This window comes from Dermacentor variabilis, chromosome 2, assembly GCF_050947875.1.
Source record: "Dermacentor variabilis isolate Ectoservices chromosome 2, ASM5094787v1, whole genome shotgun sequence".
Lineage (NCBI taxonomy): Eukaryota > Metazoa > Arthropoda > Arachnida > Ixodida > Ixodidae > Dermacentor > Dermacentor variabilis.
Genome location: NC_134569.1, coordinates 170,269,755 through 170,413,933, shown reverse-complemented (window position 1 = coordinate 170,413,933; position 144,179 = coordinate 170,269,755). Strand labels below are relative to the sequence as shown.

At 44.7% G+C, this 144,179-nt stretch overlaps 1 protein-coding gene and 1 non-coding gene across 2 annotated transcripts; both read left to right on the top strand.

The window, feature by feature from the left end:
• The first annotated feature begins 39,825 nt into the window (after positions 1 to 39,825).
• Positions 39,826 to 143,256, top strand: LOC142572934 (rifampicin phosphotransferase-like). Its single transcript, XM_075682392.1, has 40 exons — positions 39,826 to 40,150; positions 58,228 to 58,412; positions 60,807 to 61,057; positions 61,225 to 61,290; positions 63,185 to 63,295; positions 63,405 to 63,517; positions 65,655 to 65,707; positions 67,399 to 67,451; positions 69,094 to 69,209; positions 70,067 to 70,214; positions 72,419 to 72,474; positions 73,780 to 73,910; positions 75,012 to 75,118; positions 76,128 to 76,166; positions 82,587 to 82,702; positions 82,780 to 82,850; positions 82,935 to 82,999; positions 83,683 to 83,830; positions 84,981 to 85,098; positions 85,494 to 85,594; positions 89,825 to 89,896; positions 89,984 to 90,090; positions 91,365 to 91,437; positions 94,067 to 94,171; positions 96,617 to 96,775; positions 103,602 to 103,736; positions 104,557 to 104,641; positions 105,762 to 105,847; positions 112,262 to 112,324; positions 114,536 to 114,628; positions 115,378 to 115,437; positions 121,012 to 121,103; positions 121,781 to 121,844; positions 128,167 to 128,330; positions 130,475 to 130,553; positions 132,133 to 132,178; positions 134,529 to 134,605; positions 137,342 to 137,444; positions 141,562 to 141,636; positions 142,014 to 143,256. The coding sequence occupies exons 1-40, from the start codon at positions 40,060 to 40,062 to the stop codon at positions 142,085 to 142,087; spliced, it is 3,951 nt and encodes a 1,316-aa protein (XP_075538507.1). The 5' UTR covers positions 39,826 to 40,059; the 3' UTR covers positions 142,088 to 143,256.
• Positions 138,734 to 138,806, top strand: TRNAS-UGA (transfer RNA serine (anticodon UGA)). Its single transcript has one exon. It is a non-coding gene; the product is annotated as a tRNA-Ser (tRNA).
• Positions 143,257 to 144,179: the final 923 nt, after the last annotated feature.

The following is a 144,179-nucleotide window of genomic DNA, read 5'->3' as shown; positions in this document are numbered from 1 at the left end:
TTGACGTAGCGAGGCACACCGTCACCGCTGTCTGGAGGGTGTAGCGGTTGTCGGTTCTCGACCGTGTAGCGGTTGTCGGTCGAGGACGCTGACGGTGCGGAACGGGCGGTTGCTAAAGAAAGCAAGATGGATGAGTGGCGCTCGTCTCCAACGCCCAAGGACGCATTTGGCGGCATTTTGCGCTTTGTGGAAGAGTACTGCTTTGCCGTGCTGCGTTAGGAGAAAATTTTGCATTCCGGCATCATTGTAACCGGCGTATATGGCGTAATATAATTGGGCCATTTATTTACTCTATGTCAATGCCTCGGTAGCACCAGTAATATTAACATAAATATTACAATTATAGGAAGCAGTGTGGTACATTTCATAGTTTAGTCAACATTATTCGAAATTCATTTAATTTTTTTAATTTTCTGCGTGATGTAATTCTTTATCCTTGCAATCGTACTGAGCTTAGCTGGTTTTATGTTTATTTTCACGTGCGATTTGGCACGTGAAGGTTCGTAACATTTAGTTAAAGCAAACTTGACAGGCAGTTTGGCATACTCTAGTTTAGTGGCATCATTCGCCATGCTGCTTTTTATTTCTTGAATTTTTACTTATAACGCTGAACCATATCATAAAACGAGGATGGTAAAAATGTTGACACATCTATTTCTAGAAGGAAACGAATGATGGTGGGCTTGATGAAGAAGCTGTCTCCTCTTAAGAGTGATGACAAAGATATAATGGAAGGAGGAGGAGGAATAAACTTTATTAGTTGAAATGAGCCGACGGTAAAATCGTCCGAGGTGGGCGGCGTCCCTAGTCCAGGATGCCGTGGGCTTGAGCTGATAGCTTGGCCCTGCTCACCAGGCGATGCTAGTCTTCAGGGCTCGAGCTTATCAGTTGGGCCTCCCACTGCTCGACGGTTGGTCCGGTGATGGGCGGTGTCGATGGATTTTGTTGACATTCCCATACCATGTGGTAGAGGGTATTAAGCGTAGAGCGGAAGGCGCATTTGTGAGTATAGGTCGTAGGGTACATTGCGTGTAGCAGGGTGCCGTGCGGGAATGTGCCGGTCTGTAGTTTTCGGAAGATCACCGCCTCTTCTCTTGTCAGCTGGGGATGCGGGGGTGGATAGATCCTTCTACCCAGTCTGTAGTGGCTCAGGATATCAGCGTATCTTTTCGGGACGCTATCTTGTTGGTCTACCGGTGCTCGTGAACCTGGTGGGATAGCCCGGAGAATGTGATCTCGGGCAGCGGCATTAGCCGCTACATTACCCGCCAGGGACTCGTGTCCCGGGGCCCAGACAATGTACACCTCTGGAAAATTGTCTCGCTTTTCGAGGATGCTCAGGGCTTGTTTGGAAATGCGGCCCTTTTGGTAATTTCTACATGCTGTTTGTGAGTCGGTGATGATCGTGATTAGATCTTCCTCTCGCTGGCCCGTAGTGGCCGCCAGGGCTATCGCCGTTTCTTCCGCGCAGTCGATGTCTGGAGTGCTTACCGAGGCCGCTGCTACCTCTTGTCCTTGGCCGGTGATCACGCTGATAGCGTGGGCCGCTCTGTTCTTGTACTTCGCCGCGTCGGTGTATCGGACTTCTCCTTGTTTTGGTCCTTCGTAGGCCTTACGCAGAGCTTTCACTCTCGCTCGCCTCCTTTCTCTGTGGTATTCAGGGTGCATGTTTCTCGGGATGCTGGCCACCGTGATCTTCTCCCTCAGGGGTAGAGGAACCCGCTGTTTTCTGGACTCATGTTCGACTGGGTAGCCCAGTCTTATTAGCGTGTCCCTACCCGTGCTGGTGAGCTTGAGTCGCTCTATCTGGCTCGTCTTGTGTGCCTCTACTAGTTCCTCCCAAGTATTGTGGATGCCCAGGCTGAGTAGCTTCTCCGTCGACGCCGTCGGTGCCGTAAGTGACTCTGCTGATTACCAGGGCTTGTATTAATCTGATTGTGTCCTGCTCTTTCAGGCCGTGCTTTTATTTGTCACTCTTCGCACCAAGTGCGCGACTTGGGTAACTGTCGCTTGCAGTTTTTTAATGGCGACGAGACCGGCACCGTCCTTCTGGAGAGTGAGGCCCAGAATACAGAGTGTGTCCACCTTGGGTATGTTGACTCCATTTAGTGTCAACGTTGGGTCAGGTGTCTCCTGCGGAGGCCGCCCTCTTGTCCTCTTTTTGAGGATCAGGAGCTCCGACTTTTCCGGCGCGCATGAAAGACCGCAGCGGTGCAGATAATGCTCGGTCCTGTCGATGGCTTCCTGCAGGGCGTCTTGTCGTTCGCCCGCCGATCCCGTGCACGTCCACATGGTCAGGTCGTCTGCATACATTGCGTGACGGACACCCTGATGTTCTCCAAGAGGTTCGGCAATCCCCTCATCGCTATATTGAACAGCAACGGGGAGATCACCGACCCCTGGGGGGTTCCTTTCTGCGATATTTGGAACTTCTCGGTCCTGAGATTCCCCAGGCCTATGGTCACCGTTCTACCGGTCAGGAAGTCCCGGACGTAGTTGTATGTCCGCCGTCCGCAGTTGGTATGTTGTAGGCTGTTTAGCACTGCTTCGTGTGAGACGTTGTCGAAGGCTCCCTTCACGTCGAGTGCCAGGATGGCACTCTTGTGGAATGTGCTGAGGCCGTCGATGACTTCTTCTTTCAGCTGAAGTAGAATGTCCTGGGTGGAGAGGTTAGGCCGGAAACCGAACATAGTGTTCGGCAGGTGCCCACCTTCTTCCAGATAGGGCGAGAGACGATTGTGGACCATGTGTTCGAAGAGTTTTCCCGCGCATGACGTGAGAGAGATCGGACGCAGGTTCTGTAGGTTGATGGGCTTGACGGGTTTCGGGATCATCGTTACGTCCGCGTGCTTCCAGGAAGCCGGTATACTGCCGTTCTCCCAGCTTTCATTGATAAACTTTAGTAAACTCTCCGTTGCCCCGTCGTCCAGGTTACGGAGGGTCTTGTTGTTAATTTTATCCCTGCCGGGCGTCGTGTTTCTTGTGAGATTTCTTAAGGCTGCCACAATCCCCGACTTGGTGAAAGGTTGGTCTAAATCCGGATTGGGTTCCCCCTCGTACTCCGGATGAATGACCTGCTGCGTCTTCCGTTGTTGCTCGTCTCCGATGTATTTCTCGGTGATGGCTTCGAGCGCTGCTTCTTCAGTTCCCTGGAAGTTGTGTATAAGTCTTTGCATGTGTTGCCCCGTGACAGTTTTTGATTCCGTCTTCGCGAGAAGGGTCTTTAGAATGGCCCAGGTCTTTCGGTTGCTGAGGGTTCCCTGTAACTGGTCGCACATTTGATTACAGTTCTGACGTCCGAGTTTTTCAGCATACTCCTCCGCCTGCCGCGAGACTGCGGCAATGCGGATCTTGAGTTTGCGGTTTCTCTTCTGCTTCTTCCATCTCTTCAAAAGTCCTCGCCTGGCCTCCCAGAGGTGAAGTAGGTGTGGGTCAACTTCGGGATTGTCCGCAGTGAGTTGGATGGTCTTTGTGTACTTGGTAACCAAGTCCATCACGTTCTTGGTCCACTCCTCGATGTCCTCTAGGCTTCTGGGGTGTTCGTCTTTCCGGAAAGCAGGCCAGTCCGTAATTTTGGCCTGACCTAATCTCAGAGGGGTTTTGTGGTGCATGATTTCAGTCTGGATGATATGATGGTCGCTGCCCAGAGTCTCGTCCAGTCTCGACCACTCGACTTGCCTTAAGCCAGTGGAGAAGGTCAGGTCTGGGCTGGTGTCTCTGGAGACACTGTTGCCGATTCTAGTTGGTATTAGAGGATCGGTCCACAACGTCAGCTGGTGGTGTTGTGCCGCGTTGTGCACGTCCATACCCTTCTTGTTGGTTGATAGGTAGCCCCAAGCCACATGTGGAGCGTTAAAGTCACCCACCACGAGAAGTTTTTGACCGTTGGTGACTTTCTTCACTTCTCTCAGGAACTTGTCCAAGTCCTTTAGTGTGTCGCGCGGAGGACTGTATACATTCAGAATGTAGAGGCTCTGCAGTGTTTTCTTGGGAGGAACCAGCTCAATCAGAGTGTGTTCGATTCTGTGGTTGATTTGGTGCTGCTGCGTCGTGTAGTGCTTCTTGATGAGGACGGCGGTCCGGGTCCTTCCTTGGGCAATGTACGTTTTGTAGCCGCGCATCGTAATATTATTTGTTTCTGTTTCCTGTAACGCGATGACGTCAGGTTGGTGTAGGGTGCATAGGTGAAGTAAATTTTGCCGTTTCCGATTTATTCCTCTGCGATTCCACTGCCAAATTTTGAGGGTTTCGGTCGCTTCTTTCTTCTTTGCTATCTTATTCGCCATCTTGGCTTCCCAGAGTCTCGTTCATCTGGGCTTCTCTGATGGGGTATTTTGGCTTTTTCCTTGCCTGCTCTTTTTCCCTCTCTAGAATGGAGATGCGTTGGTTGAGTTCGTTGCCCATCTGGGTGATCTCCTGGCGGAGCGTTTGTACGGCTGCTTGGACGGTGGCTGCCACAGATTTGCTTATGGTGTCGACGGCCTGGCCAGTTCGGCTCGGAACTCATTTCTCAGTTCGGCCTTGTCTTCGGTTCGGGCCTTGTTCATCTTGTACTCTATTCCCGAATCGAGGTCCTCCATCGGGGGAGTATGTTCCCTCGGCGGCGTTGGTGTTGTGGTCAGTTTCTACTGTTTTTGCAATTCGTCAATGAGATGTTGGAGCTACCCTCTCCAGGGCTTGTTCCCTGGCCTGAGCTCTTCTGTCGCGTTCCTCCTGGCGACCTTCTTGCTCTTCTAGACGTTTCATGAGCACTTCATTCCGCTTGATCAGGTCGGCATTTTGCCTTCTAAGAGAGGAGATGGTTTCCTCGTATCTCGAATTTCGCTCTTCTGTCGGCTGTGAGGGAAATGAGTCGGTTGTCGACTTGGAACTGGCTATCACTTCCGCCCAGGTATCTTCTGCTGTTGTTGCTGTGGCTTACTTGTTCCATATTGCGAGGAGCTTGAACTCGTCTCCCTTGTTATAGGTGGTTGTCGGCCTCTTGATTGACTTCTCTCCCTCACGTACAGGGGTGGGGGTCTTGGCTTGAGCCTTTTCTCGCACTCCTTGCTTGCCGTCTCGTGAGGTAGTCCACATAGTTTGCACTGCAACTGGCAATCATGATCTGCTTGTGGGTTCTGCACCCCGCACCGGTTGCAGATATGTTTGTCTGGGTTGGGGCATACGTCCTGCCGGTGGCCGATTTCTCCGCAGGCCTTGCAATACTGTACCGATCTGCGGTATGGGCGACAACGTGTGTACGAGCCGGCCACCTTCACATAGAAAGGGATGTGCGGACCTTCGAAGGTGATAACAGCTGAGGTGGATTTGCCGAGCATCCTCGCATGCAGGATGCCACAGTTGTTGGCTGCCAGTAGTTCCGTAAGTCGTTTCTCCGTCGTACACGCAGTGATACCGTGCACGACTCCACGTACTGTTCCTGGGAGCGGTTTGATGTACGGCGTCATCTCGTATGTGGCCGCCCCAAGTTCGATGCTGCTGATGGAACCGAGCTTCAGTGCGTAGTCCTCGTCTGCGGTGCTGGCAATTATCAGGTTCTGCTTCCACTGCGTATGGATGGTTACGTTCGCGCAAAATTCTTTGAAAGGAGAACCACTTGCCCTTGCAAGTCCTTCGGCGATCTTCTCGTCCGACCAGCTGGACAGTTTCATGCCGGTTCTTGGTCGGTATACCACCTTGTAATCATTCTCTGGCAGCGGCGGCGTCACGCGTCGCGGCGGTGGCTTGCCGTTGGTTCGGCTTCCCTGATCTTGCTGCCGTTGGTGGTTGCTGTTGGCTTGCATGCTTGCTTCCACTCTCGGGTTGCTCCTCGCGTTCAGTCCTCCTTGCTGGTTCTGGGGGTTTTCTTGCTTTCCTCCCTTCCCTTCCATTTCTTGCTAAATTTGATTCCGTTTGTGTTCTTATTTCTTCAAGGGCAGCGGGACCAATTCTGCATTGTTCATAAATTATATTTGAAACGCTACGGAACATTCGCGAGTTATTGCAAGTGCTGTAGATGGCCCACCCACTTTGAACTTTCCGTATGCATCCCACATTACCTGGCGTTTACTATCACAAAAATAAACAAGGTGCCTCGCTTATTTAGGAAAAGACGCCTCGAGAACCTCACACAACGCATGAGAATACCAAGCAAACGAACATTGAACAATTATTTGTAACGAACCAAGAAATATAAACATTTCACAAAACATTGCACTCAAGGTGCCTCCCACATGTGATAAATGTAAACTCTTTGTAAAGAAGAGTTTTCTCGAGACATTGATAAATATAACTGACATGGACCCTGTGACACTTTCGGGCACTTGCTAAAAAAGTTTTTTCACAATGGCTGTATTTGATCCACCACTTCGCATACACATTCATCATAGCGTTCTCCCCATGATCGCTCAATTAGATGCCATGTGCATTGGTAGCTAAACCAGATATAGCAGGCTAAATTTTGCGCTGCGCGCGAAAGACAGTCATACACCGGCGGGGTTCTTACGTATGCAATTCATTTCATAAGCTAAAGTAACCTACATAGATTACATTTTGTCTACGCATTACCCATAACGTATCAAATAATTTCGCTATATAAAAATAAGTTACCTTGTTTAATTACCCGGAGACGTCAGAGAAACCAAGTGAGAACGCATGAAAATACAAAAAATATAAGGTTTGGGCAATTGCCTGTAATGCTATTATTTAGGCAAGAAGCGTGAAAGTTTCACCATACATGACACTTAACATTCCAGCCATTTTCTTTAAATTTGAAGCTGGCGTTTGTACAGTCATTTTTAAAGTCTTATAAATGAGTTGCTTTCTGCAAACGTAGTAAACAACCGACACATGTTAAACGTTCGTCATTCGTCACTCACAGCATGCTAGCTACTTCATCACAACCTAACACCATGCCTTGCGTAGTTCACTGAAGAGACAGAGCAAAGCCAACTTCATGCCTTGTATACTGCATAAAAATTGGGAGAAGAGTATTTAGCAATTTAAGTATTTATTTAATGCAGAATTTGGCACGCAGGAAGCCAGTGCACATAAAGCTAGCTAGTTTCATCCTCGTAGGCTTGCCCTAGTGCACGGAAATAATCACGTAACCATTGACATGCCGCAAGGGGTCATCTCATCCTTCTCACCCTTGACTTTTACACTGGACAGCGCTGTGGAGACGGCGGTGAAAACGCGCGTGCAGTGTCTGTGTTTTTGCAACTGGAATGAGCCTTTCGAAAAATGGTCCACTTAAAGAGACCAGTGTTGACAGAGCTCAAGACTCCAGATTCACTATTTGTAAGCGTTGCACAGAACGCTAGGAAGACGATACACTAACATTTTATTTTCGTGAAACAGTGTACCAGGGCGGAAGTGACCAAACCTAAATATTCGTCATTCAAGCCAGTGTTTTCAAGTTTATTTTCGCAGCACTCACAAAAAAATACAATAGTGCGCACCCACTGCAGGGAGCCATAGTCAAAGGTCAGTAGTGGGGCAATTGGCAGTAACCAAACTTATTAACATATGATTGCGCATATGCTAAAGTAGCAACAAAAAGAACTTTAAGAAAACTACATCCAAGAAAAATGTCTAATTCAGTAGGCTGATTGTAATGTGAGTTCGCAGCTGTTTGAGAGAGTCGCGCCGTGGTCACGGCCTCGGTAGTGCATGACCACGCACGATAGGCACTACCTGCATCTAGAATGAGGATACGCATGAAAGGCTTTTATTGGCATTATGGTACGTTCGGCAAGCGGGTACACAAAACAACTTTCGAATATGAGTTGTAACTCCAGAATGCTTGCTGGCAAGGTAGTTGGTGCTCCATTCTTCGTAGCAATCAAAACAAGGCTGAGGTTCAAAGGAAACTGGAAGCCTCAAATGTTGAGCAGCATTTGAACAAGGAACGCCTCTTTCAAGGAACACTAAACGCAAATATTATATTGACGTGGACTGCTTAAATACCATTCCAGCAACCTCACAACGCTCATTTCGTGCCGAGACTTGGATTTACGAGAAAAGTGTAACAGAAGGGTCCAAATACCTTTATTGCGATTCAAATCTCCCACCACCCAACTGGGCAGTGGTGACGTTGCATACGCCGTCACCACCCTTTTCTGCCATAGGGGAGTAAAATAGCCCCCGACAGATGGCGGTGCGGTATTTTTGCACAAAACACAAGCCCACGGCCATGGGGAAACCGAACAGAAAGAGCGGTGGATTCACTACTGCAGCTGCATTTTGGTGAAGCGCCGTGGACCGTTCGGGCATCCCGCGACATGCCATGGAAGTTGAATTCCCTTCTTCTTGCAGTTTGTGCGAGTTTCACCAGCCAGCAAAACCAGCGCAGCACTGCTCGATAACGAAACTACTCAAAGACGAAAGCATGGGCGACGCGGAGTCGAGCCCACACGATACCGGTGGACCACCCGGGTCGTTGTCGACGGCTATTTCAATCAGTTCCTTTTTTCTAAGAATGAAGTAGCACTGGACAAGCAGCATTTTCTTTCGTTTCATAATGCAATACAATGATGTTTTTATAACGAATGGTTGACTACTACCGACATATTTGACATGAGGAATGCCTTCGTCATCGCGCAAGTACTTGAATGTCCCAGCGGAGTCTCTAATCGTGTCCTGAATTTACCTCAATTTCTCGATTACAAAGGCTTTGTGCGCGTTCATATAGCAAGCTTAGAGATTGTCGAGAAGTAATCGCTGACTTTAGCGAGACGTACTATTTGCCTTTGGTGTCCCTCTAAGCAAAAAGAGGCATCAGACTTAAAGTGACGCTCCTTGTTGGTCTACTAGTATCGTTCTTCGTAGCAGTGTTACAGCACATATAAGAAGGCTGGAAAATTGTAATTCAGGATGAATTTGAATGTTTTCCTACAACTAGAGTGTCGGAGATATTTGCAACCTGCTTCTTGTAGATTTGTAATTCTCATTCTTATCGGCGCTCTAAATTAGTGCAAGCGAAGCGCAGGCGAAGTACATTTCAATCATTATGTCATCCGCGTGGAACTATCACGACTTGTCTTTCTCGTCCTTTTGCTCGCGTCGATATGTGATTTTGCGAGCAAGACGTCGGCCATAGAATAAGCGCGACCATTGGGTCTTGGTACCATGATGTAGACTTGCTTACGAGGGCTGTCATAGATAAAATAAGTTTGATCATGGTCTCAATTATCGGCTGGTATACAGAGTGTTTTTCAGCTGCATCATTTTTTAATGGATTATGTATGGCTGAAGCAAAATTCTAACCTTTAATGTAAATTACTCGATGAGGTGGACATTACTTCTACGAAAAAAAAAGAATGTACAACTGGATAATTAGCGCGATTACGCTCACTAGCTTTTTAATGAATTATTTAATGAATTCTTTATTAATGAATTATATATATATATATATATATATATATATATATATATATATATATATATATATATATATATATATATATATATATATATATATATATATATATATATATATATATATATAACAGACAGAAGAAAGTGCCCACCGGTTGTGGTCTAGTCGAGTTGCTTCCCACAATAACAGTTATCGCGAATGGCAGAGACGAAATGTAGAAACGTGGATGCTTCTGTTTTCTTTCTTTGTTCGGAACGTCTGTCCTCCTGCACGGCGCCGTATAATGCAATAAATATGCTATCCGAACCGGAATACGGGAGATGAATCTATGAAGTATGAATGGCGATGGTCAATACTCCAAACAATACGCTGCGGCCGCTTTCTAGTCGTGAAATAATACCTGAATTGTTAAACACTGTCGTCGCGTCGCTCTGTTTAATTTACGTATACTTTCTCTTTCCTACTCGTGCTCGACGATGTCGCTATTGGATAGCGCTTTCCATCTCAAGCCAGCGCCGTGATGGTGGAGGTACGTTCGCGCTCCAAGCAGTTCTGGTGCTACGTGACGTTTGCTTTTGGTGAAAGAAAAGAGGACAAGTATTATTTATTCACTCTCACAGATCGAGAAATGTAAATGTAACACGCCAGAAAATTTGCGTTATGCGAACTTTTGTGTCGCTATCAGTGCGTTTGGCATACAGCGAAGACCCCTGCGAGGCTATATCGAACAAATACGTCGAATTATTGCACGTTTGAGGAATTACTTGGTAAACGAGCGAAAAATTCAAAGCAGGGTCTTGCGTATATCCTCATGGCTATCATGGCTGTCGGGTTCCGTTCAAAATTGTGGGGTAGGTTAAAAAAAGCGGACATTCGGGGGCACATAAATAGCATTCGCAGTAATAAGCTAAGGTTGCGTGAGCTACAGTTTTTTTATTCGTATAGCTTTCCTTCTTATTAAGCAATTTTAAAAGAACTGACAATAGGGTGAGCTTAATGTACGGACCCAATGTAGAAATGATATTAGGCACTGAAGTAATCTTGTCTATCGACCTTTGGCATTGTGGCATAGACAAGCGTTCGAGGTTTGTCGGGGCCATAATCATGCGAAGGTGTTCCGTCTTCTTTCAGCGAAGTGCTTCCAGCAGCAACGTCCCCTTTGTGCTGCACCTTCATGCGCATTACTTCCAACGTCTACAGCAATGTATTCAATGTTGAGTTATTCTTTACTTCTTTACTTTAGTTTCAGCGAAGAAGCCGAAAGCGGCAAGAAAGAAGGAGAAGGCAGGCAGCGTTAGCAACTACTTGAATAGCCTCTTCGCTTCGTTAATTCGGACAATAGCACGAATGCCTAGCAGTCGCTGCGCATACTATAGTTATAAATCAAACTACAAAACAAAATTCACAGTCCAATACAATGGAATTGTTTTTTTTTGTAATGAAACACAATGTACCTGATCAAGCTCGCTGATTATAATAAAGAGTGGAAATGCACATACGGGAAAAATAAGAATGAAACCAGAAAGAAGAACAACAAGAAACAAATAATTTATTATACACTAAAGAAACTTGATTTATAAGGTTCCACATACACGATAACCTCTTAAGATATTTAGTAACTACTTTACTGAGGTTTTTACTAATGAATTTCCGCTGATTGACTTAGTGATGCTGTCACAGCTGTTAATTGCCCATCTTTTCCAGAAATCGTAACCACGGAACACAGTGTAGCTCACACTGTGGATCGCTTTCCGGACAATACTAGTCCGGGTCCTGCTGGCATCACCGTCAAACTACTTGAATGAAAGTTCCTATTATCCGGCTATCTTCTGATCTTAATTTTGCGCAATGCCTCGATTGTGGCGGTGTACCGCACGAGAGGAAATTGATGTATGTGGTAGCGATACTTAAATCTTCTAGCAGTAATCACCCCAACCACTCACATGCAGATTTCACTCACGTCAATTTCTTGTAAATTACCAGAGAATACTATGCCATACTCGCAGGGAATGGGTTATCTCAACCGAAATGAAAAGTTGCTTCTTGAAATCGGCATGGTTGCTGGGAAACATCATGCCACACACAACCTTTCATGTCAGACACAGCCGTGTGACAGACTGGCATATAGCAACAGCACATGTGTCCGTTTACATCATGCAATTCTTGTTGATTTTCAAAGACTTTCGACCGTTTCCTTCATAATCGAGTTAAAGGTACGTAATGTGCACCACGATCACAGAACGACTGCATGAATCAGCAAATTTTAAGCAATCGATCCCAGTCAGCCAAGATTGGCGAATACATACTTATTCCGACTCAAGTAACATCTGGGGCGCCACAATAATGCCTGCTATGCGCACTTTTGTTTTTAGTTTACCGTAATACCATAGCGACCAATATACTTTCGTCCGTCAGTTATTTTTCTGGCGATTGCGTGATTTTTCAAAGCATAACTTTCCAAAGCAACGTCACAGAATTGCCATCTGACCTTAATGTTGAAGGAATGGCGCAACAATTGACAAATTAACATAATGGAAAAAACTAAGCGCCTTAATTTTACCACCATTACTTTCGCATTTTAAAACTGTTATAAAAGAAATAACTCCGTTATAGAAAAAGTTAGGTCATTTATTTACCAGGGCTTGCTGGTTAATCCAAATTTAAGCTGAGCTATTCATACCAAACACTTACTAGTAAGGACTTCGAGAGGTTTGTATCTCATTCAGCGGAGCTTACATTACGCTAATAGAGATACAATACTAGACGCTTTCAATTCATTGGTTCAGCCTTCTCTACAACATAATTTCATCATATGGCGTCCTCACCAGGCAAGTTTTACTAACGAGCAGAACAAAGCCGTGCAATTGTCACGTGATCCTGTTCACGTTTTCTAATCGTTTCATCAGTAAAAACACAACTTTATCTTCCTAAACTTGGAATGCGCAAACCCGGTTGTTGTTCTTTCACTAACCTTATCAAGTCGACACAACGTTCGGTTAGTCGCATATTCTTAAAGCACGTCATACTTCAACCCCTATCACTCATGCGCCAGAAGGTACCCTCGTTTTCGCCATGACGACGAAATACCAGAATTAGTCTACGGTATTGCGCATGATCAAACGGAACTGCTTCCGCCTAATAATATATAATAATATTTGGGGTTTTACGTGCCAAAACCACTTTCTGATTATGAGGCACGCCGTAGTGGAGGACTCCGGAAATTTTGACCACCTGGGGTTCTTTAACGTGCACCTAAATCTAAGCACACGGGTGTTTTCGCATTTCGCCCCCATCGAAATGCGGCCGCCGTGGCCGGGATTCGATCCCGCGACCTCGTGCTCAGCAGCCCAACACCATAGCCACTGAGCAACCGCGGCGGGTTGCTTCCGCCTAATATTGCTGACATAACATAAGCATCCTTATATCATTCGGCAAAACTGGGCTATTTACAAAGTCACAACCGCTGCTAACTTATCTCTGCCTCTGGCATTGTTTCTCATTTTGCAGTCTTTGTAGGCAAACGTTTTTAGTGTTCTTTTCCATGCAGAAGACATCGCACTCTTTCATTGAATAGTTAAGAAATTTGTCGGTACCCGTTATCATGGTATCTGGTTAAACTAATTGTTAATTTCTGTTTCATTGCACTAAACTATGATATTCTGGACAGCATGGTTTAGATAACATGTTGCTGATTTTCTTTTTTTTATTATGACCCTGTTGTTCTTTTTTTGGTATTCCTGTCTTCAGTTTTTATTGTCGTGAAATATCATCTATATACTTTATGGAATCTTGTGACATGGTCCTGTGACCTGGTTGGCGCGAAAATAATGCCAGTAGGCCAAATGTACATACGCATTGAATAACACTATCCAATAAAAAGGAGGGGTGAGGGGCTTTTCATGCATATACCTTATGAGCAGAAAATTATCCCTTTAGTTTTATTCTTGTATATCTTGAGAATGTGCAGTGGTGCCTTGTAATAGTATGGGTATTACGTGGTTTGCATTGTTAGTTACTTCCTTTAGGTTATAAAACGTTAACAGAACAGTGCTGTCATCAGAGTATATAAAAATTTTGCTAGTATGCTGATATTTACAATGTCATTGATATAAATATTACAAACGAGGCGCTCTGAAATGGTGTCCTGGGGGACACCACTAGAAACCTTCAAGGGTCTAATGCATAGTAGTTTATTACTACAAGTTCTTGTCTGTAGCTTAGCTGTGACTCGGTGTGATTAAGAATTGGCCGAGGATACCATACATAGTGTTCAAGTTTAGCAAAAAACTGTCTTCTGATATCTAGGGATGAATGCCTTTGTCAAATCCTAGGAAAGACATCCTATGAAAGTACAAAAAGTGAGGAGCTTGCATGTATTTTTTCGTACAGATGGGGCTACCTAATACAACATGACATCATGCATGAGCCTATTGTGCGGAGAGATTTGCGCTTGGCATGGAAGACAAATATACTGTTTCTCCGCTCATTTTGTTAGAGAGGTCACAGACTCTGTACTGTGCCTTTGTAGTTTGTCCGAGACAATAGAAGCTAATTTCTTATGACTGCTGTCGTGTCACCTGTGAATCAGCTATTCGGTCGGATTACAGCAGCACCCAGCAGCTACGTTCAGCGAAATCCGGTAGGGTTCTCCAAAGTAGCTTCACTTTAAAGACAAACTTGCACATGCGATGAAAGAAATAATATAAATAGGAAATAATGACCAGCTTGTGGTTGTCGGTTGTTCTTATTGGGCTTTATATGAAATTTGTTCCAATTTAGACCTATCAACTGATGGAGAATCGGGCTGGTCTTTCGGCGAGTGAAAACAGTCTCAGCAATGCAACCTGGCAGACCTACTTCAAACGGCTCATTACCGTGCTTTCCTAGGAAGTATGCGCTCAGATGACGTTTGCATATCAGCCGGATCTTGCTCTACACTAAATCATGTGGATTGCTCTGCAACGCAACAACTATATCATATGGTTATCTGATGTAAGTGCCCATGACGATTATTATACATGTGAACACGTTGCAATGATGCTTTTGAGCAATGTGGACAGGAATGTGGGAAACATAAATGTGAGCTCACGTATTTATGAGGAAGCTCAGCAGTGGCCTAGTCAACCAGCTGTAGTAAATTAGTGTAATAGTCACACACACAAATATAATCATGCGTAATGTGGTCCTGCCCCTTATTTGACTTTATTGACAGCTTCATAAATATAGTGCTCAAAATAATGAGCACCGAAAAGGTAATTCTGATCACATGAAACATTCTGATGCGAATACTAGACAGACAGCACATAATACAGCACAAAATACAGACTGCACATAACCAGTCATATATTTTATTGCGATATTATGCATACACTATACCATAACCAAGTTTCTCAACAACCGAATTTCTATTAAGAAGGCATTTCACCGGTATAGTCCAGCGTACGCGCAGATTAGGTACACTGAAATGATAATTTCTGAGGCGCGATGTGGCGAATGTGCGTTGCTGTTCGTGTTGGTAATGCTTCTGCTAGTAATGTACAAACTAGCACAAAGTTATCAGGGCGCAGTGTCATTCCTCTTCCGTATTAATTTCGTGCTTGTTCATACCTTTTGAAGCAACCAAATAACGATTTATATTGTGTTTTTATTTGATATCAATTTGTCCGTATCCTTGATGGTCAATTTTGTTTTCCTTCGTTACTCAAGGTTCCCGAAACTTCGAGATATTCCAGAAGCCACAGATAGGTTCAAAATGGAAGTTTTTCAGTTACAAAGCAAAAGAAGGACGGAGGTGGGGTACTACTAAGTGAAAGATCTTTAACCATCACTGGATGTTACAACAAGGGTGTTACTAACGCTAAGAAACTTTACCTCTGGCGTAAGCGACTAGCATTTATTGTGCTTAGCGCATTACAAATGTAGCAGGTGAAAAAAAGGTAGAAGAGTTTGTATGCATCGACTTGCTTTTCTTGCGATATGCTGCTCAAACTGTTCGGCTCAGCCTTTCTATTCTCACCTTGTTGTCAGCTGTGAAAATATAGTAAAGCAAAATGAAACACCAAAAATGCATGTTGCCTAACTTCTCTTGTACGATGATGACCACTGGTCAATTTTATTTAATGCCTGCTTCCCCGTTCACGAATGTCTCGATAACTTCTTATTTATTTAGGCTGATATTATTGATTGACCTACGTACATGTATCACTTCAGGCCCACCTAAAAACTAGCAAGCGTAAGACTACTGTGGACAGGTCAATGATGTATATCATTATGGGACGGAACGTTTCATCGGAGGTTGAAGCTCGCTTAGAATACACAGGACCTTTATAGAAGACGAAGTTCCTACTGCAAATATACTAGACGGTAAAAGTGAGTGTTGCTGTATTGTCTTACCAGGGGAACAATATGTGCGTTAGGTGAACTCCAAATAACACCGTCCCTATCATAACGCGGGCTACGTGCACTCCACATGATGGCCCGTATTCACCAAAGCTGGTTACGCCACAGTTGTTCGTAAAGCATATTTTAGCCAGTCCTTGTAGTGGACGCATAATTAGCGAGATCAGCCAGCCAAATGGCAAGGATAGCTTACAAACGAGGAGCTTTTTGAATATGGCACCTCGGTTCCTTGCATAAAACGAAAGCTATCGGAAAACGAAAATCGCGAAAAAGATTTCCTTATGCTTCCCCGGAGAGGCTGAAATACAGCTTACCACTGTTGTTACAGAACGAAATATGGACCGTGTGCTTCCATTTTGCTTTGATAGGCTTTGTCGTCAGGAGAGGACGAAAAAAGATCTCATGGTGTGAAAACAATGGCGGCTAAGGGTAGATGACCCTTGGAGAAATTTTAATCACGAAATCTTGGTGCGGGACGACGATTAAGTACCTTCTTAGAACGCTTCTATCTGCGTTCTGTGGTTTCCGACAAAATCTTCGGAATTTCCTGTTCCCTTGGCTCCTGGTCTTGTGGCCATGGACACCGAGCCTTGCAGAGCCCCTCCTGGCCATAGGTCATCAAGGCCGTCCCTCACGAGGAAGCGTGCTCAGTGACACCGAGGGCACTGAGCTATACTCGATGTCGGATGAAGACTCATCGGATGATAGCTTCATCACTGTCCGCATAAAGAGGGCCAAAAGGAGTACTGTCAACGCGAACCCATCAATGCAAGCGAGCATGGCGACTCTGAAGTCAAGGCCTGAACGCTGGCCTCACGCCATCGTGTTCGTACCCGAAGAGCCCTCAAACAACCTCCGACTCCTAAACAGGCAAGAACTATCTGTTTTCTTGGAAGGGGTCGTACCGAATGAAATTAAGGACATTCGGATAAATTCACGAAAAACGTCCTCGCATTCAATGTTACCAACGGGAGTGCGCTCGAAAAACTGAAGCAAATCTCGGAGCTAGGGCGCATCAAAGTGCGTTCATATATCCCGATGGATGATGCATCCACAGCAGGTGTCATTTATGACATCGATGTCGCCATTCACAACGCGGACTTGCCTATCCTCGTCAAACCAGCAAGTGAGGGTGTTATCATCACGCGTGTGAGCCGCCTTGGAACATCGCGCTGTGTCAAACTGATCTTCAAAGGAGATTGCTTACCAACACACGTCAAAGTCGGTCACTTCCGACACCCTGTTCGGCCCTTCGTACAAAATCCTCTTCAATGCCATCAGTGCTTTAGGTTTGAACATGTCAAGGGTGTCTGCCCAAACTCGATACTGTGTCCCCGTTGTGTTGAACCTAACGCGGAGGAGACGTGCCGGGCTACTGTCCTAAAGTGCGGCAACTGTAATGGTTCCCATGCTGCCTCGTCTAGGGACTGCCCTCGCATCAAGAAAGAGGTCGCTGTTCTCAAGCAAATGGTTCGGGACGATTCGACACACAGGGAGGCTGCTGCAACGATCCGGCGTCGGCATCACCGAACCTCCTCAAAAAAGGCAGAGCCGCGAAAGGAGAGGGCCGCTTCCATTGAAGCACTCACATTCTCCAATCAGGCCAATAAGGGGCTGTCCAGCACAGGGAAGTCGCCTGAAAGGAATTTGTCTCAAGAAGAATGAAGAACGGCCTGCGCTTCCGAGCCAGCAATCTCCCACTGAACTACAGATTGTCAAGGCCGCTCGGGAGCCTACTTCTGCCGCTGATGACACGCCCAAAGCAGATCGTCAAGTCCTTTCAATGCTGTGTCCCCTCATAGATGCCATTCGAGTGATTCTGTCGAACCTTGGAACTACGTCTGCTCAAAATGCACTGAAAGTACTGGACGCCTTAAGCCCAGTACTTGAGTCCCTCGAATAGAGACATGGCCAACCATCGCCCACCGTTTCGAGAAGTCAAGGCAGCGCCAATCTTACAGTGGAACGCAAGAGGACTAAAATCACGCCTTTCAGACTTTCATCAGTAGATATATATATATATATATATATATATATATATATATATATATATATATATATATATATATATATATATATATATATATATATATATATATATACTAATTTGTTCCCAATCATTGTCATATGTGAGCCTAATGTGTCAAAACCAGTCAGACTATCGGGATACGAAGCTGTTATATCCGCAATAACTGATGCATGCAGCAAAGTCATCGTTTTTATTTGTCGAGAACTGACCTATGTTCGCCAGCCGATTCCGCCTCATGATAAGAATCAATACGTTTGCCTAACAATAAAAAAAGGCAAACTCATGCTTACACTTGCAGGCGTTTATATATCGCCTTCAAGTATTTTTGATACCAAACGATTAACGAACATCTTGTCCGTGTGCCCTGCCCCATATGTCATCATCGGAGATTTTGAGATTTTAATGCGCACCATATAGCATGGGGAAGCGCAAGGACAAATGCAAGAGGGCAAAGACTTACAAACTTCGCCTGCAATTGCGGCCTTTCACTCCTTAATGACGGCAGCCCAACGTATATACGAGGCGTGAATTATGGCAGCTCTCTTGACCTAGCTTTCGTCTCCAGCACTTTCACAAGATATGTTAAATGGTTTTCGGATATGTGGACACACGGGAGTGATCATATTCCCACGTACCTTGTCATCAATGGGATGTCCAGTCCCATCCCACGGAACACCATTCGATTAATTGATTGGACCAATTTTACTTCCACCATGGAAGATGCTTGTCGAGAGGGCTTGTCCTCTGGATTGCAGGAAGCAATAAAGTCTGCAATGCTACACGCCGCGCGCACGGTCACGGTTTCGTCGAAGCACACGGAATTGTATATAGAGTTGGAGCGACTTCGTGCACTCCGTCGTCGTGCGCAGCGGCGTTAGCGGCGTACAAAATCCACCGAAGACCTTAGGACAGCCAGACGACTACAAAAGAAACTTCAACGTCGCATGGATAGATTGGCATCTCGACGTTGGACAAGATTTTTCCAGTCACTAGATCCCCGAAAGCCACTTTCCCACATCTGGAGAGCCATACGTGGTCTACGTTACCTCCCTCAACAACGCTTCCTATTCAAAGCGCTGGCGCTCTTCCAGGGGCGGCGAGAGGCTGATGTTGCAGAAGACTTTTGTGCAAGGATCGCTGGCCAAGCAACCGGTCCAGGCTTTCCAGCCCCCAGTCGCATCCCTGTTTCACGTGACGGCCGCATGGATCTTCCTTTCATCATGGAGGAACGAGAAGCGGCTCTTGCCCTATGCAGGCGTTCTTCATCCGCGGGACCAGATGGAATATCCTACCGTGCCTTGAACAATCTGAGTGATGGCGCACGGAGAGAACTGTTACATCTCTACAACTCATCTTGGCAGGATGGCACGGTTCCCGAAGAATGGAAGATAAGCCGTTTGGTCCCTCTCCTGAAGCAAGGCAAGTCCCCACTTGAACTCACCTCATAGCGCCCAATAGCGCTGGCCAGCTGTGTGGGAAAGATAATGGAAAAGATGATCCTTGCCCGCTTGGAGTGGTACCTGGAACACTACAACATGTTAACCAATTGCATGGCTGGTTTTCGTCGAGATCGTTCTTCAGTAGACAGTGTTGTTGATCTCGCTACGTACGTCCAGCTTCAAAAGTCACGCAAAAGATTATCTGCAGCTTTGTTCTTGGATGTCAAGGGGGCATACGATAACGTATCTCACGAGGCTATCCTCGATGCTCTTGAGATGGGTGGTCTAGGTGGTCGAGTTTCCCAATGGATCTCTCATTGCCTTTTTATGAGATCGTTCTTTGTCTGTACCGGTGGTGGCAAAACCGTACGACACTACACGTACCGAGGTGTACGTGTAGTGTCTAATGTGCCTAATGTGCACATTGCCCGTGCCTGTTCCCACCATCTGGCAACACTACCGTCAGAAAGGCCGCAGGCATCATTTTGTACTACAATTTCGGAGTATTACACCTGCCTTCCATCAGGCTTCACCCCCGCAACTAAGCCATCGATTCCTCCATGGTGTTTGGCTCGACCCGCAGTGCACCTCACCATACCAGGAATCATGAAAAAATCTGAGCTGTCATCACCTGCTCTTAAACAACTAACTCTGCTCCTTTTGCACGAGAGGTACGCCGAACACGTACATACTTATACTGATGGATCGGCAACTTTCCAATGTTCCTCATGAGCCGTGGTCTTCCCAGCGAAAGCCACCACCATCAGTTTCAAGACATGTCACCCAACGACACCGATGGCTGCGGAACTTGCAGCTCTTCGCGCTGCACTTCGTCTCGTCAGCCAAGAACAACCTCGAAGATGGTCAATATTCAGTGACTCGAAGGCAGCACTGCCATCTTTGCTATCAGCCCTGCGACGCGGACCACATGAACAACTGGTATTTGAGATTAGAGAACTAATCTATACCTTAACTGAGAGAGGACACCACGTGACATTTCAGTGGCTTCCAAGTCACTGCGGAGTCATAGGAAACGAACACGCTGATAACGCTGCTCGGTCGGCTCTTCAAGGGGACGAAGAGGAGCCGATACCGTTATCAAGGACAGATGCCGCTAGAAAACTTCGAATGCTCAGCCATGACATCACGTTCTCCTTGCGGAACGCTGGAAGTTTTCACGACTACCGACTCCACAATCTTGACTCCTCTCTACGCCTTTGTATTCCAGCTGGACTCTGCCGTGGCGAAGCTACCCTGCTTTGTCGAATATGGCTAGGGGTGGCTTTCACCAAGTCTTTTGCTTACCGAATTAGATGGGCCGACGAAGCCTCGTGTGAGGACTGTGGTAACGAGGAGACTTTTCAACACCTTCTTTGTGACTGCCCTCGCTATAATTTACAGAGACAATCACTCGCAATCGCGACAGCGCGCTTTGACCGAAGACCTCTCACAAAGGAACTTATTTTAAGATACTGCCATCAGAAGCCATCGCAGCAGAGGGCGACGACGGCACTGTTGCGGTTTTTCAGGGCGACAGAATCGGACAAGCAGCTGTAACCTGAACAGATGTTGAGAGTGCTGCAAGTGTCACTGTGCTGTGCGATGACAGTATTCGGTGACAGTGACCGGTTGCGATTGTGTGTCTATGCTCCTTTCTTTCCTTATCTCTACTTTGTTGCCGCTTTACCTCCCCCTGCCCTCTCTCCCCAGCGTAGGGTAGCAAACCGGATCTTTTCCTCTGGTTAACCTCCCTGCCTTTCCCCTTTCTTCTCTCTCTCTCTTTTATTCACTGTGCTGATAAAATTCACTATGCTTCAAAGGAGGCGGGCAACGTGGGACGTATGGTACCAAAATATTTGGGCACCGACTCTGGGATATAATCAAAATTTCGTTTCAAGAAAAAGTGGCATGGAACAAAAGTCTTCGCAGTATATTCCATCGTGGTGAAGCACTTTTACGAAGCAGCTCATTCAAGTCGAACAACACGACCATCTATCGCAAGATCGCATCGCTCATTTGCGAATAAATATACAAGCCAGTGAAGTAAATATAAGTAAGAAGATGCCATCAGAAAGCATTGCGCTGTTCTGTATTATCTTAAAATATTTGTTCTTCATAAGCGGCTTATGTCTCAGCATAGGACGTAGGCTTAACTTTCACGAACCGCCAGAAGAGAGCCAGAAAATGTTTCCAGGTTAGTTGTCACGGCGTTCGCATCTATCTTTACTCATCCACTACCTGTCCTTGCTTTATCAGAAGACTGTAAATGTGCAGATTTTATTTTCTGAATGAAAAAGGGGTTGGGCTTGGCACGAAACTAACATTTGGAATGAAAGCAATTTCTAGCGCTTTAACATACGTTAACCTGATAATGTTTATTAATTGGTCATTGACTAGGTTTCGCAGAAACTATATTTGCAGGAAAACCTAGCTCCTTACTCGTTTTTTAGATATCTACAGTGAGTAGATATTTGACACCCCCTCGTCTATAATGAGTCTTAGGGTTAAAAAAAATATGGGGCTCAATCGCTGTCTCTTCCTAGATATGAAAGTAAAGATGTAACGAAGCCTAACTTGCTCTACAGTCTCTTTACGTGCCCATAAAGTATTGGCCACTGACCTTGAATTACTTAAAGTATATTAGTCAATGAATGTATTTCTTTAGCATGAACAAATAATGTTCAAATTCAAGAAGCGTAGTTACTCACGATATGCTTTCAGCATACATCCTCGCTATTTCATATTTTTCATACAACGTCAATAATTAGGAATTATTACATAGAGTATCATATAAATATTTGGGTGTTCACCTAACCGAAAACCTCTCCTGAACAGATGACATTGCAGCCATCTGCGCAAAAGCTTAAAGGAGATTAGGTTACCTAAGTCGTAATCATGGTAATTCCCCTTCCAAATTCCGCAAATTGGCCTATCAGACATTTCTTCATCCACAGCTCGAACATGGATCATTGATTTGGTGCCCACATCCTATCTACTTAATCGACATGCTTGAATCAGTCCAGAACCGAGCTGCCCGTTTCATCTCACGTACTTATAGCCACCACACCAGCGTAACACAAATGAAACTCGATCATTCCCTCCAGCCTTTAGTTTTTCGCCGTAAAATCGCTCTGCTATCCTTGTTTTACAAATATGTTTATAATGCCACACAATCTACACTGCATATCCAGACCGCTTCAAACACGTCTCGCCAATTAAATAACCACTTAAGTTTTGCGCGCATGTACGGTACGACACATGCTTTTAACTTTTCCGCACGCCTTATGGCCATTCACTTGTGGAACAATCTGCCTGATCACATTGCTTCCGAGTCAGATCAAGAAAAATTCCGTCATCGCCTACACGAGCATTTTTCATAATAGCATTTACAAATCACTTTATCTTGTTTCTTGCACTTGGCAATGTGCTTCGAACTTCTTGCGATGTTTTTATTTCTATTGATGCGTTGCTATCTCGCTCTTCTGAATTGGTATTTTATGCAGCGTCACATGTCCACTTGTATGCCCTGTATATATTATTGTTTTTTTTGCGACTTTTCCCAGACATATTCCTTGAAGCATTGTACTCATTGATCTGTTCATTTTCCCTGTATTTTACTTTCTAGAATTAGTGCTTTACTTTCCTTGAAGTGTACCTTTGAGGCAATTTATTATTTCAGTTTTTCCTTTTTCGTGTTTTCATCTTTGAAGTAATGTTGATGAGCCCTGCATTGGGGCGTATCTTTTGTAATGACTAGACTTCAGAAGGCTGCTTACTCTTTTTTTTTTAATTTTATGCCTAGCTTTTGTAACCCCCCTTACGCAATGCTCTTATAGGGCCTCTAAGGTATGTTAACTAAATAAACAAACAAATAAATAAATAAATAAATAAATATTGCTGTCGTCAATTAATTGTGTATCTCGCTCAGCTGATACAGGTGAATTCTCATATTTGTGAGTTACTGCTTTTCTGAGTTTAGTCTTCAACGAAGCATCAATTACGTCCCGATTTTTCTTTTCAGAGGCAGATTCTGGGATACTACATTGGTCCCCTTTTAGTAGCCTGGGATTATTTCGTGTTATCTGCAGCAGTTAATCGCCTTTGAATTGGCGACATGGCGTTGGTCTTTTTTCGTTAATTCTGCGGCCTTTCAAAGTCAGTTTTCTGTCTTTTGCTATCGACCCCATGGTTATCTTTTATCACATGAACTCGTTGCGCATTATATATTTACATGTACATACACGCGCCTGAAATCATTATCGGCTCATGAGCTGTTTTTGTCTTTCTAACGCCATAATTGTTCAATAAATAGCCACAGTTACATGCAGAAACACCCGCAATATGGTTGTGATGTGAAGGCGTCCACTCAGCTACGTTGCTTTCGCCAGATACACACGCGCCTCTTGTTACGTTTGTACTTAACGTTTTCCATCATGCTTGTTTCTATTATGCATGTTTCTATTATGCATGCATGCGTGCTACTAAGAGCCATGTGCGGCCGTCGCTTTGGTAGTTGCGACTATAAAAGTCCATCACGGATAGTTAGATGCTGCGCCTGTCGGCACAACTCTGGAGGGGCCAAGGATGCCAGAAGATTTGACAAAACATCCAATATCATGACCATCCATGGGTCTTTTCTTTGCTTCGAGGCCGTGTCCAGGATGTCAAGTGGTGAGATATCAGGACAGTAGGTAGAAGTACTGCTGTTTGAAGTAACTGGGAAGCGCGAGAGGGCATCGGCTTCAGAGTGTCTGCGGCCAGAACGATAGCCGATATGGATATCATATTCCTCGATTCGGAGGGCTCACCGAGCGAGGTGACCGGACGGGTCTTTGAGGTTAGACAACCAGCAAAGAGCGTGGCGATCCGTCACCACCTCAAAGAGTCAACCTTACAGAAATAGGCGAAAGTTCTGAAGAGCCCATACGATGGCCAGACACTCTTTTTGTGCTACTGAGTAATTATTAATTATGAGGGCACGAATGGCATAAGTGACCACGTATTCGGCATTGGTGTTCTTACGTTGTGGGAACACAGCACTAAGGCCGGAACCACTGGCGTGAAGTTCTCTAGGTGCGCTTGGATCAAAATGGCACAACACTGGTGGAAACGTAAGTAGGCGACGAAAAGGCGTAAAGGCATCACCAGAGGCTTCCGACCAAGTAGAAAGTTCAGTGTCGCATTGGAGAAGTTGGTTTAGGGGTGCAATCACAGTAGCGAAATCGCGAGCGAATCGTCGAAAATAGGAGCATAGGACAATGAAGCTGCGTAATGCTTTCAAGTTAGTGGGCTTACTGAATTCGGCTAAAGCGCGAAGTTTGGCAGGATGAGGAAGAATATCTTCTTTGGAGTCGTCGTGGCCTAAAATAGTGGGTTTTCGAGCTGCAAATAGGCACTTATTCTAGTTAAGTTGGAGACCACCATTCCGGAGACGGGTCAAAATTTCATCTAGACGGCGCAGATGGGTCGAAAATTGTTGAGAAAGACGACGACGGCATCGAGGTAGCAGAAACAAGTATGTCACTTGAGGCCGCGTAGGATGCCGTCCATCCAGCGTTGAAAGACGGTGGGCGTGTTGCACAGACCGAACGGCATTACAGTGAAGTCATACAAGGCATCTGGCGTAACAAACGCGTTTTTGGAATAGCTAGCACCGGACATGGGCACCTGCCAGTAGCCAGAGCGGAGATCTAAGGAGGAAAAAACTCCGCTTCTTGCGAACAGTCAAGTGCGTCGTCGATACGTGGCAACGGGTATATGCGCATCGTTCCAGGTGATCTTGTTAAGCCATCGATAATCAACGGGAACTCGTATAGTGACATCATTTTTTTAACTAGCACGACTGGTGATGCCCAGGGGCTACTAGAAGGCTGGATGACACCGCGTTTGAGCATATCGTTCACTTGGTCATCGACAACGCGTCTTTCGGTCGCTGATACTCGGCAGGGACGCTGTCGAATGGGCGCGTGGCTCCAAGTGTCGATAGGGTGAGAAACAGTCGTTGCGCGGCCGAGTGATGTTTCTTGGCAGTCAAAAGAGGAAGAGAAGCCTTGGAGGAAGTGAAGAAGTTCGTCGCGCTGCGTCGTCGCAAGGTCAACGAAATAGCATGGAACATTGTCAATGCACTGGCAATAGCTGGCGTAAAAGAATGCGGCAGTGACTGAGGAGGCGATGCCTCGAGAGCGGCAAGATAAGTGGAGCCGTCCATCGTGTCAAATATTGAGGATGATGCCAGTGGCTCTGCTCTACCAAGCCTTTCACGGCGGTGTAAAGTAATTGGTTTGGCCGATCGGTTTGACACGCACATGAGAGAGGCGCCAGTTTCGAACTCGAGGACGGTGAACGGCAGTGGTAGTGATCGGCGGCGAAGTAAGAGCTCGGACGACGCAAAGAGTGCTGTGCCGTCATCTACAGTCACAAGATATGCTGACAAGAGCAGAAGACCAGGCAGGTATAGCAATGTTTCCCGAAACAGCGATTTCACGACGAGAGTCCTTCGGGCCAGTGATAATATCTGTCGAAAATGAAAACAGCTCGGTTGCGGTGTGGGCGCAGTCGATAATAGCACGATGTGTGGAAAGTCCCAACCTAATATGGCGTCTTGTGAACATGATGGCAACACGATGAGTTCTATGATATAAAGGACTTCCTGAATGACTACACGAGTGCTGCAGGCCTCGGATGGCTCAATGTGATGCGCGAAAGGACAGTACAGAAAGCGGCGTCGTCACATTTCCTGTTTTGCGGCCCATACGGGAATTTATCGCTGAAAGTGCAGCGCCGTGTCGACAAGTGCTAGCGTCAATATTCCTTCTATTGCGACTTCAATAAGATTTTTCGGGGAAGTGCGAGGCCTTATACATTTCGCTGACACCGCAGGTCTCGCCTGCTGAACTGCGATATTTACTTTTCCTGGCGCAGTGAGCTCCGGGGGGGAGGGGGGGGAGGGCGGTGCATGGGAGAAAGGGAGCGGCGGCGAGGAGAAAGTGAACGGCGAGTGGAGAATGCGGTCTCGATGGTAGGAGGATATTGAAAGCTTTCCGAATAGTTGCTGTGTTATAGGAAACGTGGCTCATATGGATGCACATTGTAAGTTTAATGTAAGTAGTTGACAGTGACGTACCACGTGTCCAAGCACGGCCACAATAAGAATGTTTATTCGTAAGGATTGCTTAGCACCGGCTGGCGCCCATCGGTAATAGCTTTCCTATCGCTGCAGTCAGATAACTTTCTTTTTATGCGCCTATGCGCATGTGAGTGAGTCACTCTGTTCTAGCGTTTTAGTTTCTTTTATTCACTGTCTTGTGTGGTGCTCGAAGTAAATCACTCAATAAAAAATTGCGTAAGAGGAACTGATTGGACGGCGACCTCACGCACCCTGGAAGACCATTAAAGTGAAGCAAATCCTTTCTGTTGACGAAATAAAGTTGTTACCAGCACCACCGTATCGTAAAACTTATTTCTAACGTCTCTTTGGCTGTAGATCAACGAAGAGTGGGGGGAGTTTAGAATAGGGCTCTCTGTTTTAAAAACAGGCTGAATCGTCTCTTGTGGTATAAACGAAAACGTGAACATTGGCTACAAGAGGTGACGGGATTCAGCTCCTGCAAGCTGTCTGTCAATAATAATAAGTCAGAGTTAGGGCTGCGTTTAAGTAGAGTAGAGAGTAGTAGAGTAGAGTAGAGTAGAGAGTAAGCAGAGAAGAGCGGAGCGGAACTCATTTTAAGGCGACAGCCTTAAGTGACTCATTGCAATGGCTCGTACGAGACAAAAGTCGCGCCTGGTCCAGCGATGCAAAAATATCATAATCAGGAATGGCTCCTACCCCCGTAAGCAAACAAAGATACAATGCCTATATATTAATGTAGAAGCGAAAGGAAAATGAACGAAAGAAGGAACGAAAAAAAGAGAACGAAGGCAAGACAGAACGAAAGAAGTAATGAAAGAAAGAACGAAAGGAAGACCAAAGAAAAAAAAGAACGAAAGAAACAAAGAAAGAACAAAATAGCCTTTAGGTAGCGCATTTGGAGCCCGCAGGTGTCGTTGAGGCGGTCGACCTACACTGCCATACCTTTACTTCACGCTGCAGCTCGTTATGTCTTGCAAGAAGTCTGACCCGTCCGATCGTATAACTTAATGCATTACCCCGTGTGCAGCAGCCTTCCACGTGTTACGGGAGTGTCACATGCTGCCAAATTTTTGTTATATCAATATCATCAGTCAGAGCAAGATATGAGGAAAATGAGGTCAGAATGGCCACGAGAAATATCGCACTCAGTTCCATGGACGTCTCTCGACGCGTGCCACTGCACTCCGCCGTTATCTACGAGTGTTCGTACGGCCGATGTTCGCGTGCACTCTTTTGTTGACGATATTTCGGATGTTTGTTTTCTGGGTACAGAGATTTGTCATTTGCAGTGACCGCGTATCACCTGCCACTCAGATAACCAACGCCAAATCGCGAAGGAAGCTGACCTTTGCTGACTGACCGCACAGTGCGTGCGGCTGCACCGAACATGCAATTGTTCTGTTTCTATGGCAATGTATTGCACGCTGGGAAGCGCAGTGGTTCCTCGGACACCTGTCTCGTACATATTTTTTTCATTGTTTGACAATTTCGGCGTCACGTTTCCTTAAATGAAATTTTGGAGACGGTGTGGTCGTTCGACATTTAAGAGCCTTCAGCAAGCGTAGTATAAGCAGACGCGGCGACAGCCTGTAAAAATTTATTGGTGGCCCCCATTTAACCTACCTAGTTGTACAGAACGAGTGATCTGAATAGCCTTGAATAAACGAAATTATTTTAAGTTGATTCTATGCGATGCATTTCTAGCGGTTTAATAGTATACTACGCAGTACTTCATTGTTCTTTAGAATAAAAGGTCATCGAAGGCACAGGGCACAAAAACAAAACTAAATAAAGTAGTCGCAGTGACCATGCGATAGTTCATGAGTTCCTTTTACCAGCCCTAAATTTTTATATGTACACATCTGGTCTACCCAATCTTCTACCGTGTTTGTTATGTGACCAAATCCAATTAGTAGTTTTCTTCTTTTTTTTTTTACGAACCTAAATCTCGCTCACCCTCGTATCACCCCAGAAAGTAGCCTGCGCCAGTTCGACCTGCCCTTAAGACGTTCCTGTCTTGTTTCCTTTTGGAGCCTCCATGATATTCCACACCTAAAAGAATATAGTACCAACTCCCATAGAAAGCTTGGTTTTGCGAAATCTCGCAGGCTGAATGGTCATTGTTAGCTTAGTCGCTTCCTGTATCTTATTCTGGCAGCTTTATTTGATGGTTCTTGTTGAGACATCCAAGTTTTTTTCTTCCATTTGTGACTATTTAATCGAAGTTTCCCTTGTTCTTTCTAGGTCAGCATTTATTTAGATTTGATTGCCCCTTCTAATAATCTATCTTGCCTGCACTGTCCGATTCTTTGTCAGTGACTCTTGGCGAGTATGCACCCCAACTTTTCTGGTAATTATCATTATCACTATTTACATAGAATGTTTCTTGGCCCGCTTCCACAGGCACTACCTGTATTTTCTGTCCCCGTACACCAAAATAACCCTATAGTGAAAGGAAGCTCAATAAATAGGGAGCTTCGAAGTTGATTACAACGCTCATCAAGAAAGTGTGAAACGAAACGACGCGACGCTGTCGCTGGAGTGTTCTTTTTCTTTCCTGTGCATGTATGCGTATTTGTGTGTCGGTCTTCGTGTAAAAAACGCCTGCCTGCAGTCGACAGCTGAGAGAACAATTCATTCGTACATGAAGATGTGTTCTTGCGCAAGTGTACAATTTACCACTAATCAAATCATTCTATTTTTTTACCGTTCAAACTTAGAGAATATTAGACACGTTAGAGTGAACAGAAAATTGATCATATCGTATAAGTCCCAAAATGTATCTGGTGTGCTAATCTGAATTGATTCTCATAGAATATTTCAAGATTTCCGGAGCCCGTGCTATGACGTGAAAGACACACCAGAGTTCCCGTTATTTGTAGTCTAGTAAAAAGCAATGACCTGCTTTTCATAACAGGTTTCGTTTAGCGGTCTTCAAGGAAAGCTCGGCTTTTTTACGTGTTTATTATCTATCCAGGACGAATGGCACGCATCGTGCTCAAGGAAAATCCTGGCAAAATATGTATGGCTGAAACACATATCAGGAGCAGGTTCACCGGTGTAATGCGCCGAATACTAGCTGCGCTACCGTGTTGCAATTGCCTTTAAAACTTCCAACTGCAGTTCGCGTCCACATTTATGCAGATCATTTTTGCACATCATATTCCCGAATTCAACTTGTTTGCCAGTAACAACAACTGTTGTCTGCTTTTGAACCTGCGAACCAAGTTACTAGATGTCATGTATGAGTTGACCCAGAAAGGCCGTTCTTTTCTCCTTTCAGTGGCAAATGGTGAAGAATAAAAAAAAATCCAATAACTATTGAGTTTTCGAACTATCACATATGTTTAAAGAAGTCCTTGACGTGTCTCTGGTCAAAAAAAGAACACTTTGATTTGATTTGATTTATTTATTTGCTTCGTCACCGTTCATTCTAATAGGAGGCGGAGGTAAAAGCCGTTCAAATGACGGCTTGAGGGATCCTCAAGGTGAAAGCTCATGGTATGCTTTGATGGCGTAGGCCTCGGTCGAGGACCAGACGATGTGTTCTTCACTAGGCACAAGTAAGTCTCGTGAAGCAGTATTTGGGTCCATGATTCTCCAGTGCTCAACAAACATATTCACTGAAGAACCGCGCATTGAAAGGCCCCTCGCTAGGCCCAATCAATAATTTTATTTATATATTGACTGTTGTAAGGCGCGGCGTAGAGAGCGTTTTAATGCTAAAATTTTACAAATTTGTTAATTTGTAGAGGAAATAGGGGAAATAAAGGTGTCGTTTCACCATACTGTCAGGACGCAAGCTTCTCTGCCAACAAAAATACTCTTTCTGTCTGTTTTATATGTGCACTTCCAAGTTCTCCCATTCTCTCTCCACCACGTCATCGGCTTCCCACTCTCCGCACATAGTTCTTTTCCCACTACGACACTCCTAACGCTAACGCATTAAAAGACGAGGACAGATAGCTGCGCAGTCACGCTCCGCTCTGTCCGCTCTGCAGATGAGCCTGCGCAGGGTCCCGCACGCAGCTGCTGGTGTGAAGGGTTGTGGGCACGAGCACTAGAGTTCCTGACAGTAAACTTCAAGCAACGAGGGATGCTAGAGGAGGCTAGACGGAGCAGATGTGCCTCGCATCAGCTCCAATGAAACGATTTATGAAATGAAATGAAATGATTTACGCACGTTCCACTGACCATAGGACAACAACCAAGGTATCGATTGGGCTATACTGGACGAGATCTACACCTGGACATTTCTCATTTTCAAACCGGTAGGCGAATTTTTTACCTCAATATCGAAGTTTCAAGATTCCAAGCGGGCGCGGCTGCGTCGGGTAACAAACGCGGCAAGAACGCTCACATAAATGCGCGGCGTTCGCTACGCCTAGGCGTGGTCTGTCAGAGCACTGCACACCAACGATAGAGAAAATGTCTCAGAAGGCCTCTCAAGAGCCATTGACGGCTCTTGAGAGCCGTCATTGGCTACCAGCACAAAACCAGCACCAATGTGCTCCACCTGAGGGATTATAACGAACAACCTTCATCCACTGAGATGGAACACTAGTTCGACAAGGACCTCATCGAAACCAACCCGGCAAAGGCCGGTCGCACTGGGGGTAGTTCGCACATTGTAGAATCACAAAGAGCTAAGAAACTACGTAAGGAGAATGAAAGAGGCAAGGAAGCTCAAACTCCGAAGCGACGCAGCTCACCACGTCAGTCAAACTTTGCGACAGGGGAACGCGGTGACCATCTATATGGTGTGGCCGACAACCAAGGAAATCGCCTCCACCATGCAAAGCGTAAGCCTCCGACAGCACTACCGAAGGATTATGCAAAAATCATCATGCGTCCAACAAAGCGATTAACAATCAAAGACATACTAATACCAACCTTGACGAGTGCCATTCTCAAGGCAAGCCGACCAATTCAAGACCATCTCAGTCAAACTCAAGATGGACCAGTAAAGCGAGAGAGAATCAGAGGCGTGGACTTCATCCTCCGCACTCGCCCCGGATCGAACATTATAACTTTATCGGTGGGCAGCACGGAAGTGGCCAACGTACTCCGCCGCATCACGCAACTCTAATTGAACGGACGTGTGCATCAATTCAACGCATACGTAGCTGACTCCGGCAACTGCTATCGAGGTGTGGTTCACGGCATTCCAGCGGACACACCCATGGAACATTTAGTAGCCAACATGCGAGTACGGACACACGGAGTTCAAATCGAACGAGCTTGGATGCTAGGCAAGTCATCTACTGCACTCATCACGTTCACCGGTGGCTCCCTTTCCAAATTTTTTTTATTAGATGGGAGGAGAGATGCGACTCCATCCATACAAGCCCACTGTTCAAATATGCACGAAATGTTTCCAAGCGGGACACCGACCGGATGTGTGCCCTTACCCGATCAACATCTGCAAAATATACGGCCTGAAGGATCCCCCCGCCCTTGGACACGAGTGTGTGATCAAATGAACCGTGGGCGGGGCGGCAGGCCGTGAGACTGGCAACAACCAACGCCCACAGAAACTAAAGAACATTCGTTTCAAGAACACGAATCGTCAGTCCCGCTCACGAGAGCGAATAGGCCAGAAGAAACCGCAATGGTTCAGCTCAGAAGATGAGGAAGACAGACATAGCCACAATCACATCTCCTAATGGCAAAAGAAGTAGGACCTCATCCAGGGAGCTGTCCAGGGCCGCACAAGCGCCAGTGTCCCCGCTGCACCAGCTGTCACTAAAGCCTCAGGTGAACTGGGCGACGGTTGTATCTCCAAATGCTCCGCAACATACACCAAACGCTCAGCGATATCCGGGTTATGAAATACTTAAACAGGAAAACGCGCAGCTACGCGCACAACTTCGAGACGAGGAACGCAAACGACAGCGATCCGACGAGAAAATTAAGGAGCTAGAGGAAGGCCTCACACCAAAAATACGACAGATCGAATCAGATCGTAGACAATCGGCCGTAGAACCGACACAAATCACCTCAAATACCAACACTTTCACATGTAGCGAACCAAAACCACTAACACCAACACCGCAAACACCAAATACCGAAGCGCCACCTGCAATGGCCTAAATCCAACTATTATTGGTGGAAACCTCTAAGTCACTAATGCACGATGTGATAACTCTCGTGAAGCAGAAACTCCTCTATTTCCAATCACCAATTCCGGTAGAATTTGAGAAGCACAAACAACAGGGGACGGAGCCGCTAACAACCACAACTACTAAGAAACGCGCCATAGCAGTCGGCGCCTGATCAGCCAAAACCAAGACGGCCAACCGCATAATAGATACGGACGGCTCGGATACCGAGATGTCAAAAGTATAAATAATCAGTGGGAACCATGTCTACCATAGTTAAAGGGAAAACAAAACAAACAACCCGAAACAGTTAGAGATCTGATAATGGAACTGCCAATCCTAAGCTAGAAAGGCGGCAGCACTCCAGCAATTCATTAAAAGCTCTCAGGTTGCTCCGGATATAACATGCCTTCAGGTGATCGGGCCGCAAGCGGCCCGAATACAGTGGTATTATGTTCAGAGCGACCACCAAAATCCTAATGTTGCCACGCTGGTGAGCAAGACAATCACGGAACAAATGATATTCCTTCCCCAAGGTACCGGGGAAACCAATTCCGTAATGATCAGCGTGCTACCGGGGAAAAAAGGCAAAGCACACAACATCCATAGCAAACATAGACAGCCTTCCCAAAAGCGAAGGTCTGGACCTACGCCAAATATTATCGGACACTAAGACCATAGCAGAAAATTAAAGTAATGTTTAACAGTCTCGGAAGAGAACAGCAGTTTAGTGGTAAGGGAATACATTTACTTAGAGCAGGTAGTGACCGCGGATCCGGATCATGAGACTGAAATGATCAGTAGAATAAGAATGGGCTGGGGTGCGTTTGGCAGGCATTCTCAGATAATGAACAGCAGGTTGCCATTATCCCTCAAGAGAAAAGTGTATGACAGGTGTGTCTTACCAGTACTCACGTACGGGGCAGAAACCTGGAGGCTTACGAAAAGGGTTCTGCTGAAATTGAGGACGACGCAACGAGCTATGGAAATAAGAATGATGGGTGTAACGTTAAGGGATAAGAAAAGAGCACATTGGGTGAGGGATCAAACGTGAGTTAATAAACATCTTAGTTGAAATCGAGAAAAAGAAATGGGCATGGGCAGGACAGGTAATGAGGAGGGAAGGTAATCGATGTGCATTAAGGGTTAAGGATTGAATTCCTAGGGAATGGAAGCGTAGCAGAGGCGGCAGAAAGCCTGGGGGATTCTCGTTCATCAGCGTGCAACCAGAAAAAAATACCCTACCCCTCACCCACAACGCAGTGGATAGGAAGCCGCCAGCTGGCATAAAATTTAGAGCGGGGTATTCCCCCACTTTAAATTACAAAACGCGATGTTTCCGCACTCGCTACAGGCCCGACTGCCCGTGGTACGGCGGCACACCAACACTTCAACACATTACTTGGGATTGTGAATCACACACGTTTGATAAAACACACCACACAATGGAGCAATGGGAAGCGCAGGTAACCAGCTCAGACTTGGCGGCACAACAGTCGTTCATAAGACAGGTCACGCGGGCGTCCGAGGCCAGCGGGGCCTTGGACTAAAGGGGCTCCGACCATTGCACGTAAATCGTTTAAGACAATAAATGTTTATCTCTCTCTCTCTCTCTCTCTCTCTCTCTCTCTCTCACACACACACACACACAACGAACGCCGGTGATTTTCCCTCCTTCTCATCTTCTACTCCGCCGAGGCGTACTGGCAACACACATATTAGCAGTGTTGTGAGCGGCATGCTGGTGACCCGGGTGCTCCGTATGCGTTGCTGCAGAAGTTGCATCACCTTCTGAGTGGCGCCAATAAGCCGCGTCCTGCGTATTATTAGGAAACCGTTCGAAGATTCTCAGCGCAGCCACAAACCTGGCTATTGCGCTCAATATGTCGCTCTTTCGGATGAAACTGTCCGATACTTTTTTCTATACTACAGGTAAGCGCTTAGCAACGCTGTAATAATGTACTTTCTCGGTCTGATCGTCATATTACTCATTTCTTCTGAAGGACACGAAAGTAGTTTGTTAAATTATATCGTTCGGAACACGTTAACGCTTTTTTCAAATAACACGTTCGAAAGGGCAGAGGGCCTCCGTAAATATCCCAAGACAATGTATGAGAAAAATAATCCCGTAGTGTCTCTAATGATTGAACCTATCCTGCACGTATTGAAGTTGCGGCCCTTAAGTCGATCAAGCAAGATAGGTGTAACGTGTCTTGTTTGGGCTTTTTAAGCGACCGGTTCTCTATTGACACCAGCGCAAGTACTATATATATATATATATATATATATATATATATATATATATATATATATATATATATATATATATATATATATATATATAAAGAAAGGGGGTTAACCGAGGGGCGCGATTTTTATTATTCATATCATAAGAATCCAACAAAGATAGCAAGGACAATACAAAGGAAATTACTCGGATTTACTAATTGAAATAAAGAAACTATAAATAAATGAAAATGAAAGTGGAGGAAAAGCTACTTGCCGGAGGTGGGGAACAATCCCACGTCTTCGCATTACGCGTGCGATGTTCAAGCGATTGAGCCACCGGCAGCGCGATCTTTCCATCCACTTTCTGGGATGCTTGGTAGCGCACTTGGTAGAGCATATCGCGAGTAATATTTCATCCCTTTTCAATTACATTTATTTATAGTATCGTTATTTTAATTAGTGAGTAATTAGTAATTAGTCAGTATTTTAATTAGCGAGATATATATATATATATATATATATATCGAAAGCAACAGTGTACAGTCGGCCATATCGGTATCGCAGTGAAACCGACAATATCGCTATACTGGCAGAGAACTTTCTGCGGCACTCACGGGATGGCTACGAAGGGAGAAAAAGAACATTTTATTTATTTATTCATTTATTTACAAAATACTGCAGACCGGATCGGTCCAAGCAGGAGAGGGTACATAGATTTGTTAGGAAGCACTATGCCTTAGGATCATCAACAGTGGTGAAGTTAAAATGTACATCCAGAAAATATAACAAAACTAAACAAGGTTACAAAGCAAATACAATTTGTGAGAGTACGTGCCCCAAACACAAGTACATAGACAAAGAAGCACACTATGCACAGTTAATAAGTAATCACGAAGAAGAAGTATTTTAATGATTGGAAAATGTAGAGAGGTCGGCCGGATAATGGAGCATCTGGCCTGCTACTCTACGTAAGGGAAGGGGAAGAGGGGAAGAAAAAGGTTCACAATGGGGGATGATAATGGGAGGAACGAGATGAATGACACATTACACAACTGGTATGACAAATAAGTAATCATCATTTGTAACCATACATATACATACTTATATACAGGCTTTCAAGAAGTTGAAAGGTGAGGTGAGTCATGAGGCAAGGAATTCCAGTCGGATATTGTTTTAGGGAAAAATGAATGTTTGAAGAAATTCATGCGGGCAAATATTGGCTTGATGCTATGAGTACGTTTATGTCGTGAGGGTTTGTTTCATGTACGAGTGCTCATGAAAACAGTCCCCCCATCTATATCCGCGTTAGCCTAACCTGGAAAAGAGGAAACATACACTTTTTTCTAACATAATAATGCAAAATACACCACTGAATGGTAAATTCGACTTAATTTCCTGCTTGTGTCTTCCGCTTTGGCTAGCTGTGAAGCAGTCGCACGTGGAAACTGCGCTCATTCCGCACCTCTCCCAATAAACCGGAAGCACCCTTAATTTGGGCCGGACTAATTTACATAGTATCACAAGTGCAAAAGCTCTGCCCGCGTAGATTAATGTTCTATCCCAGAGAAAGTTGCCTACAAGTATGTTAATGCTCACAAACCTGCTCATGTTGCATTGGCCTAGCTCACGAGCGATTACGCTTAAATTTGCTGAAGAAAAATCTCTGCCTGCATGTTAAATTCCTGCATTTTGCATAATCTGTTGTAAATAGCTGACCCATATTTGCAGATTCTGATCGGTGCTGGAGCTTGCTTCCAGATACATATTTTCCTTCATCTATTATCTTAGGGGAGAAGTAAAATGCACCGGCAGCTTTCAGTACCATATACGTCTTTCAGCTCTCTCATTGTGGTGAGACCATACAGGAACAACGGTCGACTATGTTCTCACGTCGTGTCCTAAGTATCGGCCGCAGATGAACGCTTTTAGGTGACCAATTGATCGTCGTCTTCCGGACCCTTTCAATAAATGAACTGGCATGAGCCCACTAGTACTGCTGGAATAGTTTCTAGCAGCAGGAACAACGTCCAAATTAGTTATTTCCTAAACCACGTGCACGCCTTCTGAGAAAAGTTGCCTGTTGATACGACTCTAACGCTTCCCCTGAAAAGCTTATGTTGCGTACTGCGCCACCTCAAGTTTCCAGAGAATGAACACTTCTGCGGCTGCAGTGCACGTAAGGTGTTATGTTCGGAGTGTGCATGTTCTCGCATCTTCATGAAAATACTGAGGCTTCGTTCAGTAGATTGCATCCATGATTTAAACCAAAAGGTCATGCGAATGATGGATTCAGTTCGAGTAATCCTGACATCACTTTGCGCGAAGACAATCCAAGGCACGCGTATTCTGGGTAACTGTCTTCCTCTATGGTAAAGACAACTTGACGATTACATTTATAATGACCAGGACATAAAAAAATACACTTATATAAAACAGTAACATTTGGGTAACCAAAATTTCCATTTGCAGCGAGGATATTGATACTACCCCTGACACGTCTATATTAGCCTATTTAAATTCAGGAATTCTTGCACTATAATTACCTTTCATCTTTTGCGGCATTTTCTCTAGGACGATAGGAACACATAAAATTGGTGAAGAGAGCTGTTGCGAGACTGCGACCGACATTCGGTGGCAATGACGATAACGCCAAAGGTTCAATGAGAGCGCAGCCGGAACAATCTAAAAGACACTTTGACTGGTATGGGTTTACTCACTAAAACAGTGTGTGAGCTTCGCAACGCCGAAGTATGATTTATCTGAGGCCGTAAACAGGCACTGATGATAATACGTTGTGCATAAAGTTCACCCAAATATCCCATTATACACAAATGGGTTGGATATTCGATTAAATGAGTCAAGGTTGGATGGTTTTATTCGAAGCCGCTGAAGACTATTCCGAAAAACTCTTGGTGGCAGAAGCATGCTTCGCGCGTTTTCTGTCGAATCCTCTTATAATAGTGGAATAGATGTATATCCAACGGATGGTTATAAATGCTGCGTTTCGTTATAAAAGAATTCACCAGCTCGTAGCCCAAGCACAATTTAATCATTTTCCGCAACCATCTTGATGTAGAAAAAAGAACGGTGGCGATTTAGCGGTGAATACGAGAGGAGTGCTTTATAATTAGATCGCCTCTCCTTAGCTGTGCATTTTAGCTAACTCGACACACGTTCTGCCTCTTGGAGGAGCAAAGTGTAACTGACGGTGGTAGACTGAGAGAGAGAGAGAGAGAGAGAGAGAGAAGCGGAGGAAAGACAGGGATGTTAGCCAGTGTAGACTGAGAGAGAGGTCATTCTTTATGTGGTGGGAAAAACTGGCGCTACATTCTGTAGCCCTCAACGGACGACGGCGCTATAGCGCCGACGCCCTTTGCATCTGACGAGTTTCCATTCGCAGGAGGGCTACTGTCTCTCACTGCTTCCGAGCGCCGACTGCATTCTAGACCGACCACGCTCTTCTAAACTCTCCCATTCGTGTGTTCTTGTAAACTTTCCCGTCCCCTCACTATTTCTACTCCGCGATCGGCTTCATAAACTTCACACGCATGCACTTTCTTCCACCTTGACGCCCCTTAATGCTAACACGTTAAAATTATCCTTGCGTCATTACTACGGAACGAGCCATGTCGAATATCCCGTAAAACGTGTTAGCAGCAATCGCAAAATAAATGTGCGTAACAATACGCTAGAAGTGAAATGATGACACTTTGCGTAGGTAAGCGGGTTCGCATCTGCGCTCAATGGTCCGCTCGCTTTCTTTGCCACCTCTGGACAAAGCTTAGCGCGATAGCGTTCAGGACCCCGTGCAGCAGAAGACGCGTTGTCGGCGTCGGTCGTCACTCCCGGCAAAACTATTTTCGAACCACTCATACCCAGACCCATGTAACGCAAGACATTTACTAAACTAATTAAATTTCCCAAGCTAAAATACGTGCAAGAAGTCGTAAACTACGACTTACACGCCACCTACAGGCATCACAGCTCTCGGATTTTAATTCGGCACTACGAGAAAGCATAATTCTGTTATGCGTTAACTAAAAAAAAAAAACCTCTTCCAGCGTTTCCGGCGTCCGCCATTTGCGCGAGCCGGCGCGCGGGTTCGAGTCTTGGTGGCCACGGAGCGGCGCGCCCACTTCATTGCAATACCGCCAGCTTGCGATCGCTTCCTCCGCATCGCTGCCCACGCCGCCCACGCAAGAGGCGGCGTTTCAACCACAAAGCCCGTCTTCGTGCATAGCGTTCGCGGCCAGCGTTTCTCGGTAAATATTACGTTTACATACGCTTCAGTTGCCGGCAAGCGTGAGAAGCAGTGAGGCATCTTTGAATGCTATCGCGTTCGAATCTTAAAAGCGAAACTTAAGCATCCTCCAAATATTTGTCTTCTAATGTGCTGAGGCAATTTAAGTAAAACGAAGAACCATCATAGAGCACACCAAATCAGGGCGACAGAACGCCCCCAAAAGAACAGCTCCAACTAGCTAAACATTTAGAATTATTGACGTGTACAATGTTGGGCAATATGGGCAACAACTCCGTGCCCTTGTTTAAAAGGGCCTGAAAATTATGCGCCGGCGCCCACACGTGATTATATGGTGCAGTTAACACCGTTAGAACTCTTGGTGTTCATAACAATTCTTTTCAATGGGGGCGAAATGCGAAAACACCTGTGTACTTGGATTTAGGTGCACGTTAAAGAACCCCAGGTGGTCGAAATTTCCGGAGCCCCCAACTACGGCGCGCCTCATAATCAGAACGTGGTTTCGACACGTAAAACCCAATAATTTAATTTTTCGCATTAGTCTATTTTTACATTAACGAAAACTAGGGGGTCAAAAACAAGTCGGAGCCCCGTACTACGGCGTGCCTTATAATCACCCCGTAGGTTAGAAACGTGAAACCCCATGCTATTTTTTTTCTTATTAGACAAAAAATGGCGAAAAGCGAGTCACGTGCACAATCGGGCACACCGTACGGGGGTCAAGGTGATACATGCCTAGCCCTGATGCCAACATGCATACGTCATTTCGCGCGAACACATAAGATAATGAATTGGCAAATAAGCATGTCTGCGATTGCGAAAGGAGCTTCGGGCATCACGAGTGCGCGGAATTTGCGAGCGGCTTTATCCGCGTGGTAAGGCGAGATTGCGGAAGCCGACTGCCCGGGGTGCTGCGCGCGCCGTCGAACTGCCCGCTGCCGTCGCGCGTGCCCCCATTGTGTACTTGCGCACGGGCTCGCCGTACTGGTAGTTCGCGTCGTGTGCCGTTGGTGACCGTGCGCATCTATCGCCGCTCTATCATTGTCGTTCGTCGATTGCGTGCGGATGCGCGCGTGTGCGCGGATAAGGAAGAGCCCTCGCAGACAGTGCAGTCATGGCTTCGGCTGCCAAGGCGCTCTGGGTCGCTCTCTGGGCGCCGCTCACGCAGCTCTACCGACGAGGAACGGAAATATGGCTGGACCACGGTGGGTGCCCTGCTTTTTTTTTCTCACTCGGTAGAAGCTCCCCGAGAATGAAAATAAAGACACTACGTCACTTGGGACGTTGCAGATTTGCTCGACACTCGATGTGCGTTCTTCACGCGTAATAGAGACGGCCAGTCCGCGTTTTACAGTGTTCCAGGAAAGCTTCTAATTCACTTGTGTGCACACGATGGCTACCTTCGGTAAAGAAATGCGTGGGCGACCACGAAATTAGTCTCCCATGGATGTGCGGTTGGTTAGGAGAAGTGCGCCTACAGAAGGGCCTACTGCGTGGATTGCCAGAGCGTTAAAATGAAACCGGTTCGATAGTTATTCTGGTAGCATAAAATTGATCTTGTGCGGCTGCTGCTTTAGCAATCTCAGTGTTAAGTGAGGCCACAGCGATTCAATTGTAACGTCTGGCAATGTTAGAATGAATCACATTATTTCACCTGAATTTCAATGTTGTTTCAACAGCCAACGACAGCCAGTGAGGTGCCGCTAGAAAATACGGCACATGTAAATACCAAAACTGATATTCTCTTTGTTTGTCGCAATTATTCCGTGCAATTATTTGTACCCGCAATATACGATCAAAAATCAGAAAGTCTTTGCCTCTATTTTTAAGCCAAATTACGGCTATAAATGCGAAGTGAAGATATCCATTCCAAGCGGTGGTTATCTGCCGCTAGCTCCGCGGCACGGCGCTGCTGTCAGTTGTTCAAGATGGCGGTTGTGCTTCACACGTCCGTGGCGTGCGAGCAGCGAAGTGTGATTCGTTTTCTATGGAGCAAGGAACGAAGGCCCATCGAAATCGACAGGGAAATGCAGCCCACGTATGGAGAAGGTGTCTCACTTTGAGAAGTGTCAGGTGGTGCGTTGTGAGTTCGCAAAAGGCCATGAAGACTTTCATGACAATGAGCGTACGTTGAGGCCGCGTGAGTCGTTGACTGACGACAGGGGCATCTCAGCTTTAGTGCTGCGATGGGACAAATTAGTGAACGGGTGTGGGAACTACGTGGAAAAATATTGAGGTATGCAGATTAGTACAAATATTTGTAATTACCCGTACGTACCTTTGTTTGGCTAATAAAGACTAGGGGCTAATAGTTCAGATTCACCCTTGTAATTATTCCTATTTTATGCCTTTTGTAAGCAATTGAGTGGAGGAATTGGTGAAGAATGATCACGAATAGTTCTAAATAAACGTGTTAATTTCTGCTGAGTATTAATCCCTGCAACATTTTTGAATTCTGCAAGCCATTGCCTACTCTGGTTTTATCCGGGCTGTTGTCTTTGCTTCTTAGAAGTACGTGAGCGCATTCCCAACGTGCGGGCGGCAACGAATGAAACTTGACCTCGCGAACGTGCGGACTTCGATTACTCGTCGTCGTTGGGACGCGTGCATGCTTCGAAGGCTGTAACAAAAAGTTGGAAGGCGATTCAACGACCAGTTGCCGTCGATGAAGGAAAATGCGTTAACGGGTTAGTCCGGGCTGGGAACGACGTCTATGAACACCATAAGTTATTGTGAGAGCCTCACTGGAGCGACAACATTTGATCCACGTCACGTAGATCTTGAATGGTACTTTAACTTTTAGCCATATCCGTTATCATCATCGTCATTACAAACACAATCATCATTATCATCATCATAGTCACCCCACTCATCACAACTCAGTGACTACAGTAACCCATACGCATTGTCATCACGTACCCAATGGTCCATGCCCAATTTACCCAGGAGCTCATATCTTGTGTCCCATACCCAGTGCAGCGCCAATGCACTTAGATTTAAACTGAGCCATCTTCGGGATCAGCCCATGAAGAAGGCTAGAAACATACTCGATAAAGAAAAAAAGTTGTGCAACGTCGTCAAGAACAACGGTGCCATAAGTTCAATTTTGACAACTGCACATTCACCGTTATGCTTCATGCATCAAACTGTCAACGAGAACAATAAATTCCGAGATAGGCAAATGGTGGTCAGAACTTTCTAATTCTTGTATGTTGCATTACTACGCTTTCTTTGCTTTCATTGTCTGCCTACTACTTCTTTCCATTTCTGCTAAATCATAGATGTGTCCCAAACAATGTTAGAAGTTCTGAACAATGAATAAACAAAATAAACTATTCACAACCGATCTAAACTTTACAATCTGTTGCACCAGGCTCGTTGGTTGTCGAATATAAAAATAGTGCAGCAGGGGACGGAGTTAGGCACGCACTACAACCTAAATACGCAAAAATAATAGTTCCTGAGCAGTTAGGAAAACTGGAATGTCCATGTGGAAACAGCCTGATGCGCATAAATGAAAGAATGTTATTCTTTTAGGTTCGAACCTGTAACACTACTCTGCTGAATGGCAGGTGCTCCAACCGCTTTTTTTTAGAATAACAAGCGCAACAAGCGGCTTTCCTGTGTGGTATTTGCATAGCCACCGACGTTCTATGACGTAGAGCGTGCGCGAAAAGTTTAAGAGATTGCGTTTCCGTGACAAAGATAAATTCTCGTTCAGCGTATGTCGACATCCCATAAGAGAGCTATGCGTAGCTTTGGTTGCGCCCATTTGCGCAGGCTTCAAATGTAAATTGAAAGCGCGTGTACTGGTCTCAGAACATTGTAGTGCTTTCATTCTTCTGAGATTTAGAACATCATCAGTTTCTCACATCAACGGCGCGCATACCATAATATGTGACCGTGAGAAACAAGTGTTAAAAACGTTTTGAAGAGTTAGTTTGCCACAGTAACGCACGACAGAAAATACATGCAAATAGGGAAATAGGACATCTTGGAATGCGTCGCGCCGATCTACAAAGAACCTACTATATGCAGAGCGTTATATAGGCACCAGCACAAATGCCTACAGATTGATACTTCTTTTACAGCGAAGCTGATATCCAATCGGTGGCCGGCATTCCGCCTGTCCATTCGTTAATAAAAATTATCATCATCAGAAATGGCTGTCATGACCCCTAAGCAAGCAAAAATGAACTGGCGCATTCCCTCGTAATACAGAGGCTACAAGCCCTAGGCATAGTCAGGCGAACAGTGCATACATTCATTGGAATCACGCACACAACGTGCAGAACAACGTATGTTTCAATAAAGAACAAGCTCAAAAGAAGAATATATTATCATCAGCCATGGATCATACCCCCGTAAGGAAGCAGAGTGAGTGAGTGAGTAAAGACTTTATTTGAAAACAAGGTATTGAAGGATGACCTTGTTGTTAGGCAGCCACGAGCCCCTGGGCCCGGGCGGCTTCTTCAGCTCTCTCGATGACCTTGGCCTGCAGGTCAGGGTCGGAGCTGAGCAACACGGCCTCCCACTGCTCAGTACTACTTATTTCGTGATTTGTGTGATTTTCGGCTGGGCACGACCACATAATATGGAATAGATCCGCTTTTTGCTTACAATGCTTACATGTATTAGGGTATTGGTCCGGGTAGTAGTAGTGATAGGCTACGGGGTTGGGGTAGGTGTTCGTCTGAAGTCGTCTCCAAGCTACTTCTTGTCGCTTGTTAAGCGATTTGTGTGCTGGCGGGTACTCTGCCCTGGCTAACCTGTAGTGCTGAGTTATTTCCTGGTAACTGACCATGCGATCCCTCCCTGACCCTAGCGTGAGCCAAAATTTAATCGTTCAGACCGCCGTAAGCAAGCCGAACATGAAACGGCTCATACCCCCGGAGGCAGAGGCTACAAGCGGTCATCAAAGTGAGATGAAAATTGCATCAATTCATGGGAATCACTCGTACAAAACGCAGAACAGCATGCGTTTCAATAAAAAACAAGCATCCGAACCATCAATACCCCCTTCAGCAGTTGTAGTGGCTATTTTGCATCAGCTTCGCTTGATATCAACTTTCGCAGGGGCCAGGGATGGCGGGTAAATTTTTCCTATGCCGAGAGGCTGTTTGTATGAACTAGTTAACGATTCATTTGCGCAACTGAACAACACAAAAAGCATACCACGACTTCCAACAAGACAAAGACTTGCCTTACCCTGCTTACACACTCTTCCGTCTCTTTTCCTGTTCACTTATCTACGAAAATCTTTTACATGGCAAGTTAATAAACCTTGTCTTGCAAAGAGATCACTATAGGTCGTAAATGTCATTGGCATAAAGATTATTTGACATGTTTGCCGAAAAACGACGCGCTCACGAAAACATGATTGAATAGATGACGTGTCTGAGGTGACTTGATTTTGGGAAGTTGCCGGAAGCGAAACAGGAGACTAGAAGGAAGGGAAAACACGAGGCGGTACTGACAACTGCTCATTTAATGAAACTAACGCCGAGCTTTTATAGATAAGACACACTTGTGCACCCCGAAAAGCTGCGTAAAAAGCAACAGAAAGACAGAGCGACCTTAAAAGAGGGGCGCGATACTAAGAAAACGCTGACCGACTACTGAGGCACCCAACATGTGTGTACAACATGGAAAGAAACGAAAGTTCTTTCTGAGAAACCGAAACTGAAAGCGAGCTAACGAAGTTCCCATCGTTAAAGTGCAGCATGGCCACTGCCTCTACAATGTCTTTTCCATCTGGGCATTTCTTCTGCCGAAAATCTCAGTCTTTGAAAACAAAGGCGAGCAGCCCAAGGAACCGCGGCGACCCTCCTGCTGCATCCAGGGAACATTCATCCTGCCTCGCAAGCGAATGTCAATGCACCTACCTGCTTGTCCAATGTAGCATCTGCGGCACTTTAGTGGAATCTTATATATGACACAAGGCGTGCAACGCACATGCGAATTTGTATGCGTCGTTCCACAGGAGGCCGAGCCCATGGTTCCCCTTGCCACCATGCTGCACAACTTCGAACGTTTACAAGCTGCGGAAAGGACAATATCAACCCCATATTTACCAGAAATGTTTTTAAGAAAATGGGAAGCCTTATGTATGTAGAAAAGTACTGTAAAATGCGTGTCCCTCCTGATTTCGACGTCCTGTGTTTGTGCGCTCAAAAGTCTAATAAGAACCATGTACAACCAACTCGCGCAAAACGTGGCGCTTTATAAGAACGGCATATCCATTGGGTCCAGTATCGCGCAACGGCTTTGTGAAATTTTCCTTGCCAATTTCCACGCGAGCGCTTAAGTTTAAGCCGACTCATCCTTCTATTTGAGAATCTTTAGAAACGCAGGCGATTTTTAATCGTACTAAAACTTTCACTAGACGGCGACCTTGAAGAAGTGGCTCTGGAGATTTTGTCATTCTTTTCCAGTTGATCAAGACAGTTGAACTTCACTCACAAGCTTCTGCATAATGGTCAATCCAATTTTTAGATGGAAAGTTTGATTTTTCGTGCACTGACCAAGCTTGATGGGCGTTCGAGCCCAAGTCCAAAAAAGCATTGCGGCCTTTCGATTCATCTCCTTCAAAGCTTATAAAGCGGGATACGGCCTCATCATGTTTTAGATCAGCGCTTTTAAGTTCATTGCACCATAAACAGCTTTCTAATTCTTAATTTCAAGTGGAACGTCTGGAAAAGGCGAGTTTTCCGAGATTTCTTTTACTTTCAGTTGCCGTATGACTGCTTGTCAAGTTTCGGAAAAAGGACAAAGAACCATCACTCTCTGATGAACAAGCTAGTCGGAAAAATTTTACAGTACTTACTTACATACATAAGGCTTCCCACAATGTTAAAAAGATTCCTGGTAAATATGGGGTTGATAGTGTCCTTTCAGCAGCTTGTAAACTGTCGAAGTTGTGCAGCATGGTGGCAAGGGTAGCCACGAGTTCGCCCTCCTGTGAAACAGAGCACACAAATTCACATGTGCATTGCACGCGACCTGTCATATATAAGATTCCACGAAAGTGCGGCAAATACTACATTGGGGACAAACCGGCAGGTGCATTCACATTCGCTTGCGAGGGAGCATGAATGTTCCCTGGAGTCAGCAGGAGGGTCGCACTTGACTATTCATTGTCGTGGTTGCTTCGGCTGCTCGCCTGTGTTTTCAAAAACCGAGATTCTCGGCAGGCAAAAGAGGCAGCCGGAAAGAGAGACTGTAGAAGCAGTGGCCTTGCGACGCTTTGTGGTTGAGTGCTGATCGTCATGATTGCGATGGTGAATGCGTTAGCCCGCTGTCGGTTGCGCTTTCTCAGAAATAACTTTTGTTTCTTTCCATGTGATACACACGTGCTCGGTGCCTCAGTAGTCGCTCAGCGTTTTCTTAGTATCGGTATCGCACCCCTGCTTAAGGTAGCTCTGTGTGTTTTATTCGTTCTTGCGTGGCTTTTCGGATGCACACGCGAGTCTTATCTATAAAAGCTTGGCGTTCATTTCAGTAAATCCTCAGTTGTCAGTACCACTTCGTGTTGTCCCTTCCTTCGAGTCGCGTCTTTTCCTTGCGGCAACTTCCCGAAGTCATGAATCAGCAGTTGGCCATATGCCCACACTCTGCTTTGTGGGGTGAGCCGGCAAAGCAGACTTTGAAAGATCAGTTTGCATATCGCGCGCGTGAAATGTAGGCCCACACGGAAACACAAGAGACTTAGCAAGTGTTTATTTGCAGGTATACGTAGTGAACGTGCCGGGAAAATTCGCCCATGCCCGCGCAAATCTTCATTCAACTACGTAATTTTCTTTCTGAAAAACCCCTATGAGTTTCCTTTGTAGTTTGGTGCGACAGTCGGGTGAACTAAAATTTTTTCTTCCTATATTAATCGCTACTGAGGCACGCATTCCCGACGTGTGACCATCACTTAATTTTTGTGTTACTAACGCACAAGAAACCAAGCATATGCAAGAACAGAACATACGAAACGTAGGTGTGGTTTGCATCTTCAACCCCTCCACAGCCGATCGAGGTTTTGCGAAATTCTACGGGATATTCTACTGAGAGTAACTGCACGTTGTCGGCTTGAACGAGAGCTAACGTGGATGCGAGCACCTAAGGCGAAACGGCATCGACGCGCTCGCGTGTTCGCATAACGACGCTGGGCAGGAAAAGCGCTAGCCACGCGCGAGTCAGTGTGGCGCTGCGCTGCCGATTTCCGGGAGTCACGCATGTGCGCGCTTGAACCTGTTGGACAACGCACAGCTGAGCGTACGGACAAGGTCGCTGATCGCAGTTCAGTTGAGCTGCTCATTGTCTACAGCACCCGTTCTTTCCTGGTGCAATAACGCAAAACGAAAACAAGGATGATTCGGCGATAAACGCACAAAAGAGGACGATGGAAAAAAAGAAAGATGTTTATAAGACTGACTTTTCGAATGGGTGTTAATGGCAACAAAGCCCATGTTATCACACTTAGTGACCTCGTGCCGCCAAAACACTTTACTAGAAGTGGTCGCGGGAGTGTCCTCTCTGATGACGTCAAGAAGCATCTATCACAAGCGGCGGTGATATCAACATCGAAGAAATGGGACACCCACTCACTCGAGATAAAGCTGGCTCTATTGTCTCTCAGCTACGCGGCTAAAGAAACGCACCGCATGGCGAACCCACAGGAGGGATTTTCTTGCGAGACGCAGGCCAGTAATACTATTTTTGGATAAAGAAAGCATCATCAATTAAGAAATACACGCTGGCTTAGACACTGCTGCGTCCTTGAGCCGTTTACTGCCAAACGCAGTTTCCTCTGTCTGTTTTTGTTCGTTGCGTGAAAATGAAACTGATCATTAATTCAGAGAGGCTCCTACGCACACTACAATGGACATGGTAATGTTTCAGCGATGCGAAGCTCTTCAAAAGAGAACTCTGGTGAAGATTGATGGCTCTTGAGAAATGTAGCCTGAGGTCTCCTCATTCGCGAAAGCATGATTGTCGTCAGGATTGCTTCCCGCTGGAGCCTCGTTAGGACCTGGGGCGCATCACGATAGATAATCGGATGCAAATGTCAGCGCACAGACAATGGTGAGCGCTTGCAGTAGAATGTCAGCAAGGCTAATAACTGCAATGTTTTGTAAGTAAGGGCCGAGAACTTTACTTTTCGGGACGCCATGGGCGTTGTAGTGTCTGACAATTCCATCGTCCGGGCCTTTTTCACAAAAGCACTATCTCTTGTTCAAGTAGCTCTCTATCCGCAGAAGCAATCGGTCACCGAATCCAGCAGCCTCTATAGGGAGTCCAAGCTGGTTTGGTGATTAACATTACCATAAGCGCATTTGATACTGAAGAAGAGGGCTACTGATATAAACTTGAGATGTATTAACGCGACAGCGGTAACGGCACCGTGTCGCAGAAATGTCTGTATTTGCCTCGCCCTTGGCATCGGCGGAGTTGTCCGTATATAAATTTCCGTATACATTTAGTATATGCATATGCTATATGACATGGGGTATATTCGGGTTATATTGGCACACCATTCGATTATCAAAGTTACTCATACCTTGTCTTACATTCTTGACAAAGCTATTCCTCAGAATTCTGAGATTGACATCAAATAAACAAACGTCATGAAACAAAACACGAACAGCGCATGCCTTTTATGTTATATCTTCTCACACTTAAATATTAGAGGTGTGCAACAGTAAGAGACACCTGAAAATGATGCAATTTTCGGCATGGCTTTCACAAGTTCCGGGATCGGGCCCTGCAAGAGCCCGCGTTTCTACCAGAAAGTCGCCTTCGTGCATAGCGTTCGAAGCGAGCGTTTCCCAGTAAACATTGCGGTTACATAAGCTAAAGTTTCCGGGAAGCGTGAAAAGCAGTCAGGGGTTTTCGAGGAATATCGCGGTCCATTGTTAAAGGCGAAGCTTAAGCATCCTGCAATTTTCGTTGTTAGACATACTTAACGACGTCGAAGACGTTACAAGAATACCGGCCCCGTTGAAATGCTTCCAAGACATTTGTGTATCTGCTACAACGCTCCATAAGTCATTCGAAACGTGCAAAATTTGTTCATTCCATCGCTTTCTTCATACAAACGCAAAGAACATGCTCAGTGGCAAATTTCGAGTCACACATACCTAGTGTGACAAGTTTTCTGTGCGGGCACAGTTTCTTTATTTCGAAGTTGGTGTTTTAAAGTGCCCACCTTGAAAATGTTCGTGTGTTAAGCGCTTCAGAAGTGCTGTCGTTTGCTTCTGAATTGTCTTCACAAAACCGAAACGACCCCCCCACCCCAAGCACATGTTTGCATTTGGGCAACAACCACAAAACTGCACAAATCACACGCACCGAGGGAACGGCATGTCAAGCATTTTGGACGTACAAAGCTGTCCGGCATTGCTTGGCGTTCCGGAAATTGTTGAGAGGTGGACGAACTAGTTTATGTAAATAGGGTAGTTGTGTATGTGACACGAGCGTTCGTTTCCGTGACGACCGCAGTGAGAGGACGGCGAAGGTGGCGGCGATTGTTCGACGGCTACAACATGCTTCGTACGGCGTCCGTTCGAGGCAAATTTGTACGACATGCCGATGTTGGCTTCTGCATGGGTACTCAAGTGGCGTAATCGAGAGTTGTACAGTTTCTTATGTGACCTGTGACTAAGTTTTATGCAGTCGTACGTACCTGTGTCTATGTCATGTGGTCTATGTTAAAACGACGATGGAATTTGTATTCCAGTGAATAAATGTTAAAACGTGATCAACCTAGGCTGATCATGAAGATGGTAGAACGTACGTCGCACAATTTCTACGTAGCTTTAGCTTCTACGAGGAAAGCACTGGGGAATCTCGGCCGATACCGAAGACGGGGGCAAGTTAACACAAAGTCTCATTGCAAGAGTTGTCACCATAAGAAAGAACGCAAAAGACTAACAAGTAACGCGCACGTCCAATTTTTCTATGAGCTGTGGAGCTCATGCGAGACAGAGACGTGACGACGCGTCCGTTTGCTACAGGGGATAAATTTTGTAACAGCGGAGCATTTATAAGCCAAGCCTTTGTCTTCCGTTGTCCGGTGTCACGCATGGGGGAAGGGGGCGGAGCGCTGGCCGAGGGGGGGGGGGGGGGGGCTGCGAGGTATAGGACCAAGTGTTTTGCCGACGCGCGCCCTTTCGCCCCATGGATACCGCTGGGCGCGAGCGGCAATGGCAGCTCGCACGAGAGTGGCAGCGCCGATCTTCGCGCAAATCCCGAGCTTCGAAAGCGAGAGGCGCAAGCAAAGCGCCAGTGAAGGGAAGAAGCTACCGCCGATGATCGAGAACGGGGCCGCGTCACAGGGCCGTCTACAGGGCCGCGTTACATACGCCAGTTACTTCCAAAGAAGTTCCAAAAATATTGCTTCCGAATTATTAATGTGTCTTCACAATATTACTCAAGCTGCAACATTTAGTACGCTGAAGTTTTATGTTATTTATCATTTCCAATGACGGATGTTCAAAAGACAGATACCGGAAACTATACACTTCAATACCGGGAAATGGAATTTTCTGTGGATATACTGCGCGTCTGATGCCCTGAGCGTCTGATGCTCTGATTTTCCTTCACGGAGGTAGGAAAAAAAAATTAGGGGAGAGCATTATGTCACGCAGTCAGCCTTGGCAAGCGAACACTTCATGAAGCCAGCGATTTGCTCAGTGGCGGCCCAACACGTGAGGTCTTGCGTCGAGATCACTGAGCAAGAATCGAGATTTACTGAGATGTTTGGTCGCGCCTCCTTCAGACGCTTTTATTCTTCTAGCCGGGCAGGGCACTCGGTCTCCCTGGCGTCTTTCGCTGTCTGCCGTGCCTCCGCCAGGCTAGTTCTGCTGCGCGACAGGAGCAGCGCGCTCTGTCAGTAAGCTGTGTCATAAGCTGTAGCGGGAGGAATGTCGACAATGGCATTACTGGCATCGCACCTCCGTGGGGCACGAGGTGAGGCGGACGGAAATATTGATACACATACTGGCACCTCGCAATGCAAGCTTTAGCTCGACATTTGCTGTTCTTTACGACCAGACCAGTGTATGCGCAACGGGGGTGGTAAGCACCCTCATTTTCTTTACGAACGCTAATGTGAGAGCGCACAACGCTTTAGAAGCCAGATCGCTGCCCTGACTATGACAGAGTTGTTTAGGCGGAGCGTGACAGTGATGTGTTTTGTCACAGCGTGAAACACGATGGAAGACCAGCTAGCCCAGTCTCACATTCTGCGTGACAAAGACTTGGTTTCGACACTTTTGCAGCTAAACACAACCCTGCATGCAAGGGATACGCATGCGATACCTTGACAGCACGATGGCGGTGGTGCTACCACCCTTTCGTTGTCTTAGGTGCCATCGCAACAAAGTGGCTCTTGTAAATAGTATTTACAGGTGCAGAAAGCTCGAAATTTATTGGGGCAAAAGCGATGAATGTTTTAAAAGCGCGTATTGTAGCTTATGCACAAAAAAATTGAAGTACGAAATGCAATGCAACACCAACTCTGATATGACTTTATCGAGAAACAATCCTCAAATGACGAAATGAGGAATAAAATAATCCTATCGAGAACGATGAAATAGCGCAATCGCAATCAGCGCGAACTCTCGGCCGTACGAAGGAAGTTTTGTAGTATATTTTTTTCTTGCACGAGAACAAAGCTTGTTGTTTAGCAACAAACCAACAGAAACAGAAAATTATAAGCCCTAGCACTCCGTACGGATGGTTAACCAGCGGAGCTTAAACGCGCGCCCCCCGCCGTGTTTGTCCCTGGATAAATCCCAGGGATTCATTAGTCTTATTAATTTATTGATTGCGTCCTCGTGCTTCCTAATAATTAATAAATAATTTATACTTTATTAATGCTGACGGCGAATGCGGGAGCAGTGGCATTAGTGGGTTCGCGCGGTAGCGTCGAGAAGTCGCCAACGAGCCTGGCGCGTAATAGGACGACGACGCTGGAGCCATTGTTGATGATGATAGTTTTTTTCTACACACGGACGCGATACCGGGGAAAGTAGCCTTTAACAGCTTCGCTGTAATAATTACAATAACGTCTGCACTAGTAAATCAAGGAAACAAGAATTAAGGCTTCTTTTTACTTAATTTCTTGATGTAATAAACAGCTAGTTTTTCCAAATACTCACTTCAAGATCTTTGCAAAGTATACTTCGGACCTATGCAGAGCCCCCGCGTATGTTGGTAGGTCTGTCCTCAAGGCTCATCAGTAAAACGAACCCTGTGCGGGCCGTGCATTCATGCCTGAGCCCGACCTACACGTGAAAGCTTGAGGGCAAAAATTAGTTTACCCACCACTGCCCGCAGCACGAGCCGATCTTAGGCTATCGGCCTGTATGGGCCCGTGCAATGTTTTAGGTTTGATTGCGCTTTCTGTCATCATCTTCTTTTTATTGCGATAACACTTTTAAGCAAATGACAAGCGAATTCACGCCTTCGGAGTTGCCGTGGCGCTCCGCGATGTATTTTTTAGTATATATGTGATATCCTTATACGTGCTGTATGTTCGGGTTACCCTAGTCAATGACCACAGTGGCTCAAATGAGGCCTGATGTTCTTGGCTGAACTTTTTCTTAATCTTGCGAAATTGGAACCGATAGAAAACTGTCACGAAAAATAACATTCACCGGAAATGCCTTTTATCTTAAATCTTGTCAGAGTCCGAAATTTTAAACGTAAAAAACAATAGCAGGGCTCAAATCTGAAACTAATGTAATTTTTCAGGTACAGGGCTGGTTTACGGGCAGTGTAGTGGCGCCTGTGCGATGTCATTACAAGCCGTACACTGTGTGTCGAAGTTTTTCCGCGTGCCAGAAATTTCGGGCGCATCCGCGTATGTCACGTTCCGCGTTAGTGGGACATAGGTGTAGTTAAACACCGTCAGAAAAGTTCCAGGAATTGGTAAAACCTTGGCCATCGCAGGCAGTGCTTGACTCTACGGCCGGAACTGCAAATTTTCTTGCGAGAGCAATTTTATGGACACTCCAGGCGAATTTCCGCCGCCGTCGCCGGCGTCGCCGTTCCGTTCCGTATAAAGTCCAAGTGCGATAAGATCGCGGCCAGGAACCTCAACTGTAGCTGCGAGCCATATCATGTGACAGTGAGCCGAGGAGGATCGACTTGGTGTGACGGCGTATTCTCGCGCTCGGAAGGGAGGAAGGCGGGGATGTTGTCCGCCGACTTTTCGTGCGCACAAGGAAGGAAGGTAGGGGGGGGGGGGCGCCAGGGTACACCCGTTTAGCGGCTTGTACCCCGCATGACGTAGGTGACCGCTGCCAAGGAACTCATGGAAGTAAGCTGCGGTATGTTCGAAGGCTGACCGACTCGAGAAAGCTGATGGCTTCGCGCATCTTGTCGCGCGCCTGGTTCGTGTTGGAGCGAGAGGCAAGACAAAGGTAAATTCCCTCGCCACTGCTTGCGCTCTTGAACACGCCAGCGTTCTGACAGCGAGTGCCCACCCAGTGAGATGTTTTTATATGCGCCTGCGCATGCGTGCCACGGTGCTTGTTAATATTTAAAATAGGTAATGCCGCTGACAAAACAGCTAATCCTACGGCGTATAGCTGTCCAATAATTAGCTATCGCAATCAATACTTCGCCTTGCGTGCGAAATTAGGTTTTCTTTTTCACTATCACGACAACACTATTACATGCCTAGCTGATGAAAGGAGCATTGCAAGGAATTTCTTTAGGAAACGTTTATTTCAACAAGAGACGATACGAACACTGAGTCACAACCACGGTAAAATTCCACCAGGACGATAACATATAGTACGAAGCATTGTTTACATGGCTCGTTTGGAAAGAAGTGTCTCAGTCCACACTCACTAACATGTAACCAATTAGATCCCCGGAAACGAACAGTTACACATAAACTAATTGTCATATTACGCAAAATGACGTTCAATATATACGGTGTACACAAAGGTTATGTACAATGATGATGTGACTTTACATAGTTTAGTAGCGTTGCTATGAGATGGGTATATACAAAGATGATCATGCATACGAGAGCACACAGAAATCACGGGCATCTACATACATTTGTATTAAATTAACACTTTTCATGGCATGGCTACAAGAACCAGGCTGGTTGAAAATTAAACCATGCGCATCCATCAGCCACTCACAGAAAATTTCCCGACCACTGTCGAAGGAACTCATAGAAGGCAATTTCCGCTATTGGCGCTAAGGCCTGCCATCTCAGGCCTGCATGTTGTCTCAAGCAAGCCCCATTCTTCGGCTGCTCCTGCTGAAGATACTTCCCTACGTAAATTTTAGAATACGCGGTAGTCTTTCCAATTAAAAAAATACTTGTAATAATTAGACGTAAATAGTAAGTTTTTTTCAGCGGAATACACTGAATGTTTGTAATTTATTTTTCGGAAAGTTCTGATTTCATGTAAAAATTATGATCTGTCGCATTTTTGACAGGAAGGCTGCAAATTTTCTTACTTGCTGGCTTGCTTGCTTGTTTGCCTGTCTCTGTGTCTACTTATTTGTTTGATTTCTTATATTTTCCGTTCTTGCTGTTCACTGCTGCCACGAACCGTATTTAATCTTTCTTTGATCCTCTTTTGAGTCTCGCACTTTTTGCCGTCTCACTACATAAACTTTTGAGATAGACGGTTTGCGGCACGTAAAGGAATGTCGCTCTAATAAATTGGCAAGTGCAAATGCAAAACGTTAATTTGTAATTTTTTCATTGTGTTTTTCGTGGTACCCAGTGTCAGATGCCTATTTTCAGACTGAGCGTTTGAACTTGTCTGTTCGGGCATATGCCCAGAGATACCCAGTACCCAAGCTTGATACTGGGCATGACAGTATGCGGCAGCCAACATCGCGTAAGATGTGGGAAGGGGGGGGGGGTGCAGAGAGCCGGAAATGCTTCGCTCTTAAAAGTATTCCCAACGAGACAGCTGGGTACGTTGAGTGCATCTACTTCCGCTGTCTTCAAGAGCACTGTGAGAGCGATTGCTGCGGAGAGGTTCGACCATTTAGAAATTCGTAATCTCGAAAACATCCGCCCCTGTTTCGTGCATTCTCACCTAAATCACTTTCTTTCTTGCTGCTCACCACGGCATGACTCAACTATTGTGTCTTGCTTGAGTGGCATCCTTGTGAAGCAAGCCTTCCATAACGTAATGAACACCTTAGGGCAACTTAATTGCTCTGAAGTGAAACGTCTTTAGAATGGCTCAAAGGTCGTCACTTGGTTAAACTGATGTGGCGATAACATGCTATAGAAATATGACGTATATATTTGCAACTATACTACCGCGGCAGCTTACGTTGGTATCGTTGCATAAAGAAAAGGAGTGATTAACCGACCATGCACGTGTCGCGTGCGCAGACGGAGCCGTTTTCGCGGCCGCTTCACAAAATCTGATCCAAACTTAGCTTCGCGCGCGGCGCTCACGTAGGCGCTGCTCGGCATTGCGTTCGTCCATCCAAGCAGGAATGGTCGTGTTTGAGGAAGCTCCCCACGCCATAATTGGATGAATTGATCAGACTAAACCTGGTTTTCATCACGAATCGCTAGGCCCACAAACGCGCAATATGTTTCGAAAATTTTCGTGCGTGCTCGGCTATGCGTAAGCGAGAGAGACACGAACCGTGGCGTCATCGGCGACAAATTTTCATACGTACCTGCGTCAATGTCATGTGGCCTGTGTTCAACGACGGTGGCACACGCACTCTGGCGAAGAAACACTAAAACCTGTGCGACGTGGGCCGTTCATACAGGTGGTTTACTGTGTTGCACAGATGCTATGGTAGCATTAGCTGCCGAAATGAAAGGACTGGGTATAGTGTGGGCCGATCGTGAAGGTCGTGCATGCTAATACAGTGTCGCAAAGACCCACGTGGCTTTGTACCAGAGTATATGCATATGCTTGTGGTTTAATGGCTAAAGCACAGGAATTCCGTGCTGGAAATAGGGCGGTTTGTCCTACCGTCTGCCGCGCATTTCTTTTCATTAACCGAAATAAGGCGACGCAGGATCCTACCTGTCTACTTACCGCATTCTGCTTGGCATGACGCAATGACCCTCGTCACAGTAGCCCAGTGGCTATGAAGTTGAGGTGTTCATCTCTACGTCATGGGCTCGGTCCCTGCCGCGTTATCCGCATTTTGAAAAGGCCGGAATGAAAAAATGAAAGAAAAGGAAACCCACTCAAGCATTCAGATTTAAGCGCGCATTAAGATACCTCAGGTCAGATTAATCCCTAGTAGCCCGCTGCGACGTGCCCGAAGATGAGATCGTTATTCTGGCGCGCAAAACACCAGCACGTTTTAATGAGACAAGGAATTTCTCGCATTAAAGAAACACAATGCGCTGCCATTGGAAGCAGAATCGACGACGTCGGCATGACGCGTGCAATGTTCGGCCAGTTGGTGGTCGGTGCTTCTGCATTACTTTCTGCTCTTATTATCTCTGCATGCCTAGTAAACCTCGCCATGCACGTGTTATTCAGTGCAACGCTCGGTTATGGTAGCGGTTGTGGATTCTCTTTCTAATCACAGACGCACCGTATTACGAGAAGAAAGGAACAGCAACACGGGACAATAAGCCCTCGCATGCTAGACTGAGGCTTTGAAATGATCGAGAAGAATCAGGGGAACTAGCGCACTGAAAGACACGCATCACAAAGGACCCCCATGCAAAACAAGAAAGAGGTTCATAGGAACATCAAAGGTTGAAGTAATTAACACTGCTAGAACAAGGAGTGTAACTGAAACCAACGTTTCGACAAGATTTCTCTGCGTTGCATTCCTTGTTCTACACTGTTAAGCAACCAGCATGTATCTTCCGCCTTCAACATACCTCGCGGTACAGTTGTTTATTGCGATTACGCAACATTTCAGATTATTCGAAATTTGCACGAAAACTGCCTCGGAGCAGAACACCCACTGCATATTCATCTTCCCGCTGATCGTACCTTGACGCTCATTCACTTTTTTGGTTGATGCAATGTCCAGTTCTTGCTGCTCATTGCTTGCCGCACCACAGCGATATTTCACAGGCGGCGTCTTTCACAAATTACCACTGAGGAATGCGGTGCGCGTGATGCGGTCTTGCTAGAACGCTCAGTTCTTCAACATATTCCTGCTGGTATTTGGGGGCTGAAAGTAACACATGTACAGGTGATGCCACGGGATCCCGTGTTCGCTCTGACAGTAGCCGCGCCTGTACGTCACCGCGTTGTGCAAATTTTGTGCATTGCGGTAGTGCTCTTAACCTGCTTCATTGGATGCAATAGGAAAGCCTTAAGAGGTAGCTTTAGCTCGGGTGCTCCTATCTACATACATGTAAAAGGAGAATTCGTTTTTCTCGGCAACCACTGCACCAAATTTGACGAGGTTTGTTGCATTTAAAAGAAAAACTTAAAATGTAGTGACTGTAGCTTTCGAATTTTTGAGTTAGGTTGTCAATCTTTAATTAAAGATTGGCAAATATCAAAAATTTTCAGAAAACGAAACTATCAAGTTTACAACTCTGTAACTCAACAATAAAAAATTATAATATGATTCTGTGAATTGTAATAAATAGCACATCTAAAGAGGACAAAATTGAGATCTTACGCATGAACATCCAAAAATTTTGTAATATGAAAATGCAGCTTTTGCAGAACCTTTTGTAAACAACGTAACCTATTCACGTAAGATGCAAAATGACACATTGAATTAGTCCTGGTGCCCGGTCCTGTCATTTGTGTTCTTCTTCTTGAGTCATGGTCTTCTGCGCCTTGCCTTTACTAATTCAAGCATGAACCAACTAGCCCAAGAAAGAGATTCACTTGAATTAGTCCGCTTTGAATGATCTAATGGATGCCTTTTACAGAACCGCGATATCTGTTCTTGATGTTGAGTTAGGAATTTGTAAAGTTCGTGCTTCTATTATTTTCAAACCTTCGAAGTTTTAAAAATTGTTTCAACAAAATTGAAGCATCAACTCGAAATTCCGCTTCCAGCAGTCACTAGAATTTAGGTTTCTCTATCAACTGCAACAAATTTCATTAAAATCGGTCCAGGGGCTATCTGAGAAAAACGTCTTTGCGCTCTACATGTATTTCAATAGGCCGCGTCGAAGTTGGGCCTGAGCTAAAGCTTCCTCTTAAATAGCTGGGTTGCGCCTGCTTTTCAAGTACGTGTTGTCTACGAGCTCGGCAACTTTAGAATTACTTTCACAGTCAGTGGCACTGTTAGTTTCAACTGGTTAAAGCCACTCATTTACTGACAATTTCGTTCGTTTACGTAGGATTCACGCATCTGCTTCGCTATCTACTGGCAGTGGCTGGTTTGACATACCTGCTAGAACGGAAGGGTCGACGGTTCGAATACGTACAGCCACACAAATACGATGACGCTGTCAGCAACTGCGCCGTCTGCTCACCAGATGAGTGGGCCAAGGAATGTCCAAGTCCAAACCGTCATTTAGAGAAGGTGAGTGCGTTCTGCCTGAGTAGGAAAGTTGAGAAATAAAATTAAGTATAAATGAAGGAACCCACGGCAAGCTTTAAAAATCAAAAGCTACAGCGCGCTCAGCGGTTACAGAAATTAAGTGGGCCGTGTGAAGTTTCATATGATACAGAACTGTGAGAGCATCAAATACCACATTAAAAAAAGTAAAAAATGCAGACAAAACAGAATTTCACGAGGTTGCATAAATGATGGTGTCTATTGTGGCATAAATACATATTGACTACGTAAGAAAGTGCAATAAAGGCGAATTCACCTGAGGAACGACTTGCTATTTCTGGGGCGTGGTTACTCCGGCACTCCAAGCAGCAATTAGCGAACGGGCACCACAGGCTCAAGCAAACACTTTTCCGGGGTTATCTCGCTTAGGCAACATAGCTCATGGTAGATGTAGCTGCAAATGAAGTACCTCGTTCCATTCGCGGCCTTAATACCAAAAAAAAAGAAAAAAGCGAACGTGACAATGCATGCAGCTGTTTGCTTCAAAAATCGTTGTCTGCTATCCCGCGAATGTTTTGAATGGACGCTAAAGAGAAACATAATGTGGGCTGCATTAGCAAACTGCACTCCTGCAAAAGCAGAAAAGCGACTGTCATCGGCTTGTAAGGGGAGGCTTATAAAGTAAGAAAAGACGCAAAAGAGAACTAAGAGTAATGATTTTGAGCGCGGATATGATGCTAGGGCCCAGATATTTCTATATTTTCTGACTGCACACTGGACTGTGTCATTTCCAGGAACCGAGTACATATTTTGTTCAACTTCGAAACTTTGTAGAGCACCGCACTGACCCAAATACAAGAAAATTGCATGACATTTGTGACGTCATATTGACGTAAAGGCGCTTATGTTCGGGGGCTAATTTCAAGAAACGGAAGGTATTCTTTCATATTCTTTGAATAATCAGCCTTCCACTTTAAGATTTAAATAGATACAAATTTTATAGCACAATTAATTCGTACAACTTGCCAAGGTTGAAGACTGGGCTTGTTGGTATAGCATACTAGAGGTTGGATTGCTATACATTTCGACGAGACACACTAAAAAGAATCACACACCAAAGAGCCCTAATGCTCTGTGGTGTGTGTTTCTCTTCTGTGTGTCTCATCAAAATGTTGTGGAATCCATCCTCTAATCGATTGTACAAGCTGATTTAGTGTTTCTTTTTAATACCCCCATCAATTTTTAATTTGTGGGTTGAAAAACGAATCGCGTCTTTCCACAATTCGAGCAACTAAAGAATTTCGCGTTTATAATATTAGTTTGTTACTGTAAAGACAATTTTTAACCAGCCAAACAGATCCGCGAATTTCAGTAGGTGCTTATCCAGGCTTTGAAGTATGAAACCCCTGAAAGGCTTCTTGCGGCAATTAGTTATCATAATAGGGTAGCGCCGCGATAATGAAAGCAAACTACCGTTAATGACACTCATTCGGTTTAGCAGTCCCAAATTTCCAGGAGTGACAAAAACAGCAGCGGGTACTTTTCTTTTAAAGTACTGCATTGCGAGCAGTGATTGAAAGAAGAATTTTGCTGTACCACCTGTCTATATTGCATGGAAATTCACTTATTTAAGCTAAGACTATACTTGAAGGCAGCCAAGCCATTAGGTTTTTATGACGAATAAGGTAGCACTTTATTGCATTAGTGACACCAATAATAGTCAGAAAAAGAAATAAAGTCAACGTGTACGTAAGCGATGTTTTGGATGTTTAGAGTACTAAACGCATGGAGAATTCTGTGCACTACTCGAATATAACTGCCGTATTTCCGACGATTAATGAGCAGGTTGAAATATATGTGCTGTCTTAAAAGGAATGATGACATGAATTAAGAATATTAGTGTACCGTAAATGTAAGAACGCTATACGTGACACAAAAGTGTAACGACACGTAATGGCGTAAGATGCAGACAGTATTCTATTCGCTGATTGAGACGAAGGCACGCAAATAAACGTTGTTTATTGTGATTGTTTTTCAAGCGCATAACGAAAATGTTTCCTCATTTTTCTTCTCTGATATGCTTACGTAAGTAGTGTACCTGAGATTTAGGAAGAACCGGCCTTAAATAGTGCCGGCCGCTGTTTTTATGCATTAAAACAATAAATAAAGTGTTACGCATCCCCCTTACGAAATAGCATTGTTACGAATTGCGAGTGACATAAAGCTTTTTTTTACTCCGCTACTCCACTACTTTCTTATTTAAAGTTTGTGATGAAAACGGGACCTTCGGTGCGCTATTTTCTCAGTCACACATAATTCAGTTAAGATAAAGAAGAAACAGCAGAATAGGAGTAAGAACAGCAACAAAACCATTTTGAGAAATTCAAGCGTTGAAAAAGAACGTTCCACTCCGTGCAGGCAGAAGACGGGGTCCTCTTCTACGGTGTGAACTCGGAAGGTTACCGCCTGGCCGTCAGCGTGTCGCGCTTTCACGATCGCATGGCCGAGCTGTGGCTTGCCCTTTACGCCTCGGATGGCGCTCGTTACACGCTACCACTCACGCTTACGCTTGATCGGAGCACAGGGAGCAGCTTCTCTGCAGCTGGTCTCCGCCTGCAGTGCTTGGCTCCCAACCGCCGTTGGCGCGTGGCCTTTAACGGCCTGCTCAGGTAAAGCTGATTGTAGAAAAGTTGTAAACGAGATCTCGACACAAGCATAATGAACTCCGTCAGGTATCCGTGTGAAGAGCCGTGTAACCAGAGCGCGAAATGTGGAACCTGGGATATATTTTAAGAAAGAAGGTTGAAGTATTTTTCGTTCTTTTTTCACCCTTTAGGAAGCAATCTACCGCTGAAAATGCGCGATCGGAGGAAACAGAAGTACACGTCAAGTTTGGCTTCATGTGAGTATTTCGTGAGAATTTCTACGCTAAGCATGGTGCGAAGACAACCTCTGCAAATTTGTCGTAAAGAGCTTACCTCTACTTTCCATGTGCCTAATGAAGAATCCCAGTTATTGACTTCACTAGGAGGTGTAGCAGCTTGTATTTGTCTGAAACTGCTTTTTAAGCATGGACGCTGGGAAAACGTAAATTTTGGGGCTTTGCGTACAAGAACCACTATCGATTATGAGACATTCCTTAGTGGGGGACTCCGGAAAGGGGCACTGTAAAACTGCTAGCGACCAAATTACATTTCGGCTATTCTTTCCATGCTTTGCAGTAGTCGAGATGTCTGCTCGAACACAACTTTGCACCTGTATTTTGGGCTACTGGGTATTGTACCCGCATGTGTATCTCTGTTGAGGCGCTAAGGATCGAAGCAAGTGTGTAGTGTCAGCATGAAAAACTTAGATGGGAAAAACTAAACGCAGGTGTGTTCACGACAAAAAACCTGGCCACATATATTCAAGTTTATGGTCACGTTGGGCCCATCTCAAGGAGAAAGCGCCGTAAAAAATTCAAAATATGCAAGCCGCTTACGAAAAGTGTTGCGTTTCTGAATGCATAGGAAAACGCTCTTTACGTTAAGTTTACCCACTTCTTGCAAAGGCGGTGTGTTCCCATCTTCTTGGCAACGGTTTTGCGCATTGATTGATGAAAGTATCCAGTCCGTTAGAGATTGATAGGACATATTTTCTTATTTGTATTTAAAGGAATGTTTGCTTAGCGCGGTTCAACGTGCACAACACATGGTCTGAACACTAGAAGTCACTTTTAGGTGACGATTGAAAAGAAATAAAAAGGATCGAAAGGATACCTGGCGAATTGCTTAGGGGTTGGCGGCGGTAAACACAGGTTGCAACCAAGGGAAAAGCTCTTTTATATGCGACACGCTGTTGGAAGTCTGCAGGAAGTCGGCAGAAGTCTGTCATGTAGAAGTGACGGTCAAGAACACAGTAGGAAAACTGCGAATGAGAAACCTAACTCTCTATTTGGCCGAACCAGTGCACACAAAAACCAAACAAACAAAAAATAGGATACACTAAAAGTACAACGACAGCAGCGAGCCCAGTAGGCGATCATCGAAATCGGATTTGCATGTCAAGCGCGTTAACTTTTATAAGTACATGAGTCATTGAACGTCGAGAGTAATCGATGCTGTCCGCGTGTCTTCCAGAGAGTACCACACAGTTCGCATCGCGTGCTGAATCAGATCACACAAGGTTCGGTGACAATAGACAACGGATAGAACCATCGATAGCATTCGAGAAACTTCCAATGCATGCACGGTCGTCCTACGCTTAGCGCTAACGTTTAACATTTGCTAGCCGGTGAAAAGCGGTCGCCTGAGAATGATAAACAGGTACACGTGTCAATATGTGAACTGCTCTGAAAGAACGCCTATTAATCAAATGAGGCGCTGTGCCCTAAAACGTCAAAAATTCTAAAGCTGTGTTAAAATCTATGAAGGAATTAGTGATCGAAGAAATTCAACGGGGGTATTGTGAAGCATACTCTTCGTTTGTTCATTTAACGCTTTAGTTAACCAAAACCCTAGACTAAACATATTGTGCTTGACCTCACCTGAAGTATTCAACCAATAGATCTATAAGAACTTAGGTGAAACATTCATCTGCTCAAATTTTACCAAACATATCTGCTCACGAAGTGACACGCAGAACATTGTGAAAATAGGCATCGATTTCTGAGGAAATTCTGGCTACGGCCATGATTACTTCTTCGGTATGTGAGGAATCAATATAAAATGATCCTTAAGTGCGTGGGACCTCTTTGGCGTGACCATTTAGAGTTGGCGAGCGTTGCCAAATTGTCTAACCTGCGGATGTCTATGCAGCTGGTCGACAGTGTCGCATACGCTGGAGCAGCCCGCTCAATTGTCGCCAGCGTTGCTGGCGGACAGCCTGGCGGAAATGCCTACCTTGAACATGCTGCGTGACATCAACAAGTAGGTGAAGCATGTTATCCTTTCATTGAGCGCTGTTTCACTCTTCACAAGCGCGGGCACAACAAAATGCAGTACCATATGGGAATAATGCACTTTTCATACGCGAAAGGTTGGCTGCTGAAATGGACCAGTACGATCAGGCTGGCATGATGGCTGGTGAGCTGACCATTGCAGATCAGACGAGAGAAGTCTTCTTGTGGGGTTGCAAAGTGAGAAGGCAAGGTAAGCATCCGTTGCGCTTGTTTTAGGAGAGAAAAAATCACGTGGCTGTAAAGCACAATGCAGGTCTCGTGCATGCACAGATTATGCAAATGCCAATTTATTACAACGTGTAGAGCGGTGCGGTAGACTAGAACTGTGCCAAAGAAACACTATTATGTCTGTCTACTTGTGGGATATATATATATATATATATATATATATATATATATATATATATATATATATATATATATATATATATATATATATATATATAGTAAGCATAAAGATATGAAGAAGGTGATTTTGGGGGATAAAAAGTATTTTGAGATTAAAATTGAAGACGACGCCTTAACGGATCGTGTATTTTGCACTATAAAGCAATAGTATAAAATACGGAAATCTACAGTTGTACTCCTCGAACCGACCAATTTGCTTTTTGGTGGGTATCTTAGAGAAAATATTGAAAAAGAAATATTTTCATTTCTTTGGCGCCACCGATTTACACAGGCATACGCTCCCACGCATGAATTCCTATGTGGTTTTACCCTAGGATTACTGATGACAATATATAACAATTTATGGACACATATTTACTGCGTTATCTTTTTCTTATATACCTGATTTATCATAGCTATGAAGCCAGTTCTATGATTATTCAATTGATGATGCGTTGTAGTCCGCACTTGTTGCTCTATATTTTTCCCGCTGCCTCTTTGTGCTTCCACTTTCACGGTGAGACTGCGTATTCTAAAGGGACGTCAACGTGTTGCGTCTATGTATAAATTTAGTAAATTAAGCGCGCGCTATCATCGCATTTGTCTCATTTGTCACATTTTAATTTTTTCAACTTTTATTTCTTGTGCTTCAGTTTTGTTTCATCTTCGTAAGCACAAATCTTTATGTGCATGCAATACATCATAAGTACATGCTTTTCTTTCTGTCCTTTTATAGTATTTTTATGAAGATAATCTTTTTATTTCCATGGAAAAAGTTAGGCCTGTGTGTGTGAAAGCGCCGTACTTTAGAAGACACGTTTTGGATGGATCTTCTGCTCAAAATAATGTCTACCCAAACTTAAAAAAAAAGAAAGGTCACAGGTGGCATATAGCTCAAGTGTAGTTTTTGCAGTGGATTAGTCGAAGAGGTGAACATTGCTTACACCGAAATTAACAGACTCATGACCAAAAATTCACCTTTTATTTATTTACCGTACCGAACATATTGAAATTTTATTACTCGTAGCTAGTGAGCTCTCTAGAAAAGTTATGGAACAGCTGTGCATTTTCACCGCAACACTGAAAGCACGTATCTCGGAAGTGGTGCAATCATCGGCATTCGTTCTAAGTGTTTACATTAGCAGACTCACCTGCTAAAATTGGAAAATAGAATTATGTGCCTGAAGCAATTACATGAAAGCCTCATTACTAACCGTTTGTTATATAGTTAATTATCCGTTTTGCTTATTCATTTCGATTCGATGTCCCATGCAATTAGTTGAGCGCAATAATTAACAACTACACTTTTTAAAATATGCCCAGTAGCATCACCAGATTTATTGGTGTAAACTAATAATCATTAAAAGTAAATTTGGAGCACGATTACACTTCGGCTTTGAGAGTGGTATGCGATAGCATTCAGATGCCTGACTGCTTCTCACGCTTCCCAGCAATTGCAGCGCATCTAACCGCAATGTTTACCGGAAAACGCTAGCCGCGAGAGCTATGCACGAAGGCGGGCTTTGTGGTAGAAACGCGGCCTCTTGCGTGGGCCGCGATGCGGCGGAGGCGAGCGCCAGCTGGTGGTATTGCAAGGAACCGGGCACGCCACTTCGTGGGCCACGAGACACCCGCGCGCGGCGTCCACAAATGGTGGACGCCGGAGCCAGTCTATGAGTTGTAGAAACGTTCGAAAAGTGATTTCTTTGAGTTTTCGCGTAATGGAATTATCTTTTCTCGTACAGTCAAATTGCAATCTGAGAGCTAACATGTCTGTAAGATGTGTGTATGTCGTAGTTTACAATTCCCGCAAGTATTTTGGCTTGAGAAATTCAATTATTTTAGTAAGTTCCTTACGTCGCACGGATGGCCTGGGTATGGGTTGTTCAGAAATGTAGGACTCGCTGTAAACACCAGGCGCCTTTCATTTCTTTCTGTAGGTACTGTCCTCGATGGCCCATTCGAGGAAGATCACCATTTTGGATTTCTCGAGGTAATACGCCCTTCCTTTCGTGTCCACCGACCATAAATGCGGACGCAGATGTAATAAAAATAAGAAAGCTCATCATAGTTTTAATTAAGGAAGGATAGGATAGGATAGGAATAAACTTTATTTGTCCAACGGTTGTTGATGTTAGTGCCCGAGGCTAGGCTACCAGGGTTCCATCGCCCGAGGAAAATCTTTCGAGATCCTCGGCAATGGCCCTGGCCCGCTGGACGGCCCACTCCTGGTCTTCGGGTGCCTCGCTAAGGAAGAAACTTCGGTTATAATGGGTGATTCTGAGGCTGTATGTTCGAACTGCAGCAAGTGGTGCTGCCCGTACCGCATGTACGCATTCGCTACACCTTTCATTACTGTTTTCGTCTTTTCAACGTGATGCGCTGCTTCCGCATTTCTCGCGAGTACGGTAGCCAAACAATCGCTTTTCGGTTGCATATTGTTGGCTTCTCACTCACATTTCTCTTGACCTTTTTTTATAACATGAATATTGTACCCTCTGGCTAAACACACGACTAAGCACTTAGGATGTCATGTTCGTTAAGTTTAATTGTGCAGTAACATTCGAATATTTCAGCTGCAGTTTACATTTCTTTCCTGCCTCTACCTCAGGTTTAGCTCATTGACAAATGAAGGGCCGAAATTATCGACAAGAGCAAACAGTGCGTGTAGCGGCAGCGTGCACGGAAAGGCCAAGGAAACGCGTTTTTTTTTCGTACATAAAGCTAGATATTTAAAATTTAGTCAACCGATTTAATTCGACTCGTTGCTTCCCGCGTGCTCGTAACAACACAGACTTCTATAGCCATAGTTTTGTCCCCTCAAACGCGACTGATTAAACATTGCAGCATGCGGAAAATAGTAAAAGTCGAATCTAAAAGAAAGAGTGACGTGATGATAATGTCATGCTGTACGTGAAACGTGAAAGCTGGTGTAGATAACTTCAGCGCTCTACATTAATTTTCTCCAAAGGAAAGATATCCGAAACACGCATAAATTTTTCCTAACGTGACTGTTTACGAAAAGTGGGTTTCCAACAGTGGTGTATTAAAAATCTCTCCATGCAAATGTACGCCTTCGCGTGCTATGGCGAGGTGCTTGGCCCTGCAAAATTTAGTTTAGACCTGCCTTCGTTCGTTTGATGCCAGCACAGGTTCACTCTGTTGTTGTCCAGTTGGTCATTAAATCAGCTATGAATCACAAATGATAAAATTTGTCAACCTTTTTTTTTAAGATTTAGAACTCGTACAGTGATACGAAGCTCATTGTGCTGTGCGTCGTGGCATTCGTATAGGGACAAATAAATGAACAGAAATGTCCTATTTATTTAAGTGGTTTGCCTGCACGAAATATGCTCGGATTATTCTTTAAATGTAGCCAACTCGCTAAATTTCGACTGTTGAAGGAGACTTATATAATATGAGGCCTTCATTGAAGATTCCCATTTTCTCACCTCGCTTTGTTTTAGGAATATGCGGTGGTAGGGCACAAGGACATCCCCATTCCTGCCAGTTTTGATTAGTAGTCATGTAAATGTTTCATTTATCTACCAGTGATCTAGTGAGAAAAAAATATTTCCTGTGTGTGGCCTGGACATGCGTCCGAATTGAAATCCCGCGAAGCTCAGCATGACTGGCATGAAGTGTACAGAATATCGTGCAGCTTTTTTGTGACCTCCTTCGCAGGACGGCGACACGTACCATTTGGCTCGCTCCAACGCCTACGGAGGAACAAAAGGGTCAGTCTCATGCAAATGTTAAACAATTTGGTTTTGCGCTCGCCTAGAAACGCAGGTCGCAATAAAAAAATAAAGTGCTCGAGCGACCGGCAAACGTAGACAAACTTGCCTACTTTGCTGCAATTAACAGGCAAATTGCAGAAGCAACTTTCGCATGACGAAAACCTGTTAGCTTTAACGCTACATCAGACACGTTGGTTTCCGTGCAAAGCTTTACGAAAACGTTCGCTTGGGCTCTCGTGTTGAAATCTTGTGCATTATCTCATAGTGGACGCGTAAATAGCATTGCCTTTACCATGTATGTATATATATATATATATACATACATGGTAAAGGCAATGCTATTTACGCGTCCACTATGAGATAATGCACAAGATTTATCTCATAGTGGACGCGTAAATAGCATTGCCTCTACCATGTATGTATATATATATATATATATATATATATATATATATATATATATATTTAGGGGCCTGACTTTTTATGTCCCAACATAAGCGAACAAGCAATGGCGCAAAGGACAGCAAACGAGATACCACTTGTAGTTCTCAATTTTATTTCAAAGAAGTTGGGCGGAGAAGAAAGGGGATAAATAAACAACTAACCGCAGTGTCCATAGCGAACCACGTCTACGCATTACGCGCGCGATGCTCTTACCGATTAAGCTACCGCGGCGCCTTGAGACTGTTATTCTCAGGCCTTGGGACTAACCTTGGAAATGTAACCTTGGGAGTGTCAGCCAACGCCATCACTCGCGGCCTTGGCTGCGGGTGTGGAACATCCTTTCTGTTGGAGGCATCACATCTACGACAACTTTTTGGGTCAAGGCAACTGGTCAAGAAACGCACACATGCTAGATGGATAGATAGATAGATAGATAGATAGATAGATAGATAGATATAGATAGATATAGATAGATATAGATAGATAGATATAGATAGATAGATATAGATAGATAGACATATAGATAGATAGACATATAGATAGATAGACATATAGATAGATAGACATATAGATAGATAGATAGATATAGATAGATAGATAGATAGATAGATCGATAGATAGATCGATAGATAGATCGATAGATAGATCGATAGATAGATAGATAATAGATAGATAATAGATAGATAATAGATAGATAGATAGATAGATAGATAGATAGATAGATAGATAGATAGATAGATAGATAGATAGATAGATAGATAGATAGATAGATAGATTCTTCAATGTGCCTAACGAAAAAGAAATCGTGTCTGAGCAGTTGATCTTTTCTCAGAATAATTGTTATTGATTTATTCATGGCTTTCACTTCTCATATTGGTGCGAAACATGGATGTGCGCTTTTACGACATTGGGCTGTAGCATTTAATCCCGTGTCACTGTTTGACCCGACAGTTACTGGGAGGTACGATATTCTCGCGATGTTTCTCTTAGTGATCAAAATACATTTCTGTTCGCCTTTTGTTAAGATTCTGCCCACGTGAAGTGGTATCTCCGAGAGCACAGCCTCTGAAGGCCTCGAGGTTAAGGAAATATATATTACCTGCCTTCGTAGAGCAGACACAGCTTGTGTTGATTAAATAAGAACGCAGGTATTGCACATCTACTCATTATAGTTGTGTCATTGCGACTTTTGCAGACTCCTGTACGGGTCTATTTATTCGCCCTCAGCATTAATGCTCCCCATCGACCACGGAGTTGTGAACAGCAAAGGCAGTCCAGATGAAGGAAATGGTCAAGTGTTTATACGAAGTGGTGAGTTTGCTATGACACCTGCAACCGTATGTGTGAAACTAGCCCCTAAAAGAGCTCACACTTCGATAGTTCCTACTCTTGAAACGAGGCGAAAATGCTTGCTTCCACCTTGTAAGCACCAACAAAACTATGCGTGTGACGTTAAGCAAAATTAAGCAAATCGTTGAAAGGTACATGGTTAACTGTTAATGTGCTAGAGTTCTGAAATGGTTTGCATAATATGGTCTCTGCGGATAGCTGGCAATATCTGCTTATATAATTGATATGGCATGGTTAACTGTATCTTGTCTCAAGTTTGGCGAATATTCAACTGGTGCTAACATATGGTGCAGAAACGTGGAGATTAACAAAGAAGCTCGAGAACAAGTTAAGGACCACGCAAAGAGCGACAGGACTAAAAGTTTTAGGTGTACTGTTAAGAGCGGGGAAGAGAGCTGTGTCGATCAGCGAGCACATGGGGCTAGCCGACATTCTATTTGACAGTCAGAGAAAAAAAAATGGAGCTGGGCTGGCGATGTAACGCGTGGGGCAGATAGTGGGTTATTAAAGTTACAGAATGGGTGCATTTGGAAGGGCAGCGCAGTAGAGAATTGCACAATATTAGAGGGGGGGGGGTGAAATTAGAAAATTCCAGTCAGAACTGTAAGAAAGCTGAAACGGAAGAGCAAACAACTTGGCCTATGTTTTGTCATGTTCTCGCCTCTTCCTGTTTACATCAGATGATCTGACATATTGCAGGGAAATGCCAGCTATCTAAAATAAGCATTTCGCTCGGCAGAATTAAGTACTGCCTTTGCACAAAATATTTGAATACATGTATAAGCTACTCCTTTTAATAAAAATCTTCTTGCGGGCAGATACTGGTGTCTTTCGCATCAACATGAAAAGCGTGGCACCAAGCGTGACGTTTCGATACGAAGATGGTTCGTCTGAAGTTAACCTAACAGCGGTTGATCTGAAATGTGAACAACAGACCGGATCTGGATTCCAGATTTCTGTAAAAAGGTAAGCACCAAAATTTCTGTCATTGTCAAACAAGCATGGAACTCTTGAAGAGTACCCGACTGGAAAGAAGTTGAAAGCATGGTGACAATATAAAGGCTTAATAACTGAATTTTTTAAAAGATATGCGATGATAGCAATAAAAAATTCGAGGACACCTAATCACTTATTATGGATTTTGACTGCGAGAGCAATAATGTCCACTTGAACGGCGCTGACTGGTCTTTCGAGTTTTGCGCTGCGAGTAATTAACCAGAGCGGTCCGCGTTGCCCGAGAAAGCAACCAGGAGCAGCCTGCGGGGCCAACGCTGCATACCGCCGAGGCGGCTGGTGCGCTATCGTCGCAGCACGTGAACCCTGCCACCCGCTCTGCCAAAGCCACCAAGGCAGCAGAAGGCCTGTGCACTTCGATCCGTGACGTTCTGCTACCTTACTCGACTGCCACAGAATCTAATGGGTTCCCGAGTAAGTCGCGGTGAATTTATCTTAACACGTTCGTCACGCCGGACTTGACATGGGAAATTTCGGTTCAAGTAGCATGACGTCATAAATCAGAGTGCACACGCCTGCTATCTAGCAACGAGCGCGCCGAGAGCGAGGGTGACGTGGCGCCACAGCGATGCCCTCTCCCCTCACGTAAAACCTGCCACGCTATCCCTGCAGCAGGAGAACCCTTTCACCCGCTCTGCTCCTTCGAGGCGCAGTTCGTCATGTGGCATCGCAGCCAATGACAGTGCGAGTTTAGGTGCTGTTTCACTGCTGCAAACTTTGTTTACTCAAGAGGCCGTTTGACTCTCTCCCATCAAAAAAAAAATTACCGACGATTACGTGACTTCCTAATGCGAAATTTGAGCGCAGCAAATAAGCTGTTTCACCTTTTCGATAGATTGAGGCAAAGAAATCGAGCAACACATGTATGCGCTATCACAGAATTTTTTTTTATATTTCCCGTACTCCTGGATCATCTCGACGGCGGCGACGGTAAGCTTCTGCTTCGGCGGCACGCACCTCTGGATTCTGACGGCGACGGCGCTGGGCCTCTGCTCTGGCAGCTCGTTTAGCAGCAGCAGCAGCAGCAGCAGACGGAGGACTTCCATCGGTCGTCTCGCTCATGGCTCAGAAAGAACTGGCAGATAATTTCGCAGTGGCGAACGGCAGCGGCAATTTCGGCTCGGGCGGTGCACATATACAGATCCGCCGCCACCGATCTGGCTCTCTGATTGCCACCGCACAGGGGTTGCATTGGAGGAGGAGCGAAGAAAGGAATTAAGTTCGAGCCGGCGCTTTGACAACCGGAGACTCGCAGGAAGAGGGGGGAGGGGGGCGGCGTGTACACCCAGCGGCAAACGATAGGGGCCGAAGCGCGCGCAGCAAGCGGACAACACGATAAAGGGAGGAGGGAAGAGATAGCAGCGACTGGCTGATGCCGCTGACGCCGATACAGGGGGGGGGGGACCCTTTCCTCCTCTTTCTGCATGGCGGCGACGGTGTTCTATGCAGTCACGTTATCTTGACTCTCTAGCGGCGTCAGCGGCATCCAGCGGTATCAGTCGGTCGCTGCTAGCGCTGGGGGGATGAAAGGGGGGCGGAGCTGGTTACGAGGCCGACGACGACGCGAAACCCAGGAACGGACGCCAAAGAGCTGCGCTCTAAAAAAAATGCTGTTGTAACAAAGATCACCACCACCGCCACATGAACCAAGGGCTTACACGCACGTGTTAAGACATATGATGAGCGATAGTTCTTACTTTAGAGTTGGCTAGTTTAATAAGCAGAAGTCTGCAATTTCCTTGGATATTGTCGAATTTACTAACTTAATAATGGGTCTTCTGAATCGGCTTGCTGTTCTTGAGTTATATATATATTTCCGTGTGTTTCAGCTGTAAAGAACGAAAACGACATTTGGCCTTTCAAATGATATGCATGATTTCGTCAGATATTTTTGTTTAACGAACACAACCTTGCTTCTGAGAGTGCATGGTCATCATTAGATGGAAAAATGTATCGTATGAAATACATACTTGTGCGCGCTCTTGCGTTATTCAAGCTGTTGTTTGACTCTTCTCGTAATCTGTAGTTAAAAGCACTGAAATAACCTGTTAGCCTAAGCAAGAATTCTTCTCACGCATATGATGTCTCACGGAAAAATGAAATGATTGCCAATTCATCCACGTGCATGGTCTATAACTTCCCGCTTTTTTTTCTAGGCGGGAAAAAATACTCCACCGTATTGATGACCATTTCAAACACAAGTTAATTGATGGTAAGCAAAAAAAAAAAAGTCTGTGCATCAATATTTTAGACTGCGATACCAAAATCATGGGAAATCTGTTGTTTATGTGATGGCTAATATGCAAAATTGAAATGACTAGATATATATGGTACTGGTAAGTACCATATATATATATATATATATATATATATATATATATATATATATATATATATATATATATATATATATATATATATGTGGTACTGACAGTGGTAAGTCATACTTAACTTCCTACCCGAAACCAATATTCGTCAGCAACCTCTGATCCACATCTAAGGTATCAGTTATTAAGGATATTCATATATGGATTTATTCACCGTCGCTAACAGGTCAGGCAAGTTTATTATATAAAGCGATGCGCTGATTCAGTCTAAAGTTTGAAACTATTAAAAAATGACATCAGACGAAAATAAAGGACATGGATAGTATGAGAGTGTAGTATCCCTGAACATAATTTCCTGTATTTTTTATTCTATGGCTCCAGGTCATGTGTTCTTTGGCTAGGAAAAACTTTAAATAATTCTCTATTGGGCTGATCATGTTACTTAGACAACTGATAGTTCGACACACACAGACACACAAAGTACGCAGCATTAGAGCCACTCGCAAAGATTCTTCAGGTGTGGGATACATTCAATGTGAATGCCTACCTATGCAAGTCAGAAATGATTCATGTCGACAGTTAAATAACTTTAGCACTTGCTGGATGTAAACAATAAAAAGGCGAAATCGTGAGCCAGGCTCTGTAGTTGTATAAATCTTGAATAATTGTTGATGTTGTTTAAAAACAATTATTTGTTCAACTGTGTATGATTATATTATGGTCAGACTACATCTAAACGCCCTATATTTGGCATATTGCTAATTGGTATAAATGTGGAGACTGCAAATTTTGAAGGAGCAGCAGTTACAGACAGCTCAGCCACTGCTGCTGTCACGAAGGTTAAAATAAACACCGGATCATGTACGATAGGTGTTGTAGCATAAACGTTTCTTTCAAATGATAATATATAAGGATGTATGTTTTAAGATAACCTTGGAATTGAAAAATTTTTGTAAGCAAAGCGAAGTTCTTCGCCTTAAAAATGTATTGCTCATTTGATGCACGGTACCTGTTATTTTCAGAAGCCTGTCTGAAGAAGCACTAATGCCGTCTTAACATTTTGAATCAGGAACATTTAATCCCATAGCATAGGGCCTATGGGTTTTCTCGGCATAAAAAGAAAACGAGTACCGGTATCTGTGTGTGACACTTAAAATATTCGTTAAGTTTTTCCTTTCGTTGTTGTGCAGAGCGTGCCATGAAAAAGGTGGCTCCCCTTGTGTCCGACATCCAAGACCAATGTAGCAAGGTCTCTGACCTGACCGGAGGAAAAGGGTCCTCTCTGGCCGTACTACACTCAATCTCTACTCAACTGAATACGGTAGGCAGAACACGTTCCTGACATACTAGAGTTGGGGGTTAGAAGAGCTTCGCTGCTGATGTGGTACACGAAAAAGAGATTACGATGGGTTTGTGTTGCAGAAATATATGATATAAAAGAAAACCTTGTTTCCAGTTAAACAAAAATATGAAAGTATATACATGTTTAGAAATATTTCACTTCATATGTACGTTATTTCAGACAGACGAAACAAGCTGTTTCTTCGCAGCAGACGCCGTACCCATTCATTTTAAACCGAACCAAAAAACACACGGACAAGGAAGAGCACACAGCGCTAGTTCAGTGCTCTTCCTTGTCCATGTATTTTGTTGGCGCTGTTTAAAATGAATCACCCCTACCAACTAGCTCACACCCAAACCCTTTTAAGCCGTACCCATATAACCTACAAAATAGGGTTACTACATAAGTGATTTCTGCTTTCCTGAGAACATTAGGACGGACACCGAGTGTTGCCAAACCGAACATATTCTTGCCGATGAGGATGGCCAGGGACTTGTTGGTACGACATATCTTATTTGTTGTAGCGCAAGCTGAACAAGGACAGCAGAAAGGCACATCTGACGCACACAGCGCTACACAGCGCTGTGTGTGTCAGATGTGCCTTTTTGTTGCCCTTGTTCAGCTTGCGCTGCAACAAAATAAAACTTATTCTCACGGTAGGCTGCTCAGCTCACCTCCTGAAGATGAGGGCTGTGTATTTTACAGCTGAAGGATGCGCACGGCGTTTAAGTCTACCACCGTGTTTTTAATCATCATGATTAGCCGATATGGTGTTTCCCTGCTGAGTACGAGGTCGCGTGACGAAATCCCGGCCGCGGCGGTCGCATTTGGATGGGGACTAATTGCAAGCACGCTCGTGTCCCGTGCAAGGGGGGCACGTTAAAGATCCCCAAGTGGTCAAAATTACCAGAGTACCCCACTACGGCGTGCCTCACAATAAATTGGTGGTTTCACCACGTAAAACCCCAGAATTAAATTTTTTAATGTTAACATTTTTAAAAGCGGATAGTGCACGAGCGCACCTTTGTTTCATTTGCATGGTAACAGACACGCATTAATCGCTTTTTCACGCACTTTCAGTTTACAGTTCCTCGTGGATTTGTTGTGACGACGGAGTCTTACAGACGTTTTGCCTCGAGCGGAGAGTTTCGAAATCTAATCAGAAAAATTGAGGACTCGAGAAAAAGGTGCGTGTTTACTGTTGTGTAGGATGCATCCCTAGGACGGCCTCTTTAGAATTTAAGAAGGCTGTAACGTCTCTACGGATATGGAATACATTTCTGACTGATAATCTGAATAGGCGTGCGTATAGTCAGCGCACAATGCTTTCCTTCTGCATCCGTGATCGTGCTTGGTGTCGCGGCATAATACAAGGTCAGCCGCCTGAAACACTCAAGTGCGAAGTGTGGCTAGTTGTTGCATATTTTCGTCAAGAAGCAGGGTCTGTCTCATTCAGACCCCCATCAGTGTTGCATGGCCTATGGAGCACGCCTCAGGTGTCTTTTGGATTTCACATGCAATAAACACATGCAATGGACATCACTGTTGGGAAAATGTTCCATCCAGCTCCTGTTGAGCAGATGCAGCGAAGTTTTCTGCCCACTCCCACCCCCCTCCTCAAAAAAAAAAAACAGAAAAACGCACCTTCGAGCAATTGTGTAAACTACAATAGCTCAAGGCTACGCGGTAAAGCTGAAGAAAAAAAAAAGTGGAACCATTTGTTAAAAATAATAAAGCTCGGAATTATTTTAAGGAAAAATTATTTGCTTCTTTAATAACGGCAAAACGTGCAATCGGTTTTTTTCCCTTGCGCTATTCGACACTCTTGTGAGGACAGCTCGTGTGTCACGCAAAAGTAATAATGACCCTACCATACTCATAATGCGTTTCAGTTTCTAGAAAATAAACGTTAGGAGCTTGTGCCTCAACAAGCGCTTCTTTTCTTTAATTCATTCTGTGATCAAAACTCCCCCCAAAATAATGCAGTGATATTGCACAAAAAATAATGCTGGTAGTGACTGAGTTCGTAGTGATTGCAACTCAACAAGTACGGGCTTTTTATCATTTTGCGTAGAAAATTGGGCTTGTTGCTTACACATTGTTTCTCGCGATTTACCAAAATCCCTTTGTGCTGATCAATGGATGTGAATTTAGTAAAGCTCACGACATTTTTGATGATATGCACGCTTCTTTCAGAAACGACAAGCAAATGGATCTAAAAGAAGCTTGCAACAGGTATGTGGGAATTTTATCCATCACAAATTGTATTGGCAAATCACTAATATCTATACTTTGTGCCTCGCGTTAACGTACGTTACATTATTTAGGAGAGAGAATGGTATTACTTGGCCCCCTAGCTCCTTGTCTCACTCATTCAACCCTTTGTTCGTTTGTTAGTTCATTCGTTAGTTTGTACGGGCTATTCGCTTAAATATGCAATTATCGTCAACCGTACAGAATTCAAAGAAATTCCCAACAACTAGTTCAAAGCAAGATTTTGTTCATCGATGGTTTCTGCCCAATTCTTTCTTAAAAAAAAGATGTTGTTAGCAATATGTCACGGCAGTTTGCCAAAAATAATAGTGCAGATGGGGAAATCATGTCTCATAGTAAAACTGCAGCCTCTTAAAAGCCAACTGCAACGGAATGTCGCTTGCATCGTTCCCTACATATCCTTAGCATAGCGTCGGATGGAGCGAGCGAGACCAGGCCAATAAAAGCGGCGCGGACGCTCTCGTACGTGCGGGTTACCGCAACATGTCCAGCAGTGGGTGCGTCAGGCATCTCGAAGAGCACAGTCTGTCGTAGATGTTTTGGCACGACAAGAAGAAGATTAGAGCCGTCAGGGAGGAAGTTCCATCTATACAGAATGCCGCCCTGGAGGACATATCGGTGAACGGATGCGTCGGTAGGTGTAGAGCGCAGACGCTCGATGAGTGCTCGCAGCGATAGGTCTCGGTACTGCTCATCGGCGATGTTAGCGAAGGCAGGCACAGAGAAAATGCAGTTGGCGCTACTACTGTCGGCGTCGTGAGGCTCGTCTACCGGGTAGCGAGACAGGCAGTCAGCGTCCTTGTGTAGTCGGTCAGATAGGTGACAGCACATGAATATTCTTGGAGGCGTAAGGCCCAGCGAACAAGTCTTCCTGTAGGATCTTTCAGTGAGCATAACCAGCAAAGAGCGTGATGGTCTGTGACAACGGAAAAGGGTCGGCCATATAAGTATGGGCGGAATTTCGCAACCGCCCGAACTAGGGCCAGACATACACGCTCAGTGGTGGAATAGTTGCGCTCCGCGGGTGAAAGGAGCCTGCTGGCGTAAGCGATAACACGGTCGTGGCCGCGCTGGCGTTGTGCCAGTACTGCGCCAATTCCGTGACCGCTGGCATCAGTACGGACTTCGCTAGGCGCAGGAGGATCGAAATGGGCCAGAACGGGGGGTGTTGTGAGAAGGTCGATTAGATGTGAGAATGCAGAGGCCTCGTTATCGTCCCACTAGAAAGGGACGTCTTTTTTCAAAAGCTCGGTTAGTCGTCATGCTATGGCGGTGAAATTTTTCACGAAACGGCGGAAGTACGAACAAAGGCCGATGAAGCTGCGCACAACCTTCACACTCTTCGGAACAGGGAAGCGCGTAACAGCATGGATCTTGCCTGGGTCCGATTGCACTCCGGTCGCGTCAACGAGATGTCTGAGGGCGGTAATCTCGCGAAGGCCGAATTGGCACTTCGATGCGTTGAGTTGCAGACCGGCTCGATGGAAAACGTCCAGGACTGCTGAGAGGCGCTCGAGGTGCGTAGCGAACGTTGGGGAGAGTATTATAACGTCGTCCAAGTAGCACAGGCACCTGGACTATTTGAAACCGTGAAGAGGGGAGGCCATCATGCATTCAAAATTGGTACGCGCGTTACATAGACCGAACGGCGTCACTTTGAATTGATAAAGACAGTCGGGTGTTACAAAAGCAGTCATCTCGCGGTCGAGATCGTCCATGGCAATCTGCCAGATACCGGAGCGAAGGTCAATAAAGGAGAAACAGCGAGCACCTTGGGGGAGGCAATCAAGGGCGTCAGCAATCCGGGGTAGGGGATACACGACTTTTTGGGTAACCCTGTTAAGGTGCCGATAATCCACGCAAAAGCGCCATGAGCCATCCTTTTTGACCAGTACAACAGGTGACGCCCATGGACTAGATCACGGTTCAATAATGTTCTTGGCAAGTATTTTGCGAACTTCTGCGTGAATAACTTGAGCTCAGCCGGTGACACTCGATACGGGCGGGGATGAATAGGAGAGGCATCGCCGGTATTAATGCGATGTTTAACAGCTGTAGTTTGGGCCAAAGGACGATCATTACAGTCAAAAATATCGTGGTAGGAAAACAGAACGCGGTAGAGCTCACGAGCGTGCTCGGACGACAAGTCGGGCGCAATCATTTTCTGTAAGTCGGCGATGGTACAAGTTGCCGACTGCGATGGTAGATGAGGATCGGATGAATTGTCGTCTGCTGCAATAGATGCTACTGAGTGATCTCTAATGAGCAAAGCTGGGCCAGAGACAGACATCCCGCGTGGCAGCACTTCTGTCGTCAAGCCAAAATTGACCACTGGCAGGCAGACGCAATTCGCCGTAATAGATAAAACTGTATGAGGTACTGTGATCGCGTGTGTAAGGAAGACGTCTTGCATTGGAGCCGCGATGTAGTGACCGTCGGGGACTGGTGGGGATGACACTAAGTCATCGTAAGTCTGTTCCGAAGGTGGCAAGCGAACGAAGTCAACGGAACTGAGGCGACTGGGGGTGTGGTTCAGCGGGATCCAGAACAGGCAGGTCAAGGCGGAGAGTACTGGCGGAACAATCGATGAGAACAGAATGTGCGGAGAGGAAGTCTAAGCCGAGGATGACGTCGTGGGGACAGTAGGCAATACTGTGAATAGCACGATAGCGGAGCGATCGGCGAAGGAGACGCGGGCGGTACACATACCAATTACCGGGGCTGTTCCGCCATCGGCGACACGGACAACAGGCGTCGTGGCGGGCGTGATAATTTTCTTGAGCCGGTTACGAAGGTCACCGACATTACTGACAAATGCGCCCCAGTGTCTATAAGTGCAGACACAGAAACAGCGTCGACTTGCACGTCAATAAGGTTCAGATGAGTGGGCAACGTGAGTAGAGGGTTTGGTGGCGTAGGGAGCAATGCAGCGTCACCTCGAGGCGGTGCATCGTCTAGTTTGCCGGCTGAGAGCGGCGTCCGAAGGAAGTCGGCGAATTGGAGCAACGGGGCTGGGGAGAGCGAGATTGTCGTTGTTGGGGCGAAGGCGAACGAGAATAGGAGCGGTTCGGTGCAGGAGAATCAGCGGCGGCGTTATCGGAGCGTGCGGCCTAGGGACGAGAAGGGCCACCTGGGGGGCGAGAGTAGGCAGTATAAGTAGGCCGGGTTGGGGAACTCCAGCGACTGCGACAGTGCCGAGAAATGTGCCCGATTCGATGACAGTGGAAACAAATGGGCTTGTCGTCAGCAGTGAACCATTCAGGTGGGTTGCGGAAACGTGGTGGGTAAGATGATGCGGGACGGGGCGGAATCGAAGAAGCCGGGCGAGTATCAGGACGATGGGCCGAGCAGATGGTGTGAAGACCCATTTTTTCGAACTCCTGGCGGACAGCTGCCACGATCAGGGAAACAGTGACTGCAGGTGCATTGGAGGGGCTGGAGTCGAAGGCAGCCGGACAGGCGGCCTCGATCTCACGCCGGACGATCCTGGTAACATCGGCAGTGTTGTTGGGAGTAGGAGCGTCGGCACAGGAAGATGTCGCTGGGGTGTTGGGCAGACGGGCAAACTGCTGATCAATACGTCAGGTTTTAGCGAGTTCCAGGCGGCGGCACTCTTTTATAACTGCATCCACCATCGCCACGTTGTTGCAAACGAGCAAGTTGAAGGCATCACCGGCAGTGCCTTTGAGGATGTGGGAAACCTTGTCTGACTCAGTCTTGTGTGCGTCAACTTTGCGGCACAGAGCCAAGACCTCCTGAATGTACGTGACATAGGGCTCTGTTGACGTCTGCACAAGACTGGAAAGCGCCTTCGGCGCGGCATGTTGGTGACCGCAGGGGTTGCCGAACAAATCTCGAAGATTTTGCTAAAGTGAATTCCAACTAGTGAGTTCATCTTCGTGCTTTCAAAACCAAAATCGAGGTGCGCCACCGAGGTAAAAGACTACGTTGGCGAGCATGATAGTAGGGTCCCACCGGTTATTGCGGCTGACGTGTTCGTACAGGCTGATCCAATCAGCGACGTCTTCCACATCTTTGCCCGAGAATACGCCAGGATGACGGGTAGCGGGGAGAGTGATGTATCTCGTCGAAGTGGCAGCAGGTGTCGGAGCCGGTAGAGTCGAGTTGTCCCCGGGAGCCATGAAGGAAGACTCGTTGTACCGTCCACTACGAAGCTCCCTGACGAGGTACAGGGAACGTCCACCTCCACCAGATATGTTACGTAGGAAGACACCGACGAAAAGCTATATACAAGTACATTTACAAGAAAATACGCCGCGCCTGGCCAAGAGGCAAAAGCCCGCGCTAGCCTCTAATCGTCGTCGTCGTCTTCACACTTCTGGCCTCTTCGTGATCGCAAATACTGTTCCGTAGCAATATTTTACGATGCGAAGACGCGGACACGAATAAAGTAACGTAATATTACCACATAAAATAAGGTACATTCTTGCAGCGATCTAATTTCGGAGAACCGAGCAGTTGCTGTCCATTCCTTTGTAAGTTAGGCCAAAATAAATGCATTTGGAAAGTATAGGCGCTGCTCCCTTCTCTTGGCTGTGAAAGTGCTCTGCAAAAAGCGAAAAAAAAAGTAGTCAGTCCGCACTCCGAGATCTCGCGCTGTCTGCCTTTTGCCGCGGCCTTCACTTGCGTCGTATGCCTCGGCTAAGAGCACCTTGTCGGAGTAGCCTGCCCGAGAGCGGCTCTACACTTTCTTTTTTTACTGGGAGCACTGCGAATGGGACGGCCGGACCAAAACCAGCCGGTGCACACAAATCTAGGACGCCACGCCGATCCCCGGCAACTTTTCATTATTCACTACAGATGTCAGCAGTTGCCTGATCGGTCGATGATTCCGGTGTTTTGAGCGCGTGAAGCAGCGGCCGGTGAAGTCGGATACGTCACGCCGGAGACTCTAAGATCGCTAGAATTTTACTCTGCGCGTTAAACGTGACCCGTAGCAGCGCACCTGTAAGTTATTGCCGCAGAGCAAGCGCACAAGTGTGCGACGAGCTACCGCCTTGCTGTTTGTTTAAAGTGCTGACTCATCGCATTCGCTTCCGTGAAGCCGATATAAGCCAGCATGGTGCTGCTGAGGCAAGCTAGAGCGCGACGAACTCTGCTCCAACGGCTGCGACGTGAGATAGGACATGTTGTATTCTCGCGCAAGCCACGCTAGACTGCAGAGCGTCGAATTTTTGACGACGTAGGGTGTCTGCGCCGCGCGTGAATCGCGTCCGCGTTACGCTGTACTATCATCATCATCAGCCTGGTTACGCCCACTGCAGGGCAAAGGCCTTTCCCATACTACTCCAACTACCCCGGTCGACGACAGTGGCGGCAACAGCTGCGGAAATGATGCTATCGATAGACAGTCCTCTGGCTACGCTGCAATATATAGCCTTAACTTCTGCCCGCGAAGAAGCATGTGCTGTGTAGTGTGCGTGTATGGCTTTGCTTAGAAATAGTGTACTTCGCAGCTTTCATCTTCATCAACTTCGCCATTCCAGTCTCCTTCTTCACATCTTATATCTGTTCTCCCATACGCGGATTCTGCAGCGCGGAGTAGTACGCCAGTAACATCACCCAAGCCGACCTCTCCAGCTTTCTGCCATTAAAGTTATCTCTGTCTCTCTTTCCGCATCCACGATGAAACCGCCACTTGTAATTAAAACACCTCCAGATCTGTCCAACGTAACACTTGTCGCCAGACAAAAGCTTTCTTTAAGCGACCCCTGTCGTGCACACGGTGATACGCCTTTCATGCTTCTTCTTGCAGGTCAAGTAACGGGAACACTAATAAGGCATCTAAAATAGCGTTTATTTTTCATATGTTTTAGTAAGTTTATTCCATCATCGCTTTTTTGACGCACTTGCACTATATTCAGTTCAGCATTCATTGGCGATACTTATAAAACCAAATGCAAGCAAGGAAATGTTGACGCCTTGGTAGCGAGAACTGAATTTAAACTTTATGTTCCAATGTCACAACTATATTTTTGTGTCAGGCGGGATCCACGCGCAATACGTAAATAAAGGCGTCACTTTATACCAAAAACAACGTTAGCAATGGTGGCTTCCACTGAAGATATGTGAATTCCGAAGTCTACGCTAACAACAAACATGAATCGTTCTTTCATTTTATCATCAACCGTGCAGCAAGCCGAGCCCCATAAATAAATATCATCGTATGGTTGTACCGCGCATTCTTTTAGGAAACACTGGACGTCAATTTCGTGTCTCTAAGCGGTTTACACTAATCCCCTTAAAGATCGCATAGAGGTCCAGGCACTACACCTTAAGGAACCATCCTTGGCAGGATATTCGAAGTTTTTCTCCGTTCGTGCCATTACAAAATGTTCTTGCTTCTTTTCGTTCCCGCAGTGTAGTTGCTGGAATAGAGAAGCTCGAAGTACCTGCAGAAGTCGCTGAAGAGATTTCGCGACGCGTTTCAAAGTTTAATACAGACACGAGGTTTGCTGTCAGGTCGTCGGCACTAGGTAAGATTTTATTTGTATTCTCGTAAAGTTTTTTGTTAGCTTGAAGTCATGAACACTGGTTGTAATCGCCCGTACAGGAGAAGATTCAGAAGACATGTCAGCAGCCGGTCAGATGACAACATTGCTCGGCCTACGCGGCCATGAAAAGGTGGGGGAATGTAAATGAGATTTTATCATTTTCATGTTATTGGTATATGAATGTATATTGACACTATTTTCTTTTACGGTGAAGATAATCAGCGGTGTGGTGAAGTGCTGGGCGTCACAGTTCAGTTTCACAAACGTAAACTATAAGAGGTGAGTTTTTTTTTCGTGTGTGAGATGTACTTGGCGCAGAAAAGCGCTTTTTGTTGTTTCCCTTTTTTTTGCTATCATGAAAACGCCATATCTGGCGATGACAATATCTTTCGGAACGCGTTTGTAAAGCTCCATTTAAACTTTGGCGCATGAAGACAATACGGGCTAGTTTAAGGCGCCTGCATAATATTTTATTTACTTTTTTCGGTTAGACATTTTAATACTTCAATACAAATGCCATACGTTACTTCATTCGATGCAGCGAAGTCCAAAAACAAACTGACAGGTTACCGTCTCTGTTTGTTCGAGATATTAAGTATCCCAAACATCTCAAAGCTGGTCAATTCCAGGACATATCGTTTGAAACAACTGGCCCTTCTATTTCGAGAAAACACGCTCTTCGTCTGTGCTTATAAACCATGTTGAACGTAATAGGTACATCTTTGAGTTTCTTTGACAAGAGCAGTTCCTCCCGCTTGGCGCATATGAGTATGTAAAAGGCGAGAAGATGTGAAGAGGAACATGTCAGTCCTATGAACATGGGAACTGTGTATGTTATTTGGCAAATTAAACTCTGTTCGTGTTTAGTTATGCCTATTCTTCGGCTAGTGCTCAACATTTTTGTACAAAGTGCTCAATGACGAGGAGTTATTTTTATATATTTACTATTTGCAAACACGCAGGCAGTATGGACAGCCCTTGAACGTGCCCATGGCAGTTGTTGTGCAAGAGTTGGTCGACGCAAATGCTGCCGGAGTCATGTTCACCTGCGATGCACTGACTGGTAGCCCAGCGCAAATCACCGTTACAGCTAACTACGGCCTTGGAGAGGTAAGCATTGTGACCGCTGTCTTCCTGAAGGTATTCATTTAGGCTGCATGCGTGCTTGAGAATTCTACTCTTTCTCGGGGCTGCCAAATTCTTTTGCGTACACAGTGAATCGCGTAACTGTTTGAGAAGAAATTATGGAACTGTACGGGACTAAAATAGGTTCCGGTATTTCAAGAACTTTAAACTGCCACAACTTGTAGCAAGGTGCCCCAGATAACTATACTAGCAAATACATTTTTTGACGAAATAAATATTCATAAAATACGTTTTGAAGCAATTTCTTAATGTTCTTGGTCGCACGCACACTGGTCCACAGGATATAAATTGCTCGTGGCAGCCTTGAAGATTTGGACAATGAGAGAGAGAGAGAGAGTTGTCTATATTATAGACAACACTCTCTCTATATATATAATTATATAACCCCTTTAAGAAAAACGGCAGTGTTAACGTTCTCTGCCTCGTCAATGCACTTTATTTTGTGTGTTTTGAGCGTAGGAAATTGTCAGCTTGTTCCGTTTTCTCGACATTGGCCCTCACACTGTACGGACCTTTGATATTTCACCTTTACGCAGTGTTCTCAAAACTGCATTTGCGACCGAAAAAAGAATTAGGCTACAGGTGTGGCGCTCATGCGCGTATCGGATTGCAGTGTACTGCTCGCGCAATTTGCATACTGTGCTCACGGTATCGCTGCGTGCGGTAAACCAATTCTTTCAGTGGCGAGAATTTCCAGCTATTCACACATATCCAAGGTGCCTTTTTGTTTGAACGCACTGTATGCATGGAATTAAATTTCTGATTAGGAAACTTAGACCGTACTACACGTAAAACAAACGGAAAGAATGAAATATGTGGTAAACGCTGTATCCTAAGCTGAATCTCGTTATTGAGAAAGCAAAGGCTTCCACTACTGGCTACGACACCAATAGGACTAGCGGCATTGGCTTATGAATAACGAAGTTTGTGAGAACTGAGATATGTTTGCGAACAAATCGCATAAGCGATTGCATATTTATGAGCGTACTCAGAAAGATTATTCAGGAACTATGTCAAATACCTCTATTTCCGCATACGAGGTTCTCTCGGGTAAGTGTGTTTATTCTAATGTATGCGCCTAATACTCGTAAGTTTTGTGCCTTTATGCGCGTAGTCGGTGGTCTCGGCAGCAGCGGAACCCGACACTTTCGTGCTGAAAAGGGCAGGTGTAAGCAGGCCGGTGGTCGTGTCAACGCAATTGGGCCACAAGTCCGTCTACACGACATCATCCGGTAAGCTTGCAAAGTACGCGTAGCGTAGATGCATGCTTTGCATGGATAAAGAATCTTCAAGATTCATGGGTGTAAGACAGATAAGTTCTGGAACACGTGCTTCAAGTAAGCACATCCTAAACGTCGTAGGGAAAATGTGCTTTCCAGCGTTGTTGCGATCTCACTTAATGTGCTTGTGACGTTTGTTGAAATCCTCAAATCAAATATTTTTGGTAATCTGAGATTGAGAGGTAAATGAGGTTTTGAATTTGAAAATAAGTTAGGTGGAAGTATGCAAGCTGGAGCAAAATTTTATAAGGCTTACAGCCGTCTTTTAGCATGTAGCATGTAGCTACAAGTCGGGTGGATGTCTTTTTTTTCCTTCTTCCATGATTTCTGAGGTGCTTCTCTTGCAGACAGTGATGGCGTAGTTACGGCGCCCGTCAGCGAGGAAAAGGCTCGGAGGGCATGCATATCAAAAGAAGAGGTTGAGACTTTGGCCTTTATTGGCACACAGGTAGAGTATGCTCAAGTGATTACGATGCATTAAACATGAGTTATTGCAATTTTATGGGAATGCAAACATTTGAAGATTTCGAATAGCGAATAGAATTCTCTCCTACCTGATTCGGTTTTCAAATCAAATAGTGAATGTTAGAAAACCTTAATATCTTTGAAACAAGTTTTGAATGATTCATTTCTTCCACTATATGCACGATCAAACATGAAATTTAAGTGGCAATGTGTAATTTTTAACACATCCACAGTGGATATAATGTACCTACCAGCGCGCGCTGCGTATTTGAGGAGGGCAGGCTTTCCTGGCATCCAGTTGCAATAGATTTTTTAGACGTGAAATCAGCATCGGGTATTGTTTCGTGCTATTTATATATGCAGCAGCGGTGATGACGTGGCGAAAAGCACCACGATGTTAAAAGTTGATTTATTGTTATATTATTGTACCCTCAAGACCGAAGTATTACAGTGGGGAGTGGTTAAAAAACATACACAAGTAAATAAACAAAGCAGCAAGAAATGGTAAGTTAATATAGCAAAATTGATGAATTAATTGTATCCGGTAGTGATGATGTCTGATAAGGCCGAACGAAACTTTTAGTTGTCCTCGATTGCGACAACTGCGCCAGGAAGGTGGTTCCATTCCTTAGAGGTCCTAGGAATAAATGGTTCGTTACAGGTTCTGGTGCGGTATTGAATGATTCCAACCATATGGCTATGATTAATGCAAGAGGAAATGTAGGTAGGAGATGCCATAATAGAACATATGGAAACATGTCTCACCGACTTTAACGACAGTGATGTGACAGCACTCTGGCACCGTTTTAAGAACATGTGTGAGTTCTGTATTGATAAATTTGTGCCTGATAAATACAAACTAGTCCGCAAACAAACACCGTGGATGACACGTGATATTATCCATATGACCCGCAAGATAAAAAGATTACAGAAAACACGATTACAACCTGATCGAGTTAAAGAAATGAAAGAAAACCTTGCGCGTGCAGTATGCACCTCGAAGGAACACTATTTCAATATAGTACTACCAAACTTTATTGTTGCACAGCCCGAAAAGTTCTGGAATTACTTGAGCGAAAAAAAGAAGCCAGTAGCACAAATCTACATCGATGGTTCAATCATTACCGATCACAGGGAAATTGCGAGTCACTTCAATTATTATTTTCATAGTGTATTTTCTAACTCTGGCATTAATTCATCTACAGACAAAACGTTTCACCCATCCGAAGCTAATTTTATTTCATACCCTGGCTTAGTTTCGATGCTAGTTAACTTAAAAACTAAATCTTCTTGCGGTCCTGACAACCTTCCGAACATTTTTTTGAAACGTTATGCTGAAACTATTGCAAGGTTCCTTCTTATTATATTTCATGCTTCGTTGCTTGCTGGAAAATTACCGGATGACTGGAGGGTAGCCAGAGTTGTACCCGTATTCAAGAAGGGTGACTGTTCATTGTTAGAAAATTACCGGCCAATATCATTGACATCCTCATGTTGCAAACTAATTGAACATATTATTCGCAATCAGATTAACGAATTTCTAGATAAACATTCAATACTGTCTAATTTTCAACACGGATTTAGAAAAGGCTATTCAACAGTTACACAACTTGTCACCGTAATTCATTCACTCGCCTCATGCCTCGATAATAATGGTCAAATTGACGCCGTATTTCTTGATTTTAGCAAAGCCTTTGATACAGTTCCACATGACAAATTAATACTAAAACTTAGACATTTTGAGCTCCCTGAAATATTAATCGCATGGATAACAAACTACCTAACAAATCGCCGCCAGTTCGTGGAAATTAATCAGCAACAGTCTGGCTGTCTTCCGGTCACCTCGGGAGTTCCTCAAGGAAGTGTCCTAGGGCCGCTGCTCTTTTTACTCTATATAAATGATATTACTACTTCAATCCATCCCAGCGTGCAAATTAGGTTGTTTGCTGACGACTGTGTGCTTTTTAGGGAAATCACTTCAACCAATGATCAAACTGATTTAAATGCTTCTCTAGCTGGCATTACTGATTGGTGCAAAACATGGGGAATGCGGCTTAACGCTGAAAAGACGGTCTTTCTTCGCTTCACTCGTCAGAAAGCTCCACTAACCTTTAGTTACACGTTAGGTTCGTTGGCCTTGCAGGAAGTAACAAAATATAAGTATTTGGGCGTCACAATTACTAACAACTTATCGTGGAATTTACACATTGATAATATCTGTTCTTCAGCCTTGCGTAAATTATACTTTTTGCGACATAAACTTAGAAATTCCCCACCTAATGTAAAACTGCTTGCTTATTATTCATTAATTAGACCTAAACTTGAATATGCATGTGTTGTTTGGGACCCGTTTACTAAACAAAATATTAAATGTCTCGAAAGGGTACAGAAAAAAGCCGTACGATTCATATATTCTAAATTCTCTCGCTATGATTCCCCCTCACGAATAATGCATGATAATGGCATCGAAGTCCTTCAGCAGAGAAGGCAACACTTAAGAATTCGATTTCTTACCATGCTTATTAATGGAGACTTATCAATTAATCCTGCATCGTATCTGTTCAGTACAACGTCTAGGCTTACTCGACACCATCATCCGAATTCACTAACACCTTATTTTGCACGGACGGATGTATTCAAGTATTCTTTTTTTCCCCGAACTATAACAGACTGGAATAACTCGTTGTTGCCTGTTTCAATTGTTTGACTCATTGTATTACTGTTGTGTCTTACCACCTTACTTAATTGAATAATGCATTGTAATATTGTTGTGTTTAACCACCCTGCTTGGACCTGTTTTAGGTCTGCAGTATGAAATAAATAAAAAAAAATATAAGATTATCGCGCAGGTAGGAACTGTGGAGAAAGTTTATGAAATAAAGCAAAGCGAAAGGACTTACGCCGGGCTGAGAGACTTTTTCATGGCAGTTCCGCTTGATGTGCGGCTGTAATTGCTATGAATGATAGTAATGGTGATGAGGGTTTACGTTATTGGCAAACTATTAGAACGATATTCTAGATTCGATTCAATTCGATTCGCTTCTGGCACTGTTCGTTTCGTGTGTGATCTGGTCCAAGAAACTGCGACAATCGAGCGTCCCTATTCAATGATGTTCCTCGGTTTTCCTATCCCACGCGTGTGTTTTCTAGTTGCTGGTGAATTGACGCTCGCGTGTAATCTTATGCATTCTCCTAGTCTACACGACAGCCTTTGACACTGTTGCCCCCAGCCTAGTCGTTTTTCAATGGATGGATTAGGGCGATTAAACATAATTTCCAATGATTTGAAAAAAAAAAGGCTTAGCACATCTATGGAAATTGAGCAAATCATACATGAAAAATAGCCAAGTTTTATAAAAGAGTTTTTGCACCCTTCAGGAATCCCTGAAGTCTCGTTTGCCACTTCCGGAAAGCTGTCCACGGCTTTGCAGATGCTTAAATATATTCGGCGAAATTTATTCGCTATATCATAGTGATTTCAATCGCTTGGTTAAATCCTAACATAGTATTTTATGCCATCTTCTTTATCTGTCATTTGTTCCTGCGTCGGCTTTCCTATGCCGGCTCCGTTCTTTATAATGCGCTGTGCCTCTTCTTGCCGACTACGCCTCGACCTGTTGAGTCCGCACTACGTGGGAAGACTTGTGGAACTTACGTGGGTAACTTCGTAGCAATTATTAATTATTGCCTTAGCACTGGGGTGTCAAAGTGGAAGAAAGTGTATGTGTGGGAAGATCCTCACGGGAAGATCGTTGCCTTCTAAGAAGTGACAGCACGTGTTACGAACGAGCTCCAGAACAACACTTTGGAATGTGGTCAACGCAGTTTAAATCATGCATACGGTGCCATAAACAAGCGCGATATTCTGCTAACGTATTTTTCTCGCATTCACCGCTAAATCGCCGCTGATATGTTTTATTCATTTGCTTATTTACTTGTTTATTTACTTATTATTATACCCACAGGACTCGATAATGGAGACTGCGATTTGCGATAAAGATATTTCGATCACTTGGCTGAGAAATGTTCATCATTCAACTTATGGCGTCGCTATCTTCACATGAGTTTCGTGAATGGAAAATCACCTTTTGGTTGCCGTGCAGTTTTCAAATGTGTTAATTCTGGTGGTAAACCCGGGATGCATTTTGAATGATGAATATAGATATCCCGACAACGTTGGGATTGATCACTCTTATTGTCTTCTTTCCTATAGATTGAGAAAACTTACACCACACCTCAAGATATTGAGTGGGCGATCAGCAATGGGCGTTTCTTTATGCTACAGGTAAGTGTTAATTTGCCTACATAAATATACGAATAAAATCGCGACGACTGGAGAGTGCATTATGTACGTAAACACTACGCCATGCAGTGTCGACCGGTGACAACGTTCTTCAGGGAGTCTGACTGCGAGATGATTCACGAATTCGATAACGGCCTTAAGTGCGAGAAGGAAGTACTCTGCAAGGCAAATATGGCGTGAGTATGAAATAGTTGTCCATTAGTATATCTCTTATTCTTGCGGCGCATATACTTGTAGCGAGGTTGCCATCAGGGCCTTGTTACAAAACAAGCAAGCGAGCAAACGAACAAACGAAAGTACATAGAAATGTGACCACCTTGTCGCGTTTATTTAAGAGCGCACTATAGCATACGTAGAAACGTTTGCTCAAATGCATGCATGTCAACTTCACAATGGCTTCGTGACGATGGTCTTTGTTATGAAACTGCGAGAGGGGAAAGCATTGGCATGCTTCGCCGAGTGTTTGTATTGACGTAGAATGGTCGATATAATCAGTCCATTAAGCAGGTACGATCCTGCTGGCATAAACATCTACTAATATCGTATGGTAACTCAGAGTATGTATTTAGTTGCGAACATCGAGAAAAACATCTTCAACTATCATATATGTACAGCCATATGCAGTTTTTCATTTAGCGGCCCTCCAGTTCTGCTTGTTTCGCTACGTGCATAGTGAGTACCTAGTGTACCGGGCTTTTCACGTAACCTCAGCCAACGATTAAAACAAACCAGTACATCACAGTTGGGTGTAATCAAGTATATATTGTTTGCCGTCCTGTGGCGCTCCTCAGAAAGAAGATGTTTATACTCTGCCTAATCGGTAATTTACCTAATGTGAATTATGAAAAACAAATTAATATTTATTTGAGTGTGACGTGCGTTTCGCTGTGTTGTAGAGTGGGCGCAGAAGCGACCGATTTAGGGCTTTGCGCCAACGTACCTTCTGCGTGCTGCCTTCTTCCCGGAGTTTACCAAAAGAACTCGAAGCATAAAAAAAGAAGAACACGTGACTGCACACGTGCGCTATCGTATTTCAGAGCTCTCAATCGTGTTGGTGGAGCGTGCGCGGAGACCTGGCTATCGCTTATCAGAGACGGATGCGCGAACAAAGAACGCGCCATCAACATTGATAACCTATGACCAAGCCTTCAAGTGAACTATAGAACGCTTTTTCATAATTAATCGCAAGTAATTGACTAATTGAGCGCAATACAAAAAATAATATAAGCGTCACATGACGGCCAAAACTATGTTGTTGGTGTCCCCCGGTTGAGGTTTGCGGCTTTGCTTTTAATGTGGCTCAAGGTGCATGAAACACCCGGCCAGTATACAAACTTGCATGGTCACTCGCACTTTGCTGTCGTTCAATGTCGTTTTCCCCCGGTGACCATGGCGTGGTTGAATTCAAAATTTCCTTACCGAATAACTATTGCGTTTTCTTTTCTTTCAGAGAAGTGCTTCCGGGAGCTACGTCTCCACTGAGTTTCTCCTTTATTCGTGTTGGCATCGACTCGTACTGCAAGGTGATGTATGCAACCCTGATCATTGTTAGCCCACTTCCTGTCTCGTTCTGACTCACCGCCAGTAATCTTCTACCTGTCGTAGCTGGCAAAGGACAAGCCAAGCGCGATGCTACGCCAATCACAGTATATAAGGCTTGAAGTATTCAAGACCATATTAAACAATACACACAGGTGCATGTAGCAGACACGCAAATTACTCCGCTGTCACGCGAAGAATTCGCTGCTATGCCCTACTGGTTAACGACTCCCCTCTAATACTGTAAGGTACAACGTGCATCAACGGTAGAAAAAGTAGATAGGGAGGTTGTTTCTCAGTTAAAATCATATAAAGCGAGAAGATGATGTAGTCATGCCAAGGCAAGAAAAAACATTACCTTTTTTGCTAGCAATCTACAAATTATGAGCTCAAGGAAAATGAAAGTGAGGTTATTAGTGTACCATGAAAATAGGGGGCAAAGCTTCATAGAGTTCTGAACACATTTGGCACTGCGTTATTACTACGCCTTACTCTAGATTGTGCCATTTAACCCTCATTATCGTCACAAATTTTTCGACAAATGATGCATTCTTACGAAGTGTAATCACTACCACGTTTCGTCTCCGAGCCATGAGCTTTGGACACTATATGGAGATTGAATATCAAGATTTCCATTTGCTTCCGACCCGTTTGACGTACGCTTAATGTCTTAAAAATCTTACTGCGTTGCTACCTTCAAAAACAAATAAATTAATCCTTCATACGACTGTTAGTCCATGCCGCCATGATAGAAAACAATGCCATGTGAATCCATGAGCATTCACTGCAGAAGAAGACATCATTTTTCTGCTCTCCCGGCGTCCAGCAAGTGGTGATCATACTTGCCACAAGGGATAAGAAAGGCAGATTCAGGGAAGTGGCCGAAAATCTGGCTACAACGTGCCCAGCCAATGCAATCATCCGTGTTTTGCCTAGCGGCAATTCAGGCGTCAGCTCGCGTGAAGGTCATTGCTCAAAGACTGTTTCCTTGCAGGAAAAAGAAAAAAAAACGACTGATACAATGCAGTTACACGCCTAGGCGCTGTACTTTCAATGCGTCAAGTGCATATTTTAGGCAAGGTAGCATCCCCTATATCTCTCTCCAACGCACTACGTAGTATGTTACCTATGAAAATCCCTCTACTATCTAGCATATCTTCTCCATTCACGCCATTTGCAAAAAAGTATTAAACAGGCCCTAGGGAAGGCTTAAACGATGGGCAAGTTCCAGTTCCAGTTCGCTCTCTTCCAGTACTAAGGCTCATGTAGTGTTTTCTTAGCACCAATGCTTCAACGGGCGCGACGAACTTCTTCCTTCGCTTCTTTACACTGCCTCTTTAGCCAGTGAATTACCGGAACTACTTTCCTGCTTCAGGGTCCCTGATGCAGGAAAAACTTTTTTTTTCTTGTGACATAGTAGTAAAGAAAATAAGGTAGTCTGGTGTTCCAACATCATCTTATGCCACAGAGGAACCGAATGCAAAAAATTTATATTGGTTCAATTACAATTATAGCAGTCGCTATCCCGGTACGCGATTTGACTTTTTAATAGTGCATTGGGAATGTGCCAGAGAGCTTGTAGTGAAGTTGTAAAATGACGCACGCACGCACGCACGCACACGCACGCACACGCACGCACGCACGCACGCACACGCACGCACACGCACGCACACGCACGCACACGCACGCACGCACACGCACGCACACGCACGCACACGCACGCACACGCACGCACACGCACGCACACGCACGCACAACACGCGCGCACACGCGCGCGCGCGCGCACGCACGCACGCACGGACACACACGAACAATACTCCCGCGCGCGCGCATGCATGCAGAGAGACATTGTATGTGTTTCTGTTCTCCAACACCATAAAATATTTTTTCAACGAAGATTTTCACAAACAATCCTGCTATTTCACTTAATGTTTCTTCTGAACAGTGCCCTCCATTTTGTTGCGATGGCTACAAGTCCGACTCCTTGCTTCTGCTCCCTAGAAATACACATATATCTTACAAAACAGAAGCGTTTCTTCCGATTGCGGTTCAGACTCTTCGCTTTGTCCAGCATTATGCTGACATCAACGACACGCCGTCGGTAAATGCTCGCAGGTTTAGGGAGAAAATATAATGTGTTACGTTCATAGATCGCAATAGTTTACCTTCAGAAGAGAACTGGCCGCCGCATTCATTGTCCAGTGGTGCCTTGAAACGACCACAATTTCTAGCCCATCCTAAGCAAATGTAGAGCTTAACATTTATGTAAAGCTGCTGGGATCGCTATGGCTACAGTTCATTTTCAATATTTGTCGTCCTTTACATTATAAGCCATATTAGGTCTGTCATTGCAGATATATAAAAAAGCAAGTACTTCCCGTGCTTCGCATTCAATATATAGCCGCGTCAGGATGGAGCTGTTTTCATAGCTGACGTTTTCTTATAGGAAAATTTGAAAAATTATTGTATAATTCTCAAATTGACTTTTTTTTCGAAAGTGGACATGCACTTTCCCAGTATTTTACTAGCAGTGGTACGTCGATGGCGTTCCATTACAAGTTTTCTTACACTACGGCGAACGCACTCAATGAATAACCGTGCGTTTTCTCGCAGGATATGTGCGTTCGTTTGGTGCGAGCCTATGAGCCCGACCCCACGCAATACCAGTCCTTGTGGATGCCTTTGCAGCGTTACAACTATTTCATGTGGCTCTCTGACGTAAGTAAAAGCGCGTAAAATTTTACAGAGCAATAAGTGTACACTATGGGTGCGAATGTTTTACCCTGCACTGGGCCTGTAAGAAAGAAATGTGTTTACATGTCGTATATAATATCCCTCAAGGGCATGGAATTTTGTCGTCAACAACATACACTTACCGCCATGCTTAACCAGAACACAGCTTTCACACCTTTGTTCTTCTGCCGCAGAAAGTAGGTTTAAAAGTTCAGGTTCGGATTGCTCGAACGTGCTTGCTTAATGCGTCTTCCCTCCAATGTGCACGATATTGGCGTCTTAAAGTCCGCGTTTGTTGACTGTAAACGGCTCTAGATGTGTCTTCATTGTTCGTAACAAGTCTCGATCAGAACGGGTATACACGTGTGGATGAATGTCCGGTCTGGGATGACTCCCGTATACCTGCGTGCGTGAAATTGTCAATAAAGCATTGCGACTGCGAAAGTATGCCTTGATGCAGATGTCCGCGAAATAAAAAAAACACACATACAGCGGACATGCACGCTTGCGCGCCATGGCTGCAGTGCTCCCAAACGTTCCACGTATACCGTTCCACAGCATTTAGCATGGTGTGCTGCCACTTAAAAGGCGACAGGGCAACCGTTATCGCTCAAGAGATTACGGTTGCTCGCGTAAATCGCACAGCCAACGCATGCGTTGCTGCCCTGTCGCCTTTGAAGCGACAGTACACCCTGCTAAATACTGTGGAAAGTTATACGTAGAACGTTTGGAAGCACTGCAATCATAGCGCGCAAGCGGGCTTGTGACGCGGTATGTTTTTTTTTTATTGTTTCACTGGCATCAGCAGTAAACGGAAAACAGCTGATACATAGTAGATAGAAAGCTAGAAACTGTTCAGTCGGACGTTTTGAAAACGGTTCTACAACTTCCTAACTGGAATTTCTTCCTAACCTTGTTGCGTCAGAATTTAGTGACTTTTCAATAATTACGCAATTAAGCAGAATGCAAATAAAAATGTGTTTGACATCATACACTAGTCAGCAACATGGATTTGGTCGCGCCGTCTTAGAGTGCATTGGCATGTTTTATGACTCTTGCTAAAGTTAACTGGGACACCCTGTATATTTCGGCGCACGGACATTGGCTAGTCCCATAGTGGTGCCTGACGATGATCGATTTGCTTTTATTCGCCGAGAGCCTCGCGCATAATTTGCATTGAACGCTAATAACATTATCATGAATTGTCACCTAATTCTGTGTATATTTTGTTTAAAGTTCACTAACACGGCCACAATGCGGAAAAGAATGATTTAATTCCCAATCCTGTGCGTCTTTTCACGCAACATGACATGAAGTTGCTGCGACGCAAGGTATACGTGTGGTTCCGACATCAACCGCTTGGAGTTTTTCTTAGGAACGGCTCAGTGTAGCGTGTTTCCTTTTCTTCTTGAGGACTTGCACAAAATGTCAGCGCCTGGGGCAGTCTGTAATTAGGATGTGTCGCCACTGCAGTGCGTCCTAAGTACCCGCCCGTGCGTATAGTACGTGCGTATAGTCTTGTGGCTTTCAAAAGCAAATAACCGCACTTTGCGATAAATTTGTCATTTGGTGGTAGCTGTTAACGTGTGACCCTAATATCAGTGCCACTCAGGCACTCTCCATCCGTATAGAGACGAGTAGCTTTAACAATGTGGATGCAGTTAGCGGTGGTCGAAACTCACAAATTCACATCGGAGTGGGTGCTTTGTCCTTCTACCACCTCACTGGAGCTGCTTTCGCTCTGCGTAATGAAGGCATAGCAAAAGCATACTCGTTCAAACTGTTTTAGTCCACTTTTTTTGACCGCGTATTGGGCGTCATATATAAGCATAGGCCACTAGCAAGCGCACTGACTAGCAGCATGCGCAGCCGTCACTAGTTTTTGGGTACTCCCTTTTTAAAAAGTGAATGTTGAAGTTGAATGTTTTGAGTATTCATTCTCTTTAACCACATGTACACAATGTGTGCAGACAAAGTAAATAAATATGTCCAAAAGAAAAGCACTATTAGTGGGACCTCGTATAGTAAATTCCAGCGAATAACAGTACCTATAAACTGCAAAAAGAAATCGCAACACGAAAAACTATTAGCAGTGTAAATACTAGTAGTTGCTATTTAATAGAAATAATAGCACCATTATTATTACGTTTAAGAAAAAGAATAATTAATTATGGCGAAACAACATGGCTCGAGGTGTCTTGCAAAATACGTAATTAATATGAAATCCTATCGGGTACGGTAATGGTACGGCGTTCTTTTTCCATGCATCCTGTGTCACTCTCTTAGCGTGTTGCAATCAACGTTTCGCTGTTGGGCTGCGACAACCCCACACGTGGGTAAATTGACGCAGCTAGCACAATATTTTCCCGTTTTCATAATTACATTACGGCCTGCTGTTGATGACACATGTTCGACATTGTTGCGCTTCAGGGACAAAGGAGAACTGGCCCAGGGTCCAACCTTCTCGACCGGTCACTGATGTACAGTATCATGGGGCGGGACATTAGCGCCGATGTTGACGCTGGCGTAAAGAGAGTCAGGCCGATGAAAAAAACAAGGCTACCGGGGCAGGTATTCTACACCATGAAGGTGAGTAGTTCTGTACTTTTGAAGTAGAAAATAGTTTAGATGAAGTTTACTTATTACAATAAAGCTCGGTGTCACATGTTTCGCTATAACGAATAAGAAATAATGTTACAGAATAAGAGGTGCCACATTACAATGCAGCCTACACTTGTAAGAGAGTTTGCTCGCAATGATTACTAAAACATAGCAGGCCCTCTCTCTCTCAGTCAAAAAGTCATGAATTTTTGTAGAAGCAGAAAGGATGATGTTTTGAAACAAACAGCTATTACGAGCTATAGGTCGATCGTGTTCTTTTGTTCATCACACTTTCTGAAGAGGCGTAGCACGGCGTAAAGTAAAAAGAAAAGTCAAATGTCCTCACGTTACAGCTGAGCGGTTCTATGCTATAACATTATGACCGCCTGTCATTGGACAAATACCCACAGACAGTCATATGACATCTTACCCGATTCATGATCAACGATTGTCTAAAAGCACACGTCTGAGGCTTAAGCAGTTTCGCGGTAGAAGTGCTTCCCTGTAGGTTCGGCGCAGACTTCCGTATCTATATTTACTAGAAATTACATCATCGCCTGACACGGTAACATATTGTGGTTCGCTTCGTGCCGGACGGGTAGCCGTTTCTAACCCGTTTGCCCCCCTCCACGGCAAGTGAAGTGAATGGTGATGTAGACGATCGCTACCCTCTATCTCATGTCGGTCACAATGTTCGGTCGTTATATCGGCGATCTTCTTGATTTTGTTTCTCAATATCAAGGTATGAAGGCCTAGGCTCCGATCACACACAAGCAACTTCCGATGTCGCTACAGCTTAATAGTGGGGCTATTGGTCGGTAAAAGAAACAAAATCCAAGAAAAAATAACCAACGGCAAAAAAGTATGCATGGCTGCATAGATGGCACCAGGGAGAAACTTGCAGAAAAATTCCAATCTTTTAGCCGACACCCACTTGCTACTGCAACCAATTGGAGGTAACTCAGGCAGTGGACGCAAGTTTATATTCTAATCTTGCTCGTGCATCAATTTAACGCGTCCTAGATGCGTCAGCTTCTCTGGGCTAAACATAATCTTCCAGTGACCTGCGTTACAAGCGCACGTGCCTCCATCATAATCGATGGCTGCATCAATGGCAAATAATTCAACGGAGGGCTCCGAGTCGTTGAGGTAGTTTTGTGAGATCTAAAAGAAATTGTTCATTTCGTAAACGTCGCCACTTTACCGTCGTTCTCATCGCCTGCACAGTTGAGGGACAATGCCTTTAATGTGGCCGCTAGCTTTCCGTAGTGCTCGTCATTTTTTTTACCCTGTTTCCCTTTTAAAACCGGGTAGCTTTCTTTGGCACTTTTTCCAATTCCGTACAAGGAGAGAGAAAGAGAGAAAAAAGTTTAAGTTGTTCAAAAGGATTTTGGAGGAATGAATGGTCGAAGCCACTTTAGTCCAGGGCACCACTGGCCTCGGCCGCCCGCCTGACTTGGTTTATGAACGACTTTAGTCTGGCCATGTCTGAGCTGGTTAGCTTTGCCTCTCATTGCTACGTTGTGTAGCGTGTTTGAGCAAACGGGTGTGTTTCACAATCCCATTTTGTGCGTTATATTGTTGGCATGCCGCCTAGCCATGGGCAGTGGACCCTGTAACGAATAGCGAACGTGACATTTCCTAATTTAGGGTGGGTTAAGACCCCGGTCAGAATTTCGCGCCAACTGGCAGCTTCCTCTCCACTGAGTTGTGGATGAGGGGGAGGGTATTTTTTTTATAGTTGTGCGCCGATGAGCGAGAAGCTCTCGGGCATCCGTTGTAGTCGGTTTGTTACCGTGGACTCCCAGGCCCGTCCCAGTCGAGCCTGCCTGGTTAATAATCCCTCGGGCTAGCGAATCGGCCGGTTGGTTCCCTTCCAGGCCCGATTTTTTTCCGCTATGCGCACTTGTTTTTGTGGGACTGAATTGTAAGGCGCGCGAGTAGCCGATCTCTTTGAGGCCCACATGTTGTCACGCGAAGCCTTTATGGTCGCTGAATGTTTAGAAAGCTGTTGTCAGTGTCGGGCTGTGTCGCGTTTCTCCACCACCTGGGCAGGTGCTGTCAGGGCGCGTTTGTCGCAGAAATTTACCGTGTCTTTTGTCGAGATGCACCTAAGTCTACTTTTCTTCCATGCGTAATTTACATTTCACTGCCAATATTTTCAAACCTGTGTGTCATTACTGTTTCCATGGCACTCAGCGGCGGCAGCTTCTTCGTTAGCCTACTTCGGCTCTAAAATAACACTTTTTGAATATTTATTACTGAATTTTATTCTTCCCTCTTCATTTCCTTGTAAACTGTGGCTTTTGCTTTGGGCTCCTTGGTTGAGGGTCATCTGTCAACTAGTTCAGACCCTATGAGTCTATGATCTGATCTATGATCTGGGCTCGACTTCATGATGTCTCCGCCTCGTTTGTAACCTGTTTTGCGTTCGGTCTTCTGATACAGTTGAACCCCGATTTTACGAAGTCGAGTGAAAATACTGGAACCTTCGTAAAATTTGGAATGTCGTAAAATTAAATAAACAAATATGAAAAAGGTCATGTTAAACAATCTGTTTATTATTAGTTAAATGGTCCGTCATTTTGGTTTTCCAGTAAAGGCCTCACATAGCTCACATAGAGCGGTGAAAGCCTGGAACCTTTACAGCCTGTAACCTTTGCAGCCTTTATAGCCGGTAGGTTTTCATCATAGCTTAGGCTTTTTATATTTCTTGAACACAGTCGTATGTCTCTTTCTCAGAGCCGAATGGCACGCCTACATCAAGAAAGAAAGAAAAAAATGCATCAGGCTTACTTCGTTCCTTCGCGTGAGTCAAGTTGTCCAAAGAAAATTTTCGTGGGGAATACTTTCAAGATAAGTTAGGCGGCAGTACACACATAAACTACGGGAATTCAGAGTTAGCGATTTCCTTTCGATGTATTTAGATGATAGCCCACCTTATAACACTCTGGCTAAATGAAGATTTATATTATCCCATGTTACTGTGTACTACCGCTCACACCAACAGAAGGAAAGGAGACAACGAAGACAAGCACTGAGGATCTATATTTCCCCTCTTCTACAGTAAACGTACATATAGTTTACTAGAGTGGTGAACCACAACATTATGACATCATTACAAGCTTGTTATTCTACAAAAAAAATATTTCGCTCTTTCAAAATTACTAATCCAATGTGCCAGATTTAGAAATAGTTCTTAAATTCACAAAGCCTGATATAATACGAGTGGACCAGCGATATTCTTTCGAGCTTCTGAAACTAATTCACGACACCCTCCATGGTTGCTCAGTGGCTGTGGTGTTGGGCTGCTGAGCACGTGGTCGCGGGACCAAATCCCGGCCACGGCGGCCGGATTTCCATGGGGGTGAAATGCGAAAACACCCGCGTACTTAAATTTAGGTGCACGTTAAAAAACCCCAGGTGGCCGAAATTTCCGGATTCCTCCACTACGACGTGCCTCATAATCAGAAAGCAGTTTTGGCGCTTAAAACCCCATGATTCTTTTCCAAACTAATTTACCACAGCAAGTGTTACAAGAAAAGTGATGAAATAAATTCGGGCTAATGCCCAAGGTTCCCTAAGCAACGCAAACACGCAGTAAGAAGTACGCAGGGAATAAAGAAAGAGACCTCTCAAATACCTCATGCACAAAACAACGTCGAAGGGAAATTAGGCTACAACGAAACCCCACAGATTTTCTGAAGTAGCATGAAACACTGAATAATCACTTGGGAAATAACCTACTCTCATAAGCAACTTTTGCACACTTTTATGCACTGACGGTTGATGCACGAGGTGAGGATGATATATATGTGTGTATTTAAACGAGTACATGTATTATATTAATAGGTCTCTGAGTAAACCCTTATATATATATATATATATATATATATATATATATATATATATATATGTTAAGGAAAAACTCGTATATCGAAATTGTGATAGTGCTTTGTTACTCCACTTATAAGGGGTAAGATGGCGTTTTGTTCTGCGCTATATTTTATTTCATTGTGCGAAGAGAACAACCCTATGTTTATTATTGCGATATCAAATATATGGCCACACCAGGTGCCTTTCTTCCGTCGTTGTCGTCGTACCGGTGTTCTTGAGTATAAAGTCCAAGGGCGAAACATCGTCGCCGCTCTCCGTATACGCGGTATGTGCGAGTGAAAGCGTGTGAAGGTGAACCGACGATGGCGGCTCAACCTCACCCGCGCAAGGGAGCAAAGTGGGGAGGAAGCGTGCCGTCTTCCGTCGTGATAAAGGCACGGGGGCGAGGCAGAGGGGGCTTTCCGCCCTGGCGGCTGCTACGTATGACACAGCAGCGCGGGCCCTATCTTGAAAGCGAGCTGCGACAGAGACGGAGTTAACTTAGCAAGCGAATGTTTTTAAGTTTCTGCTGCCGTTAAAACTACTATCTTAATTTCGCATAACATTCTACTACTTTGCTATTGCAATCGATGCTTTGCATTCTGGGCGAAACTGCGACATTTTATTTTGTTAAAAAGGGCTAGAGATATTCTACAAAAATTTTCAGCATTTAGCCTTTGCCCCGCTAGCAGGCTCTTTATTGCCAGTCTGCTGAAATTGATATTATGACGATAAATATGTTAGGGTCCTTTTTGCGTTTACGGCACATGGACTTTAAAAGTTTGAAATGAAATATATGTTTATTTTTACAGCGAAGCCGTATATGTTTAGCCGATTCATCTGCCCCTCTGTCGCCTGTACACTGAAAACTCGTCCGGCCCAACCTCATGCGCATTTGCAATAACAGTAAGCGAAAGGCACGCGATTGGCTGCGCCAGTAGTGACGTTGTTGCTCTCCGTTGCAGCCAAGCGCGCGTGCAGCAGTTTATCTGCCCCTCGGAATCGGGCAGGCCACGCGCCATACGTACTACTGAAGAGCAGGCAGCTTTCGATCAGCAAAGCCGCGAGCAGAATCGGGAACGAGCTCATGTACCCCGTGGCGATGCTGCAGCCCGGGCACAAGAACAGGCACCGGTCCCCCTCCCCCTCCCCCATAGAGCACCCCTTTTCTACCGCAAGGCTTCGCCTATCAAAAGCAGAAATAAACACGTATTAAAAAAATCAGGCTCGTGCAGCCGAGCGCAAGTAGTATTTGTGTACCGCGGATTCGGCAGCCTACCAAGCCATCGTTTAGTGAACCGTCATAATTAACCCAATGATAAACAGCGGGTTGAAATCAAGAAAAAGAAATGGGCATGGGCAGGACATGTAATGAGGAGGGAAGATAACTGATGGTCATTAAGGGTTACAGACTGGATTCCAAGGGAAGGGAAGCGTAGCAGGGGGCGGCAGAAAGTTAGGTGTGGGCGGATGAGATTAAGAAGTTTGCAGGGACAACATGGCCACAATTAATATGTGACCGGAGTAGTTGGAGAAGTATGGGAGAGGCCTTTGCCCTGCAGTCAGGATGATGATGATGATGATGATGATGATGATGATGAAACAGCGGGGCCGCACGTTTAGCTTCGCTGGTTAACCTTCTACATGGAGTGCTTGGGCGGTGATTTTTTTCACCATCTTGCGTATGATATTAGTTAGGGTGCATTAGTTTGAGAACGTGTATGCCATTACCAGCGAGTCCTGCATGTGGTGCGTGCCAAATCTTTAGTAATATATGTCTCAAATTGCCAAATCTTTCGGAAAATAAGGGGCCGGAAGCCCCAGAACGTTGTGTCATCAGCTTGGTTAAAAGACGTCGGCGGGCTAGTTCGTTTGAATCCATGATGGAGCGTTTAAGCGCGACTTAACCACGACGTAGAAAGAAACAGGGCGCTGTGTCTGTGTATCTGTTTCTTTCTATATTCTCGTTCAACTGCGCTTACACACTCTATGATGGTTTCATCAGCGGTTGGAGCACACTGGGTGACAGGTACTGTACGAGCACTTACTTTTTCCACTGGGGGCAGAGGAAGGAATTCGCCTTCAGCGCCTGGCTGCAAAAAAAATAATAAAAATTGTTGTGCGAGCAACGAGAGCTTTGTAGGTAAATATGTGGTTAATATACCAAGGCGAAGCGGGACGATAAATCCATATTTTGTCTCAGTTTAAGCTTCGAAGCGTCCCAGGCCCCCTTGATAAGTTTTGATGAGGTGAATCTACACTGTGCGTGGGCAAACGCAGCAGGTCAATGCGGCTCGGTCCTGGCCGTTTGTGAATTTTCTCCTTTTAAATCCGAAAGTCAGCATTTGTGAAATTCGTGACAGAAGATTTAAAAGCGGCTTTTTATTAAATAATCTCCTGGCCAGCATTCCATGTTAGCATATCGTAATAAAGCTTAGGTAAGTTCCCGCTTAGCTTGGTTGGGTGTATCTGCACTTCTTTTTTTTTCGAAAACGCAGTGCTCAAGGCAAGGTGCTTTGGGGAAAAGTTTTGCAGATAAGAGAGAACGCGGGCTAGTAAGTCGACTGTGTGTCTGAGGTATGAAAGTGTTCTACCGTGCCAAATGAAGGAATGAATAACATGCCAAATGACTACTGTCACTTAGAAGGACCGAGTATAAAACCGGTAGCCAGTATTTACATAGACAGGGTGTTACAGTGCTTGGTTGTGTTGGCTCTGAAACGCAGGTGAGTCAGAAGGGCGACATATTTTGTGAAGTTGGGTGTGCTACGTTTTTGGTACTTCTCAAGGAAAGTGCCGTGGCGTATTACGAAAGTGCATACTATAGAGTGATCATGGATGTGCCATTTTTTACTGTTTCTCGCTGGGGATGCGCACAAGTTCGGACATCTTTTTGGCATTCATTTTCTAACAATCATTCTCCCATTTCATATTGCAGCTGATGCTTTCTGGTGCTCAAGGTCTGGATAAGACTGCATCCGCAGCTGCTGAACTAAAGTTGTCAGCCGACGGAATGATCACTGCGGAGCAGATATACAAATACATCGGCTACAACTTGCATCACATGCGAGAGGTATGGAAGTTATGTAACAGAAAAATACCAAATTATTCTGCCTTCTAATGTTTTGAGCCACTCGTGCTATGAAATGCTTGCCGATAATCATTTTGTACTGTCAGTACAAATCATAGGTAGGTAAGTTAGCTTGCCAGGTAAAATGTCTTGGCTGTTCAGGCGCAGCACATCTATAAAAAACAGGTGATTTTAATTAACGCAAAATATTGTTCAGATAGGTTTGGTGATGCCACTACGGACCTATTCAGTCCTCCACATAGAGCGAAAACGTTCGAAAATGGGGCAAAATTTTTGCCACAAGCCAGACACGTTCTCGAAGTAATGAATATTTGCCTTCTCGACACTGCCTCTGGTTTACTGCACAAACTGTTTTTGTAATGACGGAGGTACCCATTGATTTGAAAAAAAAAGTTAATCAGGCAATGCGGTATAAATCTCTTTGGTATGACAGGAGCTTTTGACGCGATAGTGTGAATTCACATAAATGCAATAAAGGCAGCAAAATTAATGTGAGCTTCATGTTGCATTTTCACTGGGTTTTCCTGAGTAATGCACGTCAAGGTCAACAATATATCCGCCATGGACTCCTGAAATATCACACATAGGCACAACATTCTCTTGTTTTTAATACACACCTATATGGACTGCTCGAAGATACGCCAGTGCCTAATGTGTACCTAGTAGTTATTGTACCTATGAATTCTATGGCAGTTAGGTCGTCCGTGGCATTTAGTCACGAGTGGGTTTCAGCATTCCTATGCCAATGCTGCTTCGTTGACCATTCTGTTCTTTTTAAAATACCTTTTGTCCTTTCTTGCAGCCCGCCACGCTCTTAGTAAAGGCATTTGCAGCATCATCGATGTACAACCTCATTATTATACAGGTACTAGCAACCGCCAGTGGAGGTTAGTAAATGTCAATATTTGGTTTGGACTGTCGCGCAGGACGTTTGTTCATTTTGGATGATCTGACTACAAGAATTATTAGGCTACCGTTATTATTGCAGGTATAAATGGCCTATACAAACTCATTTACAAAAAGAAGGAATATTGAGTTACAAATTTGCAAAGCTCCTGATATTTCCAAAATTATCAAAGTTCGGCATTTTTCGACGTTTAAATGAGAATTCTGTATGCTAGAGTTGCTAGGAATTTCCTTTCAAATGACAAAATATGTCATTCCAATAGGTAAAACGGTAACTTAACGAACCCATTTGGGCGTTTTACATGTAATTGAATGGAGAAATAGGACTTGACCACTAGCTAAAGCTTTCCTTTAAGCATATACGTTTTGTATTCGAAGCAATTTTGGTAAGGTATTCGCAAAGCATATACCATATATCACATGTGAAGCCATCCGCTCCACACCACGCTACCCGTGCGAGTTGACACAGCCCCTGCCGTACCAACGACGTCATCCACGGGTCCACCCACCAATTCCTATCTCTGGGTCAGTGATCATCCGGCGTGACAACTGCGCCGCGCAAACCTCATTCTTGGCGCTGTGCCGACTTTTATCGCTGAGCTTCATACACTCACATAGCAAATCTCCAAAGTTGGAGAGTATACGCTCCCGCGTAAAAAAAAAAATACACTGGGCTCCATGGGCTTCACATCGAGAAAGCAGCGCAACATCCTTCAGGCTACATAGCACGCGTTTACTTATCTCCTAGCATGTACGAACCCAGCGAGCGTGTGGGACAGCCGAGCGAGGAGGTTAGTCAGCGCCAGTGCTTGTCTCGTCTCTTCTTTGTGGGTTGTACTGATGTTTACGTGGAATTTTTCACCTGAACAAAACAGCCGGGGTAAGCGGCCACCTACCATTGACGTCACTCGCGACGGGAATACACACCATTTTCTCCCTGCTATTAGAGTACATATTCCAGTGCTTTCGTACTGAGAAGAACGCGGTTGTGAAATATTGCTGAGGTGTAATTGCCCTACACAGGCTGGAGCTGCACATTCTCGTGCCACGTTTCCTCAATATGCACTTACCCGTATATAAAGATGAGCGCATTGTTTGCAGAACTGAACAACGAAGTCTTCAGCGAGCTGTCAAAGATTCTTCTAGGAGGAGATGTCGAAAGTGCTGGTGTTCCTCGACTGATTCAGGTAAACAATGCCACGCAGAGGCCTCCATGTCTAAGAAATGTTGAGTGCGACTGTAGATGAACTGGAGGTTGCGTTGGGGAGATACCATATATAATAATCGCTATAATATGGTCTAATTACAAATGCGCATTTATGTAGTTGGATTATGCAAATGCATCTCAATGTTTAAAACTGGCAATTTGCGTCTACCCAGCGAGTACAGTTGATGCGAGGGCATGAAAAATTGCAGAAAGATCTTCGTATCACAGACCAAGACTGCGACGTTCCTCACTTAGGACGATGGGTATGGTACGGCTGGTAAAAACACTAGCAAATGGTGTTTCATACAAAGATTACTGCACAAAACTGAGGCTCTATACTCCGTTTTGATACACAGCGGGCAACATTCTAAGGGCTAGTGAGACTTGTTGCAGCAGCTGCATTCACACCAAGAAAGAGTGCGACATTTTTACCAGCACTGACGCTGAATGGTTCGTCATTTAGGCTTTTCTAAAAATGAAAACTGTTTGATACGGAAAAACTGCACAAGCTGGGTTCATCATCATCAGCATCATCAGCCTGGTTACGCCCACTGCAGGGCAAAGGCCTCTCCCATACTTCTCCAACAACCCCGGTCATGTACTAATTGTGGCCAGGCCATCCCTGCAAACTTCTTAATCTCATCCGCCCACCTAACTTTCTACCGCCCCCTGCTACGCTTCCCTTCCCTTGGGATCCAGTCCGTAACCCTTAATGACCATCGGTTATCTTCCCTCCTCATTACATGTCCTGCCCATGCCCATTTGTTTTTCTTGATTTCAACTAAGAGGTCATTAACTCGCGTTTGTTCCCTCACCCAATCTGCTCTTTTCTCATCCCTTAACGTCACACCTATCATTCTTCTTTCCATAGCTCGTTGCGTCGTCCTCAATTTGAGTAGAGCGCTTTTCGTAAGCCTCCAGGTTTCTGCCCCGTAGGTGAGTACTGGTAAGACACAGCTATTATACACTTTTCTCTTGAGGGATAATGGCAACCTGCTGTTCATGATCTGAGAATGCCTGCCTAATGCACCCCAGCCCCTTCTTATTCTTCTGATTATTTCCGTCTCATGATCCGGATCCGCCGTCACTACCTGCCCTAATTAAATGTATTCCCTTACGACTTCCAGTGCCTCGCTCGCTATTGTAAATTGCTGTTCTCTTCCGAGACTGTTAAACATTACTTTAGTTTTCTGCAGATTAATTTTTAGACCCACTCTTCTGCTTTGCCTCTCCAGGTCAGTGAGCATGCATTGCAATTGGTCTCCTGAGTTACTACGCAAGGCAATATCATCAGCGAATCGCAAGTTACTAAGGTATTCTCCATTTACTTTTATCCCCGATTTTTCCCAATCCAGGTCTCTGAATACCTCCTGTAAACACGCTGTGAATAGCGTTGGAGAGATCGTATCTCCCTGCCTGACGCCTTTCTTTATTGGGATTTTGTTGCTTTCTTTATGGAGGACTACGGTGGCTATGGAGCCGCTATAGATATCTTTCAGTATTTTTACATACGACTCGTCTACACCCTGATTCCGCAATGCCTCCATGAGTGCAGAGGTTTCGACAGAATCAAACGCTTTCTCGTAATCAATGAAAGCTATATATAAGGGTTGGTTATATTCCGCACATTTCTCTATCACCTGATTGATAGTGTGAATATGATCTATTGTTGAGTAGCCTTTACGGAATCCTGCCTGGTCCTTTGCTTGACAGAAGTCTAAGGTGTTCCTGATTCTATTTCCGATTACCTTAGTAAATATTTTGTACGCAACGGACAGTAAGCTGATCGGTCTATAATTTTTCAAGTCTTTGGCGTCCCCTTTCTTAAGGATTACGATAATGTTAGCGTTCTTCCGAGATTCCGGTACGCTCGAGGTCATGAGGCATTGCGTATACAGGGTGGCCAGTTTCTCTAGAACAATCTGTCCACCATCCTTCGACAAATCTGCTGTTACCTGATCCTCCCCAGCTGCCTTCCCGTTTCGATATCTCCCAAGGCTTTCTTTACTTCTTCCGGCGTTACCTTCGGGATATCGAATTCCTCTAGACTATTTTCTCTTCCATTATCGTCGTGGGTGCCACTGGTACTGTGTAAATCTCTATAGAACTCCTCAGCCACTTGAGCTATGTCATCCATATTAGTAATGATATTGCCGGCTTTGTCTCTTAACGCATACATCTGATTCTTGCCAATTCCTAGTTTCTTCTTCACTGTTTTTAGGCTTCCGCCATTCCTGAGAGCATGTTCAATTCTATCCATATTATACTTCCTTATGTCAGCTGTCTTGCGCTTGTTGATTAACTTCGAAAGTTCTGCCAGTTCTATTCTAGCTGTAGGGTTAGAGGCTTTCATACGTTGGCATTTCTTGATCAGATCTTTCGTCTCCTGCGATAGTTTACTAGTATCCTGCCTAACGGAGTTACCACTGACTTCCATTGCACACTCCTTAATGATGCCCACAAGATTGTAGTTCATTGCTTCAACACTAAGGTCCTCTTCCTGAGTTAAAGCTGAATACCTATTCTGTAGCTTGATCTGGAATTCCTCTATTTTCCCTCTTACCGCCAACTCATTGATCGGCTTCTTATGTACCAGTTTCTTCCGTTCCCTCCTCAGGTCTAGGCTAATTCGAATTCTTACCATCCTGTGGTCACTGCAGCGCACTTTGCCGAGCACGTCCACATCTTGTATGATGCCAGGGTTAGCGCAGAGTATGAAGTCTATTTCATTTCTAGTCTCGCCGTTCTGGCTCCTCCGCGTCCACTTTCCGCTATCGCGCTTTCGGAAGAAGGTATTCATTATCCGCACATTATTCTGTTATTGAAACTATACTAATAACTCTCCCCTGTTTTTCCTAGTGCCTATGCCATATTCCCCTACTGCCTTGTCTCCAGCCTGCTTCTTGCCTACCTTGGCATTTAAGTCGCCCATCAGTACAGTGTATTTAGTTTACAATCTACCCATCGCCGATTCCACGTCTTCATAGAAGCTTCCTGGTCATCATGACTGGATGTAGGGGCGTTGACTTGTACAATCTTCATTTTGTACCTCTTATTAAGTTTAACAACAAGACCTGCCACCCTCTCGTTAATGCTATAGAATTCCTGTATGTTACCAGCTACATTCTTATTAATCAGGAATCCGACTCCTAGTTCTCTTCTCTCCGCTAAGCCTCGGTAGCACAGGACGTGCTCGCGTTTTAGCACTGTATATGCTACTTTTGGCCTCCCTCCTAAGCTGGGTTATAAGGCTGGTAATACAATGTTCTAGGTCGCTTTAAGTTTCATTGTTCTTTTTTTCTGGTTTCTCATTTGCAGCCTGTCGTTTCACCGCACGTGCAGGGTTGCGCTGGGTCACGCAGCTTGATCACGAAATGCGCAGAGTAATGCATTTTAATCGCCGAAAAACTTGCGTAGGTTCCACAGTGTTGCACGCTAAGTACGAAACGGAGTATTTTATATGCGGGAACTGCAAGTAGGGCGACTCAGCCAGCGTTAGACTGGTTTGCCCAAACTTAGGCCTTCTTGTTTTATGCGCCTTTGTGACTTGCGAGCTTCACGCAAAATTGTTTGTTACGCTTTATGTTTCTAAAATTCGAAGCACTCATAGCTTTCTAAACAGAGCAAGGGAATCAGATGTGTCTGCTCGTATGCGCAACACTGTGAATTGTTGTGTTATTGATGTGATGCTTTGTCGAACATCATCGTTACAAGCCGATTCAGGCCAAAAGACTAAAGCTCAGACAAATGTATGCAATGCTCATTATTGTCATGTGGCTTGAACTGCCCAAGTTGCAGCTTTCATAAACTTTTGTCCCAGCGTTTTCTCTCGTCATATTTTGGTAAACTCAATGATTCTGTGTAACAAGTCCCATACTGCAGTCGCACCGAAGCTAACCCCTAGAAACAATTTGCACGTGCACCTCGTCACGCCGAAAAAATTTGCTTCGAGATGAATGTACACTCAAGCTTGTTTTCGTGAGGCCACAGACACAGAAAAAGCGCAAGACTGTATCTTGCGTGTGTAACGTCACTTCACAATAAGATGATTAGTTTCTTTCATTCACCGTGTATTGCAGCTAGCGCTACTGCAGCACAGACGCTGCGCTGCATTTTACCGCCTTCGGCATCGGCCCAGGTCGCCACAGAACATGTTAAAAGGTTTCTTCGCGAGTGTACAAAAAAAAAAAGTCATCATTCCGTTTCCATCGCCCTCATAGTAGCGCAGTCGTCGTCGCCTGGTTGCTGACGTCACACTCAGGCCGACACTGATCCGCTTCACACACACGCACAAACATTAACTCCCTTCATGCGAGCACCTTGTTCCACCTGGTAACGCACTGCGGAGCCCCAAGCTGTGCTAAACAGCGAACTTGCTGCAACGAACTTCTCGTAGGATCGATTCAAACTGTGCATGGCTTCGAAAAGTTTTCATCTCTCCTGAAATAATTTTTGCTCCTGTAAAGCTCTAGCAGGTACAACGTACTTGTTTCTTGCAGCAAACGCTTTCCCTTTTAGCTTCTGACAAGTTTGCCTTCAGGTTTGGAACTTTCCTTTCTAGCACAGGCTATACTCATGCAGGGATTGTCTGCTGCTCCTATTCTTTCTCTCCTCGTACCCGCCAACGCATACCAATAGAGAGCCGACAGTAGGAGAAGCCGAAGTGGCGTTCTTAAGGAGCCGAAACAATAGTGAGATGCTTTTCTTTTGATGGCTTTTGCTCACGGCACTGCCTATCCAGTCTGTACTCTCGTACAGCATGCGGGACTTTCAGCGCGCCAAGGCCAGAAGAACGTGCTTTTGTGTTGCTTGCTTTCCTGTGATAGCATGTCCATTTGGTGATCCAGATATTGCATAGTCTATGAAGGACGTTCGTATATCGCCTTTCCTTTGGAGGAGTCATGACGCATGACACGTTTCTTTGGTCTAGCTCGTGCGATAGTGCAAGTAAATAGAGCGAAAGCGGGCGGTGACAAAAAAAAGGGGGGGGACGAGACAGGAGACTTTGCGGATAACGCTTTCTTCGTTGCAGGTGTGAATAGTTCAATTTAAAGATGATTGGCGTTATTTTAACATATCGCGGAAGACACTGCCGCTGAAAACCATTTGCATTACGCTTGGCTTTAGCTTATAGAGAATAAAAAAAAAGTTAAGCAAATATTTTTTTGCGAACTGTTTTACTGTCGTAGAATACTGTCGTAGAAAGAAGAGTGCGAACGGGACATCCACGGAGCAGAAGATGTACATCTGGAGATTTTGAATCCTCGGGGTTTGCGTGCCGAAACCAAGAATTAATTATGAGGCAAGCCATAGTGTGGTACCCCGGAATAATTTTCATCGCCAGATCTCTAACGTGCCCCGAATGCACGGGACACGGACATTTTTTTTTATTTTCACTCCCATTGAAATGCGGCTGCCCCGGCCGGGATTTGATCCCCCGCTGTCGTTCTTAGCAGGGTATAGGTCATTTGAAGTATTCACACAAGGGGCAGAAGGCACGAGTACTTTCTTGTCGTCTGCATAATTCTTTCTTTCGTAGTTTTCTCGTTCGTGCTTCTCTTTTTTTTTTGCTATGAGAGCTGACTTGCCCACTTGATCATGCTTCTGTGGTAATGCTTTATGGGCATGTTTTCTTTCACGAAGTTTTAAAAACAAGACTACATTGTTAAAGCAGAGTGGTGGATTTCTTGGCCCATACGTGGTGCCTTCTTGAGTAACTACAAGCTGGAAGTGTTTGTTGCCATGGTCCCTGGAGATTATTTTCCTTGAAACTACACCATGATGCCTGAAAGAAAGTGCGAATTTTCTACGTTGCTCGGCTTCTACAAAGAACTACACTACTGAAAAAAAGAACGTTTTCCCATAACTCCTATGTCGAATAACAACATATGACATATAAGAATACGGGTTTATATATGGGATCCTGTATGTTTGATATCGGATTATTGCATATGGGAGTTATTTAGAATATGGATTTTTCAACAGGGCTTTATTCCTAGTACTGTTCTTAAGTGAAGGCAGTAAAAAGACGATGGACGAAAAAGGAACACACAAACACACAGGGCGCCCTGTGTGTGTTCCTTCTTCGTCCGTCGTCTTTTTAGCGCCTTCACTTCACATCATGATTAACCAACACGCCCAACTATCCATCCCAACGCAGTACTGTTGTGTTGCGTTTATATTTACTACAGAGGTGCCTTATAGGAATCTACCACGCGCGGCTAAACAGACACGTCGCATGAGCAACGCACCTGTTGCGATGCTAATCCTTCCCAACCAGCATTTTATTCATTCGCCAGCTGTTCGTCTTTTTCTAGGGTGTTACCGTCAGACCCGTATGTTGCAGGAGACAAAAGCGTATTTATGTATTCTTAAGCGTTCTCCTTCACTGCAGGAACTAGGCTCCTTGCTGAGAGACTCCCCGGACAAGGAACGCTTCCTCAACATGAGCACCGAGGTGAGTACAGTTAAGGAAAATGTGGTGTTGTTCGCATTTGGAGAAGCAGATAAGAATGACTTCATTCAAGTGAACTTGCTTTACACCCCTCAAACCACATTCTCACCTTTCCCCTGCAAGAGCCACGATGCCAGCATTCCTATCTGCTTTTCATTACACTTGAGTTTAAGGCAACCGTGCGCACAATGCTCAGGCTAACTGCATTGTAAATTTTGCCAGAAAATTGGTAGGAAAGGGGGAGGGGACTTTAGCGCAGATTGTTCCTATTTTTACTGAATCACTCATCACTAGTGTTAATGAGGCTGGTGTTGCTAAAATAACAAGTAAAAAAACACATCAAGACGGTAATTGTTAGTTTGCCATTATCATTAAGTCATGTAAAATGCCTCCCACTACAGGAACCTTCTGACGCAGCGCTCATTCCACAAAAGTAGCAGTGGCACCGGCCTATTGAAACGCGTTTTGCACACATAATACTTGAAAAGCGCGCTAATTGCCGTAACGTTTCCGCAACGGCGCAATTTGTGGAATGTCAGCCCTTTTCTCAGTTGTATAAGATATTACATATGCCAAGTTGGTAGAAAGCGATGAGCAAAACGAGAACAAGGTGAAAGCAGGACCCAACGATTCGACAAGTGGACTTGTCTTCTTCAAGGCGACGTATGTTTTCCTCACCACAGTATATATGGGTGGGGTTCTTCTAAAGGGGAGAGGGTGTAAGGCGGGTAGGTGCGGCAACGAGGGAAGGTTTGTTAGCGTGTCGAATGGAGAATAAAGGAATGCTGTGCACAAGGCCAGGGCCACCCCTCCTCCCATCTGTCAACCACGTGTCAACGCACGCGTGTTAGCCGGCGTGTCCACGGCGTCTGACACGCCGGGTAAAAAAATAGGAGGAAAGGAAAAAAAGGGTACGCCAAGAAACAAAACTAATTGTGGTTGCCTATAGCTTGAAATTTAGCATATAAAGCGAATAGATTCTAAAGCTCCCTTTGAAACGTTTATGCCTATTGGTTGCAATAGCTGGATTTGACTTGATGTGTTTAGCTATTTGCGGAGCACCGCAAATAGTTATACACATGAAGTCAAATCTAGCTTCACTTGTACAAGTTCGCATGGGATTTATATGCTTGAATGTTCCTTCTGTAAGAAACAACATATCGGTGAAACCGGACGCCCAATGAACGTGGGACTAAACGGACATCGCGCAGACACAGCTGAAAAGCTTCCCAAAACCGTCGCCTAGCATTTCAACCAACCAGGTTATAACTTTGATGAACTTAAACTCTACATCTTACTGTCAAATTTCCGTTATGAACGAGAAAGAAAATACAGAGAATCATACCTTATCCATAAGTTCAAGACATTGCAACCAATAGGCATAAACGTTTCAAAGGGAGCTTTAGAATCTATTCGCTATGCTAAATTTCAAGCTACAGGCAACAAAACTTCGTTTTGTTTCTTGGCATAGCCTTTTTTTTCCTTTCCTCCTTCTTCTTCAGCAGGCGTGTCAGACGCCGTTGACACGCCAGCGAACACGCGTGCGTTGACACGTGATTGACAGATGGTGGGGGGGGGGGGAGGTGACTCTGGCCTTGGCCTTGTGCACAGCATTCCTTTACTCTCAATTCTTCGCGCTAACGCACCTTCCCTCGTTGCCGGACCCAGCCGCCTTACACCCTCTCCCCTTTAGAAGAACCCCATCTATATATACTGTGGCGAGGAAAGCATACGTCACCTTGAAAAAGAAAAGGCCACTTGTCGAAACGTTGGCTGCTGCTTTCACCTTGTTCTTGTTTTGCTCATCGTCTTGAATTTCCATCTCCCGCATTCCCCGTGTTTACCCTGAAGTTCTACAAAAATGGCTTAAGGAAGTAACCTTCCCTATAGCTGCTCGATTGTACGCACAATGGAAATAAGACATTATTGATTTCGTGGGCATTGATGAAAGACACATTTCAAGTACCATCAAAAACTTACTTGGGTTGGAAAATTACAGATCCCCGTATTCAAATCTGAGACGTTTCTAGTTCTGCCTTAATTATTGCCATGTTGTGTTCATTTACAATGCGTAGCTTCAGTCGCTTAAGTTCAATTGGCTGATGCGAATGGGCGACCTTTCTAAGTTGTCAGGAAGGATTATGGTAGTAGGCAATTCTGAATTCTGTATCAAACCTACATTTGACTTTCGTCATGCCTTTTGCCACGACATAGGAAGCATCGGAGTGGTTGTCAAGTGCTGAGAACACGTGCGGCGAGAAGTTTCGAGAGTTCATCAAGAAGCATGGCCATCGAGCAGTCAAGGAGGTAACCGAAATGTTTCACTGTAACTGTAATTATCCTATTGTTATAACTTTGCTGCCAGCAATTTTCTTAATGAGTAGGTGCAAATTACCGATATCGGCTGCGCGTGTTATCAGCTGCAGTTATGAAAAATTACTTTTAGTGTTGTTTTGAAAGTTTTTCTTGTTGGTAACATGGCGTCTTTCACTGTTAGGCAAGGCACTAAACGGAAGCCCAGGCAGAAGCACTTAGGCATGTTAACAATCGCGTGGTTGCCAAATTGTTTGATGAGGATCCTTCAAATACGACTGGTAGCAAGTGCCGCTAATGTTACTACCTATGAAACCTTTGTGTCTCGTATTTGGCAAAAAGCAGCAGCGCCACAAATTGCTAAAACATACGCCCGCACAAAAATAAAATTGCTATAAGCGTTCACACTTGGTTGATGGACTTATCGAAGTATCACAAAACCACAGAGATAATCACAACAAAAATTTAATGTAGCGAACTGAACTAATTTATCTGAATGATCAATTGCGGATGCAGATATGTGACCTATGTAATTACATTTGGAGTGCTTTGGATAGTAGTCAGTGGCGTCCAGGTCTTGTTTAGCGGGCGTAAGATGCTCTGTTTGTAAAAGAGCAGCTTAACCTCCTGAAAATTTGACGATTGCAGGAATAGACTTGCATCAAGAGTGGAATCGCGGTAATTTTATTACTTGAGTCGATTACCAACATTTCAAACTTTCGTGCGCTCGTGCTCTATTTCAGTTTGATGTGTACACAAAACCGTGGGCGATGGATCCGTCGTCACTGGTCAAGTCACTGAAGGTATGAAATCAAAAACATGCTTTAGGAAAATGTAAGAACACCATAACCCTCCACATTTCACAGCTTCTTGAGGGAAACCCCAGGGTCAGACCGTTCGCATTCAGGTTCCGAATATTTTACTATGCTTACGGGGTTTATACCACGTGTCGCGTGTAACCTGCGTGAAAATTTTAAGATATGCGAGTGCTCTACGTAGCTGGACAAAACTATTGTGATGTTATTTTTCAATGCCGCTTGGAACAAGTCAGAATATCTTTGTTTGTTTTTCGCCTAACTACCTAATTAGTTGTTCATAACTATTTTATTTCGCAAATAATATATTAAGAGTAAATTTATCATTGAGGCAGTCATGACATATTCCCGATCCAGCTTTTTGTAACCCTATAGGTGGTGCGGCGCTCTTTCGGGTTTTGCGGGCCTTCTTCAGGTTTTGAAAAAAAAAAAAAAAAGACGGACAGTTATGTTGCCCATATTGAGAAACGGAAAGTTGGATCCAGGAATGTTTTCTTAGGGGTCGGCCACAGCTTTCCCATTGGCACTTTTGTTCTGAATATATTATTTGTGAAGTTGGTTTTAATTATAGCAACTAATTATGTAAGTAGGTGAAATCCAATACAACAAATTGTGGGACTTTAAGCGACAGCAAAAAAAAATATATTATGTTAGTTCTTTGCAGCTACGCGGCAGTTTCATGTTTTCTTTAATTTTGGCAGAATCTATGTGGGATGCCTAATATAAAAAAAATTAATTGTCTTGGTAGTATTATGTGCCTCATTGCGTGAACAGTGTTACCCTTCGATCCATGCTTATAACGCTATTGTGAGAAATTAAATGCCTTGGTCGCTTTTTGTGGCTAAGTACGCCGGGACTAAGAAATAAGCATGGACCCTGTTATATTGTCTCACTTTAAATAAATTAGATTAGCAAAACGTTTCAACAGAGCTGACCTGTTAATAACACAGTATTTACTACGTGTACATTTATTTGAATAATCTTTAACGTGGAATAACAGAATTGTGCCTGGAAAACCAGTAACATTAGCGGCTTTCTGTATTCGTCACGAATTAATTAGTGCCTGCAACAGGTAAAGTTAGCTCATTAAATCATAGTGGGAATTACATCATGCAGTTTACGGATACAGCGCGACGTTTCATTCGCCGCCAAAAGACGAAATTAGGTACTGCCGCTCTTGTTGCAGGCCAGAAAAGAAAACTGTGTTGGCCTGTCAAACTGAAACTAGAATTAAGGATGTGAATGGTTAGTGTAAAAATTGTCCACAGTTTTACTCTGGCATGACGGAGTTTGTGCCCCAGATTTTATGCCATTACACGGACGCGTGGTGGGATATCATACATCAGGCTAAAGAAGAATTACGTACCTTTACAATGATCTATTCCTATCTTTCGCGATCACTTGGTTAAAGGAAATGGCTAGGCTGTATCAGGGAGGCAGCAGCAATGAGGCATGGGAAACATTATGTGCGTGATGCGGACCTTGTAGGGGCTCAAGCGCAAAGAAATGACGCAACCAAATACACAGTTACGTTTATTCACGTATTAGAAAGCTTGCATGCCGAATGAATGTTATACAGCGAGTGGGCATCCTACGGTCTAATTTTGAAATCGTGCTGGCTCCCTATTCGTAGTCTACCTGTATCACTTTTCCCGTTTCAAAATTATCCTCAAAGCCGAAGATAGCATATACACATAAATACTTCTTAGAGAGATTGTTAATCCCGTCTGTTGTGTTACAGAAGTCACGTACCTTTCTTTTGCGAGCATGGTTACATGCTCAAATCAGCATGACGATGCACATGGCAAGAGTAAGTGCATCCCAATGTCCTCTTCGTAAAATCCGCTTTCCCTTGCTTAAAGACCATGATGAAAAGGTGAAATGTCGTGTGGTATGCTTATGATGCAGCGTGCATTTACTTGACATCTCGCGGTATTCGAAACGCGATTCAGGGGCGCGTGATGTCGTCTTTGACGACACGGCTGTCTACATCAAATTATTATGAATTTTCGCGAGACCTGACTGAGAGAAGAATTTCCAAACAGCTTCATATGCATCGGTTTTTATACTTACAAGTGAATATCTTATGTAATCAATTTTTATTTCATTTGGAAAGGTTTGAAAGCAATATTATGTCTGTTTGTTGCGTCGAACAGTTCATGGCTCCACATTTCTATCCACTGGACCGCATAACCTTATTATTTTCGTTTGTATATTACAACAATATAGCTTTAGAGAAAGTTTAAGTACGGTTACTCATCTATCGTCGCGAATTATTTTGCATCGTTTTTACTTGCGGCCAGTGCAAGTCTCCTCCATGGAAGCACTTCTTCTTAGAGAGAAATTACAATTCCAGCTTTTCTACCTTAGAAGACTTGGTGGTTGTGGTGGGTGAGGTTCCAACAGTCAGGTTTAGCCTGCCTGGCTTGCTTGGCCGGCAAACGTTCCGCCTGAGAATCTATTACATTATGAGGTTGTGTTTCTTCAAACATTCATCCGCTCAGTGTCTCGGAAGGCGGCAATAATTAAACGTTAAAGCCTTGTCCTTATTACTCACCGCCCTTCCGACAACACTACGTTTTCAAAGCTTGCGTGCGGAAGATTCTGCAGACTGCTAAAAAATGTATTTATTTCCTCTTTAAAGTTCGGGCACAACCACACGAAGTGTTCCACGTAGCAAGTATTAGCACGAGAGAGAATACCCTGCTGTATCGTGTTACTAGTGGTTCGCGAACACAATAGCATGTTGGTTGATCTACTCGGTGATCTACTTTGCTGCTTCTTCTCTGCACGTCTATGTAAGCGAAGACTAAAATCTTAAAAGTCAAGCTGTATAAAGAAAGATAAGACATGTATGCTTCCTTGCATGCCATGCTGGGCGTTATATTGTAGCTCATGGAGTCCTTGCACTCTCCATATTTAAGTTTACATGTTGCGAAGAAAACTGCGTCGTTAAACGCTCACGCAGCGTGTTTAACGTGCCTAAATACTTACAAGTTAGAAATAGCAAAAGCAGCAAGCGACTAAACGAAAGGTGATCGCAATATGTCATAACATGAAGTAATTGCTCGTGGATAGCCAAGTTTACCTGCAAATGCTATCATTTGCGCTTATACAACTGAATTATAGATGAGCTACTGACATTAAATAGGAAATTTCAAATTCGAGCGTCATCCATGTGTATAGTTTAACGAAGTAGGCTAGAACTGTAACATACTGTATTAGATGTATGCCATAAGGTATCTATTGTGTACTACAAGTTCAAGCAGTCTTTTGTGGTATTTGTTGATATGATGCTAACCATATGTTGGTTACAATTATGTATAACGATTGTTAATAGCTCTTTGGGACACTATAAGTAACACCCGCTTGTAGCAGTTAGTAATGTGCAAGTTATAATACTGGCGAAGTCAAAGTTGTTGGATGAGCATCCGCCTACTTCCTGCTTAAAACATGCTAAATGGAGAATGACGCACACATTACCCCCGATTTTTTTCAAAGTTCAGTCACGTCAATACCTTTAGCACACCTTAAAAATTAAATTAAATTAATGGGTTTTACGTGCCATAACCACGATCTGGTTATGAGCCACGCTGCAATAGACTCGGGAATAATTTGGACCACCGGGATTCTTTAACGGGCCCCCTAAATCTTCAGCACACAGGTGTTTCGTATTTCGCACCCATTGAAATGTGGCCTCCGTGGCCGGAATTCGCTCCCGCCAACTTGTGCTTAGGATCCCAACACCATAGCCAATAAGCAACCACGGCGAGCACCCACACAATTCATGGAATGCCGTAAGGGCCTTGCCGATGACCGTGGCGTGCTCGAAATTGTAGCTTGGAAGTGATCTAAACAAAGGAATAGCAAGACGAGACAGTTCGACAAAACACGACGCCAAGCTTGACTGACCCTACGTTTATGTCGTAATCAGCGTTAGGAAAGCTTTCTTTTTGTGCTTACGCAAAGTGCGCAATTAAATGCGGCGCTAATCACGGAAAACGTTGCACAAGATGACGCAAAATTTCTCCTGTGTATTGAGCGTGATCTTAATCAGCAGTGTGTCTCAGCTAACTTTATCCAAAGTTTCCAAATTTTCATCCTCGCTATAGAAAGATGCGACATAAACCATGTTGTTCACTCTTTTTTTACATCCTTAGTCAAGATGGTTTAAAAAAAAATCGCAAGTCTTCAAGTTAGAGGCAGCAGTGGAGTGAGATGTGAAAGCCACGAATAGCCAGTGTACGTAAAGTATAGCGCACTGCCAGCGGATAGGGCAGGACAATGATTCAAGAAGGTGGACGTTGGCAAAGAAGCTCACGCCACATATGTTGGTCTCAGTTGCACCGCCGAAAGCAAGAGACAATTCCGTTCGTGATAATGAATGCAGAATGAAGAACCTGAAACTGTTGCTTTCCTGGCACATTTTTAGTGGTAGCGTATCATAGGCTAAACCTATGGGTCGTTCAGCACGAATGAGGGAATAGCGATCCCCCTTCTGAAACAGATAGTCCCACTAATAATTTTTCATATTGGCAAGGCTTTGTGTATAATACAAAAAATATTGCGTAATAAGCAAAAACTCATACTCCTTAATCGGACGTTTTTGAGAACGCTCAATAGCGTTTTCATTTGAAATTTTCCTAAAGATATCAAAATTACTAAAGATAAGATAAAAATGAAAATAAAATTAGTTCACTAAAGATATTGAACGATTATGCAACAGAAAGTAATATAAAAGTGGGATTCGCTTCATATAGCAGCAAACAACATATCCTGTCTTGCTATGCTATAGCGCATCCAAATATTTAAACGTTGGCTAAACTTCGCGGCGCCAAATAGCAGAGTGGACATATTGACGTGTAGGAGGAGCAATGCTTTGTTGTTTTCCAGTGCTACACTAGCTTTTCCTACTTCCGGTTCTTATTCATATACCAGCTTATTCTCATTTACATCAAAGTTCTCATTTAAATCGTAAGTTTATTTAACAAATGGCCTGGTAAATAAGCTTTAGATGACACACGCGACATAATGTGAGCACGTGAGCGCGTGAGCAACGCTGTTACTGTGTACTGTGACAGAATAATCGGGAATGAAGATGTGGGCCAGCACATAGGCTGACCATTACGAAGCATATATCGACGGGCTGATTGAAAACGTGTTTCGCAGTCGGAATACGCTTTTAAGGCTTTCCGGGCCATAGGGCGTTTTACCTTCCACTTCCTGATTTAGGTGACATACAGTGATACCCTCAGATTCGGTTATATATAGGAAAAGAAAGGCCTGAAGCAGCATGGCTGTTTTGCGAATAGCGACGTCCGATAAATATGTTACCACTATTCTGAAGTGTGAAGGCGTTCCGTAATCACTGGTGTCTCTGTCTTTGAAGTTTCTCTAATTCTGTACCACGAGATGAGGAATTGTTCGACTTAGCATGAGCTTCTTACGAACAAATTCACGTCAGACAGATTGTATACTTCGACGCTTGCTTCGCATTAGTTTATTCAATAATTGCTTACAGTTTCAAGCGCAATGAACTGTGATCCTTATCACACTCTCCAGGCTGCCGCAAAGGCTCCCCAGACTGCAAACAAAAAGGAGCTGCCTCCGTGGGATGTTAGCAAATGCCCTTTCCGGCTATCCGCTTTGCAAAGGTAGGTTTTATTGTATTTTTTTCTACTACAATGAGCGCTTTTGTGCTGCGCAATGAACACAAATGAGGTGGTCATCTTCTGGTTCATGTAATGGGGTAGCAGGTGTTACCTTTCTTGATGTGCTGAGCAAGGAATTGCAAACGCGTGCGAGTTTGGGTTCGTGCGTAGTTTTTAATGTGAGGGCCTCGCGCAACGGGTTTTAACGTCTCATAATTCCACATTTGCGTACAACCGAACTCATTCGTTGGCTCTGTGGTCATTTTGCTGACAGCAAACATTGCAGGTACATTCGCTCACTATTGCGGAAAGTTCGTGTTTTTTTTTTACTAAAGCCAAACCAATGCACTATTTTCCCAAAGCTTATCGTTCTGTCAAATGCGAGTGCCTTCAATCAAGTAATTCTCATATGGTCCATACTTTCTGCGTGCAGCACTCCTATGTCACCATACATAATTCTTCGTGAAACGAGTTACGATTTGATATTACTCTCTATACAGTTGACGCGGAGGTCGTGGGCAACGGGGACTCTTACTTTAGCGAAATTAAAATCAAGCGGAGTCCAATGCTGACGTCGTTATATTGAGAGCCTAATAAAAGAATATTTGCTAAGATTTGCTACAACGTTAGTATCCGTGCTTAGCGGACAGAACATGCTAATGAAGAGCTTTTCCTTTCAGGCTCATTTTGAAGCTGGTCGTACCAAGAGCGCGAAGTAGTGTTGCAGCACGGGAAACCGGGAAGGTAAGTCTGAGAACTCCGTATGGGAAAAAAGTTAAAGGCCAACTAGAACGAAAGATTGGACCGCGCAAGAATTAAGATTTTAGACAGTGTAAATGTTAAGTAGCCCCCATGGAAAATTACACTTGTGAAAAACGAGTGGATACATCATGAAAAGGTCAGAAATGCAAACAGTTTAGGACCCGAAACTGAAAAATGTCCAAGGAGGTCGCTGGCGAAATTACAATGTAGATAAAAGTTGCACACGCATAGAGCGCAGCTATAGGGCAGAGGAAGGAATGTGTTATATATATATATATATATATATATATATATATATATATATATATATATTGTTACGCATGAAGAAAACGAAGACCAGTGAACGTGCTTGCGGTCCCGAGTGGAAGAAGAAAGAAGAGAACGACGCTCAGTTGATAAACCAGCTGACCGCTCTTGCGCTCACCTTCGCGACCTAAAGTAAACGGTCCCCTTCATCCGTAAGGGTTATACACGGTCTCCTTCGCGCGTAACAAAGTGGTGGAGGTGCGGGGTATCGCTCACAACAACGGAACCATCACTGCCGCAGCTTCGTCGAAGCCGTCGACTTGCCGGCCTCCCGCCATCAGCCGTGACCATCTTCGACATGCCAGAAGAAGGAGCCACTCCGAGGGCAGCGCCTAGCAGTCCGCTGCCATACTACCGAGTTCCACCCACCTTCGGAGGCAAAGCGGGGGAAGATGCCGACGAGTGGCTCGTCCACTACAAACGAGTGAGCAAGTCCAACGGGTGGGATGCAACCGCTCAGCTCACCAACGTGGTGTTCTCCCTGACCGATACCGCCCTCGTGTGGTATGAGAACCACGAGGACGCGCTTACGACGTGGGAACATTTTGTTGACGAGTTAAAGGCGTGTTTTGGGGACTCAGTCGCCAAAAAGAAGCGTGCGGAGCAGACACTGTCGCAACGGGCGCAGCTACCAGGTGAGACATGCACAACATACATCGAAGAAGTGTGAAAGCTGTGCAAGGTGGTCAATGCTCGCATGTCGGAAGAAGATAAAGTTGGGCATTTGCTGAAAGGAGTGGCTGAGGATGTGTACAATTTTCTAATCGGAAAGGAGAGCCTCAGTTCTGTGTCCGACGTCATTCGGCACTGCAGAACTTTTGAAACGCTCAAGATGCGTCGGATTGCGCCAAAGTTTGGTCGGTTGGCAAACGTTACGACGGTTGCCAGTGTGGACACGAGTCCTTGCCTCGACCTCCCTTCGACCATCCGACAGATTGTCCGCGAGGAACTTTCCCGCCGCGAAAGGTTGTTGCATTCAACTGTTGACCACCATGGCGTGTACACGTCACGTGAGGCTATGACGGCGCCACATTCGGCCCCTTGGCAACCAATGGTTACCGCAGCGGCCGTGGAGTACAGCGCAGCCCCACAGTCGAGGATGACAACACGCCCGCCGACTCCGCGCTATGACCGATGCACTCAGCGCACGCCTTCTCGACGCCCGATGTATCGTCGTGACACACGCCACGAACCAACCCACTACACGCGCGAAAATGATAATATCCACTTCATGGACGAACGACCAAGGTTTAGACCTCTCCCGGTGTGTTATTCCTGTGGTGTCCAGGTCATATATCGCGGTTTTGCAACCAGCGTATGACCACGTGGTATGGCCAGCCGTCAGAGTTTTCTCGGCCCTCCGAACGGCCACACGGTGCCCCGTGGCCAGCCCACGTATCGTCTGGCGACGAGTATTGGCCGAGCAGCTCCCGGAATCGCTCCCCAGCATCTGACAGAAGTTTGACACCCCCACCGCAACGTCGTGCTCCCCGTTCTCCCTCACCGCTGCGTCGCACCGCGTCCCCTTCGTCACCGGAAAACTAGCTAGCGCGGCCGATGGGTGAGGTCGCTGGAGACGTGCTACTGACAGAAATACCTCCTGTGTTGATGCTGAAAAACAAAGTGCGCGTGCTTGTAGATAATGTCCCTGTGATGGCTCTGGTGGACACAGGCGCAACAATTTCGGTCATGAGTGTCTCGTTTAAACACGTGTTAGGGCGAAAGGTTTTGTTTAAATGGGACGAAGATTCTGTGAGTGAGTGGTGAGCCGTTGCGACCTATTGGTGTGTGTAGTGCTGACGTATTTTTGGGAGGCCATGTTATTACGACAGAGTTTGTAATTATTCCTCGGTCGACCCATGATGTTATTCTCGGCATGGACTTCTTGCGGGAGTGTGGTGCTACTGTCGACTGCCGCACCGGAAAAGTATTCTTAAGTGGTAGGATTCCATCAGGACTCCTGGAGAACCCTGTAGATCGCGAAACTACACTGTGTGTTTGTGGTGATACGGTCATACCTGCATCATCTACCGTTTGCGTTCCCGTTGTCTGTTGCGGCGCCGATTCCGACTGCTTCGAAGCTACCGTAGAACCAATGCACTGTAACTGTATGAAGAAAAATGTTTTGGTTCCACATTGTGTGGTGTCGATCAAAGGCGGACGCACTGGCTTATGGACCGTAAACTGTTCTAAGGAGCCCGTTATACTACCTGACGGCATGAAATTAGCCTTCGCCAGGGAACACGCGTCCTTATCAGTGGCTCAACTTACAGATGTGCCGGAAGAACCTGACGGCCACAGTTCGGAAACGGCCCTTTTGTCGATGGTCAATAAATCGCTCAGCACGAGTGAACGCCGAACGTTAGTGGGTGTGCTTTCGAAGCACGTTTCGGTATTCGACTTTGCGCAGAAGGACAATATACCTGCAATCCCTGCGTCTCGAACGCGCCATACCATCAACACGGGTTCGGCAAATCCGATTAGACAAAAGCCATATCGTGTTTCACCATCAGAGCGCCAGATTATCAACGAACAAGTGCACGAAATGATGAAAAAGGGAGTCGTACAAGAGTCAGCAAGTCCGTGGGCAGCTCCAGTGATTCTTGTTAAAAAAAAAGATGGATCTTGGAGATTTTGCGTCGACTATCGCCGTTTGAATGCTGTAACAAAAAAGGACGTGTACCCACTCCCACGTATTGATGACGCAATAGACTGCCTTCATTCCGCCTCTTACTTTTCCTCAGTAGATTTACGATCCGGCTATTGGCAAATTCCGATGCATCCTGACGACAAGGAGAAGACTGCCTTTGTAACCCCTGACGGGCTCTTCGAATTTAATGTGATGCCATTTGGATTGTGCAACGCTCCGGCAACTTTCGAGAGATTTATGGACACTGTATTGCGTGGCTTGAAGTGGAACATCTGCATGTGCTATCTCGACGACGTCGTCATCTTTGGCCGCACCTTCAGCGAACACAACTCGCGTCTGGATATTGTCCTGAACTGCATCAGAAACGCTGGTCTAGTTTTAAACTCTAAGAAATGCCACTTCGGAGACCGCCAAACCCTTGTGCTTGGGCACCTCGTCGACAAGGATGGCATCCGCCCTGATCCCCAGAAAACAGCAGCCGTTGAAGCGTTCAGTGCACCGCGCTGTGTCAAGGAGCTCCGTAGTTTTCTGGGGCTTTGTTCCTATTTCCGCCGATTTATTCCTAAATTCGCCGACGTTGCGTATCCGCTGACATGCCTGCTACGAAAGGACACCCCCTTTGAGTGGACTCCGGAGTGCGACTCTTCTTTTCGTCAGTTGAAGTTCCTGCTGACGTCACGACCGGTTCTTCAACACTTCAGTCCTTCAGCTCCGACAGAACTCCATACGGATGCCAGTGGCATAGGTATTGGTGCCGTCCTAGTTCAACGCTGCGGTGACCGCGAACACGTGATCGCATATGCAAGCCGCTCATTAAGTAGGCCCGAGCAGAATTACACTGTGACGGAACAAGAATGCCTCGCGGTAATATTTGCGGTTCAGCGGTTTCGTTCTTACCTGTATGGACGCCCCTTTACAGTGGTCACCGACCACCACTCGTTGTGTTGGCTTGTGAATCTTCGTGACCCTTGTGGCCGCCTTGCGCGCTGGGCGCTCCGACTGCAAGAATACAGCTTCACCGTCTCTTATAAGAGTGGTCGACGACACGCTGATGCGGACTGTCTCTCGCGTATGCCACTTAGTACTACGGACTGTGACGCCGATGACTTCGATCACCTCGTGGCTTCTGTGTCGCCGCGTTTTCCAGACTTCGACTGCTTCAAAACCGAACAGCGAAAAGACGATAAATTAACACCGCTCTTCACCGCTACGACCGCCTCGACGACAGCAAACCATTTCTGTGTACGTGATGGACTCCTCTATAAGAAGAACTTTTCCAGCACTGGCGCACGTTTTCTCCTAGTGGTGCCGGAGAGCCTTCGCACAGCGATTCTGCGTGCTATGCACGACGACCCTACGTCTGGCCATCTGGGTTCGGCGAGGACGCTTTACCGGATTCAGGAACGCTTTTATTGGCCTGGAATGCGACAATCTGTTGAGACGTATGTGGCCAGCTGCATGCAGTGTCAGCGCCACAAACGGCCATCTACTGCTCCGGCAGGTCTTCTGCAGCCGATCCCGCCTCCAAGCACGCCTTTCCAACAAGTGGGCATTGACTTCGTAGGCCCATTTCCCAAATCAGCCAAGGGAAACCGCTGGATAGTTGTGTGCGTCGACTACCTCACACGCTACTGCGAGACGGCGGCCGTGCCCTCCGCCACTGCCACTGACGTTTCAACATTCCTGCTGCAATATGTGATCCTGCGACATGGTCCGCCCCGCGTGATCATCAGCGACCGTGGACGACAATTCACAGCGGACGTCGTAGAGCAGCTGCTTCGTTTGTGTGATTCCCACTTGCGTCACTCGACACCATACCATCCACAGACGAATGGGCTTACGGAGCGTACCAACCGAACAATTGTAAACATGCTATCTATGTACGTTTCATCCGACCACAAGAACTGGGATGACGTACTGCCTTTTATCACGTACGCATTCAACACCGCCAAGCACGAGACCACCGGCTATAGCCCTTTCTTCCTGCTGTACGCACGGCCACCCCGGTACACAATCGACACTGTTTTCCCCTTCTGCAGTCACGAAAATTCCACTGTCGCCGAGACTCTCTGCCTCGCCGAAGAAGCTCGTCGTATTGCTCGTTTGCGCACTTTGGCATCGCAGGACAGATCAAAAGTACGCTACGACATTCGCCACCGTCCGGTAACCTATCGCCCTGGTGATTTAGTCTGGCTGTGGACTCCAGTACGGAAACGCGGGTTATGCCAAAAGCTTTTGGCCACCTACGATGGACCGTTTGTGATTATTAGCAGACTCACGGAAGTCACGTATAACATAGCTCGCCTCACGGCGAGTGGTAGAAGAGCTGCCAAGACACAAGTGGTCCATGTCGCCCGCTTGAAATTGTTCACGTCAAGACACATGGATTGACTCGCCCGGCGGGCTTCGTCTGCGACGAGAGGAATGTTACGCATGAAGAAAACGAAGACCAGTGAACGTGCTTGCGGTCCCGAGTGGAAGAAGAAAGAAGAGAACGACGCTCAGTTGATAAACCAGCTGACCGCTCTTGCGCTCACCTTCGCGACCTAAAGTAAACGGTCCCCTTCATCCGTAAGGGTTATACACGGTCTCCTTCGCGCGTAACAATATATATATATATATACATACATTCATACCCCACTCCGGACTCTAGCATATACAACAGTACTCTAGACTCTAGTGTAGCCAGAGCATTCGTTTCAAGCGGATATGCACTAAAAAAGAGGACTACATCGAACTAAGACCAACTCCATAACGACTTATTAAGCCAGCGCTATGCTCCCCCTCTTATCATCGGCACGATTCTGAAAGGAGACAGCCTTCATCGCAATGCGCTCATAAGCAGTAAAACAGCTCCCCATAATTCACGGGATAATCTTTTCATCAGGTATTCAGCATCAACTCCTAACATAAATCACCAGCACAATACCATACCCTTACAGGGCGAGAAAAATGTGCCACATTGGTCCTGAACCTGCGCGTGTGGCATACAGACAGGCCGCCAACCTCTTAGCTGTTGTCGCGTCCTTCATAATTACCTCAACTAATTTCAAAGTCTGCGCACTATACATTGGTAAAGTTCGATGCAAACTTTGCCCCATGATGAGCACCACTAACGTTGCCCAGAGCAGCGCTTTTTCCTTTTCATTCAAGATCCAAGGGGATCAAAACTGCAACATTTGTAACGTCGTTTATCTCTTCAAATGCGCCATTTGCGACGCACGATACACCGGAAAAACGGAAGGGTGCACAAGCTATAACGCTGTCGCAAATTTCATAGAATATGAACGAGAGAGCTCCTTTCTATACGTTCGCCTACTGGATGATCATTTTTACTTTGTCTTGCAGTCGGCGATAGTTCGCGTCATCCACCAACTGCGACTGATGTGCCACGAGTTGGCGCGCCGCATGGTTCTTGAGGGCAGGCTCCCTTCACCGGAACTGCTCTTCTTCCTGAGCTACGAAGAGATAGGCATCTTGCTCCGCACGAGGGCCCCAGAGCTGGTTCTCAAGTAAGAGAAACAAATTTGTTCACTCCTGTGACGCAGTGCTGGACTCAATATCTCGAGTGTAACATACGTCTTCAATATGCGAACTGCAAAAGCACAGAGCAATTGTCTCTTTCAAGTTCGACAGTAACAGCATGTGTTCGTTATCACGAGAATAAATTTCCTTGAAAACGCGTCCGTTTGAATAGATAATCAATAGAAGTGCGCGAACAAGAACGCTTACGCGGGCCTTCATATCGGAAAGTGTCTTCAAATTTTAGTGGCGACGCTTCTGGGAAGATTAAAAAGCAGAGTCGTCCAGCGTATCAATATTCTTTGCAATTTCCCTGGCATGAAATATGAAGCACACAAAGAAGGCTAAAAAATGCTGGTATTCTTAGACATTACACTTCGTTTTAATACTTGAGTCCTATCGATTTTGATAGTTTCGAACTTTCAGTTCAGCGACGTGGTCGCAATAATTCACATTACAAGGCTGCGGCGCACGTAGCTTAGTGATGTCAATGTCAAAACGCACGCGATGGGAAGTACACCAAGTGTCACTTGAGATTAGTACGGGCGGAGGGTCATATCTCGCATTGTTCTTTCCTGGCTATCAGTTCCCAACGGCCTCAAGGGCCGATAACGGCGATGCGGGCGCGTCCCAGCCTACACGATGACCGGTGAACAATTGGTCTCTGTTATGGGCTTAAATTACAACAAAAAAGCAGTGAAAGAGACTGCGACTCGAAGAATACGTGAGTTTGAGTATGCAGTATCGATATATTTGTGATGATTAAAGCTGGTCATAAGAATGTATCCTTCAGAGACAGCGACGAATTGAAGAAAAAAAAAGAAAAATATATATATAAGCAATATCCGTTTGATGTGACAGGCTTCAGTTGCCTTTCTTTCTGTTACTGTTGTGTTGCAGCCTCCCATTGGATGTTGTTACTTTTTTCAGAAGGAAGCCGTGCTTGCTCTGTCTCTTTTGTTCCTTCGAGTATAGAATCTGTTGAAGAATCCAGGCTCCCACAAACCGCCGCTAAAACACTCGCCTTTCAAGGCAATCTGCATTTTCGGCAGTTTAGTAGGTGGCAGTAAGAAGTGACACCTTGAAAAGGCGGTCAATGAACGTCTTTACACGCTCGTTTATTCAACACATATCAATTCAACATGAAGAGCACGCATCTATCTCTGATTCGTAGATACGATGCGTGCATGACACGAAAGGTACTACGAATATGTGGAAGCACAATGAATAAAGTGCTTCCACCTAATTTATTGTTCTGCGTCTTTACTTTCATATTCAATAGCATCGCCTACTTTTTAACGTCGTTCTTTTTTAATTTCTATACATGTCCGTATCAGCTTTTGAGCTGAATACCGACGGTTTATACAATCGTGCATGCCAACAAAAAGCAGCAAATTCAATTATTCTTAACTTCACATATATCCATTCTTTGTCTCGTTGGCTTGAGTCACTGGGTTATGCCTTCAATGCGCATTGTATGAGGGCTGACCACTGTTATCGTCGTCGCTCTTCAATATCTTTTTGTATTTCCACACATACACACGCACGCCCACGCACACGCCCACGCACACGCACACGCCCACGCACACGCCCACGCACACGCCCACGCACACGCGCGCACACGCGCGCACGCGGGTACACGGGCATACGGGCACACACACGCGCGCACACACGCGCGCACACACAATAACAATGGACTTCAGGAACGACATGACTTAGTACTCCTCGAGCGGTTTTTCATGTCATTTTCAATTATTTTCTTCATTTTGTTATTATTGATATCCGTCACCTAACATTCATTCCTTAATTGTAAGCGATAAGCGAGTGAAGTTATTCTGTGGAAAGATTTCCTAAAGATTCTGGCTAATTTCGGTGGATAAGGCGGCTACAAAGGAGTGCACAAATGCCAACATTTGTATTTTTCATAAACTGCTCGTTTTACTTTAGCCTTAAACTCTTCCGTTTGATACTTAGTTTACTGCGGAAATCCAATTTCTTTGGTCCTTTAATCTCATTCTGTCGTACAACGGCTTGCATTCCGCGGTACTTCTTTTATTTAAATCATTCTAAAACAAGTTGCCTCCGACCACTTGTCAGTTTCCTATTGTTCTGATTCCATCTTCCTCTTTCCTAGAGCCCAACGCCGACAGAAAATTTACGAACAGTTGGACAAGGACAAGTATCCAACAATTCTAATTGGAGTGCCGAAGCCCGTAAGTATTTCCTATTTCAAGTTAGTTTACCAGCATTTTGGATCGAAGGCACAGTATAGTTTACACACACCACGGCGTCTGCTGAAAGGTTGTCAGGGCATAAAATCAATGCGTTATCGTAAAAATAAGCATTTATTTGCTGCTTGATGCGCACATGGAAGTTGTTTAGCTCTTCAGTGCGCGCGTTATTATTCAAGAGACAGAAAGTGGTCTTCGAATGTCAAGACCCGTATATGCTAAATACGAGGTTCTAGCCGGTATGGATGTTTACCAGAGTGCAGAGGTATCCTTCGTACTATTATTTATCTTACAGTACTGATTTACTTCGTATGTTATGGTTCTAGCACTCGGTGCCAGGCTTTCACCGTTCCACCATCCTTCGGAATAGTGACAGCGCCATAAATGTGACCAAGTATAATTACTGTGGTACATCGTCTTGCCACGTAAACCGCATCGTATTCACAAATACCTTGCTACTTGCTGATGTAATTCATTGACAGCGGTTAAACTATTCTCGAGGGTGTTTTCATAAGAGCGGAGCCATATTGGGACTACTGCAGAGTCACCTAATGGCGAGTCATGTTCTTTGCCTTCGGAGGAGTGTGTCTTGATGTATAGCTGCGATGGCCTCAATTAGGCGTGCGTGAAGCGAGCAGGACCGGACGAATGGTCAGAAGGAGATTCGTCATCTTAAAAGGACCAAGTCAACCAAGGCGATAACGCCAGCGTCGGTGAATATGTCGCTGCTCTGCCCGTGTCACCAATGCCAGGAATACTTTTTGTGCACTGAAGCTAGTAGTTATGATATTCCGCATGAGTTAGCGGAATAGGTTCACTCCTTCAAAAAGATTACTGTATGAGAGCTCATTTGCGCGCCATCCACGTGTGTTTAGAGGCGATGCGTGTGTCTCCGGGATTCAGGATTTTATGCGTGCCCAGCTTCCATCCCAGAGACCACGATAGGCTGCTAATGATTCAGAATTTAACGGTAACGCTCTGTGGTGCCGCAATATATCATTCCAACATGGAAGATACATTCTGGAACAGTGTGCGATTCTATCTCAGCCCCTCTTGACTTGCATCATAATGACTCCTTCACGTAGAACGCTGTGACTCTGAAACTGTAACTCGCTGCTTTTGCGTCTTTGTATGAGCTTCTTTTGCAGTGCAGTCTGAACACGTCTCTGGAAAGCCATCTTTTGTTGCACGGATCAGTACCTTACCCACATAGCTCTACTTGATCGGTATCCTATTAGTTTTGCTCTTTATTGGTACAGAGACCTACTAAATAAATAACTCTACATTATATTTGTATGTCCAAGAAATGAAACCGATAGCTGCAGCTTTGCTTTCCAGCCTCATAGTGGGAAACGCGAATGTAGCAAATATGTTACTAACGAACATATTTGTTGAGATTGTCAAAGATTGATGAAATAGGATTGAAATTGAGTTATTCAATATAGATTACTGCTTATAAAAACAATAATATAGAGAAGGAGTTCTCATAGTCAATGACTGTACAGGATTTGATCAATTTGCCGCAAATTTCTAAAACAATCTTTTTCTGGTGGTGATTCAGATCGAAAGAGTCAGGAAACGCGTTGAAGGAGACTTCGAAATCAAAGGTAAGCAAAATTTTGTTTGAATTGAGTAGTATTAGAGCTATTATGCTGGAGGTGGAACCAGCGTCGGTTCCCAGGCTAAACGTATATCCAGTATATACACTCGAGCTTAGCGCGATTCAGGTTCCAACTTTAGCTAAAGTCCCTGTGAAAGCGCTTTCGCTAAGTCAGTAACAAATGGGCGGATGTAGAAAGAAAACTCTTGAAGAGTTTAATGCGCGTTCGAAACAGTTCTCTCAAATTTGTGCAATCCCCCTCCAGCGCTGTATCTTTAAAGGGAAGAGAAAGAGAGTTCAAGGGGTGGTGGTCGTTAGGTTTAGTAGCTTCATACAAACTCCATAACTAAATCGCACCTCAGATTATTAGTATTCTGCGTTATATAATCAGGCATTTTAAATCGCGAGTTTCTATGGAGAACGCTACCACCAGCTTATATGAGCGTCCGCTGTACGTCATGAACCTCACAAAGGTGTAGGTAGTTTCCCTGAGCGAAATGCAGGCTGGGGTAGCCCTCACCCCTGCGTTCACCTGCATGTAGAAGGGCTTCGCCACTGATAATGCCGCCCACTTAAACTGTACCCCCCCCCCCCCCCCCAGGTATAAGAAACTGATGTGTGTCACCTGCTGTAGACTTTCTTTGGTTCATGTCATATTCGGGAGACTTTGCTCAGACGGTGTGGCCTCAACAATGATCAACATGCTGACTTCAACAAGTGGAGTCAAGACGGCTCTTATTACAGAACCTTGCTGGACTTCCTCCGTGACGCAGGATTGCATTCATGCATGTCTTTCATTGTTCTTTTTCTATTCCGTAAGGTAGCCTTCGTACAAATCAAGAAAAAACAGTAATACGAAAAGAACCTCATGTAGGCAGACAATTTACAACATTTCAGCATCTTACTTCCATGTGAAGAGCATAAAATGCGAAAGTTAGGTTACCGCAACGGGTGCGTTAGATGCAAGTTGTGGCGTCACATAAGTGCTCTTCAAATGCAGGTTCTTCATGGATTTGTTTGCATTTCGTAGATTTCACTAGGGCGACAATTAGTATTCTGAAGATACAGTCTTTATTTCTACTTGTAAACGAGGCCATAATGATTCATATGAGATGGGTGGTTCCTTATGTACGTACATGGATGGAAAAAGAAAACGTGTATGTCAAAGTAGGGACATTTTTATGGAAGGACTCACAGGCTCCACTGCGGGCGTGTGCAGGCTTCTCAATTCAAGCAAATGCTTTGTTTCTTGTTATTTGTGAACCTAAACCGCCTCCTCTATTACCACCTCGACTTTCCGTAGTCATATCGATGATACTGACTCCATTTAGAAAGAGATTCACGTTATCAACAGAATGATGCCCTTGAAGACGTGTATTTGATGCAGTGAATAAGTTTAGTAGCGTTTGCCATATCACTGTGCAATTCCCCAGACAACAGAGTCGTTAACGAGTAGATCTGCAGCGGTGGTGTACGTGGACATACGCCTAAGCCGATTCGTCAAACGTGCGTTGCCTCCAGCGGAACGATCGAGCGCCGGCGTGGAAGCATGGTGCCCAGCCGCAGTCGTTATATAGGGGGAGAGGACGAGGGGAGAAAAGGAAGGTTATGCTTCTCGAACGTTCCATCGAAGCATTTAATGCTTCAAACTCCCCAGAGCTTTCGCACGACCGCACGTGGCCTGAGAGAGATAAAGAGTTCGCGTTGGCCGATGAGTGCACCCCCGAAGTACTGTTGTGCTAGAGCGCACGTCCCTTGCATGGGCGCCTTTGTATTGGCGGTGAAAGTCCGACTACGCAACCATCACAACAAAAACGGGCGAAAGAGCCACAGGAAGATATTCGCTTTAGGGAAAACTCTGCAATGCGCGTCTTTTAACGACAGCACTACAGTGTGAGCTATGTCAGGCATGCTCCCTTCTCCGTCATTGAGGGTGGTATTTGAAATTACTGCAGCATGGCAAATGCTAATACGATTGTGTTCATTGTCGGCCGTGGAATAAAAGTGCTGAAATTGAGGAAGCCTGTGTTTGCTAATATCCAGAAATAAAAAAAAGAAATGCGTTGTTATCGGTGGGGCATAGGACAGCGCCCGTATATCATTCGTGCGTTCTGTCCGAGAAATTGAATTTTTGCTTTGCGTTCTGCCATTCACGCCGCATTTGTTTTCGCCTGTAATTGACCATGTGGAAAATTCCTTCGCGGCTTCGAAACGAAGGAAAAAAGAAGCAGATATACAAGCGTACAATAGACAAGCATGCGACTTGATGATCAATAATATGCGGCGTTTCCGAAATTAATAATTGACTTTTTTATTTCATTCCCGTCTTCACCAGTCGTTTTGTGATTGTCATCCAGGAAACCCGATGTCTCAGGGTATCGCCGAGGGCAGAGCTCGAGTGGTGCCGACGTTCGAAGAAGCCCATTTAATAGAGGTAACGTGCCAACGTGATCGGTCTTCAAATTGTATCATTAAAGTTTCCTTCAACGACGGTAATCTCAGAAATAAAGCCAACGACAACGAGATATCGCAGTGAAGTGCGCTTCTCTGGTACGCCGTTTCTAGCATAGAATGAAGGACTGTGAAGCACAGAAAAGCAAAATTCTGTTTGCGACAGCGTTTTTTATAGGCAATGATAGCTGCATGTATTATATATTATCATCCTAGTAATATCACCATGATTGGGTATTAAAATATGCAAATAAGTGCGACTTGTTGCATATGTTGGGAGAAATGAACAGGTCCGAGTGACGTTGAAGAAAGCTAATTGCGTCAATCATGTGTATCCCTACATTTATCCCAAAGAACTGCGGTAATTGTGCTTTGCTCAAGATGAAACTTTGCTAAACGGCGCACGTTGTTCCGTATCTCTTTTCTTAAAATTAAAAGTTGACCTTGCAGATGCGACACAATATTGAACAGTGTAAAGATTTTTTTCACGTAACCCAAAACCATTTGGTTTATAGGTGGAATCTTCTGTTTTTTTACAAGTGGGCATTGATTACGTGTGCTAGTTTATAATCTTTAAAGTATGTTGCCAAATTTATCAAGATCACTTTTGGAGAAGAGGGATAAATAAAACGAAAGAAAGCTTGTTTTTTAAATTATATTTAAGATTGTTATGAAATGTATATTTCACGGCCGCACTGATAAGGTTCATTTATTACAATTTTTTAGTGACATAGGGGAGTACTTGGCCCGTGCAATGAAACCAAACATAGGTCTGAAGAATCCAGGAGCCTAATAATTAAGAGCCCCATAGCCAGTTCTGCTGTGGGGCTCTTAATTTGTTTTCTTATCTGGTTTGGCAGCATCACTACTGTGGCGCGAGGCTATCGCACTGAGTGGCTGATGGTAAGACAACTTCTGAATATGTAAAGATCAAGCTCTATTGCAGCTAGTTTCAGCTTATCAAGTGTGCCTCTGCTGCCATATCTTAACTCATACAGCGTCATGTAGAGCAAACTTGAGTCGGAAGGCTTATGTGGGTGTCTTTGGTTGCTCTTCGCCAAATAGTGACATGGAAGTACTACATTCAAAGCAATACAACGCTTGAGAGTACCTAAGTGTCTAGTTGTTCCCTTCAAATGCCTAGCTTTCTTCTAGGATACTGCTGCCACCTTCCAAATTACCAAATTTGAACGCCATCCCTGACTTATTCGTATGAATGAGTCCATCAGGCAACGGGCTTTTTGTAATGATTCTCGACAAACTTCTTGTTTCCCTCGCCTTTGCAATCTAAACCACCATTTTGCCACCAACAATTCCAATTTGAAAACTACAGTATATAAAAACGACGGCGTAAGGTAAACCGGTGTTCTTTCGGCGAACAAGAAGCTTGCAGAATGGGAAGTTTTTTGGAACGTCTTGCGTTTGCATTGTGAGAGCCTATGTTTCTCAAACATGCAACATGCTTGAAATTCCCTTAAAATGGGAAATATTACCAAGTCCAAAATCAAGAAAGGGGCTGACAGATGGAATAGCACACAGTGGTATAAAATTTGTAAACAGGCATAAGGTGCCTCAGAAAGGCTGGCCAGCCTTTCTGAGGCACCTTATCTCTGTTTACGAACTTTACACCACAATATGGACAATTCATGGTATAGGTGATGCCACTGGGTGGTGCGTTGTGAAATGAAATCATAATGAATTGCTTTAGCGAATTCTAATCAATATTTCTCCGTCCCAATGCCTACCTATATAAAACATTCGCTAGCTATACATCATTGATGCGTCTCCTAAATGTTTGTGTCATGTTATACGAAACTTATCGTGGTTACAGGTTTCAATGCACAGCACCTTGTACCATGAGAGATAGTAGACGTTGATTATTATAGTGATTTCATCTGCTTTGTTAGATGGTTGGAATGGGCTTCCAGCGGTAGCAAACAAAGGTACAACGAAAATATACGCAGGACCAGAAACAGCTCTAAGTGCGTACTACATCGCTTTATATTCTCATTCTTCTTTAGGGCTGAAAGCCATTCCAAGATAAGTAGCAACACACTACCTGCAATCTGAAAGTTTACTGTGTTATTTATTGTCCACGTAACCACGAATTCTTATGACAACTGAATTGTAAAAGAGGTTGTGCGATAGAGTGGAGTACGTTATTGGGACATAATAGAATTATTTGTGTACATTTCTGGCGAATATGTAACAACCGCAAATGTAGTGTGCTTTAAGGGACACTATTCTTACTTTTATGGCATTCACCCTTACATTGTGTATCGCACTAAGCCATCTTCCTTAGTAGCCAATCACGATGTCCTTGCCGGCAAGGTGCCGGTAGAGCTCACGGTAAATGATTCATTTCGTTTGGTAGGCGAATTGCAATCAAATCAATATAATACCTCTGTAGAGTGACTCTTAGAAGTGAAATGTCTTTAATAATTATTTCTTCATTCAAATTCAGAAGAAACGTCGTAACAGCTTTCGGCAACGTTAAGTGCTGGCACCTTTCACATTCTGCAGAAAGATTTCATACAGAAAGTCTTTAAGAAGCTTGAAAAAGAAGCACGGATATTGTACATCATGGTATGTGGAGATGCCTTCTTAATTGATTCTATCCTGAAAACCGACTTGGACAGAATTAATTATTGCACAGAAGAGCTCTGAGGGAAGTATACACTTATGTAAACGAACATCTTTACTTTCCTGTGCCGTGCAGAAGGGTGACATACTCATCACAACAGCGACGGACACTGGTTGGACACCGTACTTTCCTTTGCTCGCCGGAGTCGTCACCGAAATAGGAGGCCCACTGTCACATGGTGAGTTCTCTCTCAGAACAAAACTGCAGAACTGTAAACCTCTTGTTGATATGTTCCGTACCTTTCAACCTCTTTATGACTTGAATGCATTGTGAACTTCAACTCAGGAGGTGCTAGTTGGTACACATAGATGGTTTTAGTGCATTTGTCATTTCTTGGAAGTGCTTTACGTGTATGCATCACATCACTGTATGCCTTTCAAATAGGTGTCCTGCTTGCCAATACGGTGGCTAGGAAGATGATCATGAACTGCAAAATTTATAGTGTGAACTCGAAATTTCGTCGATGACTTCTCTGTACACCTTGGGCAGTTTACGAGCCAATTTAACTGACTGTTTGTAAATACCTCACGATAAGCACTCAGATTACAGTGAAAGAGACCGAAACAAATGGAAAGAAAGGGGGTTAACCGAGGGGCCCGATTTCTATTACTCATAATATGAGAAGCCAACAAACACTTACACCAAGGACAACATAGGGGAAATTACTTGTGCTTAATAAATGGAATGAAGAAACGATAAACTAATGGAAATTAAAGTGGACGAAAAACAACTTGCCGCAAATGGGAACCGAACCCACAACTTTCGCATTTCGCCTGCGAAGCTCTATTAATTGAGCTACCGCGGCGCTGTTTCCCCATCTACTTTCTTGGGTATTTATGTGTACTATTAGAACCCTGGGAGTGTTAGCCAGCGCCACCACTCATAGACCTTGGCGGCGGACGTGGAACGTCGTTTTTGCCGCAGGTGTCACGAGAACGGGATCTTTGTTTGTGAAGGGAACTTGTCAATAAACCCACATGTGCTACCTGAAGGCATCAATGTTGCTGGATTCGACATTTGGTAGACCATCGCACGCGAAATGCGAAGGTTGTGGGTTCGGTTCCCAGCTGTGGCAAGTTGTTTTTTTTCACTTTAATTTACATTAATTAATCGTTTCTTCGTTCCATTCATTAAGCACAAGTAATTTCCCCTATGTTGCCCTTGGTGTCAGTGTTTTTTGGCTTCTCATGATATGACTAATAAATTTCGGGCCCCTCAGTTAACCCCTTTTCTTCTCGTTTATTACATAACGAGGGTCTCGAATCTGGCAACATTGATGCCTTCAGGTAGGATATGTGGTTTTATTGACCAGTTGCCTTCACCCAAAAAGATCACGGTCTCGTGACGCCTGCGGCAAAAAGGACGTTCCACGTCCGCCGCCAAGGTCTGTGAGCGGTGGCGCTGGTTAACACTCCCAGGGTTCTACTAGTGCACATAAATGCCCAAGAAAGAGGATGGGGAAACAGCGCCGCGGTAGCTCAATTGGTAGAGCATCGCACGTGAAATGCGAAGGTTGTGGGTTCGGTTCCCACCTGCGGCAAGTTGTTTTTTCGTCCACTTTAATTTCAATTAATTTATCGTTTCTTCATTCCATTTATGAAGCACAAGTAATTTCCCCTATGTTGTCCTTGGTGTCAGTGTTTGTTGGCTTTTCATGATACGAAAGAAATGGAAGATGATGCGGTGAAATGCTAAGGGTATTTGCTTTCGCACTTCAGGGCTCAGCGCCAAAAAATATTTTAACGTGCTCCCTAGCAAGTTTTCTTTTTTCATTCGCTACCAAAATATGGTATTCAAGAAATGGAAAGTCTGTGTAGTTACCAGAGAGATTTTAACATAATATATGGTCATACCAACAAGTCATATGGATTACTCATTCGTGGTTCGAGAGTGATTGCACTTAAATAAGAGAACTAAAGTGAGATGGTGCGTTTGGCTATTTAGTTCTCTACATGTTGCTGTCCTTAAAGCAAAACTTCTTGTCCATTACCTTTTGTTGCAAGCTCTCTATTTATATAATCTTGCCCCAAGTGGTTGGCTTGCGAAATGTATTGGAGATGTGTGACAGTTAAGGTTGCAAGAAGCAGGAGTTGACGCTGGTGTGTGTAATTACAGTTTATATGAGTGGTATACCAGCAGTGGCCGCTAAGTATAATTGTCCTTTGCGCTCCATTAGCTGAAGTCACTTCATATTTACACACCTCAATTTTGTAGCTTTATGCTGATTGCGCAGCAGGCTGCTTTATATGTATTACATCAGCAAATGCGGTTGGAGGAAAGTTGATATCACCTATCCACCTATCAAGTCCTGAACCTATGAATTCCTAAGAAAAGCGAGAAAAATAATCACAAACACAGCTCAAGTGAGAGATCCCCCAACTGAGCCTAGAAGTGACCGCATCATGGCAATACATTGTGCCGTTTTATCCATATATTTATCCCTTATGTGTGAAAAAAATATCACATTCTCCAAAATGTTGCGAGCGTTCTGACGCCGTCACCACCTGTACTGTAACGTGTGCGCGCTGGTTGTTATGATTTTAAGTATTGATACACTTAGTTAACTTGTTACGCAGAGTAGCTTGAACGTGCTTAGGCGTCATTATTTGTATTTACATCAACTTAATGTATTGCAAGAACGTATTGCCCGGGGTGAGCTCGAAAAGCACAAGCCTCGCGACCCACCACAAACGGGCCGAACTGGGGTAGAAAAGAGTATTGGGCATAACCCCGGGTCGACACTTGGCCAACGTCACGACGCGTTAAACCGTCGGTTGCCGGGGATTTTAATAAAGTTATTCCTATCCTATCCTAAGCGACGATAATTTAATACAGAACGGATACCGTCGGGTGATGCACTTTTTTCTGGTTGAGCAGGACGTCTGTATCACGCCTGTCGAAAGAGCAACAGGGTAATCAGCCCTACTAACAAGCCCATACGCTTCTCTGAGCTAAAGGCCGTCGTTTAAGTTACGTGTCTTAAGGCACAGGGGCATCATTGTGTAATAAAGACAAAATGGCTACACACGTCTCATCACATAAGAACAAGACTTCCGTGCGCGAGTACTGCTTGCGATCGAGTTACCCTGGCCGCGGCTTTCCATCAAGTCTGTCAGTGCATGGTAAAAATCTTACAATTTGCAGTTTTGCCAGAAAGTAAAGCATTGAAAGTGACCGCAACCTTTTGTGCAAGTGCTCGAATTTCTGTACCTAAAGTAAAATTAAAGTACCCTGTTATATTCACTGGTGTTTCATTCTGCCGTTGTTTCCGTTCTTATACCGTAGCAGCCGAGGAAGCCCGCTAAGATGGCATGTCCTAACTGCAAAACTGGCTGATGTAACCGGATTTATACATGGTCAAATTCAACATTTACGCTTCGTATCACTGGTGCTAAATCCTTGTGTATACATTAGTGAAAGAAGTATTGCGCATACTATGTCATTTGTTAATGATGTATAATCGGTATCGCATTTTGTGCTATCTTTATCTATATAGATATTCGGCCACACAAATTCTGCACGCTTTCAATGTTTCAGTGGCCACTGAAACATTTTTTTTGGCCTAACCCCAAAAAGCATTCTTTATGTACGTCACGCGTTTTTTGTACTTGTATTGTTTTTTAAATAGTGTTGTGTTGTTAACTTGAATATATGACACACTTTTTATCATCTGCTGTTTGGTGCTGCTTGTAAAACGAGGCCGTGGACCACGTCAAGCATTATGGGCTTTCTTGTACACAGTGCTGAACATCATTGGTGTTGAAATGTAGTGATTAGAATTGAAAAGTATATGATGATAGACATCATAGAAGGCCAACATGCAGCTGTTGTATTTTCTATTTGGTAACCTTAGGCTTGCGCTAGTGTATCGCGAGCGAAAGCGACCTTCTAGGGGCTACGTATAGAAGAGCTGATACACCAACACGGGGGAAGTAGATTTAGAATGCTTAGTGCATAAATAAACCTTCGCAGATGTATGCTAAGCTGAGCAACTGATACATCAACTAAAGCCAAGTGAGTTATCGTAAATTTCCTGGCGCCCTGTCTGCTGGCTTCCTTAGTGATGATTTATCACTGTACCGCCTGAGTGTTCTCAACGGTGCCCGGGTCATACGGCCACTTCGGAGCTCCACGCATGCTTTGTTGCTGGACGGCTGCTCAGCTTTCAATGCCGCAGCCGTACAGACTCCTTGGTAACATCCCACGCGCAGCCGATAAAATGTGACGTAAGGAAAGGATTTACGGATTACCAGTCAAAAAACTTCAGCGTTTTACGTTACTCGTATTCCTTCCAGGTGCTGTCGTTGCGCGCGAGTACGGTCTACCCTGTGTCGTTGGTATCGAAGGTGTCACCACGATGCTCGCGTGTGGTAAGAGCTTTTTTGTTTCTAGACACTACCGGACACGTTAAGTTTAACAAGTCGATACCGCTGTAAACCGGCATCTGATTACGAACCTGCGGAAAATTTATTTCAACGTAATTTAGCGGGAGAGAAAGATAACTTTTTTTGACGTTACATGCCAGCTGCGTGCACGTACATCTCCACATGACAAACGCTAGGCAATACACCCAGAAAGGTTATCGATAACCTAGCGCGTTTTCCGGCACTCTCCCTCCTTTTCCTAAATTCCTAAATGTGAATGCGTAGAACAACTATGAGGCTTCTTTGTTCCTAATAAGGTTGAAATTATAGAGGGTTTGTAAACAGTCGCCAGAAGTATGATTAATTTATTTTTATTATCTTAGGTGACTATGTGCAGCTCGATGGCAACACTGGTGTTCTCCGAAGAATCGCAGCTCCGGTTGCTGGGGAAGACTGAAAGACGTCTTTGCAGGATGCATCGTGCTTCTAAAAAAAAAAGCATAACCTTACGGAGTGCCTACGAAATGTATTTGAACATATTAGATTGAAATGTCTTGGAGACTTGAAACCTACTGGTTACAAGAAACTGTAAGCATCAAAGGCGCAAGCGAAAGCCCTTGTACAGAACACTTTGTGCAAAATGCACTTGCATTGTCTTGTAATCACCAAACACTGTTCTACATTAGGGAAAATATTATAACAACATGCTTACCTTCATTTCCGCCCATGGAGTGCAAATTTGCACAAAATACAATACAATGGTATTTAGCTAAATACCTATATAATATAGTAACTATTGTGTAATTGGTTTTGTGATTTACCCTCAATTCAGCCTTCGCTCCAACGTATCCAAAACGCGATTATGGGCCATGAGGTAAATTATCCTTGTTTAAATAAGAATTTTGAGGTATCAAACTCAGCGCAGCCCTAGTCATATGTTTGGCAATACGGGAATAAACTAAAATCGGAACTGGGAACAAGAAACAAAACAACCTTAGGTTTCATGACGTCAGAGAAGAATATCATGACATATCCCTGCTTCTTGGTAAGCACATGGCTTAGTTCGAAAGACCTGAGCTCGAGCCGAACACAAGTGCCATATTTTCCCCTGTGGTCACCAAGTCACCGTCTGTATTGCTTATTAAAGTGCACGCGACCGGAGCTGATTTTACACAAGATGTTAGGACTGGCTGTCCTTTGCAAAAAGTTAATTTCTGCTTGACGGTGAAAAGCAACTGCCGGTTTTCTGATTTCTTTGCTTGATTTTTGCTGCATCTGCCTTCGTCTGAGCTCATTTTTAACGCTATAGAAAAGTGTGCAGTATGCACACAGTACGTGCCTTCAGACAGCCCATAGTTGTCCCTCTTGTTGCGCTGTCCGTAATTCGCGTTGCGGTAAAGAAATGTCAAGCATAGTGCGGAAGAGCGAGAAAGGGGGAGTGATGTTATTATAGGATGTCCACCTGCTTGAACACTTTAATACCAAGGAGGTAGCGTGTTATATCCTGGAAGAAACATTCAAACGTTTCATTATTTTTTTTACAAGCTACCTGATTACACGCCTCTGCAATTTTGTTTCCTTGACCGGACTTTTTTATTGCTGTGAATAAAATATTATTGCTAATGAGTACTGCGTCCGACGTTTTTGCGTGTCCATTCTGTTTCACTTACATAAACACGAAATAGATGCAAGTTACGTAGTTATGACCGATAGCTGTTGCAGGCTTTCAAGTACGCGTCATTTAACGAGGCGCCAAGTTTGAGCCTTGTTCGAAGGCTTATTATTTGTTTAGGTTTCTAGGTTTATGTGCAATAAACATGCATGGAAGAAGTGAATTGACTGAGAGAGTAAACATGAACAGGGTACTTTATTCTAAAGGATCATAAATATGCACGATCGTAATTGACGTGTGACGTATTCGTATTCTTCACGACCGTCATACGGCCGTTAAGAATATGAATTGCTATTGCATTATTTTTCTTTAGCCATCCACTTTTCATGATCTGCCAGTATTGCTGACAACGAAAGTGAAGCACTTCTTAGATTACTGACGATGAAATAAGGGAAAACGTAATGGTGGATAGTCACACTGCCTCTTCCAGGAAATATTTTGGGCTGACACAACAAAGCGTTGAATCAAAAACTTGCCTTCACGCATTCCTTTATGCAAAACTAGGCCATCACCACGTCTGTTCGATGTGTTCTCTTCATACATCATTTAGACAACGTCCCGTCGTGTCTTAGCAATTTGTCATAACAGAAATCTTTTGTTGCCTTATCGAGTTCCCAAGTTGAAAACATATGAGTTTCGTTTATTAGACTAAACCCTAGGCGCTGCACCAGTAAGTGCCATTAGATGAATGAGATACAGAGCAGATGTAGAGGACACAGAATCTCCTGGGTTTACACTAGGATAAAGGCAATAAACTACTTGGAAGACAGTTTGTGCGAAATGTGAGATATGTCTGCTCAGCGCTATTTTTAACGGATCTGCATTGTCGACTGTACAAGCAGAAACAAAAGGTCGGCAATCTTCTCGAGATCACTAG

Coding starts and splice junctions, on each gene's coding strand:
- LOC142572934 (XM_075682392.1), top strand. CDS start 40,060: ATGGCTTCGGCTGCCAAGGCGCTCTGGGTCGCTCTCTGGGCGCCGCTC. Junction 83,831..84,980: donor CTAACTACGGCCTTGGAGAG/GTAAGCATTGTG, acceptor TTATGCGCGTAG/TCGGTGGTCTCGGCAGCAGC. Junction 85,099..85,493: donor CGTCTACACGACATCATCCG/GTAAGCTTGCAA, acceptor CTTCTCTTGCAG/ACAGTGATGGCGTAGTTACG.